Genomic DNA, 125016 nt, shown 5'->3' on the forward strand with positions numbered 1-125016 from the left:
GCTGGATGGGATAACTCTGTTCTCGGTGGCAGGTGTGGGCAAGCACACAGCAGCCTGGGAGCCAAGTCCTCCAGCCTGCAGGCACGGTCTCTACTTCTTAAAGTGGTTGGGAAACAGAAGATATTTTGTGACATGTGGAAATTATGTGCAACTTAAATTTGTGTCCATAAATAAAGTTGGATCGTAACACAGCCACGTCCGTTTGTTGAAGTACCTCTGTGGCTGCACTCCCACTCCCAGCCGCCGAGGGACGGCCACTGGGGAGCTGGAAGTAACATGCTCTCTGGCGCCCGACAGCAAGTGGGCCGACCCCTGCTGTGCGGCAATGGCTGTGCAGCCGTTCATTCTGCACACACTGACCAAATGCCTCCTACAGGAGTCTTCCTCCAAGTTTTGTTTCTCAGATGTTCTGGTCTGGACACCTTCGCAATGATTTTAGCGCTCCCTGCTGTCCCTGTTCTTACAGTGGGTTAGATGAGCAGGAGAGAAACCAACAAGTTAGAAGGCAGCGGCCTCTAGCGGCCCATCTGAGCATTGTTCAGATGATTTGGTAATTATCGTTACATTGAAAAAACAGGGTTAGACTCAGTCTAAGTTGGGGAGGTTTGTATTATTTCAAAGTATCTAGAATGTTTTAGAATTTGTTTCCTGCCTTTTCTAAACTGGAGAATACAACACACTCTTAGTTAAAAGGGAGACTGGCCGAGTTAAAAATAAGGTAATAAAAAGATGACTGAATGTGGTACTGGACAATTCTTCCCAATGTGATGGAAATAATTGTCTTGAAAAAGAGAGAACTTTGATGAAAAGACACTGATGATCATTCACACTATTTTAGTGTCAGGAACACTTGCTGGCGCCCTTGCAAGCCTAGGGACGTGATACTGAGGCAGCCCAGCAGGAATCAGACAGACACTTCAATTCTTGCCTATCTAGCCTTGACCAGTTCTTGACCATAACTGAGAAAATTTTCCCTCTCTGGGCTTCTGGCCTCTCTTAGGCAGTCTCTAAGGGCCATTACACCTCATAGAGACCATCTGTACATATTCCATTTGTAAAGGGTTGACAAAATTTTTCCACAGATTTTTCAGTTTAAGCAATTTGTGAGGTCACTCAGCCAGCAAGCGGCAAAGCTATCCCTCAAACGTAGGTGTTGCTCTAAAAGCTTTTTTTGCTCTTGACTCCTGGTCCTATAATGAGGCATAGATCAGGGTGAAGTTCTCTTCTGAGAAAGGAGAAAGGCCATCTCCTAGTGACCAGGTATTTTGGGAAATTCTGCCCCTCCCAGTGTTCAGTCACGGAAGAGCTCTACTTACTACTTTGTGGCCACAGGATTTTAGAGAAAAAAGAGACGAGAGACAAGATTACACTGGAATCTTACTTAGACACAACTCTACACGTTCCATTTCTGTGCAGTTATTTGCTATTCTTCTTTAAAAACAGGGATTCAGGTCCAAGGCAAGAGAAACGTTTTTAATAAACTTTTATTTTTATATTCAAGATAAAGCATATACACAACTGAATGTGGAAATAAATAATTAGAAATGCTTTGGAAACTTCCATTTTCCCTCTCAAACTCAATTTTTTTTAAACTCATAAATCTTTTTATTTGATTTTAAGAAAAACGGCAACTATAATACCAAGAAAAAAAATGAATCACCATTTTGTACACAAACATAAAGCTGCCTCCTATAGGGTTTCGTTGGTTTTAATAATAACACAGAAAAAAGCACACAAGACAAAAAGACTCTTCAACAGATTTACTCAAACAGCTTTGCTCGAGAAGAAAAAGGCACAGATTTAAGGGGATGACAATGATTATTAAGAATATAGTAAATGAGGGCTCAGCCAAAAAGTGACAACTTTATGAACTAAGTCAGGAAAAATGAACAAAATGAACTCTTTCCAATTATCTGCCTTCATTAAAATGAATTCTTAAATTAAATTGTATAAACATATGATATAAAGGTGGTACTCAGGAATTGTCTTTGTATATTTCCTCTATGTACAAATCTTTGTATACAACTTCAATGTTCCTTATACATTTCCTATATACCAAAATGTGCCAGGGCCTCCAAACCGCATGCCCTGAATCCCTGTGGAACTTGCCAGCTGCTGGGTGACCCCTTCTGGCTTGTGCCAGAACACGTGGGAAGTAGGAGGGGTCAGTCAAATGTAGTCATCTTCCACGGGCTCCCCGTTGACATCGCAGTAGTGGATGAAAATGGCCACTACTCTCTGAAATACACCCTTCTTCATCTGACGCATCTCGGAGATTTCTTCTCCTATTGTTTCCATACAGATGTCCGCAGACAGCTGCCCTTTCCTTCGAGGAGCATAGATGGTGCCTTGGAAATTAGAAAGTAAAGGGGAAACATGTAGGATTATGAGAATCATCTGGAGGTCACTGGTGAAGCTGGTACATGAGAAAAGCCGATAATGTGATGCCACCGAACTAGGTGTGGCTCCTGGACTGGGCCCCACGTTACACGTGCCATGCCACGGCTCACGTCTGGGGCCTCGGAGAGCGCGCATGATTAAAGGCCCAACGTGACCAGGCACCAGACAGCTAAGTCACAGATACACGTATGTGTATTCTTCCAAACTGGTTTCTTCATAAAGTATGTTTTTAAGACTTCCTACAAATGGATGTTCAAGTGTGCTAACACTCAGAAGAACTCTATTCAAAAGAGCCTTCAAGTTTTTCCCCAAATAGCTACACCTGAATTGTGAGTTCCTCTATGATACCCAATGAGAAGCGGTTCATAAGGAGAATAATCATTCGTGTAAGTGGAACAATTTCAAAATATAGCTGACAAACTCTTAGTCAAGAGTAAGAAAATTATAAGCATCTAGGTAACGAAAACATCTAGGTAGAAAAATCTGTCTCCAGGACTCCTACCCACCGACCTTTATATATCCATAGTAAGTCAACTGACTGTACAAACTGAGAGCTGCTACTGGCAGAGGGAGAACCAAACAGCAAGAAAAGGCAAATAAAAACATTTACATGAGCAGCTGCGCTCTTTCCACAGTTTGGCTACTGTGGCCACTGCTGCTAAACAGCTGGGGTGAAGATGCCCCTTCGGATCACTATGCTTGCATCCTCTGGGTAAATACCTACTAGAGCAATTACTGGTTGTAGGGTTGCTCTGTATTTTTTTTTTTTTTTGACATGATGTACATATATGCAACGGAGTATTACTCAATGATAAAAAAAATGAAATAACTACCATTTGCAACGTTGGGGTGGAACTAGAGGGTATTATGCTAAGTGAAGTAAATCAATCAAAGACAATTTTATGATTTCACTCATGTGGAATTTCAGAAACAAAACAGATCACAGGGGAAGGGAGGGAAAATAAAGTAAGATGAAATCAGACAGGAAGACAGACCATAAGAGACTCTTAAATCCAGGAAACAAACTTTGAGGGTTGCTGGGTAGGGAGATGGTGGGGGAATGGATAACTGAGTGACGGGCAGTAAGGAGGGCACGTGATGTAACGAGCACTGGGTGTTGTATGAAACTGATGGATCCCTGAGCTCTACCTCTGCACCTATAATACACTATATGTTAACTGAATTAAAATAACATTTTTAAAAAATTTAAAATATTTAAAATACCCCCATTTACATGAGAAGCAATATAAAGACTACATACACTGCTTTTAACTCAAACAAAACATTAAGTATCTAACACAGTAGGATATATTCAAACTAGAGAATAAAAATCAGGTCATAATTACTTTCTTCATCATCTTCAAAATCGTATCTGGCGAAGCTGTTGGGTTCTGCGGCCCGTAATGATCTCAACCAAGGGAAGTCAGAGATCATGGAATACGGAGCTCCATCCACAACCCCTAAAAGAAGACGACACATTAACAATGCTGCTGGTGTGGAAGTAAGAACAGGGCCAAACACTGTAACACTGTGTAAGCAGAATGTACAATGTGCTTTCTTTTATCTCAGCTGCTTCGGATTATTTTGGGGATGGTGAAGACTCACAGAGGGACATTAGTACGCATCTAGTCCCTGCTACTGGCAGATACTCAGAACACCCATTCCTACCCTCCCTACGGCCTGTCTCTCCATCTAGTCAGTGAGCAGCTATGAAGGTGACCAACCAATGGTCAATGCTCACCTTCTAAAGTGTAGATTTCTCTACCCCAGGGGTACTTGGGGTATTTCTTTAAGTCATCTTCACTTCGTGTGGCTTCAGGGAAGAATTCATACTTAATGAGTTCTCTGGAGGCAACAAGAAAAATTAAATAAAAATTACAAAACTGGAAACAGTGCTAGGGTGTGGTGAAGAAAGGACCTGTCAAAGTTGTACTGGGCCTAAAGTCTAAGAAACATCTCAAAGAAAGTATTAAGTAGCTAACAGAAGTAGACAACTAGAGGATACATATCTAGTCAGGTCAAAATTACTTTCCTCACTATCTTCAAAATCCTACTGGGAAAAGAAAGCAAGCCACTCCAATCAAATGTCTTGTGTATATAAGGTGCTAAATAAAACATTTATATAACATCCATAAAGAAGTTCAACTTTCTGAAGATGTAAAACAATGTTTAAAGATCTTTAATTTCATCTCTTTGCCATGCACTGGGGCTAAAGGAATGAAGTCAGTGCACATGTATGGTTTGTTCCTGCAATTTCTAAGTTTAGAAATGAAGTTACAAATATATATGCATGCTTTTTAGTTTTAAGTACTCATTTCCCTCCATTTTTTACATCCTATATGTCCTATGGTTCAGTGCCTGAAAAGCTCAGACAAAATCATTTCAAACAAAGAACAATTAGGATTCCTTTCTGGGACCCCTTGCCACAGGAAATGACCAAAAAACCCTTCCGGGGCCACAGATTACTTACTGATTGATGTTTGCTATCGTATCCATCCAGCTGCGGATGCGCACCTTGTTCCGGACGTTGGGAGGGTTACTGAACTCATGGATAATACAGATATGGTAGGGGTAGGGGCCGCTAAATAGCTTCTGCTCCAGGGTCAGTGTGTCTACCTGCGGAAGACATCACAGGGCTTTTGACCAAGGAAGAGAACGTCCTGCAAATCTCTTTTTAGAGTATGAGTCATCTTTCTTTAAACCTGTTTTAAAATCTTTGGTGGATTTGAAAACCAACCAGTCACATTCAGTCCTGAACCAGCTTGCCATGCTGGGAGTGGGGCTAGTAAAATTCTTCTCAGCAAACTTGCTGATTTACATGTCCCTGTTATATACACACCCACTAAAGCAGGGAATCCTGATGCAGGTAACTGACCCCGAGGATCCACTTCTGATTACGTCCTCCACAGCTCTAAGTACTGGCCGCATTACAGAGCTGCGAGTGTGTAGGTTCTATATACCCTATTCAAACCGGCCTACTGCCAGGCCTAAGAACAGATACCCTTGTGCCCTTGTAGCCTTTGTTCACTTGCCTTCCTCTCAAGGAGCCCTCTTCCCCATCACTATTTAGGCAATCCCACCTTACCATCTTAATGGCAAGTATGTCTACCTCCTACTGGAAAAGCAAACTTTTCAAGAGAGGGAGGATGCACTATGTGTTCTTCAACCCCAGAAAATGATAGACAACAAATGGTATGTTTGCTGGAATGAATCTTCTGAGGCCAAGCTTAAACACTGACTGCAACGATTACTTATTATTTCCTTTAAACTTTATTCTAGCACCATGCACAGAGTCGTACATACGATGTTTGCTCCTCCCCGCTGCCCGGTTTTATTGAGAAGTAATCGACACACATCACTGTGTAAGTTTAAGGCATACAGCAAGATAGTCCGATTTACATACATTGTGAAATGAGGACCATAACAGGTTCAGCCAATATTCATCTTCTTATGTAGATATGATAAAAAGTCACTTCACATATATTCATTTAATTATCATCGGTGTAGGTTTTTATTCTAATTTTACAGATGAAGGAATAAGACAAAGAAGCCAAGTAATCTGCTCTCAGTCAGTGAACAAGAACTTGAATCAGGCTGTCTGAAACCTGTGCTCTTATAAGCACAGGCAACTTTTATTAAGTATAAAAACTTAAATAACAACTGCCCTCATCATATAGCTTGCTAAAAACCCACAAAAATCAAGCAGAGAAGTATTAAGGACGAAGACTGGCCAGGCAGTCTAGCTTGGCTAAAAGAACTATGTAGAATCCAAAGACTTATTATCACAGGTTGAGAAAATAAATAAATTCTGAGTCGAAAAGGTAGAAGACTAAAAAAAATCACTGCAACAAGCTCAGAAAAGGCAGAGCGAGCTTGCTACCTGCTGCATCGGGCGTAGGTATATGATGCGGTTTCTGTCGGGCGGCATCCGGAGGATCTGATCTAGCACTTGATCCATGTTCAGCTTCTTGCATTGTGCATAGTCGAATCGATTCACAATGGGGGCATTTTCTACTTTTAAATGTTTCAGTACCCTGCACCTGGTAGCTACAAAAAGAAAACAATGGTAAGCACTACAGATACTTTACACAAACTCATACAGCAGTGTATAGCCCATCTGGAATCATTCTGGGATGACAGGGACAATCTGTATTAGCAACAAATACTGCAGAGGGGGACATCTCTAACCTAGGTCAAGCACTGTCATCAAGTACAATTAACAGCGATCAAAATGATTTGAAAATGTCATAGGGTGCTGGCTGGCTCAATCAGTTAAGCGTCTGACTCTTGGTTTCAGCTCTGGTTGTGATCTTGGGGTTGTGAGACTGAGCCCCACATCAGGCTCTCCACCCAGTATGGAGTCCACTTGGAGTCTCTCTCCCACTCCCTCCGGCCCATGTGCTCATGCTCACGTGCACACTCTCTCTCAAAGTAAAATTGTTAAAAAAAATAATAATAATAATAATAATAATTCTGTCCTATTTAAAAGAAGGTGGTCACCATCATGTTGAAGGAATGTCAAGGTACTTTTTCCTAGTTAAGATTTTACTGGTAAAGAGTCCATGTTCGGGTGCCTGGGTGGCTCAGTGGGTTAAGCCGCTGCCTTTGGCTCAGGTCATGATCTCAGAGTCCTGGGATCGAGTCCCGCATCGGGCTCTCTGCTCAGCGGAGAGCCTGCTTCCCTCTCTCTCTCTCTGCCTGCCTCTCCATCTACTTGTGATTTCTCTCTGTCAAATAAATAAATAAATAAAAATCTTTAAAAAAAAAAAAAAAAAGAGTCCATGTTCCAGAGGGTAATTTTCCTAAACATAACTGTTTATAAAATACTTATCAAAAGGAATGAATGATGGTAACTATTAAATTATACAATCTTATGGGTAATGTTCAAATAAACCTAGAATAATTTACAAATACTATCACATATTCACCCATAGGAAATGAGCAGAGTTGATTTTAATTCCTATCCTAAGCATAAAAGCAAAACCTTTAAAAACCCAAAACATTTGGATACTTTGGTCTGAAGCTATATAGTCCAATGTGGTCATCTTCTTTTTAAATTGCTATTAAAACTAAAGTGTATTAAACTTAACAATTTAGCTCTTCAGGCATTAGCCACAGTTCAAGTGTTCAACAGTCACATGTGGCCAGTGGTTACCATATCAAGCAGTGTAGATACAGAACATACCCATCACTGCAGAGAGTTCTATTAAAAATGCTGGCCAGAAACATGATTAAATATGCTCCCTATTTAACATGTAAGTGTCAGGTTACAGAGAAAACTGGTGCTATGTAATAAATGAATTTAACATTTATTAACATTTATTTAACATTTATTAACAGCAAGCTAACTTCAGAAAAATATCCCCTTCCTTTTTTTTTTAACCCCAAAATTCATTCTGATTCAATTTTTACTATAGATTTCAACCTGGTCCAACTCAAGAGAGAATCAGATGGAAGCTAACAATAAAACCATACGGCCAACACACTTGATCTCTTCAACATTTCATAAAGACTTCTATAACATCTTGACACAATGTCATCACCTGCTGAGCAACTGAGCCCTGTAACTAACTTGATGTTGGAGGGCTAAGCAAGTCTCTGCCTTTCTGACTCATTTTCTCCTTCGGGAGAAAGGAGGAAGGAGAAGCAGGGCAAGTGATCGGAAAGAAGGAAAAGAGAGAGGATCAAATGGTGATATGAAGCCAATGGCTCTGCACTATAAAACCGGACAATGCTGAGGTCAGTTTGGGCCTCAGTTAGTCATTTCGCCCACCATTAACTCAGTCAGCAAATATCCCTGGTCTCAAGATACGCTGAGCTAAACAATTTGGTTTAAGGGCAAACAAAAGGCAGGACCTGAGGCCATGCGATCCATCACTAGGTTTAGAGAAGATATGGAGAGAATGAATCCTCGGAGTCAAGTGCAGAGGTGAAAAATAGATTCTCCAAGAGATGAAGAAAGAAAAGAATAGGAAGTCAAAGCAGCTCAAAGGCTGCGAGGCAGATTCTCAGATCTCAGAGGGGAGAGTGCTAACAGTACTGCCTTAAGCCAGGCTGGGCTCTTCTGCTGTTACAACCTCTGGGCTTCTGAAGGGCCCCCTGATTCTGGTCTAGGAGCAAAGTCCAAGAGGAGATGGTCATTTAGTAGATATTTTAAAACTTCGTTGACTGGAATGGAGTAAAGTATTACCTCTTAAGGGTGAACATAGGATCTAGAGATTTCTAGAATTTAGGAGAGAGGTAGCATTTAAATCATTTTATCTCTTCTTTCTGGAATTCTCTTAGTGTATGACAAACTGTTTGCTAAGGATTTCTTTGCTTTGCTTACTAGTAGTAACAGACAAATGCAAAGAAAAGAAAGAAAAGAAAGCCCTTAATACTCCAGTACAAATATAATACAAACTAATAATATTAGGTATGCTCTGAGTTAGCGGACAGACCCTCCACTATATATGTGTGTACATATATACATAGACACGCACATGCACTTTCTGTATTTAATCTTCAAAAATATGTGTTTATAGGGTAGACATAATTATGTATAATTTAAAATTGAAAAAAAAATGAACACAAACAATATATAACTTGTCCAAGGCAAAAAAACATGTCATATCTTCATAATTCTACATGGATAGGTAGGTATACAAAACATAATTTTGAGTGAAAATGGAGAAATGGACATATCATACATGCGAAATTTTAAAAGCTCACATAAAAAATACCCTACCCTCTTATTTGTTCATAGGTAAATACATTTATAAGTAGAGATGCACTATTAAAGGCATGAGTAGAGGAGGTGAAGGCTGATAAGACGAGCAACGTGGGACAATGGGACCAAAAGGAAAAGCCTGAACTAAGGATAATGTGCCACAAACTGAAATTGATTGATGATGTCAATCAGACCTACAGCCATTAAGTATGTAAGGCACAGTCCCCACTTCCGGCAAAAACAGAAACACAAAACACAAACAATGTCATATAGCACGGCCAACGGTCGAGAGAGGATTCAAACTGAGATCTACTTGACTCCAAAGCCCACCATGTTGTGAATCTACTCCATCAGATCAAGTAGCAATTATCATTTGGAGGAAAGCAAAGGAGAGGCTGTTTTAAAAGATGAAGTCTGCACGTGCTCCCTCACAAACACTGTGGAGGAACTGCTTGAGAACTACAGAACAAGGACAGAATTAGAAATAGTCCAAGGTAATGATTCCTTTGAAAAAAAAAATAAAGAAATGTTATTGTAGTATTTACGAGTCTTTAATTCTTTAAGCTCATCTGTGATGCTTTTGGATGACACAGGCCTAGATCCATACCATGGATGAACATCATCTTGGGACAGTCCTTTAACACGAGATCTGTGATTCCACAGTTGGTCATAGTGACTCCAACAAGATTTTTGGATTTTAATACAAGGACCTACAAGGAGAAAAATGTTAAAAGATATGTCTTTCTGCAGATTTTTGTTTTAAAGTGTAAAGGTTTTCACTGGCACAAGTTAAGAAGTAGCTATTACCAATTTCTTCTTTTAGGGCAAAAAATTAAAAAGATGGAAACTTTAATGATTATTCAGGAATGTGGCTGAACTGAAAGTTAAGTGGGGATTTTTTCCCTTCACCTGCACATGGTCATCCTCAATGACAGGGTCACTGGTACTGGTGGACTTATCTGCTGTCCGCTTTCGCTTCATGGCATGACGTGGCTTTGTTTTGGCAACTTCTAGAAAAAGGCAAGAGGAAAATCCAATTTTTAGCTATTAGCTTTCTTTCCATCAAGAGAACACATTCAAATGCGTATTGCATATAACTCTATTGAGGCAACTCTCAAATCTATGACTTGGTTCCCAGTAGGGTATCACCAGATCATATCCCAACAGAACACATGACCGCTATTTCCAACTAACTATTCCAAAACAAAATCGCCCTCCATTATCTCAAGCCAGGTGACATCATATAGGATTATCCCTTCTCATACTTTGGCCGTATCAACAATCTAATTGGGTATTAACTTTAACTCCTTGTTATACCCATCCTAAATCCCAGTAGTATTGAGGATGGGTATAACAACTCAAACTACTGATGGATTAAACTCACCACTTTCCTGCTGAACTTTAAATTACTAACTACTGCTTAGTAGTTAGGCCTGATATCTATTCTCAATTTTATTCCAAACCATGTCCTAGTCATTTGCCACCACCAGAGCGTATGAAGCCAAAATCATTCTAGCTCTTTCTGCCTCAACCTTTCCTGACCTCACTTTTTGAAATTCTACTCATTCCTGAAAAGTCCAGCTCAAATACCACTTACTCTAACAAATCACATGGCCCCACAAAACTTCTATTCCCTGCATACTTGTTTTGTTTCTCCACTTAAACTAAAAGCTCCCTGAAGGCAAGAACATTGCCTTATTTCATCTTTGTGTCAATGTCAGCCACTAGCAGTGATCTAAAATGAACATCTACTGAACAAACGGCACTCGGCATTCACTGAATGAATGAAGGAGTGCAATGCAGGTGCAGAAATGGAGTAACAATAGTAACAAATATTTACTGAGCGCTTACTGTGCATCAGGCACTTTACTAAGGGTTACTTGCAATAACAGAATCTCTGAGAGAGATTATTCTCCCCGTTTTACGTATGAGGAAACAGAGACAAGGGACGGTAGAGCAGCCTGCCACGGTCTTAGTGGTGGACCCAGGAGGCAACACCAGACAATGAGAAAACCTGCAGTCTTTTAACTAGCCAGATCCTGGCTAGTAAAGCCCTAACTCATTTACTAGTGCTGTTCTAAAACCTGGCAGTTTAATTGTAAGAACAAATATTGTGTTGATTTTATTTAAAGGCAAGGTCTAAATTCATCTCTGAAATTTTAACAAGCACATACACATTCTAAGACATGACACTAAAAAAATCACTGTCCTCATTTTTGACAAGCGTTCTGTAGGAGAGCATTTATTGAACGCAGTAAGGTTGATCTTCACGAATTAAATCTCACCCCGCTGCCTTTGGATACCACTACTAGATTACAAACATCCTACTTGGTAAGTAACTTCAAACAAAGTGTAGAAAGAAAGATAAGGAAACAAAGTGCCAATACTGCAAATTTTCAAAAGGCTTCGGTTAGATGGGAACTCTAGAGATCTAATCCAAGTGCCATCCGCCCAACCCCAGAACCTTTCCTCTACCATTTGAAACCTCTGTGAAATCTTACGATGCAAACCAACTGAAAGGAGCTACCTTGGTTGAAAGCTAAAAGAGAGCCTAGGATTTCTACCCATGGAATGTCCTCTAAAGATCCTGAACCCGAACAAAACCCTGGGGTTCCGGAAAAAGAAGAGAACTATTGATCTAGCCAGCCCACTGAAGGCCTTCTTTCACAGTATTCCTGAAGGAACTTCATGCAAAATCTAATTATCTTTATTGACAAGGAATCTGCTAAAGGTAGCACATTTCAGATGACAGATAAAATTCATACACCTGTTACAGCCAATTAATAGGAGCTGGTTTGTCTCCCAGTACCCGAAAAATGAAAACAAACAAACAGAGATCTGCTTCCATTCCTCTACGGCTGTGTTGAAACTAGAATCTTCTGTAGCATTCTCTTTTTATGATCTGATTCTCAAACTTTTCACCTTCCAGGAATGCTCTCCCTTAATTGACCAGAGCATGGGGTTCAAAGTTAAATTTCCTGCTCTCCAGAGTACCCAAACTGGCAGTTCATATTTTCTAAGAAAAGTTGTAAAACAGAGTCACACTTTACATGTAGATGAGCATTAAAAACAAAGGCTTCCAATGTAAAAGAAAAAAAGAATTCATGTTTTTTTCCCTCATGCCTCCCTCCTTGGGGACAGTTCTCATGATTTCATACATCAACCAGCGTCAACATACCTCATACGTTGGTTCCTACCACTTATTAAGTTCACAATTATTCACTGAGCCCCATACCATGTAACACATTGTGCTAGAAGCTGGGAATAAAATGCCAAACAAGCAGACATTGTCCCTGCCCTCATGGAGCTCAGTCTATTAGAAAGACAGACAGTAAAACACAGAATTACAACACAGTATAGTTAACACTGGTGTAGAAGACACTACAGAAACACAGAAAACAAACCAATTCAGTTTTGGGGTGTCAGAGAAAGCGGTTAGTATTTATGAGACCCATACCAAATTAATCTTAAATGTTATTTTTTGATAATCCAATTAGTTATTTCACAAGTTAGTTATACAATGAGGATACAAACAACTTACAGGTATTTATTCCCCAAATAAGAATTCACAAGATAGCTATGTTAGCTTCTAACAGGGTTTTAACACAACATAAGGCCATAATTTGAAAACCAAAATAAAAACTCAAACATTTTCTTTGAAAAAGTGATTTTTTTAAAAATCCGTAATAATCAAATTTTGTTCCTTTGTTACAGTGGATTTTTCTCCTTAAAACTCTGAAGAGCAGAATGGCCAAGAGATATCAAAAACATGCTAGATCAAAAATAGTAAGTTGAAAGCTACTCAAATAACTTGTTCTTTCCAAAAGAGATCCAGAGAATACTAAAATCAGCACTTTGATTCTCTCTAGCAAAGTTGTTACTGAAAGAAAATGGACATTTGCATTGTTGAAAAAATATGAGGTGGTAATTTACCTACTGTACGGTTAAACACGCATTAGAAGTCTTCTCAAATTGAAAAAAATCATGACTGATATAATTTACCTAGGAAAGTAAAAGTGAGGGGTTCCCCCCCCAATTTCTAAGAATTCTTTAAGCTAAGAAAAGTTCTAGACCTGAAACAAGTCAGAAGGAAATGGTAGAGGACAGTGGAGCACAAGACGACAAAAAGTCAAAGCCCCTAGGGTTAATATTAAGTATTTATATTAAAAACAAAAACAAAAAACCCCACCACAAAACAGTAACAACAAAAGACAAAATGAGAGACAACACAGTCCTTAAAAAGGAAGACTCCACACTGTAAAAATAACAATTATCTTTTCAGTAGATCAATGTAATGAATTCCAAAAAAATCCCAAGATTTGCTTTTGGAACGTGACAAATTATTGTAAAAACTATAACAATAAATAAGAAATGCGTAACTAGCCCAGGAAATTCTGAAAAAGAAAAAAGAAAGAGGACAGAACACTGGAACAGAACAGAGTGCCCAGAGACAAGCTTATCTCAGGGACATGACACAAAAATATTTCAAAATAATGAATGAGAATGGATGCCGATAAACAGCACTGAAACTACTCTGACAATTTGGAATAAAAAAATTTAGTTCCTTCCCACAGATTAAAATAAAGAGCTAATAAGCAAATGGATAAAAGAATGAGAAAATATGAACAATGATCTGAACCATGCATAAGGAAGGTCTTCCACTGCAGAAAATAAAGAAATCATAAAGGTAAACAAGTAGATCTGACTTGACAAACATGAAAAGCCACGCAACAAAGGCGTCGTCACAGGAGTTCCTGTGTAACGGGCACAGAGTTCCCGCTTGGGAGGATGAAAACATTCCGATGGATGGTGGTAATGGTTGCAGGACAGCGTGAACGTACTTAATGCCAATGAAACATACACTTCAAAATGGCTAACATGGTGAATTGTGTGCTATGTATAAGAAAAAATAGTACGATAGAACATTTAAATTTTAAGGGAAATGTGTTTTTCATCATATGGCAGAACTAGCGTTTGTAAAGCATAATGAAATGTGTGAACAAAACTCATATTCTATTCTGAGTTTAAGGTACTATGATTAGTACATAATTAAGGTCTTATATTTATCTTACAAAAGCTTATTTTTGTTAGTTTAGCTCCACATGATATGACTGGCCCTATTTAGCATATAAAAAAAGAACTAACTCTACATTCTGGAGCTAATTTTAAGATCTTCAAATTAAGGGAGACCTGGAGAAAATTAAAATATATTATTCATTGATAGCTATTTATGACTTAATAAAGGCAGGAGAGATTACTTAAAAATTAGGTCAGAAATATAAACAGAACTATGAGAAATGTGCTTACCCCATCCAATCCATTGCCTTGGCATATACATTATAAATGTTATCAATGAAATTATATACATATATATGTTTTGAATATATCTTCACCAAAAATAATTCTCAGCCAAACTACCTACTTACCTGCTTACCTCCTGGCAAACCTAACTGGAAGCAAAACTAGATTTCAGAAAGAATTACTAAATAGTGCAGAGGTAGACACAGGGGTACACCCATATGCTATGTTTCCCAGCCCCAGCAACTTCAGGTCCTTACCTTTTGGCTAAGGTTTAAAGCTTCACTAAGAATCGTAACTTCCCTAAATATGGGCTGGGAGCAGAGTTGCACTGGGGACTTAGACATCAGAATCAGTATGGTATTTAGGGTCAATATACAGAGTTATATTTTTCCCAGAAGCTTAACTGAGTTTTCCTGGGCTGGAGGTTTTACAAGATGTTTCACATGCCTTCCCCCCACCCGCACCACTGCTGAAAATTAGTTTAAACCCTGTATGATCACAGAACCCCAACACAGAATTCCATTTGCCAAACTGGCTTTATGGAAGCAAGCTTATGGAACGAGCTCATGCCCCTGGCAAGGCCTGCCCTGCAGTTGCTAATCCTGGCGGCATTGTCATACCTGACTCAGATACCAGCGGTACATGGGAGAGTCTGCTCCTGGCCCTTGTTAGGGGCCTCCGAGGGTAGTCTTCATGAGACTGCACGTCACAGCTCTCAGGCTGGGAGCTCCCCCTCCTGTCCTCACCTGTAGCCCCAGAGCCACTCCCATTAGTCCTCTCATCATGTGCTGGGCCTGAAGACCCCCCTTGTGGCAGAGTCCTAAAGGAAAAGGCGGATCTCGTACCATCCGGGCCATTCACAACACAGGCTCGGCTGGTTGAAGGACGTTCCTCATCAGAACACCTGCTAGTTCTCCTTTGGGATTCCTGGGGCCTGTGACAGCAGCATCTGGGGCAGACAGAACTCTCTGCATCACCCTCCTCCATGGCCTCAGAGTCCTCTGACCCACCGGGGGAGCAGACACACTGCCTGGACACATCCGCTTCTGAAGGGCTAGGCTCGGAAGAGCCGCCGCTGTTCACCGTCCTTACAAAGTCGGGGCTCTGAGAAGCAGTGCTGTGTGAGCTGGAGGTTCCCGCTGTGCTGGCGGTGGCGCTGCTGCAGCTGGGGTAAACATCCTTGTTTTTTTTCTTTTCGGGAATATCCCTAGCTGCTTTCATATCGGCTTTGATCTGCTCACTGGTGACCTGACAGCCTTTCTCACAGCTGCTTTCCTCGAGGGGAAACTGCTTCGATTGGCCCATCTGATGGGAGTTGTACCTCTTTCGAAGTGGAGTCTTGCCTTTTCCACTTACTGCTTACAGAAAAAGAAGAATGGCCCGAGGAAAAGAAAAGATTTCAGTACAAATTCTGGACAAAAGGCAAGAGTAAATTTGGAACAGGAAACAATGTACACTAATTTTCCTCAAGTACAATGGTGACCACATCATTCGGCTGCTCACAAATTCTCTATGGTCTCTAGTGCCCACCTGGTTTATTCTCCGCTCAGCCTCCGCGGCCCACCAGGATCTCGTTCCAAGCTGGCTGTCTGTTCTCCGCCCCTCTATGTGCGGACTACACGCTAGCCCAAACTTTTCTTTGAACATACCCCTGCCGTGCTACCTCCAGGCCTTTGTTCTCACCCATTCTTCAGCCTTGAGCCTCTGTTCAATCTCCCCTGTGCCCCCACCCCGATGCCCCTGGAGGCTATGCCCTGCATATTACCATCTACACTGCTGGCCTGACTCTTCCATCAGGATAGAGGTTCCCTAGGAGAGAGGGATCATGATGTATTCATCTCTGCATCCCTCACCGCACCTACCAGTACCTGGGGCACAGTAAGGCTCAATGAATATACAAAGGAATACTTAAGATTTTCTCTGGCTGACAGATCTAGGCTCTAAATTCAGAAACTGTACATCCTAGGAAACAGGTTAGTCAGCTGGTTACATTTCTTTCCCTCAATTTTAGTTTCCATAAAAGCTCCTTTCGACCCCAGTGTGAAAATACCAGAATTTTTTGAAAGGAATAAAATAAGAATGGAGTACTCAGTCATTGGTTAGTAAATGATTCCAAGTCTAAAGAACTAAGCTTTCCACACCCAAAAGTGGTTATATATTTCAGGGCCAGTGTTAAATGTACACCGAACGCTGAAACATATTAAGAAGTGGGGTACCCAAGGGAAATTAGTGGATAAATTTTAAAAACCTCATCCTTTGCTCAGGGTGATATGCCCGTAGTTCTGAGAAACAGAAGGGAAGGAAAGACAAGGAAGAAGAATGAATCGAAGGTTAAGAGAATTATAGTTTCTTGGTGAGACAAATGGGAGAGGCTGCTGACTAGATGTAAGGGGAGGCAGGGATCCTAAGACAAACTGCAGGACTCCCTCAAGCACCAAACTAGCCACCAACACTGACTAAGCGCAACTGGACAGAGTATTAGCTGGTGGAGTGGTTGTTTTCTCACTGCTCTGGACACCTCAGGAGTCATCCCCCACGTGAAGCCCAGGCCTCTCACTAATCCCTGATACCCTGATGCCACAAGGTCCTGAAGCCTTCACTGTGGAAGTCACAGTCCTCACATCTTCCCTTCCCTGAACCCTGTTTCCACAATTCCACAATAGTTTGTTGTGCTATACTTGTCCTCAAGAGCGCCACCCAAACTGCCCTCTCCCTTGGGATACTGTCCTTCTCACCTCCTGTCACATTCCAAAAGGAATGCTAACTGCACCACAGGCTGTGGTAGGGACACATTATATAAAGGTCAAGTGTGTCTGTCAGTTCCCATGATGGCTCCCACTAACCAGTCCCAGCAAGACATTTCTTCTCACCTGACAGTTCCCTGGACTGCACTGACTCTCCAGATTTTTCTTCACGTTCAGAGTAACGCCGAGCACCATTCTTAGGAATCCAGACTTCTTGGAGTTCTAGACTATCTTCCTCATCATCACTCTCTGAATCATGAACAGTAATTGGGGTTGGTTTTACTACACGCTGAAGACCACTGGGTCCTAAAATAAAAAGCACAGGCCTAACAGTTACTTCTTGCCAAGAAAGGCTCTCACTTTAAGTCTTGTTTACAGGGATCTGGGCTCACAGGGATGCTTTGGCTCTAGGTAGCCTCTCTTAGCACTCATGTTGATGGAATATACACGTTTCTAAAGGCAGATCAAAATAGAAGATTGTAGATCATCCCCCTTGAGGACATTCACTATTTGCAAAGGTCAAATAAATCCTAAAAATAACCAAGTAAGTCATAATAATCATTTAAAAAGTCACCTACTTTCCCAATTTTGCAAGTGTATGAATAAAGACAAAGCAAGGGAAGATGAACCTTAGACACCTATAGACTGGCAAACTCTACATTCTTTAATTGAATATAGGCTTTCTCATTAGAAGTAGCAAGATATGGTCTTGAAAGGCTAGATGCATGTTACAGTTTGGTTAGGTACTTATATGTATATAAAAAGTGTCTTCTCTGCTTGGCAGTACAGCTTGTAAACGTTTAGTCTTATGACCCAAATCTGACAAATGACTGAAGTTCACTCCACCGATAAAGTGTAAGCTCCAAGGAACCTTGCCTGTCTTGTTCCTGTCACATTGTACAATGCCTGGCACAGAGTAACACTCAATAAATATTTGCTGAATAAGTGACTGCATCTGTAAGACACTTAAAACAAGGATAGTTAAAGATATTTTCAATTCAAAGACAAATCAGCATTCCAACAGACCAGGAGTAAGAAAACTTGGGTTCTAATCTCAGTGCTGTCCCTTTAAGGCTGGCTGAGTGGTCTGAAGCAAATTATTCAAACTCATTCTGAAAGACTATTAGTTTCCCCATATGTAAAACATAGGGTTGTTCTGGGTAATCTTTAAGGACCTTATGACTCCATGGAGCCTGTGTAACACACCCAGGGGCAAAGAGAGACAAGATCTTGTTCTGTTAACTAAACCAGGTCGACCTCTCCACTCCTGCTCCTCCCCACCAAAATGAAGGAAGAGGACAAGCAAACTATTCAGTCAGGTCATTTATTTTCTCTATCAATAATCTGAGTGCTTTCTTTCTACACACACTTACACACAAAAACACGCATGTGAGAGCACCAATACAGAAAGAGAAGTTGCTGCCACAGTTATAAAAAATCACAAACCTTAACAAAATATATATTATGTGTGTGTAGCAAGGAGAATATCAGTATAATATGGTGTCAATGATAAATAGCATATAACACATCACCAACCGTAATGTTTAAAAATAATCACGTGGTGCTTTACTTTCTTCATTCGAGTCAGGCCCAAGCTTTGATAACCACAAATGTGAAAGTCACATGATTACCTGCTTGTTCCTCGTCAACATCCACAGGGATAACCGCCTGACTGTGAGCTACTGTCTCCTGTCCGCTCGCGGCCACCACCTCTCCGTCTTCTGGCACCATGTCTTCCATCTCATTCAATGCTTCAACAAAAATAAACACAGTCAAAGTGAAACCAAAAGAAGTCTAAAAAAAAAACCCCAGCAGCAGGCAAATCTGTGGCAGCCCCGAGAAACGAACAGCCCCGTGATTATTGGGTCCGCACTGGAAGAACAGCCTACGACAGGGCTTCATCACACAGATGAGAACAAGCAATGCCCAGCCGTTCTATGGGATAGGAAATCATGACGGGAAGGCAGCACTTGGTGGAGCCAGTCCATCACCGTAAGAGGAAAGCAGGGAGAGCGGCACACAGCGGAGAGAAGAAAAGCACCGCATTCACTCCTGAAGATGTCACCAGGAATGGCTCTAGGAGGCAACTGTGCCTCCCTGTAAGCGATCTGCCAGACAGTAGTGAAGGCCAGCTACTGGAAGACCTCATGATCATTTTACAAGCAATTAGTCTTGTAAGTATCTGTCAGCTATGTCAAGATGCACTGGGCAGACAAGCTCAAACTGTACACTTCCTCTCCTACTCTCTGAAGGTTCTGGTATCATTTTCAGCTAACCCAGGCCAAGGATTATGAACAAATACACTAGCGCATTGTTAACATTTTACTATCACTCAAATGTTTTACATCAAAGAGTTTGTGACAGTTATTAGTGCCTGTGGGTGAATGGGAATGTGTGATTTTACTTATATCTTTCTAGAAGATGAGCACAGTGAGCAATTTCAGAATGATGAGCTTCAATAAGCTTACTCTATCTTCTTAAGATAAAATGCTCACTTTTCTAAGAGGACCCTAAAGGAAATAATTCCTGGCTTTGCCAGTTTTTTACAATATTAAATTCAAGTCCCTCAAATCAGCAGTCAATCTAGTACCCACTTACAACCTAAGCTTGCATGCCTGATCTCAGTTTGAGTCTCGCCATAACCATACTATCTTTCCATCTGCAGCTCGGCCATGAGCCCAATGGCCCCAGAGACTGCGTCTAGCCTGTACATCACCGTATCCTCAATGCTTAGGGCTGCTCAAGGGCTACTGCTGGGAAGTCAACCAACCATTTGGATGACAAGAAAAAACAAGATTCTGTTCCTAAAAGAACTAAAGAATCTACTTAAGGAGACAAAACAAATTCAGTTAACAAATAAATGAGGCAAATCAGGATGACAACAGAAAGATACCATTCAGCTAAATGTCTCTAGGATATACAACAGTAAAACTGGAGATTTCATGGGGACAAGGGGATTTGGCCTTTAATATACACCAAACCACATTCCCCCTTATATTCAGTCTCCCATCTCAAATTCTTGCTCCACTCCAGACCTCAATTTTCTACATTTCTTTTAGTGCCCAAAGGAAGTCTGACCTTGCCTACAAATCTTCCATGATAAAAGCCAACCGATTTTCTTCTTTCATTCAATTCTTATGAACAATCATGAAGAGCAGTAGTTATCATGTACATACTCCACGCCTGGCTATCGGCTAAATGCTTTTATATACATTACCTTATTTATTTCTTATATAAACAAGGTCATTATTACTGGCCTCATTTATGCAGCTGAGGGAAGTAATTTGTGAGGATGTGAACTGAAGTCTGTTTCCTGAGTCTGCTACAGTATAGGGGCAATGAGTAGATGGGACATGTATAATCCCTGCTCTCAAAGAGAATGCGCATGTTCTAACAGAGATGTTGGATACGTAGAATTAGGTCAGAAGAGACTTGCTAAGTGCTTCAACAGTCCAAGTGCAAGGGGAATATAGATGAAAAAGGAGCAACTAGTTTTCCTGTTGGGCAGGGAAGTTCTCAGGGATAGGAGGTGACACTTCCTAAACACTGGGAAGCTTGCTACATTTTCCAGAAGAGTTAAGTATTCCAGTGACAGAAAGAATAAGTGTACTGAAATGAGGGTGTAAAAGAAAATAAGGCTAAAAAGGCAGCCTAGGCCACAGGCAGGCTGTGAAAAGCTTAGAAAGTCCTGCTAAAAAGCTCAGAATTATTTCTCATATGCAGAGGCAGACCATTAGAATGGAAGTACATTCATATGCCTATGTGGATAGGGTTTTCCAAAGTTGCTGAGCAAGAGCTTTTTAGGTTGCAGGGTAACCTGTAGAGGTATTTCATATAATATCCAAAAGTTACTTTATATTTAACCTCTCTCACTGCATTCTTCCTTTGGATATTTATGAAGCAGCCACTCCAATGTGTCACTGTTCCTAGGTGCAGAGAAAAAGTGGTGAAATCCCAAGAAGACGCAGCAGTTAGTGTGACAAAGGGGCGAGCCTGGCACAAAGGAAGCATGGTGTATGAGGTGGGGACAGGCCAGATCATGTAGGGTTTTATGGCCCCAATCAAGAAACTGAACTTTTTCCCCTAAGGCAGTAGGAAGCTACTGGAGTCTGAAGTAAGGGAGCAACGTCATCGGGTGTATGTTTTAACAACACTGCTCTGGCTGCTCTAAGACCTAATTTTAGCTGATCAAGAGAGAAAGTAGGGTGCAGTCTGAAATGTATTAAAGCATTCAGATAAATATTTTTTACCTGGTCACCCTGCTTTCTTAGATTAAAAAAAAAAAAGTGGTATAATTGTGGTACAACAGGCAAGGAGAATGTAGACTGAATGGCAAGATGCTTTGAAGACAGTCAAAAAAATTCTTGCTAAAGGACTCGATGCCATGGAGAATAGACAGTAAAGAAAAAAAGAAAGAGTATCTTGATTTTTAAATGAGATGGCAATACCCTCGGGCTACAGAAAGTGCAAATGATTCTTGGTTTAGATTTTTTTGTTTCAGAGTATCATTAGGACAGTAAATTTTTTTCAGAGTAATTTTAACTTCACAAAAATTATGTACGCTATCTTTTAATCAAGTATCAATGTTTACCAAATGTTTTGCTCAGTTTAAATGTTATTTCAGTTGTAAAAAAAATCCTGTTATAATATGTAAGCATAAATCTTAACGGATCTGAGCAGTTTTTTACAAAGATATTAGCTGGTCTCTTCTATAAAAGCCTGATTAGAAATTCAAAACCTTTATTAAATGTACAAAATAAAGGAGAACTCACTGTCCTTTAAGAAATTATTTATATGCAATAATTTCTAATATTAAAAACGTTATTTAGTGGTTGACAATTATCTGCCCAAAATATAAAACAGAATGCATTTACTGTGATTTTTTTTCACACTTAGACTTCACTTTTAAAAATTTTCCATAAATCAATGGTTCTCAAACTGGGCTCCAGACCAACAGCATTAGCATCACTTGGGAACTTATGAGAAATGAAAATTATGTAGCCCCACCCAGACCTATTAACTCAGACCCTCTGAGCGCTAAGCCCAACAACCTGTGTTTTGACAAGTCTTCCAGGTAATTCTGAGGCACTCAAGTTTGAGAATCACTGCCAAAAATAAAAGCTGGAGAGCAATTCACCTAGGTTACTTCATCTTAACGCAGGGCAGAGGACAGTGGTGAGGAAAGGGAGAGGGGCACACCATTTTTAAAAGTAGTAAGTACCCAGAATTTATGTGATAAATCAAGATAGAAACTTAGCAAAATTACGTAGAGGCAAAACTATGCTTTATGGTTACAATTAACTCAAAAGTAATTATATTAAAATAATTTGGCAAAATGCTTTAGCAATTATAAAAGCATGATTTTGACACATTGTAATTTTATGTTAGGCAAATGTGAATTGTTAGAAAATATGAATATCTATTCCTCAATTTTAGAGTGCTATAAAATGCAGGTAATGAACTTAAATTCTCAATTAACTGGCCCATAATAAAGGATTCTAAATCTTAAGAATTTTGGAAGTACAAATCTAAGAATGATAATCTTGAGCAAATTATAATATTTTGATAAATCACTACTCTCTAAAGCAATGAAGTCTTATTTCCAAAATCATGTATTACCTTCATGATAATGTTTGCTGAAAAACACCCATAACTTATTATAGCAGTTTATAAACAAAGCTACTTAACTTGTACAAATTTTAATTTTAGAATTACATGATGCTCTTCTTTTAAACTCTGCTAATTCATGCAAGCTGATGAAGTTAAATATAACAGGGCATGAAAGAGTGGGGGGCCTCTGCTTCATTCTGGGGTTGTTCCAAGACCACGTAGAGGCCCATGCATGAAGTTTTAAAATTCTAAATTAAGGAAAGTCAACATATCAACACGACTTTCAAACGAAAATAATTTTTAAATTATCAAGATCATACCTAAAGAGTGGAAGCATCAAATGTTAATCATTTCAACAAATACCAGGTCCCACTGATTCCTTTTAGTTTGAATCTCTGTACCACTATTTAACGAAACTTTTTTTGCTTCTCTTTCATATTTGTTCTTTCCACCCCTGGTTTTGATCAAAAGTCACACAGTCTTTCTCCAGTTCCTATTTTTTATTTAAAAGAACTGACCTGATACGTAATGTAATAACATACAAATAAATACAATGCCAACTCAGGGAGATCTGTGGAACCAATGTTTTAGGATAACCTGCAGTTCCCTATAGTATTGTCATCATCAGTGGTGTTCTGAGCCTTCCTCTGGTTGAAGGTGTTTAATTCTTCAAACCTGGCATTAATGTAGCTCCTTTGCTTATGAGCCCTTAACAGCATTTGAAGATAGTGTACTTGACAATATATACCTCAAAATGTGGTCTGTATGCAAGTCTCTATCTCCTGAAATCTTAGTTTACAATGTTAGTAGATTTAAGTTCCACTGTTCTCTCCTATAAATCAAATATAGTGTTCTTGTACACATTTTGGTCTCTGCTGCACCAGTATGTGTCTTCACAATGGAGGCATTCTCCATTCTGTACGGAGAAGCCTATGGCCATCTAACTTCCAGTGGAGACTATCATCTGTCCAGTACATCCACTCCAACCACAACTGGGTTCCTAGGATCTGCGCAGGTCTGTGCTAAAGCTGCTCTAACAGTTTTCCGTGGACGGTCTGTGTGCTCTGAAGTCCAGGTCCCTACGGCATCACCGATGAGTATAATGGCACTAAGGGAGAATAAAGCTGACAGACAACATCTGACCTCCTCTTCATCCTCCAGTACTAGCACCTGCCGGCTCTCCACTTCTGTCTTTGTATTTTGGAGGTGGATGTCAGGGGGAAGAATTAACCCTAAGTTTCAAATGTCTAAAAGTACTCATGTGGAAATAAAAAGTATGAAGTTGTATATAACCATGTTTACTTCAAAAAGTCAAAAGATCAAAGGTAGAAACAAAGGTTTGGAATTCATCGGCATATTCCATGATCGGAATTCATCGGAATATTCCATATTCCAGTGATAACAAAGCTAGGAAACTGAAGGAACTTCTGTAGAGAAAATCATAGAAAAAAACTGGGAGATCAAGGACCGAAGTAGAACAGAGGGGATACTGAAAGCAAAGGAATCCGAGCAGGCATGCCTGGTGAGACACAAGGAAAACCAGGAAAACAGTTTCGGAAATTCCAAGAGAAGAATTATTTCAGGAAGGTAGAAGCGGGCAACAATGACAAATGCTGCTCAGATGTCAAATATGACAAAAGACGAGAAATGACCACTAGCATTCTCAGGAGAGCCACTGGTGACTTTGCCAAGAGCCAAGAAGGAGAGTTCTACAGAGAACATGTGAAGTGAAGACAATGCCTACAGATGATGATTAGATCAGGCCCTATAATATACTCAGAGCAATCCTAAAGGAATGTATGCTCTATATGCCCTATGCTTTCGTGATGAAAGCAGGGACGTAACATCACGGGACCCCATTTCTCAGTAATCACTGTGTCCAAGAGAATGAGTAAAGGGGCAATGAAAACAAGATAGCTTGAAGATATTCCTTTTCTGATTCTTATGGGCCAACTGGGAAACTGGAAAACTTAGTAAGAAAACAACTTCCCTTCATCCTCACTCCCCGAGAGAGGGCCATACAAGCCCAAGAGCACATGGGCTGATAGAGCAGGTGTTCCGTCAATACTGAAGAATGCACTGGTAATTACATAAGTGAAATTCAATAGGTCTTTATTGGCTCATGTACTTATTTGGTGGGTGTTTGTGAAGACTTAATGATGAAAGGTGTCCAATGTCTAGCTACAATGTCTAGCACATGACTGCTATTCATTTTTATCAGTTCTAGAACATCCAAAAATGGTCCCCCAATGAAGTTCTATCTACTGATCTACTGGTCAGGAAGACATAAAGAGATGTTCCTTCAACCAAATCCTGAAAGTTAAATCACAGGCCAGGTCTCTAAGACTCACTGTACCCTGTACACCATCTAAGGCTCACTGTACCCACCGTACACTGTTACAGAGTCTAGGGACAAGAGGCATCATAAAGATAGCTTTGAAACAAGCCAGAAGATAGGCACATTTCATCCCCGCCCCATTTGCCTTGTCAACCAGGTCCCCCATATGTAAAGTGACAAACTGCCATACGGGGAGAAGGAAACAGAACAGGGTCAGAGAAATACAATCCAAAGTAAAAATCACTTCTGTGTGGAGCTCACAAAAGATCTGGGTTACCGTCGGCTGCAAACTGCTGCTCTCCTGGCTGCAGGTCTTGCCGGAAATCGTTCTCCTCATCAGAGTCATCTGGGTGATGGTGATTGTTGTCATGGATGTTGGCATTATTCTGGGCATTGTTATCATTGTCATTGTTGGAGTTCTGGTTGCTAACAAGGGCCGAGGAAACCCCAATTCCCGTTCCTGCACTCAGGCCGACTCGAGCACAACCCTAAGGCGAGAAGAAAACACATGTGTATTCACTCTGGTTAGTATAGAACACTTCGTTTTTCATATTCTTCCATTTCACCTTGATCTAAGAATATTTACAGAGCACTACTTTCACATATGTATCAAGCACCTCATTAGAGGTTCATAAGACTTCAAGCAAGATGCAGTGCTATTGGTCTGGATTTACAGATAATGAAATGCAGTGGAAAGAGATCTGGGTAAGAGACCAGTAGGTGCTAGAGCTGGGACCTGAAACCCAATAATCTGACCTCCGATCCTGAGCCTTCCCCGCTATACTGTACTGCTTGCACAGTGGGAATGTAACCATTAAGAACTGAAGGAGAGAGAAGATAATTAGCTGAAGCATTGTTTTTATTACAATGACAGCAAAAGTCTTATTAAGGTTTTTTTTTTTTAATATATTTTTTTAAATATTTTATTTTTTTATTTGACAGAGGAGAGAGATCACAAGTAGGCAGAAAGGCAGCCAGAGAGAGAGGGGGAAGCAGGCTCCCCACTTAGCAGAGAGCCCTACGCAGGGCTCGATCCCAAGCCCCTGAGATCATGACCTGGGCTGAAGGCAGATGTTTAACCCACTAAGCCATCCAGGCGCCCTGGTTAAGCAGTTTTAAAATAACATTTCGTACAACAGACAATCTCAGGTTGTCCAGGATTTTCAACTGCACAGAAGAGAGAAGAGCAAAGTAAAATATGTCCAAAATGAATCCCTAATCCATATTTACATCTGAGGTTCTTGATTAGAAATTTAATCTCCCGGGGAACCTGGGTGGCTCAGTGGGTTAAAGCCTCTGCTTTCGGCTCAGGTCATGATCCCTGAGTCGGGATCGAGCCCCACATCGGGCTCTCTGCTCAGCGGAGAGCCTGCTTCCCTTTCTCTCTCTCTGCCTGCCTCTCTGCCTACTTGTGATCTCTCTCTGTCAAATAAATAAAATCTTTAAAAAAAAAAAAGAAAAGAAAAAAAATTTAATCTCCCAACTAATTACTCTCAGTAATAAATTTTGACCTAGCTTAAAATTTCCACCTTTGCTCGTATCTCACCTTCAGCTTAGGGAACTGACAGAGACAACTTTCCACTTACTTTTTCCTTTCCCTTCTCTGGAGACCCCTTACCAGAGCAAGACACCATGCAAATTATAACCTGTATGCCTTCATTGTAAGACGGCAGTAAAAAGTCCAATTGTAATAATGTAAGGGCATATTATTAGGAAAAAAAAATCACTGAGGTTTTGTTTTCCTCCCTGAGTATTAAAATAAACAATTCCCTCAAATGTGACTTACTTTGGGTGGTTCACGAAACATCTGGTCCAGTGAAATAAACTCGAGGCTGGGCAACAATTCAATAAACTGGCCAAAGGAGTCCAGCTTCAAAGCATGGCACCGCACTAAGTTGATATCGACCAATCGTGTCCATCTTGAGTGGTCTGTTGGGAGAAATGACATGGCCAGAGAGTTTAACTAACACTTTGTCCATTACAGATAATTCTGCTTTAGGTCACAAAGATTTTCAAAACCTTTTCCTTTAAATAACTTTGATTTTATCTCATGATCTCAAAAACTTGATGACTAAATTATGATGTCTTCTTACCTAATTTCATTGTGGAAACTACATGGCTTGGGAATTATTAACTTGAAACCAAGTGAACCTTGATCTAAATGTGATCCATTCAACAACCTACATGCCTATTCAACAATAGGACACTAAAGAAATGTTGGTGCATCCATTTAATAGAACATTATGCAGCTATTAAAAAGAATGAAGGAAAATTGAGTATGCTTGCTATGGAAAACTCTCCCCCAAGTACTTGTAGTGTAAAAACCAAGCTTACAGGAGAGGGTATACCTGAAAAGGTCCTTTGTATATATAAATCATTTTTAAATGCTACACATGTATAGGCTGCAATATGCACAAAATAATCTGTCCAGAGAATATACAAGAAACTGTTGATGGTGGTTACCTTTGAGAAGAGGAGACTTTTCATTTTGTACCTTTCTGCACTGTTTGGTATTGTTTACCAAGTGCATGTATTACTTTTAGTTTTTAAGTGTTAACAGGAGTTCTGAGTGATGGGATTATAGGCCATTTTTTGTTTTCTTCTTTATACACTTCTGTATTTAAGAAAACAAACAAACCAAAAATCCAATAAATGTTATTTTTTAAAAGTGATCTATGCCTGCTACCACCTAAAGTTTGTATTTCCTAATAACTTCTTGGTGCAGCTGGGCTAGGGACAGAATTTCCACTTCCAGTAGGGGAGACATGGCCATTCTAATGAGTAAACTCAAGAGATGCTCCACAGCCTAAGAAGAGGCTGGAGACGGGCTCTATAAGGAGCTACAGAAGCCCAAAGAGGCAACTCAGATAGGAAAGGAGGCTGTTTTGCAGAGGTCAGTGAGGGGACTTGATTTGGTAAAGAGGATGTCACAATGAAAACTCTCTAGCTTGGAATTTATTTAAAGGTTTGTGAATTTAGGTATTTAAGAAGGGTCCTGAAAGAAACAAATAACAGCACTCTCTTGGGGAGGAGAAAGAACTCCCCATATAAGGAAACGTATCAAGTACAAAAGTCACACTATACACAAGGGGTCAGGTCAGCGGGGGAGAGCTGAAAAAGCTTAAAATTTTAAGGCAAATGAAAATTTCACAAGTTAAGGCTAAATATGTCACCTAACTAAAGTTTTTTTTTTTTTTTGGTTTTTTTTTTTAAATACATACCCACTTTGTCCTTTCAGATGATGTGCCATTTGAAGGTATTCAGAGAAAACAAATGTAATATCCCAGGCAATAATTCCTAACCTTAATTTTATATGCCTGGCTCAAAGAAGTATATGTGAAAAAATCAGGGCAGTTGACTCCATAACCCAGACAGTGCCAATTTCTAGGCAGAGAACATCAGGAGTTCAAAAAGGCAATGACAGAATACTTCCAACTTGGTTATCAAAGGTTCCCAGCACTTGTATGACCAATCTTATAAAATATCTACATTTTATATTAGGAATACAATTCATATCACACACAGAAAATAAAAATATATATTCTTTTGAGAGCAGGCAGACATAGCCATAGTTAAGCCTACAGTACCTGAGATCCAATTGTATGGGTTATGAAGATGAGGGCAATTATAAATTGCCAGGTATTTGATACAGGAAAAAACTTCATTGACTGCCTTCATGCCTATATCAGTGATGATACCAGGATTTTCTACCACATCAGCCAAGCCATACTTTACCAGATCTGCATTCGCCATTCTACCTAAATAGAAATCAGTTAAAAAAAAAAGATTCTTAAATGTCATGGAATGTTGCTGACTCTTTAACATCCAGTATATTACTCTCTATGATCGTTGTGTTTCATCGATCCATCATCAGGTTCAAGTCTGAATACAATTTTAGGTACAAATGCCACTTATCTTGCAAAATAAAAATTTATATTAAAAGTCAAGGGATAGCTAACAGAAACATTTTCAATTCTCTAGAAAAGGGAAAAAAAAGTAAAAATTCTTAAAGTAAAACTGAGGGATATACTGCATTGGTTCACACTTACAGTGAAGTTTTAGCTTTAGCTTTTAAAAAGAAAAATAAGATCTTAAATATGTAATTCTCTTTTACGGTATCGGGATCATGTTTTTGGAGTCAGGTATGCCCAGGCATAGAAAAGAGTAAACTGGTAATTCAGGGTCATTCTTAGAACACATGGGATTGGTTAGTAAAGATGTGACCATCCCCAGAAAACGGAATTCTAACTCAAATACACCTACCCCCTCTGCCAATGAGCTTTAGTGCCCCCCCCCCCCCCCATCGTGCAGGCACGCAAGGGGCTGGGGGTTGGGGATGGGTATCAGTAAAAGATAATCCTCGTCCTAAACTGTGGTGACACTGGAAATCAACCTCATTCCTTGTCTCCTGTCCTCATTTTCCCCCTGTTCCTGTCCTTACTCTCCAGGATGGTCTGCTTGACTACAAGCAACCTGAAGGAAAAGGGACTGTGTCTAGTTAGGTGACAGTCACATTTTCAATGACCAGCAGGGTGCTGGGGAGACAGGAACTTAATAAATGTCTCTCACAGTCCTTACTACCCCCTGCCACCAAGTACAAAGAAAACACTGTTGCTCTGGTGAAGATGCCCCACACACCTTACAGGGATTTAAAACAACTATTAACTCCAAACTCTTCCTATTTTACTCTCCACATAGTTTCAGTCTCTCACCTACAGTCCACATTTTTGATATTTATTGTCCATTTTCTGCAGATTTACCTTAATTCGTCCTTTACAATTCAGCCGAGCCATTTTCTTTAGCCTGCTGTAAAAACATTTTTCTTGCCCTTTGGACTTGAAATTTTTCTAAGGATTGGGTAAATCTTGAAATGATCCTGTTTCTTTTCTGCATAAATGTTGTAACCTGACATAACATATCCATCATACATTCATTCCTTTGAAACCACCACCTTCTTCCAGCTCTTGGGTTCTCCTTGATTGTCATATTCCCTCAAGAACTCTGATGACATCACCTAGAACACATTTCTGTTTCTTTTTCTTTAGCCCACAGATCAGCTAAAAGTAAAAGCTACCATTTACTAAATGCTTTCTAAGGGTCAGAGATTGTATGATAACAGTGGTTTTATTACTGACGACTCCAAACCACCCATGGAAAAAATGACAAGTGGTCTTATCTTTACTTAACAAATGAGAAACCACGGACTTAAGAAGTAACTTGCCCAAGGTCCCATCACTTGTTAGAGGCAGGTCTCAATTCCACCTCTCCCCGTCTCCAAAGCCCCAGCACTAAAAACAACACTGCTCTGGTTTTTAATGAGTTTTATATCCCTATCACCTTTGAATAAAATTCTGCTATCATAAATCTATGAAAGGAAAACCCCCCTGTAAGTATTCATCTTTGGAACACTTTTCTTCTACCTGTAACACACAGCATCTGCTTTTCAGCACATCCATTTCCCCAATATGGCCCTGTCATTTTTCCCATAAATGTATGGGGCACAAAGGTTGATATTTCTATTGGTATTTGGCCAAGTCTTCATAACAAAACAGAGATCCAAGTTCTACTAGAGGTGATGCTACCCCTACCCTCAGGAGAGGCACTTCAAAATCTAAATTACTGCGAAGAGTAAGATTAAGTGGCAAAGTATGAGCAGTGACCACACGTTCCTCCCTGGATGCTGCTAGAGGCACCTGGCGCCTACAGTGATAGATAATCCTGGGCTGACTTTGGAGGGTCGGAGGCAAATATGTATCTGGAGAAATGGATGAACTGAGCAAATATGAAAACAAGAAATGTTTTTGAAAAGGTCAAGACAGAGATTTCAAAATGAAAGACACTATGAAACATGCTGAAAAGCATAACGTAGCAGTAGTCTAAAGATAAAGTGCTTTTCTACGGAATGTGTCTTTCAGGGAAAGAGACACAATTGGGAAATAGCTGGTTATAAAGATAACCCTCAAGAGAGAATCTTTCAGTGGGCCTAAATGTAGCCATCTTGAAAATACAAAATTTGTCAAGTTTTGAGCTTTGGGGAAGAGGAAAAAATAAAATTACAGAAAGCTAAAAATTTTGCTGGGTTACGCAGAAGGTACTGTAGAAACAAGACAGAGAATGTAAGCAACCTCATTCAAAACCAGAAAAGCCTGGTATCAAATACATTAATTTTATATGAAATGACTATACTAGGTTAGCATTTTAAAGCTACGTTGGTGAAAAGCCAATCTTTTTCAAGGTTATACAATAAAAAAGAATTCCTATTAAACTGGCAAAAAGATAATGATTTGATTTCTTAATCCTTCACATGTAGTAATGAGCACTGCAACAAAGAAAAAGCAAACAAAACAACAGAGATGTCTACTAAAAATGAAAAAGGACAACAGTCACTTGTTTGACCTAGACTGTCCTGACCAGAGGAATCAAGTCTTGTGTTCTTTTAGGTGCAAACTAGATCCTAAGAAAAAATGCCATCTGGTATGACAGTGAGTTTAAGAAAGACTTGTTAGAAATTACACGGGGAAGAAACAATTCTTGCAAAAAATAAAAACATGCTGACGGTGGAAATGCTCTTGCATGTCTGATTAATGTCATGTAGGAAAAAAGCTTGAATAATGAATTGACATGCATTCAAACCCAAAGGAATGAGTTCCCAATTGTAAATACATTCCAGAAAATGCTGTCAACAAGCCTTCCAACAGCAATCATCATCAAATGAATACTGACCATTATGTGCTCACACTATCTGGGAAATCCAGAACCCCCAGCGGGCTTATTATGGAAATGAAGAGCATGGACAGGGAATGGGACCTCATCTGAGAGGACCATCAAAAGCTTCAAGAAGTGTGGCAGATCAAATTCAACAAATGGAACCAAGGATGACATTCTGTGAAAAAAATGAAGCAGAATGGGAAAGAAACTTGGGCAGTAAAATGAAGACAATATCAAATGTAGGTAAGGGTTTTTTTTTTTTTTTGCATACTGTTAATCGTTATATTTTCTATAATATGCTAATTCAGAGGCAACACGGGGGGGAAAAAAAATCACTGACACTTCAAGTTTAAATTAAAAGTTCCTTTTTCAAGAAGGCAAAGCCCGTAAGACTTTAAGCTGTCTTATATTCAAGAAAATATCACACATCTTAATTCAAGTTTCAGTTTTTCAAGTAAGTTCTCTACAGCAATTCTAGGGAATAAAATGGTTGATTAAGTCTTACTCTGCAGCAAAAACTCATCTACATATCCCAGATGAAGTGTTTCAAACTGGGGGAACTCCAGCTCTGCCATCTTTAGGGCAGAAAAGACACCATCTTTGGTTAGGGAAGGCTGGATCCGAACTTCATGTAACCTATGGAAAAAAAAAAATATCAGAGTAAAATAAAAAATATCAGAATCAAAGGTTCTTCCTAGCATAAGGCTCCGAAAGAAATAAACCTTACTGAGATGTCACATGCAAACAACTTTCCTCTACCAAAAAGCATTAGAGATGTTTCCTGTAAAGGAGCATTTTGTTAAGTGTGGACATGTCTTAGGTGGTACACTGCAGTTACATTAACAGCAAGTTACAAAATAAGAATCGTATATGCTTTCTAATGTTTGCTTAAACCTGATTAAGTCCAAGTCAGAATCTGCAACTGGTGCTGATTATTCAACATCTTTTTTTATGCTGCTCTTAAAAGTGCCATTTTAACAAAGATCATAGTTCCATAACGAGTAAGAATACCTACTTGCTAAAACTTAGAAACAGTTTTTTTTATACTCATAACATTCTTTTTAAGCGTTTTGAAAGCAAGAATTTTGAAACTGAAAGAAAACGGTTAACTAGGGGCACCTGGGTGGCTCAGTAGGTTAAAGCCTCTGCCTTCAGCTCAGGTCATGGTACCAGGGTCCTGGGATCGAGCCCCACATCAGGCTCCCTGTTCAGCGGGAAGCCTGCCTCCCCCTCTCTCTCTGCCTACCTCACTGCCTGCTTGTGATCTCTGTCAAATAAGTAAATAAAATCTTAAAAAAAAAAATACTTAACTCAATTTTAATACAATATAAAAGCAGAGGTAGACCTTTGATCTGCAGGATACCATAAACGTGGCATAAACTGATATAAAGATATTATATTAAAAATATAAAGGTGTTACAAGGTCAGGGTTCTTAAAAAGCTGACTTAAAATACTGATTTCTGAATAGCAAACAGTGTTACCAACTAGCTAAAATAATTCCAAAAATCAGAGAAGGTTGAAAGAATGGTTCCCAAGAGAGCTGCAGACACCAGCATCAGTGCTGACTTCTGGTGGACCTCCAGAATGTTGACTGCTTTTCTCTGATGAGACCACACCCTTGCAAGAGCTTGATGGGTCTGGAGGGCAGTTCAGCTGTCATCAGTTGTAAAAGAAGACTATCACTACAAGTGATGCTCTAATGCTATTTAAACAACTCCTTTATATTTCACATCTAGACAAGGCATAATCAAACCTCCTATACACATTCCCCCAATCTTTACAAAACAGGAAAAAACACTACTCTAAGACAAAAGACAACATCAAGAAGAAACATACCTACGAGCAGCAGTGATAATGAGGTAACCAAGATCTACTTCAAGAGCATTTTTGCAAGCTCCCAAAACGATAGTATGCAAATTTCTAAAACCACCTAGGTTAAGGGAGAAAAGGAACAAAAACAGTATTTCCTTCGGCCACAGCACTTTTTAGTAAAGTATTTAGATGCATTTTAGATGACATTTATCTGGTTAAAAGTAAATCTAAGTAACTCAAATTAGTAACTCAAAGTGAATTGCAATGACCAGTCATTTCCTAAGAAGAGATGAAAACCGACACTGTCTTCCTGAAGAGGCATTCTGATTGTGTTGGAAAATTACTCCAAATTATTGAGACTGTTAAAAGAAAGGATTTTCAGGAAGCTAGAAGTTCGTAAGGGAACTGTAAAGAAGGGATCCTGACATTTTCTAGCCCAAGTCTGAACCTCCTATGTATCATAGGGAACAAGACTACCACTCCTTTAACTTCAGCTGTTTTATGTTTTTGAAACTTGTAAATACAGAGCAAAAACAGTATGCAAATTATTAATGTATAAAGCACAGTGAATTTTCACAAGATTGACTTTAAACTTTTATGAAGAGAACCACACAATATGCACTTCTGTGTCTGCCTTCTTTTGCTGAAATTTCTGTTTAGAAGATTCATCCACATTGCTGCATACAGTGGCAGTTCATTCACTCTCACTGCTGTGTAATATTCTCTTGCACAAATATGTCACGTGTGAATCACCCATGCTGCTGCTGCTGGGTATTTGGGCTGTTCCATCGGGAGGCTATTATGAACAGTGCTTCTATGAATAATTTGGGGCACTGTCTCCTGGTGAAGATATGTATGCATTTCTATTGGCTTTAAAACCAGGGAGACAATAAATAAATAAAATCAGGAAGGCCGCTGTTGCTATGCACAGACACTACCAAACAATATTTCAAGGGAATGTATCAATTTATATTCAGCCCCAGCAGTGTATGAAAGCCCTGTAAGTCTCTTTCCTATCAGTCATACTTAGGCATAGTCATTTTAGTGCTTGTGTATCACACTGTGGTTTTATTTTGCATTCCTCTAATGATTAAGGGCATTTCTCATTTTTTCATGTCTATGAACCATTTGGTTATCCTCTTTTGTGAAGTCTTGTGTATTCTGGTTGTATCCTTGTTTTTCTTACTGGGTTGTCTGCCTTTTTCTCATTAATTTTAGTAGTACTTCATATACTCTAGACACAAGTCCTTCATTTGATACCTGTATTGCAAATAGATTCTCACACTCTGAAGATTTGCTTTTCATTCTTAATCATACCTTTTGATGAACAGAAAAAAAATTTTAATATAGTAGAGTTTATCAATTTTTTGTTTATGGTAAGTATTTTTTGGTATCCTGTTTAATAAATCTCTGCCTACCCAAGGTTAAAAAGACATTCTCCTACTTTTCTTTTTTAAAGGAATGTTTTGTTTTTCACATTTGGATCTATGATTCATTTGGAATTAACTTTTATGTGAGGTATAACTGACTCCTTAATTAAAATATAAGGCAGAGTCATTCTTAAATGCTCATAAGGGGAGAAAAGTCTGTTTTTCTTTCAGGACATTTACACAAACTCTTTACTTTTGGCATCTGTAGTCTTCTCTCTAGTGAATGGCTCCACTGTGGTCTTCTTATCCCCTCTCTGACTTTTTCCTGTTAGTTCAGCCATGCACAATAAAAATAAAGCTGTTGACCCTAAGGGAGCCTGCTCCATCCCCTCCACAATTTAATTAAAGTGTACTTCCACCAAACTTGATAAAATGCCTAAAAATGCCATGCTTACTCACATTTTAATAGTATTAGAAACATCAACTTGTACCAACAGTACTTAAAGATACTCTATTTGTATTCTGAATATACAAAGTTAGATTTTTTTTTTTCTCAACAGTTAGTTATCTATCTCGCTAAATTCTGTGGTATCTGAGATAAACATCTGAGATGTTTAACATGGAGCACATTGTTATATATCATTATTTAAAATATAATTAAAGGACCTAGAGAGTAAAATATACTTTCCTTTTAAAAGCCATTATCTGAGATGAAGCTAATATCCAAGTGCAAACATGAAAGCACTGATATACCTTAAAGTATTAGACAAACGTGAGACGTTATCATTACTAATCCCTGAGTTCTTTTGTAGGCCTAAAATGTCCAAGTCAAAAGCCATCTCTTTTCACCAACAGACTCTAGAAATCCCTGTTAATATTTCTCAGAAAAATTCCAAATATAACAGCTGTCTGGTTAACTAAGTAATACGAATTAATAAAACAGAAAACGTGCTTTAACACTCTACTATTTATTTTGAGAAGGCTTAGCACTGCATAAAAAGAAAATAAGTACTAGTCCATACTCACGGTTACTTACTGTCCATCAAACGCACCAGACAGGGTAATTACTAACAAGCAATTTCTTTTAAAAAGACTCACAAAAGAAGCTAAATAAAAGCATAGTAATTTTAAAAACTGATTTGTAAAGTTTTCAGTAACTAAAGAAAAATGAATACCTGATCTCCAACTGTCTTCAACCACGTGTTGGATAAGACCTCCAAGGAAAGGGACTCGAACCATTTCCAAATGTTCCAAGTTTCGGGCAGATGCTAAGCCTGTTACTAAAGGGACATACTTCAAGGAGTTTGTTGGCCCTAGAGGAATAAAAAATACTTCAATGGAACAATGTAAATTTATTTAAAAGTGAATTTTCAAACCAGCAGCTGAAATAACTTACAAATTCTATGTGCGAAACTGAGAGCCAAGTAGGTAACTCTCTGTAATTTATATCTATTAGAACGTATTAGCCTGATAAAGATGTATTTATTTATTCAGCGTAAGGATTTTTTAGTAACGCTGGAGGAACGTTTAGTATTTTTTGTAAATCCCCTGAAGTTTCAATAGTTTTGAGTTCAAATACTAAAGGGAGACAGCCGAGTTGAGGATGTGGTCCTTCACCCAAGTAAAGAGCTGGGTCATAAATACCTCTCTCTGGGAGCAGTGCTGTAGGAGGGGATATGAAAGATCACAAGACACAGGCCTATCTGCCACAGAGCTTGCCAAAGACATGGAGATAAAACTAAATAATCTAAGAATACAAAGGCATGACATATCTACTATAAAAATAGTATCTGTTGTACTACATAAAGAAGAGAATAAGAGGAAGGAAGGAAGTGTACACCTTAGGACAAGGGAACAGTAACATAGTGTAAAGGCTGGCAGAATGGCAGAGGGGACAGTGAATAGGCAAGCCTGACAATAAAAGAAGGTACATCTTGGTAATGACTCAGAAAAAAGATATCGAGAAGGGGCCCCAGCTATTAAGAGCTTTAAAGGAGAATAGTCCCACTTGACAATCTATGGCAACAGAGACACTGAAGGTTTCTGAACAGAAAGGCAGTACCATTAAGCAGTGCTTTCTGCTTTATGAGATCATAGTGTGACGTAACCAGAAATCAGACAGAGATCCATTATAACAATCCTACAGAAAGTAAAAAGTGAGGGGGATCTGGGTGGCTCAGTCGGAGCCTCTGCCTTCAGCTCAGGTCATGACCTCAGGGTCCTGGGGTCGAGACTTGCGCTGGGCTCCCTGCTTAGTGGGGAGCCCGCCCCCTCTCCTGCTCCCCTTGCCTGCCTGTACTCCCTCTCTATCTCTGTCAAATAAATAAATAAATAAAACCTTTTTAAAAATTTAAAAAATAAGAAAGTAAAAAGTACCTGTAAAAAATATGTAGAGATACTGTGATGCTTCCCCTCCCCCCACAACTAAGGGTAAAACAAAAATCATGAGTCAACTGACCTTAAAACAAAAGATACATCTATTTTCACAAGGTGAATAAATTACTGAACATAAATGATAATAATGTAACATAATTCCATTTAGAAATACAGCTATGGAGTTTGCTTTAGGATATTTTTAGGATAGCATAGGTATAATTCTACCATAACTATGTGCCATTACCTGCACAGTTCCTCATGACGAAAGTTCGTAAACTAATGCAAAGAAAGTCTTTGAACGGCTGTGGTTTAGTGAGTCTTACCCACTTCATATAAAGGTGCCTTAGCATCGGGATACAAGGAATTTCAGGAACATTCACCCCTAAAAACATATACGGAAAAACAACAATCACGAAAAAAACTCTGTATTCTGCATAAAAGTGCAACAGTCTACTTTTCAAGTTGACAATTTGTCCTTCAAGGAGATTTTCACCAGAAAGAATTACCTAATTAAAGTCCATCAAGTTTGGCTTATTTAAAACAGGCTTGTAATGAACAATGTGAGCAAACCATGAACACTCTACTTTGTTAGTTCTTTAGAAAAGGCATATGGAGATGGGATCTTAAAAGTATTTCCACATTTTATACACATGAATCTTTCTCATAACTCTACACAACTCTTTCAGGATACATACATACACCAGCAGATATAAAATGAAAACAAGTTCCTGAAAACAAAATTATGTGGAAGGAATAAACAAAAGTACTATTTGATTACCAACGCCCACTATCCCACCAGTGAGAAAACTAAAACACAGGCAGGATAGCTGGCTTCAAATACCATAATATCCAGAGACAGAGATTAAAGCTATTTCTACAAATGAATGAACCTTAACGATTTGTACATGAGTAGAGGAAGCCAGTCAGCATGACTCTGAGAAAGTGAGAAACCCATCAGTCATATATTTTAATATTTCAAACTGATGAAGGTATTTTATCCTTTAGATCCATAAGTGACTTAATACTATTAGTCATACCTGCAGAGGACACTGTCTGAGAGAAAGGGGATGTAAAGTGGAAGGAAAAATCAGGAGACAAAGAAGAAAAAAAGATAGGTAACTTGTAAGTTCTAAAAGGAAGAAAGCAGATCAAGGAACCTGCCCAACAGTTAACCACCACAGCCTCATGAAAAGCCAAGGAAATGACACAAATATCTGAAAGAAATTCCAAGGACCCAGTGTGATGGCATTTAACAAGCAGCAGCTGGCAAAACCAGTTTAATACAAGTTCAAATTGAAGTTGGTAGAAGCCCTGATAACAAGGGGACTAGAGAAAGCAAACTAGCAGAGCCCCTGAATGACTGGGTCTTTAGAAGCTAAATTTTGCAGGATGCTCCTACTACAAGGAGTATCCCTTAACCTGCCCCTTCCCAAAAAGCAGCGACCTTTAGCCTTGAACTACGCATATACCTATATGGCACCAGATGGGAAGTAAAACTGAAGTTGAGACAAAACAAAGAAAGGCAGAGGCAAAGAGGTATAGACTAAGACTAAAGATGTAAAACTCAAAAATGTACACTTAGCATCCACCATGATAGTGGTAATTCTGATTAGCAAATTCAGAATAGAAAGAGTGAGACAGCTCCATCAGACAAAGAAGGTCTAGTCTACGCCCAATACACATTTTGCTTCAAACCCATTCTATAAACAAAGGACACAATTACCGTCTTCCCAGCATGTGCACTAATTTACTATACACATTTACAACACCATCACAGTGTTAAACTGTTGAATTAATCAAACGAATGAATGCATTTCAACAAAATTTACCAACAGCTTGTACCTGCTGTATCTTCTCCAATGACAGGAATCATGGGAAATATAAAGATATAAAAACACTGACTTTAGAGCTTACATTGTAAATTTCATTGTAAATTACACTAACTTTATTATCTAAAAATCCAGTCTCAAACTAGATATCCAAATGCCTAATCACAATCATCCCTTGAGCATGTAAATAAAAGGGGGCTAGAGAGCATTCTTCTTCTGCCCTAACTGTGCACATAAGCCCCAATTAAGACCCACTCCTTACCATCCTGCTGCACTCCCTACACCACTTGACCCAGTTTCAGAAATTTCTAGTCCTTAAGACCATCGCCAATGCCCAGAATGCTTAGAACAGAGCATTTAACAGATACTCAACAGATATTTAAATAAAATATGTAATAAATATATATTTTAAGTCAGACTACCGTAACCGGAGTCCTCCCAAAACCCTTTCAATAATCTAAGTCAGAGGTGGCAAATTAAATTTGAGAAAATATCTGCCTTTATTATCTACCTAGATAGAAATTATTGAGAAACATCTATTTGCATGGAGAATGTACACTACAATCACTGCAAATAAGGTGCCTTTGGAAAAAGAACACCCCATTTCCCATTTCTCAGAGAAAAAGAAAAGTAGCACATTTTTTTCTGGTTTGAACATAGGGGAATGTTCTGCTTGGTGAAGATACAAGTAAACTGAGAGCTATTTGGCTTTTTATTCCTTAGTGTTCTAGAGCGGAGCTATGTAATAAAGTAGCCACTACTCCATGGGGCTGATAATGCACCCAAGATAAAAATTCAGTTCCTCTGTATCACTAGCCAGAGGGAACCACACGGGAGAGTACAAAACCATGACACTTGCATCACCACAGAAAGTTGCACTGGAGAACTCTTCTCTGAAGGGTCAAACTAGGACCAAAAGGGTAAAGAACAAGGGCAGATTTCTGGCTCCGTGAAATCAAACAAAACAAAACAAACCATACCACACCCTAATAACTTTCAAAACTACTTAGGTGGTTTTCAAAAACAGAACAGACTGGTTGTGAAGCAGTTATTTCTCTAACCCTCCAGACCCTATCTAAGACTCCTTAATGGGAAATATAAATTTGTATACACGTCTCACAAGCATTTCTTTGGCCATCATCAATCAACAAAGCTATTTCTAAAATTCTCATTACTCTTTCTCAGTGATTATTCAGTTATAAAACATTTTGAGGTGTCGCAGGTGACCCAAGAAACATGTACTTACCAACTAAATGTAAAGTCTGAATTTTGGCTCCTATAGGAATTTTCAGTTTATTTTCAGGAGGAATTGGAAATGCTCCATTACGATTACGAAATTTCCCCAAAATATGAACATGTGGCATGTATGTCCAAATAGATTCTACCAATTCCAAATGAGAAGTTTCTACACCCTAGAAAATAATGCCAAGCAAGCATAAGAAAGGCTATTAATTTGTATCCAAAGCTTCTATTTCTGTATCTAAGATGCTAAGTGCAATGGAATTTAAAAGTCTGTTATGGATGAAATCTGCATGTGAGTGAGCATATTTGTTCATTCTTTGATTTATTATTTCATCGATTAGTTGATACCAAATATTATTCAACTAGGTACACTCACCACTAAGTTTGGGCATGCCTGCAAAGCTTCTAGAACGCCTGGAATGCTAAAAGCCTCATGGCCCCGTACCCTTCGCCTCTCAAGGTATCTAGGGTGAAGGCCATAAAGCTGTTCGACATCTGGCATCTTCTTCAATAGTGTTAGAAAACTGGAATCTGTGAAGCCTGAGAAATTCAGAAGCATTTAGAGGCAAGTTCATCTTTGGGTTCATGAACATTTATTAGGCGCTTGTCATTTCTGTCAAAAGTTAACAACAAAAGGTTTCCTTTTTAAAGTTTCATAAGACTAACACCATGGCTGAACAAATGATTAAACGGATAATATATTTCTTTAGTAATAGAGGAAGTGTTTCAGAAATCCCACTTATCTTGAATTAATATTTTACAGAGCTGAGGCTTTTAATTTATGATTGCCTTTTTGTTGCTGCTGCTGCTTTTAAGGCACAGAAATCTCCAACGGGACAACACACATTTAACCTGGATAACTCGCACCTATTACTGGATTGCTAGGTGAGGAAGGACCACCTATCTGATCAGCACCACCCTCCAAGGTACTCTCTGGTCCAGGGAACCTCTAGGGCTCGGCAGGGCACACAACTAAAAAAGGAGAAAGATATAATCCTCACCTTTAGGAAGTTCACAGTTCTAACCAAAATCCCTTCTCAAAATAGGTTCTCTTGGTCTACCCATTTCCTAATAATTACTTTATCCTGTGTTTAACCACCACTCCCTGGACATTTCAGAGAGCTCATTCTTCTGAAAAAAATCAAATTAGCTAAGAGAACATAAGTGAACCAAACTGAAGGAATATTGAGCTGACACAAAGCTGTTTATCTGGGAGGCCGACCATGTTCCATGCACCAGATGGGAATGGAGAGGCAGGTTACTTTCACACCAGGGGTTTTGGTGAGATAAGCAGGAAGACAAGTTTCACACAGTTGATACTTCATTATCTGGGGTGTTCTGTCTTTAACGGAGACTGTCAGAAATCCAATTGTCTGCCCACTAATGACAAAAATATTAACTCTCAAGAATGTAAGTGAGGCCCCAAATCACCAAGTCTTAACATACTAAAGTTTTCAAGTTGTTCTATTTGCACAGGGCTGGTCCAGATGACTATATTAACCTTAGAATCACAAAACTGAAAAGAGACCTCAAAGATCACTTGGTCTGATTATACTAAGAGTTCTTATTATCACTGTGTAGAGTAACCTTCACCAACAGAGTCACTCAACATGCTAACAATTCTATGTTTTCTCATCTATTCTCCCAACCCAATGAAAAGGTAATCACTGCACTTAGAGATGCAAAAAATAAACCTGGAGGAATTTAAAAGCTACTGTGTGAGTAGCCAGAGTTCAAAACTGAGTCTGACCACTGCCAATGTCCCTCTTTTGTCATACACTACAGGTTGCCTCTCATTGAAAAATGCATATAGTTCCACCTTCTTTACTGAGATTGTGTGAAAACCCAAAGAGATCATATATATAAACCATAAAGTACTACATAAAAACCTTAGTTATTATTATTACTACGTAAAAACCTTAGTTGTTGTTGTTGCTATTATTATTATATAGAGATGATGATGATGATGATGATTATAATATAGAGAATCAGGGCTTAAACTCCAAGTTAAACTATTGCCAGAGTGGCATTAGTAAGCAGGGTTAATGAGATCTTATTCTAGGCTAGAGACTGCCTTGATCCCCTTTTATATTCATTGCAGGGATGGGAAGCCTTGGGCTCACAGGTATTTATCACAGTCTGAAAAAAGTCAGCAATGTGCAGACAGATTCTTCTCTAATTTGATAAGAGGCAGAAGTGTTAAGGCTAAGGCTGTATCACATGGGAGCTCTGCCATCCTGCCTCTTTACACAGTGCATTAATCCCATCGCCAGAATTCCTGCTGGTCTAACCTCTATGAAAGCAAATCTAATCTAAGGATTGATGGTCATTTTCACACTGCCCTCATTTTTTTTTTTCCTTTCCTGCTATAAATGATCACCCTCTGGAATAAAAGGAGTCGTTTTCCCTTAGGATGGTTTCTTTGAAGTATTTGAAGATGACCGTGGTTAGCCTCCCACCAAGCTAAGTTCTACCCTCAGGTTTTTGCAATGTTCTTCACAAAAAGGTATATATACTGATAACTAAGAGGCCAACTGATAAGAGTTACCAGTTGACTGATGACCCTTTCCAAAGGCTATACCACCCCAAACTGTAAAAATATTCCACTACTGCAGAGAGTCTATCCGGTTCCACTTCACTTCTGCCAAGGTTCCTCCCCCCCACCACCACCCTTATCCCATTTTCAAAATATCAGGATCTGCATAATGCTGATAAAATGTCTAAACAAGACATTCAAAATTGGTATACAACAATAACTAGAAGTTTCTAGTTAACAAATTGGTGTTAGCTAAAAACAAGCCTTGACTGGCCCTTCATTTTAATTCTTCCCTTTCAGGTGTATTCTGTTTAACGAAGTCATCAACATTCTTTTCTGGTCTCTTTACCTGAGATCCACTTGTGTGCTTAGGCTACTAACTCTGAATTCTTCGTCTACAAGACCAATGCCTTATTTGAGAATCTCTTAAGACCCTGTAAAGCCTTCCAAAAGTGCTAAAGAAATGAAAGTGCCAGAAATGCAATTTCTGTGGCTTGCTAGGGCAGCTTTACACAAATTGATTAATATCTGTTTAATTAGAGGATGCCATTAAGGGTTACAGGGAACCTATGAAAACCTACATCATGGAACAAAGGCCACTTTGTCTAATATAATAAATGTATGTTAAGTTCTCCAGTGCTACATGTGTGGAACGGGCTGACATAGCCCCTTAAGGAACAAAACCAGTAAAGCCTCAGGCAAAACACATTTTCTTGACCCAAATGAACCTAACTAATTTAGATAAATTCTGCCTCCCTACCTACAAGGTGACTTATATTGCCTATCTTAAGACAAGTAACATTTGGTGGGAATATTATGAGGTTCCAGTAGGACTCCAGGGTACCTTAACAGGCTAGATCCACTTACCACTCGGCATGTATTCCCACCACCGCCCTGCACAGAGATCCACAACCCTCACCACTCTCAGATATAGGGTCACTGCTTCTTTTAGCTTCCTGGAGAGACATTCCATACACATGATATCCTGCAGAGGGAGGTACCTTTGTGAGAGAAAGAAACTCATATTTATCAAGTGGTAAGTACTTCCTCTCACCAACAGGTTACTTTTTGTCCTTCATCCATTCTCCTATGCCTTGAATGAAATAAGACCTTAAGAATATTTGCAGGGTTTTAAGATTAACATGCACATAAAGCTTTTCACTAAAAACAGATGAGTCAGCAAATACTCAAGCATCCAAATAAATACTGAGTTCTCTCCATAAGATATTTGCTAAAACCTGCTTTTCTCCTTTTAAGCTTTTACAAACAAAGAAAATCTCGAGGGGGAAAAAAAAAAAAGGAAGGAAAAGGATCTCAGCGAATTTCAAGGCCTGATGATAAGGGAACCTGAGAAAGAGAGAACTAATCAGTTTAAACACGGCCAATATAATTTTATAGCTTTTACAGAAACCATTTCCTGTAGTAGCAAAAAAAATTCCTTTCTGCTCCCTCAACACACCCAGAAACTCTATCTTCTCCATCAACATACATGTATCCCAAGTTTATAGTATATAATTTTTTCCCTAGATCTTTTTACCGTTTAGATCACACACGAGTATTGCACAAGCATTAAATGAAAACATCTCATTTCAACTATAATTTCCTCTTTTCCAACTCTCCATTAACTCTTCCTTCTTGAAACTTTTCAACTAACCTGTACTTTTGTTGTTTCCAATAAAAGCAATGTATTTTGAAAGATCAGAAAATCTCACCTCTCTCTCTCTTCCTGAACACCCCTCCATACACAACTAAATTAAAAAAAAAAAAAAAAGAGTAAAAACTACCCTTGACAAAGCTTGTATTATATCACAGACACTGTACTACAGTCACTATTTCACAACTTGACCAAGTAGGTGGTTCTTTATTTGCCCTCCCCCAATCCATTTTCTTTCTTTCTTTCTCTGCTAGGCTGTGTTCCCTACCCTTCCCGCTATTGGGTGGTTTAGGCCAACACATACCATGGGCAAAGGCTTTCTGCTATTCCTAGTCTCCTAGGTGAATTCTTTAGCACTCCTTATTAGCTCCCTTAACCCCAACTAAACCTCTATAAATAGTCCCTTCATTAAATGATCTTCAAATTCCAGTCAAGTGTAAATAACTTGTTTCCTGCTAGAACACTCACTGACATAGCAGGTGCTATTAAAGTGGTGAAATCAGCTCAAAAAAGTTAACCTGCAGAAAATCAACAGCTAGAAAGAGGAAGGAAGAGCAAGGATGTCAACATGGTTAGGTCTGACTCTAATTCCTAAAAACTAAGCTAATTCTAAAAGAAAAGTCCAAGTATGCCTGCTGAGCATTTCTGCTCCATGTTTGCTACCTCTGGCACTCTCTCTTCCCCTTCAAACTATTTAAAGAGAATAAAATAAAATATAATTTTCTACAAAAAAAAGTATTATTGCTAACTTAATTTACAGTCTCCATATCTCAGATGTAAGTAGGATAATTTCCAGAAATTGTAAACATTTTATAAACAACGAAAAACAGTCAATTTGTTTTCAACTTATACACTGAAGTATTTTTTCCTCAAATCACTGATTGTTATCCAAAGTATATGCCTGAGTAAATATACTCCCTCTAAATCCAAACAGATCAGTAGTCTCACAAAGATGATCTTACATCATATTTGCCCTGAGAAAAAGAAATGTATTTTTTCTTCAAAGACAAATAATCAAAGAGTTGTAGGCATTTCAAATACATTTTTAAAAAGATGTGACACTAGATTCCACTCCTTCCATTTGAATGTTCTGCTTAAACTGCAAAATATTATCATATCCACTCTCAACTTAAAATATTGTCCAATTTGTTTATAATATGCCTTCTTATTATTCAAATACCTAACATACATCCCTAGGAACAATTTTACATATGGTTTCTTCCCCGATTTTAACAGCTTTATTGTTTAATTCATTGATGCATTTAGGATTTGGTATCAGATATGGAAGGTAGGAACATGCTTTTTTTACTTTCTCCAAGTGATTCCTGGGTTATGGCATCATCACTGATTAATCCACTCAGCTTTTCCTCATTGATGTGAATACCATCAAAACCAGATCCCGACATAAGTTTGAATCCCCATATGGGGCTTAATTTGGAAACGGTTTTACCCAGCTATCTGCTTAACGTCTCCAGTACCAAATCTTCAACTGTTGTATTGTAGGGACAATTGTTGTATGGTAGGGTTAGACTCCTTTTCTAAAGAAACTTTCTGAAAAGTTTTCAGACATTTTTCCACCAAATGAACTTCAGTATCATTTTGTTATGTTAAAAAAATTCTGTTATTTTGGACTTCCTATTCCCAGACAGAACTGAACTATGCCAAAACTATGCTATGTCACACAACAACGAAGTGTAGATGATAAAGACTAAAATACTAAAGAAGATAAATCCAAATTTATGTTAGAAAAGAGAAATAAAATGTCTGTGGTTCCCTAAAGTAGCTCTGCTATCCCTACTTTCAAATTTCCTAGGATGCCCAAGTGGTTCAGTTGGTTAAGTGTCTGCCTATGGCTCAAGTCATGATCTCAGGGTCCTGGAATTGAGTTCCGCATCAAGCTCCCTGCTCAGTAGGGAGTCTACTTCTCCCTCTCTCTCTCTGCCCCTCTCCCTGCTTGTGCTTACTCTTTCTCTCTCTCTCTCAAATAAATATTTTAAAAAATAAAATTTCTTTTTCTGCAAATATTCAGTAGTTTTAAAAAATTCAGAACACTTCTATAAACTTCATAAATGGAAATTTCCCCTAGGTAAATAAAATAGTGGAAAATCCAAATGCTTGGAAAAGTTCATTGCAATTGTATAAGAGAAAAACTGGAAAACAATCCAGACATCAGACTACAAGAGAAGAGTTATTCTGTCATAGTGACTTAGTTATGTCCCAATTATTGTGACATAGTTAATTATTGTGTCATAGTGAGCACAGAGTGACATAGTGCTCATTATGAAGACCATATAGCAATATGAACAAAGGCAGAACGGGATCAAAACTACCAACAGTCCACAAGCATTTATGCTATGCAGTGTACTGAGTGCTTCAAAAGCATTATCTCACTGAATCTTAACATCTTTATTGATCCCTGGTCCAAGGCAAGTAAATGAAAGACTCGTGATTTAAACTCAGGTCTCCAACTCCAGAGCCAAAGTGTATTAGGGTTGTTTATTTAAATGGATAATGACTGAAAGAAGAAAGCAGGGGAAACTGGAAGTGACAGGTTTTTGGGGTTTTTTGTTTTGATTTCTTTGACTTTTGTTTATAATGAAGTCTGGACAAAACTGTAATTTAAAAAAAGATTTTGGAAAAAATTTACTATAAAACAACTTAATGTGTGCACTGCATACAGTAACGATGGGTATTATTTCATGAAACTTTGATTCCAATCACTTACATATATGTGCGTATGAAGAAAATGTTTCTCACTGTGGGTTGTAGTCAAAAAAGTCAGAAACACTGCCTTATGTTGTACACACATGGTACTGTAATAACAAAAGTCAACAAATCAGTCACTATGAATTTCGAGAAGCCTGAGATGTTAATGTAGAAAATGGCTATACAATAGAACTTATTGCAACCAAAGTAGTATTCTCTATCTTCACTGTGTAAGCTGTCCTACACAGCAGCCACAAGACATACAGGCTAGTGTAACTGAGGAACTGGACTGATTTTTAAGTTAATTTCACTTCTATTTCAGTGCCATAGGTAGCTAGTGACTACCATGCTAGACAGAACACTCCTAGAATTTGTTCCTACTTACACATGCTAGGGGGCGGGGGTAAAAGTCAATCAAACAAAATCTTACCTAAAAATATGGCAAAGCACTTCATGTGAAAGTTGATTCATATAGTCCTTTGTTTCATCAGGTAATGCTTCCTCAACGATTTCATTATTCATGAGACATGTTTTAACACTTTTCTTTCGTGGACCCATTGCTGTGTTAGCTCCAGTATCAAAGAACAAATCTTCCCTCTTGATAACTTGAATTCAAAGCACCTGAAAGCAAGCAGAGTAGAGAAGATGAAAGCGCACCAACTCCAGACTCAGAAATGATCCCAAAAACCTAGTTTGTAAAATGATGTTTATTTTATAAAAGAGAAAGAAAGATACAGACTACATTCAAATTAATAAAAACATTATACAAAATGCACAGAATATCTTTTTCTGAAAAGCAGTAGAGAATATAAAAATGCATTATTTAGAATGAGCAGAAAAATAAAAATAAAAAATAAATAAAATGGAAGGACTCAGGAGTTCTGGATTCTATTTTGTACTGTTGCTTCTTAATAATCCACTCAACTTTCCCAAGCATGAATTTCTTCACCTGTAAGGTAAAATAGTTAAACTAGGTTAACAAAACCCCTTCCAGTTCTGGGATCTCCTGATTCTAGAACTGCCCCTCACACAGAAGGCAGAAGAGGAATATTGGGTTCTAGTTCTGGATCTGCCAAACTACTTTTATGAACTTGAGTCATCTTTTAATTCTTCATTTTCCCACCTATAAAGTGAAGGAATTAGACATTATCAGTGGGTCCGAGGTCCCTTTATAAATCTGATAAAATATACAGACCTTTTGCTCAAAAACTAATTACTTATGTACAACTTCAGATGGAGAATAAAATCACCCTTTTCCCTCTCCTGTAAACATTAAGGAGCGAAGGTTAACTCACTTTTGTGTCAAATGTATGTATATTTTGTCTGTTTTTAGAATAAGCTTTGGTGACAAAGGAAGAGAAGGGAGGAGGGAGAAAAAGGAATGGATGGAGGGTGAAGGAGAATTCAAGTCAGATGAGCAAGCACCCAGACGGCTTTGTTTTGTTTTATTTTATTGGTCAGCTTAAGAGGGAACCATGTAAAAGCAGTGTCCTCTAAGTAGCATGGTCAACTATCACCGGTAAAATTCTCCAAAATGCTTTGGACTCAAACTCAGAGAACTCTAGATGAGAGCTTAAATTGCATCATGCTGCTGTGATGCAGGCAAGTACAGTTCCAAATCAGTGCTTCTCTAGAAGAGTACTGGCTCCATGTCATGGACCACCTTTTCCTTTTTCCTAATTATAATCCTTTACTATTGAAACTTTCTAAAACGGACTTTTTATTTTCCTACAAAGTGGACTCAATAAAACTTAACCTTGTCTTGATGACCTCGGGACATCAATATGAATATCCATTATATTCTATGATACCTCTCCTCAGGAACTACAGAAGTCTGCGGAGTTCTTGGGAATTCTTTGCATCACCAATAAATGGGAACAAACTGCATGACTAAGTGAATCCTCCGATTTCCTGTGCCTGTGTGTGTTTTGGTCTCTTCCCTCACTGACAGGTCACTTGTAATTTCTCACAGGTGGCAGCATGCTCGCTTCTCCCTGCGTTCCACACACGCACACATGCACAGACATACCCCTATACCTACCTCTAAGCCCCCCTCGAATTTGTTGTCTCTTCAGCCACAGCCTAGGAAACCAAAGAAATACCTTTACACAACTGTGTGCGGATTAGGATCAACAAGCACCCAGCAGTACAGACCTAAGCGATTCTGCAGAAAGTAGGTGCGTGAGCTACCTTGCACTGAATTTGTGACCTCTCTTTTGCCTTCTCAAAAGCTTATATGTTGTCCATCCCATTTTGGTTAACAGACCTTGGGAGAAATAAATGTTTGTACTCAGAACACCCCACAAAAACAGTTACAAATATACTCCTCTGTTCCTATCACTACCTACCTTTTCCTATTAACTGCTCTCTCCCCAGCAAAATCAATCTTTCCATCTTACAATGGCTCCCAAAACTGCTCTAAAGTTATTTTGACTTCCTCATCATGAAATCCAATATACCCTCTTCAAGGCTCCCCTACCTGACCCATTTGTAGTATGGGCACTGTTAACCACTCTTTCTTTGAAACGCTCACATCATGCGACCTCCAAATTGATATTCTCTTGGTCCTCTTCGTTCCTCTATGAGCACTCCTCAGTCTCTTTTACCAATTCACCCTAGAATTCTCTTCTGCCTGAGACAACTATATCCACTCTGTATTCCACTACTGCTACTACAAATATACTTAAAAAAAAAAAAAAAAGAAAAGAAAAGAAAAAAAAATCCACTTCTGGCTCCTATCTCTCAGGAGTTCTGACACTTACTTCCTCTCAGAAACCTTCATCTCAGTACTTTGAACATCCTTCCAAAGTATATACAAACTGAACTCTCCACAACCACCCCCCCAAAACACATTCACAGACAGACAGACAGACAGACACACCCCTACTTTCCCTACTCTAGTTTACCAGATGCCCAAAACAGAAACTGTGAAATCAGCCTCAATATTCTGGGATCTCTCACTTTTCAGGCCCTTGATCGGCTATTCTTACCAATCTTACCACAATACTGCTCTTGCATCCCCTTCCTCAGGCTTTCAGGTCTCTATCAACCTTCACCTGGATGACAATGGCTTCCTCGGTGATTTCCCTAGAGCCTGGAACAAAGCCTACCGCACAATAGGCCGACAATAAGTAATTTGCTGAATAAATAAATGCTTACCACACCATACTCCACACTGAAACCAGAATTATGTTTTTAAACCATTCCTCTGATTGCACATTAAGTGAAAAAAGCAAAATGTAGGTCATTCAAAAGCATTACCTCATTTGCATTAGAGAAAAAGGACAAATATGCTGGTGTCTGTATGGGACGTTTCTGGAAAGGTCCACAACAAAATATCAACAGTGGCTACCTCTGGGGAGAACAGAGGTTTAGTAAAGTAACAAAGATTACTTTTCCTATTCTTCTCCCTTATTTGAACATTTAGATTTGTTTTGCATATTATACCCCTTAAAAAACAAACAAAAAACAAATCAGCCCAAAAGGAATTCTAGTTTCCACAGGATAAAATCTTTCTAATTTCATTCATGGCACCTTCCCAATCTCATCTTTCAATCCTTAATTACTTGTTCTTCAGGACACTCACTCCTGACCCACCAGTAACCTTAGTTCCCCCAAATATTGATCTTTCATTCCTAATAAGCTATTAACTCCGACTAGAATGTCCTTTCCTTCCCTTTTTTGCCTAAAACAGCATTAATCTGTTATCAAAATCTAGTTTAAATGTTAAGTCCTCTGTGAAAACTTCTCCCCTCTTTTGAGCTCCCTGTTGAGACTGAACATGTGCTTCTCCTATAGAAACTTGTATAGTATTTTTTTGGCCATTTTCAGCCAGGAAAAGGGAAGAAATCTCAGTCTCCTGCCTCTAGGTGAAAACAAGTCTTTGCTCATAATAAATCCTCAAATATCTGATGTATGAACATCCATCAGTCTTTCCATTATTCCAGAGGCATCCAGTAGCTTCGGGCTGCTAGGGACCATTGCCCTCTGAGTTTCCTCCACAATCTCAATAACAAGCTTGTAACCTAGCAAAATGCAACCAGATTTTAATCCAATCAGGAAACACAGAACAAACAGCTACCGGCACCTACAAATGCCTCAACAAGACTATTATTAACCAGTTTTGACCAATCCAACCACGGATGAATTCTCCAGCTTATCATATTTTTAGCACATGCTTCACTTTTAAGAATCTTGACAGCTCTCGCCTTTCAGGAATAGGATGTTTCCGACTTTTCATCCTGTAAGTAAAAATCTTTCCTAGCCTTTCTCCCTTCTTTTTCTTCACCAAATCTATATCACTATTTATACCCTCATCTTCTGATTCTGCCTTTTGCTGTTTCTTATTATTTTGCAAGCTGTGATTTTGTGGGAATCAGATTTAATGCCTCAGTGTACAACCGACACTTGAATTTTTAAACCAAATAGACTGCACCTTAAATATCATTGGTTTATAAATGTTCACTTGTTTAGGACTCAGAAGTACTTACAGATATGACTTTATAGAACATTATGCAGAGATAGGGTCCCTAGCGAGCCTACAAAAATCTATTTAACTTACAGTATGCATTAACACTAACTGTCGAAGGGCCTAAATTAGCAGCATTTTTTTAGGTGAAATTATACATAGATTTTCTGTATGCCTAGAATTGAAGACTTATTTATGTAGCTACCTATTCGGCAGCGAGTGGAGTAGTGACTCCCCTGCGGGAAGCCTCTGGGGGACACGTGGAGATGAAGGCCAGGGTAAAAGATAAGATCTCCATCCCACATGTAGGGGTTTAACAAGTCAGGACCCAGAGTCAGGGGAAAGCCATCAGTCCTCTCCAAGTAGGTGTCCTGGAAATATCCAGGAGTTAAAAAATCTTCCTTGTTAGAGAATTCATCTATTTGCCCTTACCACCATTCAAACTCCATAAAGGACAACAAAATTATTTCAGCTAAAGCTGGCTTCATCTTCATTGAGGTGGCTATGCTGAGAGTAACAAAGGCCTGGCAACTCTGTGTGAAAAGAAAATAGTGCGCAAAATGAGCTAAATCCATATGGTGATGCTGCCTCTCTTGTCTGTGCACTCTCTCTCTTAACTGCTTTTCTTTTAGTGGGATAAAGGACAAAAGCAAGTGAGAACAGAAAAATAGCCTTCTGTATCTTGGTTTCTTCCTACCCCTATAGCCCACATATCACCATTTGCCACTTGAGAAACTCATAAAAGGAGGGAAGGTGCAAAGCAGCAGTAGCTTAGAAGGGAAAGGGCTAAGAAGGAAAAATCAACAGCAGGTGAAGATGAAACACTGAAGCAGATCTAGCAGAGGAGTCACAGAGGGTAAGAGAGAGGTGAGTACAAATACATGATGAATCTATTTTGCAGCACGAGGTGTCATTTCTAGGGCCAGCCAAGTTCTGGAGACTCAGACTCCAAATCTCAAAGAAATGTCATTTTGACAGAAGTGTAGAATCCCACAATGTAAAAAACTGAAGGGGCCCTCAGAGGCTACTCAGTCACACAGTTCTTAATTTTTTTGTGGGTCACAAACCCATCTGAGGCTATGGTAAAAGCTGCACATCTTCTTCCCAAGAGGAAAATAAAATATACTCATGCACTATGAATTTCATACACAATTTCAGGGGCTTCACAGACACATCAAAGTTCATCCAGAGGTCCTTAAGACCAGCTCCCTCAATTTTCAGATGGACAAACAGAACCAGAGAGGATAAGTCACTTGCCCAAGGGCATGTATTAAGTGTCTTCAAACTTCTCAGCATACATTACACACCCTATCATCAAGTCAGGCTCTGCACCTCAATTGTCCCTCTGCATTCCAGAGCTATTCCCCAGTGCTCTGAGATGGGCTTCTGGATGCTCTGACAGAATTGCTGCTGGCCACACCCTGCTTCACAAATTAGGGTTTGTGGTCCATCTAATTTAGGGTCCCACACCACAGCTTTTAGCAGTCCTGGGTATCCTGGTGGCTGTCTGTTTGGCAGACCTTAGCCACTGGAAGCACCTTCATTGTCCGGGTGGTGCAAGTACATTCTAAGTAGTAACCTGAGTTATCTGTGTGTATTCTTCAAGCCAGGGTGTCCTTCCACAATACAATTTCTCTTAGGTGTGGTCTCTTCTCCTTCCAAATGGCCAGTCAAATCTCCTCTTTTCCCAAACAGAACTATACTATCCTCTATTAATTCAGTTCATTCTGTTTGCCCCCAAATTTATCCCCATCTATTTTAATCCCTAACCCTTAAGGCTATCTCCACTTCTTGCAAGGGAGGCCTAACATTTCCTTGCAATATCAAGTTCTTTTCCTTTTAATCCTCTATTTCCACTGTAAAGGTTTTAGTACCTACTATTCACAATTCTGACAATTGGTGATATCTACAAAAATCCTGTATGAGTTCACTCCTTCACTCCCTAAAGGTCTCATCTAAAAATCTTCCTATACCTCTACCATCTTGTCAACATTCTCCACCATCCCTGACTTATTCTATTAATTAATCCTGTCCTCAGACCACATCAGGCTTTCCCAAGCACGTTTGTCTCTTATTAACACACTTTACAAAGAAGAGATAAACTAACTTACAACTAACCAGAAAACTTTGGGATCTCCTGTCCGATAGAATTTTCATAATTCTGAACCAATTTCTCATTCTGTATCCAATTAATAACAATTCTATGGAGAAACTCCTCCTTTTCTTGATAGCTGTTATCTGCTCATACATTATCTACCCTATCATTTACTGCCTACTAAGTGCCAGGTGTTGAAAAGTCTGTCTTCCCATGAAACTTACTTAGAATGCAGGTAGACTCTAACACCAGTTTCTTATAACTCAGTCATTTCCATTACTATAATCTAAATTATCTTTCATTACCCTCACCAAAAATACCCCTCTCCCATTTAAAACTTCCCAATATCTTCAATCATCCATCTGGTCGAGGGCTTTCCTGCCCCTCAGGTTCTAATGCCTTTCTTTAGTTTCTATTGGCTTCAGCTTGCTCATATCAAAATAATCTTGCATGTCACTTAATCTGACCTAACATCATAGATCCTAACATCACAGAACTTCCATGTCTACTACCTAGGATAGCCTCTCTTGCCTAAAGAGGTGCCACACCACATCCATCAAACTGCTCAAATAAAAAAAAACATAGAATTCTAGTGCCAAAAGGATCTAGAAATCATCCAGTCCAACCCCTCACCTTCCAGATAAGGAAACGTGAGACTCAAAGAGGTAAGCTGGTTTGTCCAAAGACACAAAGTCAGAAAGTACAAGGGCTGAAGCAAGGTCTTAAACTCCAGTGCAAGACCAATTTTATTTTACTACGTTACTTCGCCTTACTGAAAAGTCGTTTTTCCTTTTTTTCTTATTCTATGCCTTGGTATCTTTTTCACTGAAGTGTGTACCTGCAAGCACACATTCATTTAAACAAACACACGCAAGGGGTGCCTGGTTGGCTCAATTGATAGAGCATATGGCTCCTGACCTCCGGGTTCGAAGGCTGAACCCCATGCTAGGTGTAGATTATTTTAAAATAAAATCTTAAGAAATAAATAAACACACACACACACACACACACACACACACACACGTGCGCACACAAGTCCATATTCATTACCCTAAGAGAACATAAGAAATCACAGCATTGTAAATTTTAAAAGGAGGAAAGAACCCTTAGGGTCACCTAAACCAGTAACTGTCAGAAATTAAAAATTACAAGCACAGATTTTTCAGTCTATAGGACTACACAATATGTAGCTTTCCACATCCCACCTCTTCTCTCTCCCAGAATATCCTGGTCTTATAAAGCCATTATTTTTTTCTTCAGTTGTGCTGAGCGTATGGGAAAGAGGATTAAGAATCAGGGTCCTAATCCAATGCGCTCATTTGCCAGCTGAGAAATCTCAAGTCCAGAGAGTGCAAAGGAATTTGCCCAAAGTAACAGCAAGTTAAAAGCAGCTTTAAGACAAAAAACAAGCTCTCCCATTCTTCCCCCAGGAGTGTTTTCACACTGCTGGTCTAGATTTATAAAACGAAGTCGTCAGGACAGAGCTTCTCCCTGCACAAGAACCTTCCTAAGTACCCAGTTTGCCCTTGGCCAGTTTGGTGCCTGGAAAGAAACACGGTAGACATCTCTTATCGGTCAACTCCTGGCTACCCAGGAGGCAGGGAAAACAAGCTTTTCAGGTCTGTCTCTAAGGCTCCTTTAAAAGGAGCTGAGTGAGACCCCGAACTTCAGAGATGGGAGATGCATCAGAGGCTACTAACACTTTCATTTTACAGATAAGCCAACTGCGCTACAGAGAGGGTAACGCACCTGGGCAAGGTCACACAGGGAGTCGGTGGCGAGGTAAAACTAGAACTTGAGGCTCCTGATACCAGAGCTGGCCGCCTCTCAAAAAAATGTACTCATTGCGTCTTGCTCAGAGACATCCCTCGGTACACTGACTACAGGTCTTAACTTACTGGCTTTATCACTGACAACGTAAAAATCGTAAAATTCGTGACACTCGGGGTGGGAGGGTGTCCCATAAATTGCCCAGGCCAACCCCCTACCCCGCCCCCATCCTGAGGAAACCCGAGACCCAAAGAGGGTTCTGTATGTTAGACTCTTCGGCCAGCTCTGGACAAGGTAAGCAAACCCCGCAACCAGGGCCTACAAGGCCAAGACCCACAAACCCAATCCTTGCTCTCCCGGGAGCTCTAGGCCTGAAAGGAGTCCGAGACCGAGAGCCCAGGCGGTCGGGAGTTCGGGAGCCCCGGAGATCCCACCCGGCTGCCTCCTCCCCGCCGCCCACACGCCCCGCTCTGGGGCCTGCTGCAGGTCCCCGGGCCCATTCCGCCGCCGCCTCACCTACGCCGGCCCTCCGTCTGTTATTGTGGTTGAGAGGGAGGGAGAAACGCGACCGACACTTCCCGCGGCCCCCACCGCCTCGGCGCTTCCGCTTCCGCCGCAGCTCGGGCATTTCCGGAGGGTTGCCTTCCGGGGCTGGGCTCGTTCCATGTGTCCATGTTGGGTGTGGGATGCTGTGGTCGTCTCATGGCAGCCATGTTGAGCGTGGCTGTGTGTGGGTAGATGGAGCCCGTCCAAGTTTCCGTGACTGAATCGCTGCGCCGGAAGTGCCCAGCGTCTGAGGCTGGGGCGGCAGTCACTTTTCTGTGGTTTGCGTCTCACTTTACTGCTGTCGGGGGCGTTGGGTAAGCTTTTGGACCTTGCGTTTGGCGTTTGCAAACTGCGTTCCAGTAGGGATTTTTCCAGAATTCGTTTAGCTAAAAAAAGAAAATCGCCCTTCTCTATTTTGGGGACGTTGTTTCTGCACATAATTAATAGTATTTTATAGGTTCCAAAGGGCTCTCACGTGAGTGTCCCGTCAAGAACTCCCTACCACTCTGACAGACGGTTAGGAATCAATCGGTTTTTTTTTCATTGTTTAATAGATAAAATTTTTTCTTCAGAGATTGACTTAATGTAACACAGGTGGACTGAAACTCGGAATTTTACCCTCCACATCCCACGTTCTTGCCGCTGCATACATGTAAGTGAAATTGATAAAAGTGCATAAACTAAAATAGATACAAATAACCTTTAGGAAAGTTAGTGTGCATGAGACCCAGTTTGACAAGACACAGGGCCAACTAGACGACCCTGCTGTAAAAGACCTGAAGATGAACTTTGGGGGCGGGGGTGGGGGGGGGTGCTGCCCTTCCTAGTCCCTTCTTGATGCCCAAACTGGTTTTTCCTCTTTCCCTACTATGGTTTAGCATCATAGGTTTCAGCTTATCATGGCAGTCACAGTTCCAGCTATGTCATTCCAGGAGTCAAATCAGGTGTCTTGATTTAGGGCTCTGGGAAGAAAAAGCAACAAAACCTCATCATATTTATATACTGTTCATCTTAATCCCCATTTTCATGTCAGTCATTCCTGTAAGTGAAAATAAAGTCCTGTTCCCATGTTAGTTGCTTCCATCCATTTCTTTCATATTTGAACTTAAATAAATCAAACAGTAAAACAAACCTTGGCTTTTCCTGTGTTCTGTTTTGTTTAGGAAAACAAATAGGGATTATATATGAAAATGTTTAGCACTGATCCTGGCATAGATACAAGGGATTGAATAAAGTCTACTTCAGTGCAAATGGGTTGAATCTTTGAAGTATTACCGAATGGGGTTAGCATTCCTCCTTCAGTAAAGAGTACTATGGTGGGACCAGAAATACTCACAAATAAGATATGTTTCCTACTTCAAATTTAGAAAGGGAAATGAAAGCTTATTTACAAATATTGTAATAAATGCTGAATAAAGATGTTTTCTGAGTGCTATCAGTGCCTGCTGTGTATAAATAGACTTAAAAACTCATTTTAACATAATTTGTCTAGGATTTTATTTATTGCTTTGTTGGGGGGTCCCAGAGGGAGAGGAACAAGTAGACTCCCTGCTTAGTGCACAGCCAGATGTGGGGCTCAATCTCAGGACCCTGAGATCATGGCCTGAGCCAAAATCAAGAGTTGGTCACTTAACCGACTGAGTCACCCAGGCACCAAAGTTTTAACATTTTAAGGTAGAAGATGTGCTTCCCTTTACTAAACTCCCAAGATTTTTATGTTCCTTGGTGATGTGGGTTTTTATTAGAGTCGGAAGCTAGTGTTCCCTGCTCTAATACAGTAGCATCACCAGGGAAGCTCTGCCCTCTACAGTAAAATCTGCCCTATGCTAAATGGCCCTGAACCACTGTTTTTTTTTTTTTTATTCTTACTCCCTGCTTTTTAATTAGTTTTTTTAAAAATGTTATTTTTTATTCATGAGAGAGAGAGAGAGAAGCAGAAGGAGAAGCTGGCTCTCCGAGGAGCAGGGAGCCCGACACAGGATTCACGCTTAACAGAGTGAACTACCTAGGCGCCCCTTAATTAAATTTTTTTCAAAGATTTTATTTATTTATTTATTTGACAGACAGAGATCACAAGCAGTGAGAGGGAGGGAAGCAGGCTCCCTGCCAAGCAGAGAGCCCGATGTGGGGCTCGATGTAGGGTCTGATCCCAGAACCCTGGGATCATGACCTGAGCTGAAGGCAGAGGCTTTAACCTACTGAGTCACCTAGGCGCCCCTTAATTAAATTTTTAAATATGTCTTACTTCTGGTACTCCCATAGGTTCTAGTACCAACCTCTCTTCTCCCTTGAAATTTCTTAGGCCCTTAGACAAGGGCTGACCATTTGTTAGAAGGCATTAACACTTAAGAGAACAAGGTCTGGTTGAGGATAGGGGACAGGTTTGTTCAGGTCTCCTCCTTATGGCTCTGGGGCCTGTGTAATGCACAACTGCAGGAGGTACCGTGCACATTGGGGTCATCCACATTACCCTTGGAGTTGAGTAATGTGGCAGAACTCAGCTCTGAATTAAATACAGGAAATTTTGAGAAGTAAATCCTTTTAAAGCTATTTCAACTGAAAGACTATTCAGTGGTCAGCAGTGCAGGCGTTACAATTCTAGAAGTTTAGAAATATGTGCTTCAAGTATGAGTTTCTCTGCTTACTGGCAGAGACCATGAGCAAGCATTTCCATTCTCAGCTTCAAGTTTTTCAAGTATAAATGGACATCATTATGGTACCTACATAGTAAACCACAGCAGATTTTAGTGGTTTAACACAATTTGTTATGATCTATCATGATTCTGTGGGTTGACTGGACTTGGCTGTGTGGTTCTAGCTTGGAGGTCTCTTACACATTTGCAGTCAGATGTCAGCTGAAACTGTAGTTTACTTCAGGCTCAAATGAATGCTATTATGTTATGTTATTGGCAATTCAGGCTGGAATCCCTCTTTGGAGTATCTTTCTCTGGTTTGGATTTCTCACAACAAAATGCTTGCCGAGGGAGCTCTCAGAGACTGTACATGCAGAGAGTGAGCTGTTCCAAGCAATATAGGAGGACTTCTTATGATCTAGCCTTGGATCCCAGAAGTTACTTCTGCCACAGTCTATTGGTCAAGAAGACACAAAGCCAGCCTTGATTCAAGGGGAAAAAAAATAAGACTCCACCTCTTAATTGAAGGAGTAGCAAAGAATTTGTCACCATCTTTAATTTACCAACAACCTCATTTGTTTAATTTTTTTTGGACATATGTAGATTTTGTTAGCACAGGTGACAAAAAGCCTGGTAACCGAACCAGTACAAATAGTTTTGAGTTTGCACATGAATCATTCTTTACATGTTTTTTTTAAATTGTGTAAAAATATACATAACATAAAATTTTCCATCTTAAATATTTTTAAGTGGATTTCAGTGGCAATAATTATATTTACATTGTCATGCAACAATGACTGCCATTTACCTCCAGAACCTTTTTTTTTTTTTTTTTTTAAATCTCCCCAAATTGAAACTCTGTACCCACTAAACAACTTCCATCCCTGCCCAGGACCCCAGCCCCTGGCAACTATTCCACTTTTTGTCTCTAGATAAGTGGAAACATATATTATTTGTCCTTTTGTGTGAGGCTACTTTCACCTAGCATAATGTCTTTAAGCTTCATCCCTGTGTGGCACATGTCAGAATTTCCTTCCTTTTTAAGGTAGGATAATACTCCATGGTATGTATATACAAAATTGTGTTTGTCCATTCATCCATCTATGGAAATCTGGGTTGTTTCTCTGTCTTGGCTATCGTGAACAATGTTTCAGTTACCTTGAGTTTGCAAATCTCTCTTCTAGATCCACTTTTCCATTCTTTCACATAAATATCCAAAAGTGGATTGCTGGATCATATGGTAATTTTATTTTTAATTTTTCCATATCAGCTGCACGATTTCACATTCTCACCAGCAGTGCACAAGAATTCCAGTTTCTCCACATCTTTGCTCTCTTCTGTTCTTTGTGGGGAAATATTCGTAACCCACTTAGAACAGTGCCTAGCATGCATCAAAAACTCCACAAAGCTTAGCTGTTACTATGTCACTGTCCAAAGGCCTCTTTTCTTTCCTTCTCAGCTATAGTTGAAGATGCAAGGGATGAACTCTTAGCAAGTGTTATTTCTGAAGTTCATTTTCAAAGCATTTTAAACTTTACCAAATTACATAAGGAAATCCTAAGAAACGATATTATACATAGGTATATACATAGAGAATTGCAGTTTCAAAACCAAACACAAGGTGATTAATTAGGGAAAAAAACACCAAAATAAACAGCAAGTTGAAAAAAAGAGAGAGATAATGAAGGAAAATAGGAAGAGAAAGAGAAACAGAGAGAAGAATCTACATGGGAGGCTTTTGTAAGCCTGAGCTCTGTAGTGAAGAATCAAGCAACAAGGCCTTTGTTTTTTATATTTATTTTTGGACCAAACTGCACCAGATCAAAGTTATGTCATAGGAAAGTGAAAAGATTGAGGATGAAACTTAAGAAACTAACAAGATTTTTTTTTTTTTTTTTTTTTTTTTACAACTACCCGTATTGTGTGTTCCCTGTCACTACATCTAGGCCAGATCTTTTAGCCTGATCTCTAGAGATACGAGAACAAAGAAGTTTCTCTTTAGAAAATCGTTTGAAATGTCAAGAACAATTTATTATTAGTTGACATTTATTAAGAAGATTTCATGGAAACCGGGAATATATTAGACACTAGGGCTGCAGAGATGACCAAGAACCAGTCTCTGTTCCCAGGCAGGCTGGGAGACACATACAAAGAACATTTCAGGGGAATACCAGGATACCCCGCAACACAGCAGGCACCTAGTGAGACCAAGCTGTTAGCAGCTACACTTGAATAACTGTGAGCAGCCTCTTTAACTCACTTTTCGTTCCCCTATGGGATTCTGTGACACTGCTTCTTAATTGTGTTTCTTTCTCTTTAATCATCCTGGCTCTAGTCTCTCCCCTGCAAAGTCTCACTTTCATTGTGTTTGTTTTGGTTTTGCATTCTTTTATTCACAGTGTCTCTCTACCAGTCATTTCAATACGTCATCACATTTAATCCAATGAATTGTGACCCCATTTTATAAATAATGCAACTCAGGTTCAGAGAGGTTAAGTTTTTTGCTAAAGTTCGCACAGCTGGTAAATTGCAGAGAATCATTATGAAATCGGAGCGATACGACTTCAAAACCCATATTCCTTATTACTAAATGGTAAACTCTTGTAATTTTTCCTCCAAATGAAAATCTGATTAATCTTCCTAAAGCATACTGTGGATTGCGTCAAAGGCTTCTTTGTGATTGAATTTTTAACCTTCATGTATACATTTGTCGCTTGTTAATCAGATGTCCAAGGCCCAATACACATTGGTTGTGGCTTACCATTTCAGTTGTGTTTCCCTTCACAAACTGTATTCCAGCTGCACACAGGATTCACTGTTTCTCCCCTTGCGTACCCTGTGATTCTACCCCTCATATTAGCTGAATGAACAAGTTACCTCCCTCTAAGCAGAAGGTGAATCAATGTCATTCAGCTATTACAAGGAAAGAAATGGAAGGTGGGCCCCTAAGTGAACCCAATAATGCAATAGAAACTGATGGTCCTTAAAATCCAAAGATAACAGGGAGATAACAGTCATAATTTTTAAAAGCTGATTGCATTTTGGGCCTCATATGGCTCATTCATTCATTCAATATATATTTCCCGAGTGCTTGCTCTGGGGCCAGACATTGGACTAGGTGCAAGGAAGTAATTATGATGGCAGACCTTCAGTTTGGTAAGGGAAGACAGATAAATAAACAGAGAGGTGGACTGGTTTCTCAAAAGTGAACAGATGTGGGGGATGGGCACACAGTTAAGTTTTGTTGAAGGAAGGAATTCATGAATGGATAAATCTAATACACTCAATTTTTCCTTTTAAATGCTTCAATTGCTTCATAAATGAAACCTTCCCAAATAAATATTTGTAATTCTATTTAATTAAACATATAAATATGACAAATGACAACTTCTTGAAATGCCAATGATAGTTTTAATAAAATTATTATTCTTTCAGCTTAAAATTCTAAGTTTAAATCAATACTCAATTAAAAACTCTGAATTAGATAGGATTCATCCATTATATTCTTTAATATGCTATATTTTCTTAAAATATGACAAGTATTTTAAATGACATTTATAGATTATTTCTGAACACCTGATAGTAATACATATATAATTCAATCTTCATTTCTATATTTACATTTAATCTTTTGGGGATTATAAGACACTTAATAATGTAAAAAAAATTCTCTTTCCTGTATCTGGGGATTTTAGTTGCATATTAATTGGAGGGGTGTTGGACTGGGTTCTAGTGTTCCCTTCTTCCCACCCCCACTCCTTTTCCTTTTGGCTCATGAGCTTAAGCACACTTGACTGGGGAAATAGCAGCCATTATCTCCTCATGTAGACAGAGTCTGTATGGATGAGGGTGAAAACAGCACTTAAAAGACTAGCAGAGGGCAGAGATGGACTCCTGGTATCATTTAAGTCTGTGGCTGAGCTTTAGTTAAGACCAACTCTGAATCTTCGTAATTGCATGAACCTCCACGTTTATTATTTAGCCTAAGCTAAGTTGCAGTTGGATTTTCATCACTCTTTTTCTAAGATTTATTTAAGAGAGAGGAGAGAGGGCAGAGGGAGAGGGAGAGAGAAAATCTCAAGCAGACTCCATACTGAATGTGGTGCCCAATGTGGTGGTGGGGGGGGCTCAATCTTACAAACCCGAGATCATGACCTGAACCAAAACCAAGAGTTGGATGGATGCTTAACCAACTGAGCTACCCAGGGGCCCTGGATTTTCATCACTCTTAACCAAAAGAATCCTGATATATCTCCTATGATTGCTAGCCATTATCCTCCCTTATTTTCTCAAACCTTCACAAAACGTTTGTTTCCCTAAATAGCCTTGAAAGTGCTTGAGGAATGAAGGAAGATGGGGAAGGTCTCACTTACACCAGAGTGGTAGGGAGTGAGGCGTCAGTATCAGGTGAAATGGAAGCTGATAGGGAACTCTGCAAATTTAGAGATACAGAGCAAGTAGTAAGAACAGAAATTCCCTGGGGTCCTCTTACCAGACTTCCCATCGTTTGTGAAATGGGAGTCAATTTTGTATGAGTATGAAAGCACGTTTTCCAGAAGGCTTAGATCCAGAAGGTGACATTTCCTTGCTTTCTACCAAGATTAAATAGAGTGTTATCATGATACAAAAGGGCTAAATAGTTAATTGTAGTAAACGCAAAAAAAAAAAAAAAAAAAAAGCAAGGAATTCTTAGGAGGGAAGAAAGCATCCAGAGAGGATAGTGTCAACGTATCTGTTGTTTTTGCTTGACTTTCATTCATTTATCCTGGCAATAGTGCCTCAATATTCCTTTCAGGAATAGTTCTTTATCCTCTTCTAGTCCATATAGAAGGGCTCCACCACCCCTGGCTCCTGCAGTGTCTTATAATTCAGTCCATTCCAATGAGAGTTATGCATGCCTGTAGTCATAGCTTCCAGACTGAGTCAGGAATTTTGTTCCAACTAGTCTAATAAGCTTCAAATCTTTTTTTTTTTTTTTGAAGCTTTGATCTTATATTTTTAAAGATCTTTTTATTAACATGTATTATTTGTTTCAGGGGTACAGGTCTGTGATTCATCAGTCTTACCAATTTCATAGTACTCACCACAGCACACGCCCTCCCCAATGTTCATCCTCCAGCCATTCCCCCCACTCCCTTCCCCTCTAGCAACCCTGTTTGTTTCCTGAGATTAAGAATCTCTTATGGTTTGTTTCCCTCTCTGGTTTCTTTTTTCATTCCCCCCACTTCCCCAATAATCCTCTGTCTTATTTCTGAAATTCCTCATATCACTGAGATCATATGATACTTGTATTTCTCTGATTGTTGTATTTCACTTAGCATAACACCCTCTAGTTCTATCCATGTCCTTGAAAATGGCACAATTTTGGCTTTTTTGATGGCTGCATAATACACACACACACACACACACACACACACACCCCACATCTTCTTTATCCATTCATCTGTTGATGGACATCTAGGTTCTTTCCATAGTTCGGCTATAGTGGACATTGCTGCTATAAACATTGGGGTGCACATGCCCCTTCATATCACTACATTTGTATCTTTAGAGTAAATACCCAGTAGTGCAATTGCTGGGTTGTAAGGTAGCTCTGTTTTCAACTTTTTGAGGAACCTCCATACTGTTTTCCAGAATGGCTGCACCAGCTTGCATTCCCACCAACAGTGCAAGAGGGTTCCCCTTTCTCTGCGTCCTTACCAACACCTATAATTTTCTGACTGGTTAATTTTAGGCTTTCTGACTGGTGCCAGGTGGTATCTCACTGTGGTTTCAATTTCCCTGATGCCGAGTGATGCTGAGCACTTTTTCATGTGTCTGTTGTCCTTTTGGATGTTTTCTTCAGATAAATATCTGTTCATGTCTTCTGCCCATTTCTTGATTGGATTATTTGTTCTTCGGGTGTTGAGTTTGATAAGTTCTTTATAGATTTTGGATACTAGCCTTTTCTCTAATAGGTCATTTCAAATATCTACTCCCATTCTATTGGTTGTCTTTTGGTTTTGTTGACTGTTTCCTTTGCTTTTTGTTTTTTTGGCAGACACGTCTTTCATTCAGGAAATGCATCTTTCCTCCTGGTTCACACCTGGCAGACGGAGGAGTGTGGCTTCCTGCCTCCCTCAGAGCGTCCCCTGTGCGAGGTTACCCCTGCAGGCTGGTGCTTCCCCGCAGCGGATCCTGGGGCCAACTTTCTGCAGCCACACAGCTCTACCTACTCGAATCCTGTTTTAGAAATCGGCTCTTCCACGCTAAGACTTACAATAAAAATAAAATAATTTGCTCTGTAAACTATAGTAGAAAGTTTCAAGTGTCTTAAAAATGATCTTCCATACAAGGGAAAAAGGCTTTTGTGTGTTTTATCTTGATGAAGTCCCAATAGTTCATTTTTGCCCTTGCTTCCCTTGCCTTTGGCAATGTTTCTAGGAAGAAGTTATTGCAGCTGAGGTCAAAGAGGTTGCTGCCTGTATACTCCTCAAGGATTTTGATGGATTCCTGCCTTACCTTGAGGTCTTCCATCCATTTTGAGTCTATTTTTGTGTGTGGTGTAAGGAAATGGTCCAGTTTCATTCTTCTGCATGTGGCTGTCCTATTTTCCCAACACCAGTTGTTGAAGAGACTGTCTTTTTTTCATTGGACATTCTTTCCTGCTTTGTCGAAGATTAGTAGTTAACCATAGAGTTGAGGGTCCATTTCTGGGCTCTCTATTCTGTGTCTGTTTTTGTGCCAGTACCATACTGTCTTTTTTTATTTTTTTAAAGATTTTATTTATGTATTTGACAGACAGAGATCACAAGTAGGCAGAGAGGCAAGCAGAGAGAGAGAGGAGAAAGCAGGCTCCCCGCCGAGCAGAGAGCCCGATGCGGGGCTCAATCCCAGGACCCTGAGATATGACCTGAGCGAAGGCAGAGGCTCAACCCACTGAGCCACCCAGGTGCCCCAATACCATACTGTCTTGATGACTGTAACTTTGTAATAGAGCTTGAAGTATGGAAAGGCTCAAACTTTTTATTAGAAATTTCAGGAAAGGAAATCTGTCTTCTACTGAAGCTGTTAAGTCTAGAACCACCTAGATCTGCCACAATCTGCAGAACCACCTAGATCTGCCTAGATCTGGGGTGGGGTGGTTGATGTCTGTCTGAAAATGAAGACTTCAAAGAAAGCATAGATCCCAAAAACGGAGAGAAAAATTTCTGGCAACTTTTTCTGAAACTCTCATCTAGCCATGCCTGAGTCAGAGCTTCCTCTTGATTTTCCAGATGTGCGCACACACACACACACACACACACACACACACACACGCACACACAGTTGTTTTTTTTTTTTTCAATTTCAGTCACTTTGATTTGGATTTTCTTTTTGCTGTTACTCTGACGAAGTCGGTTATGTTACATGTGGTTTCCCCACTAGAGGGTGTAGCTCCCTCACTGTGCTAGGAGGAAGACCTTTTTTTTTTTCCTTTTCTTTTTTTTCTCCCCCAGAGAGGGAATACTAGCATGCTGGCATTTACTGTCAGAGACACTTGTTGGGAATGGTGCAGGATCCCAGCCACAGAGCTTACCTCCCTCATGGGGCCCTTGGCTTAGGACTAGGAGAGCAGTCAGATAATCACATGGCTACAGGCATAGGAAATGGGGTAAGACTAAGGTACCAGATGAAGACTTCATCTCCAGAACCATGAAGCTTCCTTGGTCTTAAAAAGGAGACTGGTTTTTGTCTTCCATGGCAAATCTGATCGGCAAGGCATGCCTAGATTGTTATGTTGAGAAAGATTTGGAGGCCACACAGAGCTCAGTGGAATGTACAATCATTGATTACTGATACCCGGTGTGGGCACAGGAAGAGGCAGGGTGGGAGATGATACTTTTCATCTGTGAGTGAGATGTTTCTCAATAGAAGCACCATTGGCATTTTGGAAGGGTTGTTTCTTCACAGTGTAGGACTCTTCAGTGCATTATAAAGCCTTAGTCCAAGGAATGCCAGTAGGACCACTCCAGTCTTTGTGACAAGCAGAAGTCACAGACACATATTTTAATGGCTCTTATGAGAATAGTACTACTCAACATAAAGCTCATTAGGTTTGACCAAGAGGGGACGGACTTGGATTTACCTGAGAAATGAACTAGAGCTTCTTAAATTCTTCAAAGGGGGAATAAATGAGTTTCTTTTGTTTTGTTTTTTAGATTCTGAGATCAGATGGACTTGGATTTACCTGAGAAATGAACTAGAGCTTCTTAAATTCTTTAAGGCTAGTGGAGAATAAATGAGTTCCTTTGTTTTGTTTTGTTTTAGATCCTGAGATCAGACTGAGCTTGCCATCATTAGGGGATGGTGATTGAGAATGGGGATGGAAATGAAGGGTTTCCTTCATTCATGAAGGGTTTCATTCCATTCCTTATGGAGACAGGGAGTCAAGTAGAACATGACAAGAGGTCATTCACGTGTCATTCTGGGTGGAGGGAAGCGGAGGGAGAGTTTGAGCTATGGGGAAAGAAGTATTCTTGAGAGGTCAGTGTTACTTGGGGTATCCTAATCCCACCTGAAGGTTCCAGAGAAACCTAAATGTGTCTCTTTTGGTCAGTGTTATCTTTATATGACTGTTCTCAGAGAGCTGCCCTCCACTCTGTACTTCTGAATCCACTGAATAATATCCGTCACCTTTAATTATTTTTGGAATAAGATATATGAGTCAATGAATGAAAAAATAAATGAATAAAATATTCCTTATCCCTTAAAAGTTCAAATACCACCTATTTTCATATTCTTCCTGCCCCTCTCAATGCCTTGAAAGAGAAGCGAAAAAAGAGGGTTTTGAGCAACAGGCATGATATTGTTGCCACTTTCAAGTTTTGCATTTGTCAATGCCCTTCAGCCGAAGAACACCAGGAACATTTGAGTTGAACAAGTTGCATTGATAATTTGTTGTGGAGAGGGAGAATGCACATGGGAAGTCACAGGGTAGCTCAGTAAAAGGATATTAGGAAACATTTACTGTAGGATTTGGGCTTGTTAAACTAATTGGGGGAAAATTTAAGGAAGACTGGCTTTGCTGTAGATTGCATGCCCTCAAGAGTGGAGCATTTCTGAGCTTTGAGATCTCAGAAAGTCTTATTTAGAAAGAAGGAATAATAGCCAAAGGCTAAAGCTGTAATTGGTGGAGAAGCAGCAGTCACTTAACATTAGTCTAGTTAGGGGATGTTTGGCATTTTGTAGATTGCATAATGTTCAAGTTTAGCCTTTGTTCAGGTGTGATCATGGAGTAGTACTGTCTTTGTCTTGAGTCACCGCAGCTTTGCTGGGTGTTAATGTTCCATGAAATTATTTAAGTTAAACAGGACATCAAGGCCTAGCTACTAGAGGAGGCTAACCTGCAACAATGCCAAGATTGGCTCCTAGAAGTCATGCGGTTTTTTTCTTCCCCACATATTTTTAAATAGCATTCATTTTCTTGTTTGTTCGCTGGATTGTAAACTGCACAACGACGTAGACCTGTTTTGATTACCATTGAGGTCCCAGAATTTAACCAAATTGCAGTCTTATGAGTACTTACAGAATATTGACCGAATAAATGAATAAATTGTCCAATTAGCCTATCAGACTATGAGTTGCTCAAAGTCAGGGTTCACTTTCTATTCAGGTGTCTATTTCTAGAAACACAATTCTGGCGCATCTAATTAAAAATATCAAGTTAAAAAGGGGCTTTCCATTAGGATAAGATTTATTAATTTTTTGAAAATAAAGTAATACCATGAATTCCACTTTTTGAAGGAAAGATGATGCTTAATTCAGATGGGTTCACTCCTGACAAAGGAAAATCATGTCACATCCCAGACTTTTTCGGTCTTTCTGCATTTTCCATTGTACTGAATATGAAGAGTGAGTTTCAAAGCTCTAAGAGAAATTGATATAAATATTTAGAGACCATTTATATGCAACATAACCCTTCTAGCCTAGCTGTACTCCAGTGAGGATTTTAAGGGAAGGGAGGCCTTGATTTATAAACCTCTGACTTACAGAAAATCCATAGCTACACAGATAGGCTCTCCCCTCACCCTTCCTTCACCCTGGGGAATCCTCCACTTTGTAATCATGGTGAAAAATTATTAGAGCTTTTAGCAAATGTGTGAACTTGTATGTTAAGAAGTACAGGGAGGGACAAACAGTGGTTCACTGAGGTACTCTCAGGAAGTTTTTTCACTTTTCTGAACCAGAATTGCCTTACTTGTAAAATGGCCATTACTGTGGGTACCTACTGAGAAAGCTCTTTGAGGCTCACTGTGAGAGTACTCTATGAACTTCAGGCAGGAAGGGTTTTTATTGTTTGGGGCAAAGGACAAGAGCAAGACAGAGGACAAAGAGGTCAAGAGCAAGATAAAGACAGCAATGTGGAAAACATAAATGAAGTTATTTGCCCTTTTTGGCCAAATATAATAACAGCAAGCCAATGACTACATTTTGTTCTAAATTATAGTTAATGGGCTTTTGCTATTGCATTTTTCATGAAAAAGTGGTCCATTTTTTTCATGGATTTATTTATTTTAGAGAAGGAGGATGGGCAGAGGGAGAGGAGGAGAAAATCTCCAGCAGACTGCCCGTTGAGTGCAGAGCTGCAGGTAGGGCTCCATCTCACGACTCACATCTGAGTGACCTGAGTGGAAATCAAGAGTCAGATGCTTTACCAATGGAGTCATCCAGCAGCCCCCCCACAAAAACGGTCCACTTTAAAAAAATAATAAACTAGCCACATAGGAGCTACTGGGCAATGATAAAAATGTTCGTCTTCTATAAATACTTCCTATGTGACATTGGGCAACAATTAACTTTGGAATCCATTCTTTTTATATGTAAAAAAGGGAATAATTATATTCCTGCCTACAGGGCAGTATGTGTGGGTCTCACAGGTGCCTTGTTTGGGAAAGTGCTTTCTAAGCTGCAGCAGTCTTTATGATCATGCATTATTTATGATAGTAGTATATTTTTTCCCCTTTTCCTGCACCTAGCACAGTGTCGTGAACTTACAAGGTACTTATTAAATATTCATGAGACAAATTGATAAATATGAGAAATTATTCTGAAAAATCCTAAAGCTCTAGCCAAATATAAGATCCTAGTCATGAGATAAGATATTGCAAAGTTTAACTTGAAGGCTCTGGATGTCAGATTTCTAGACTCGTCTCTTGGTTTTTACCCTTGTGAGCTATGAGATCTTGGATATGTCCCTAAATTACCCTAAGCCTCAGTTTCACTATCTATAAAATGGGAATGAATACCAATACCTCCTTCACAGGATAATTTTGAATATTGAATGAGATAATTACTATGTAGTAGCATATACAGTGCCTGGCTTGAAATAAGCACAGAAGTTACATCCATTTATTTGTAAGTTTTCAAAATTCCCATCCTGTATTCTCTTTAATGTGTTTTATAGTTCCATGTATATAAAACGAATATATTTTTCAAAAGTCTGATCATACCATATATATCATTTTATATTCTCATATTTTCCCTTGTTTAAACTTAACATCGTCTTGTGCTTATTTTTAGAAAACTAAATATGTAATGTCTAGTAAAATTTCTTTTTATTATATATGGCTTAAAAAGGATGAGCCTTGAAGCAAAATGTTCGGCCAGAGCCTTTGGTTTGCCCAAGCAGATCAATCTTCCAACTGCCCCAGGCTGCATAAGTAACGTACTGGCAGAACCTGAGCCATAACCAGAAGGATGGAGGGAGACACATATGCAGAGAGTGTAAAGTCGTGCTTAGTCCCCTCATCTTATCATGAATGCGTCCTGGCCCCAGATTTGGAATGCCTCGAAAATCTGAGAAGAAAGAAACCGCAAGTTAAAGGAGATAAATGTGACAGCTGGGGACTCAGAAAATTCTTATGTGTGAATTGTCTGAAATGGCCAAGCATGAAAAGCACAATGGATTTCTCAACTGGACCAGGACAAAGAGAAGATTGGCAGTAGGGCATAAGTGTACTAAACATCAGGGAGATGAACGTGGACAAGGATATTTAAGTGGCAGTGCCATGATAGGAAAAGGGAGCCAGATTTTATCTAAGAAAATTGTATTTCCCTCCACTGCTACTACTGTCTTTGAACTCATCCAAGAACAATTTGGAAAATGAAAACCTTAGAAAATACTAAATTTCTAGCAAAGTCAGAGGGCATTGGAGCACTGATATTTGTAGAATTACCATAAACAGTGAAACAGTTGTTTTCTGTGACTGTTTCCCAAGAAGTATTGACTGCAGTTGTACTACAAATTATTGAAACCCATCATCTACTATTAGAATATTTAACTTTTTCCTAGTATGTTACTCTTAAAACTACTATGCTGAACAGATCTGTGCATTATTCTTTGACAACACCTTTAAAACTTTCTAAGGATAGCACCCAGAATAAACCAGAACAATTTAAAAAAGAACAAAGTTGAAGAATCTACCCTTCCTAATTTCCAACCTTATGGCAAGACAGTGTGATATTGGCATAAGGATGGATATACAGACCAGTGGCATAGAATTTGAGGCTGCAGAAATAAACCCTTGTATTTATGGACAATTGATTTTCAACAAGGACATTAAGATAATTCAGTGGGTGGAAAGAATAGTCTTCAGTGAATGGTACTGTGACAATTGGATATCCATATACAAAACAATGAAGTTGGATGTCCTGTCCCATACCATATACAAAAATTAACTCAAAATGGATCAAAGACCTAAGTATAAGAACTAATAATGATAAACCCCTTAGAAGAAAACAAAGGAGTAAATCTCTGTGACCTTTGGTTAAGCACCGGTTTCTTAGATTTGACAGCTAAAGCATAAGCACCAATAGATAAATTAAACATCACCAAAATTAAAATCTTTTGTACTTCATAGGACATCATTAATAAAGAAAAAAGACAACCCACAGAATGGGAGAAAATACTGCAAATAAATATAAAGAACTTGTATCCAGAATATATAAAGAACTCCTGTAACTCAACAGTAAAAAGGCAAATAATATTATTAAAAGGTGAGCAAAGGATTTGAATAGATAGTTATTCAAAGAAAATAAGACAAATGGCTAATGAGCCCATAAGAAGATATTAAACATCATTTGTCATTAGAGAAAGGCAACTCATAGTCACAAGATACCAATTCATACCCATTAGGATGGTTGTCCTAAAAAAGATGAACAATATCAACCAGTAAGTGTTGATGAGGATGTAGAGAAAGTGGAACCTTCATATATTGTTTATGGTATTGTAAAATGTTGCAGCTGCTTTGAAAAACAGTTTGACAATCCCTCAAATAGTAAACATAGAGTTATTTTTTAACTTGGAAATTCCACTCCTAGGTATTTACCCAAGAGAAATGAAAAGGTTCACCCAAATTGTACATGAATGTTCATAGCAGCATAACTCGTGATAGCCAAAAAGTGCAAACAACCCAATGCTCATTAATGGAAAAATGGATAAAAGCAATGTGGTATAGCCATGCAATGGACTATTACTCCACCATAAAAAGGCATGAGCGGATACGTTCTACAACATGGATGTACTTTGATAACCTTATGCTGAATGAAAGAAGTCAGAAACAAAAAGTCACCTATTGTATGATTCCATCCATACTAATTGTTCAGAATAAGCAAATCCACACAGACAGAAAGTAGATTAGTGGTTTGCCAGGTCCTAGTGGGATGGTAGAAAGGATACATGTTTCTTTTTGATGAAATTTATTCTGAAATTAGATAGTGTTGATGGTCACTCTACACTCTAAATACACTAGCGACCAGTGAATTGTATACGCTAAAAGAGTAAATTGATTATTCACTCTGCTTTTAAAATAACACCCTAAGGATAAATTCTTGGCAACGAGAAGTTCTTTTTCATTTCCCTGAAATGGGATCCTAAGGAAGAGCTAAAAATAAATTTGGAGAAGGGATAGTCTGTACAGTTTCTTTCCTCTAAGAAACCTCAGTGTGTGCCATGAGATTATTCATGACCACTACATATGAGATGAGATCTTGATATTGTCTGGAAGATACCATTGCACTGGCTGAGGATGACTATGGTATAGATCATACGTCTGAGTGAAGGAAAGAATTGGTAAATACGGAAGGAGAACTAGGGCCTAGATAGGAAGGCCTATTGATGGGAAGGTGACCGGTTATTTTGGTTTGTCTGAGATTGTTCTGTTTTAGCACTCAAAGTCTCACATTCCAGAAAAACCTTCATCCTCAGGCACACCTAGATGGTTCGTTGTCTAGTTGGAAGCAAGACAACAAGGACACTAATGGCTAGTAGTTACTGAGGGCCTTCCATGACACAGGCATTATGCTAAGGGCCCCTTCTGCAGTATCTTTTTCAGTTCTCACAGTCAGCTTCTCAGGTAATTACTGAGGTTAAGTTATCTGTTCTAGGTCATATGGTTTAAATAGAAGACCTCAAATTTCAATCCTAGTCTATAGAGTCAGAGCCTTTAGTCTTAACCACCAACTCAGCTGAGAGATTAAGCCAATGCAGTACTTCTAAAACTAAAAAAATGAATTACTTATAAAAAGGTGCTTTAAATTTAAAAATGCTTTTTATGCCCAGGGTCCCATTCACCCCCCTTAAGAACCCATTTGCTCATTTGTTCATTCATTCAACAAGTACTTATGGTGCTTACTTGGCACTAGACACTGTATTAAGTGCTGAGAATAAATCCCAAACCTGCCCTCTGACTTCGTGGAGCTTATTTTTGGTGACAGGCCAAACATAAACAGCAAAATAAAATATCTGGCAGTTACGCTAAAGATTATGAAGGAAACAGAAGCACATGGAAACTATCAGAGGTAAATCTATTTTAGGTAGGATGGCCAGGGGAGGCATCTATAAGGGAGATGCATTTAGACTGAAGCTCAGATAATGAGAAGAACAAGTCCTATGAAAAGCTGGGGAAAAAATTCTTGTAGGAGAGAGGACAGTTTGCCCAAAGGTCCCGAAGCCGCAAAGAGCTTTGTATGTTTGAAAATACCAGGAAAGAAGAGTCAGTGTTCATAATGTATTTAGGAAGTAAAGCAGGAAATCTTATCTCAGACGTGTCGATGAGAAGTTGAGGTAGGGAGGTCTTATCAGAGTTCCCAGTTACCGCTCAACCACGGGGCAGGACCCAACCTTCTGACTCAGTGCTGGGACTTGCTGCTTTAGTCTTGGGTTGAAAAGCGTGAGTTTTCATACAACTGTGATTTTCAAACATTTTAGGAACAGAAATTTTTTTCACATATAATCTCTTATTGAAGCCTAATGTTCAAAACATATAGAGGGTGGCTTCTCTCCTGGGGCTGGAGGTGGGGCTCCCAATCCCAGGGGTTTAGTCCCCGGTTCTCCCCACCCCCACCCCTTATGTTCAGTCAGCCAAACTGAAACCCAAGTGACACTTTTAACTTACAGAATCACATCTTGAAGACTTCACACACATTTTCCAAAATGTGTAGAAGGGTTTTGTTTTTTGGTTTTTGTTTTTAGTTTTAATTCCAGTGTAGTTAGCATACAGTGTTATATGGGTTCCAGGTGTACAATATAGTGATTCAGCAGTTCCATAGATTATCAGTCAGCTTCCCATTAGATTCTTAAAAGAAGTTTCTGTTTTGTGTATGGTGTTTTCACTTACATGTTAGCGAAGCAGTACACGCAGGTATTAGAATATGTAACATTATTAGAAGCACATAACGGGCTGACTCTTATGGAGCATGTATGTTTCTTTTGTATAGACGTCCTTTCATAATAACTGCATGAAACGCCCTAAAACAAAACTTACAGGTCAAACTGTCTATCCTGTAATGATCTCTTAATGGCTTCTAAATATTAGTGCTTGGAAATTTTATTTTGTGCAGACAGGACATAATGATAAAATATGTCTTTCTTCACATTATAAACATCAAAACTTCCTTATCTTAAATGCAGCAGTCAGAGCCTTTGGGATGTCCACTTTGAAAGGCAGATGAGGCTATACAGCCCCGAACTTCAGCTGTATAAAATATATCTGTAACTTCTTAGAAGGGAAAGAACGTTTTGGGAAGAGACAAAAATGCCTACAACCACTGTCCAAGTGCTTCTGGAATCATTTTAGTTCATCAAAACCCCCTTTAACTGTGGTGCCCACATCAAAATACCCTGCGTGGTCCCACTCTGGTATTGGCTATCATCCAGTCCTCTGGGGATTAAGAGGCTGGAATAGTGAGCAGAGATTTCCTTAATATCTCCTCATTTTATTTTTCTTCCTTCATAGTCCAAGAGTTGGAGTAAGCTGGATTTAGAGGACTTGTGTGACAGTAAATTATCTATAGGTAGAAGGGGGGCTTGGAGAGTTCCTGAGCACCATGTAATGAGCAGATAAGGAGTGAGTTGCCACAGATTTCTACTTCATTGGCTCAGATCACAGTATATCCACATATCCATAGATCAGGGGACTGCCCTGTCTATGAAACTTAAATGGCCCTTGTTACCGACAGGAGTGTTTGCCAATTTCAGTTATTTGATTCATAATTCCTTCCAAATTCATGGCCATTTTTCTTTAAAAATATTTTTTGTTGAATGGGTTTCTTTTTTTTAAACTTCACTACTCATCCTAGAATTATCCTGAACACGAATATCCATGATTATCTTGGATTTGTAATTCTATTTTTTCCTAACATGCTTTAAAGAAAAGCTGTGACTACTGCAATAAAAAATATTCATTGTCAAATTAGCTAAAATCATCACTAATATTATTAGAAGATACTCAAATAACTTTAGGGGAAATACTTTTTATGTCTCTCATCTCCTCTTTTAATGAGTAAGGTTTGTTTAGGAAGGCTTTACCAAAAAATGGGATCTTTACAATGGGTTCTTACAAGATGAAAATGCTTTCTAAAATTGGATACGAGTATGAAAAGAAGGATAATTTGATTAGAGAGAATTATATACACAAAGACAAAATTGAAATAGCATGGAATCCAAAATAGCTTAAATTACCTAGAACTAAGGTGAGAAAAGGGAATTCTGCTGTTAGGGAGAAAGAATCTAAGTTGAAGAAGGTATTGTAGAGCATGCAAAAAGGTTTATCTCCCACCAGTACTAGAAGTCACTGTTCTAGAGAGAAAGATATCTGAATCAGATTTTCATTTTAGAAGGCCGACACTTATAGTGTAGAGTTCATACAGGAATTGGCGAGCTTTTCCTATGAAGAACTAGGTAGAAATATTTTATAATTTTTAAGCCATGTCATCTCTATTGCAACTACCCAGCTCTGTTGTTGTAGCCTAAAAATAGCCAGCGACAGTACATAGAGTAGTGAGCATGGCTGTGTTCCAGTAAAACTCTATTTCCAAAAATAGGTGGCCATAGTTTGCCAACCCCTGTATCAGACTCAGTCCAAGAAGACCATTGGGTGGCCATTGCAATATACAGGCAAGAGGTGAGGAGAACTTAATATGCAGGCAATAGCAATGAATTTAGAGGTAGGAAAGAAATGAAAACTAGAAATAAGGAGCTTTCATTGCTAGTGGTATATAAGGGGATAGAGGAATTGTGGAGACAGAGATGAATCCTGGTTTACCCCAGAATCTATTTTGACAGAGATGGGTAGATTGAACCACATGCATTGTCATTGTGTATATCAGAAGTGCTCAAATATTAGCAACTTCATGTGGTTTAATATGGTTCCACCTTATAGAAATACCAGAAGCTTAAGGCTGTAAAAATCATTCTCATGTAAGAAGTAGAAAACTTACCTTGACTGGACGTTGACCAAAAATATCTGAAACAAAAATGTTTAGGGAAAAGGATCAAGTAAAAAATGTAGTATTGAGGTGCGACCAGTTAATTAACCCGTTAAGGAATCCCATATAAGTTAATAACCATGAAAATCTTAGAAAAATATGTGGCTCCTTCATGCAGGATTTGCCTAGCCATGCCTGATTCCCCAAACACTTCCCCAAATACACTTAGGGCCCACTGGAGAATTCAACCATAACACATTCTTGGGTTTAATGCTTACTTTAGGCAGAATAGATTTAAAACCAAGCTTCAGTCTCTGGGACGCAGCAGATCATCCCCCAATGGGCTGCTCAGACATTGTGTAGACCCCTTTTAGACAAAGTCTAGTTCTTCATAGTCAGCCTGGCTACCTGCTGGCATACCTGCCTTCTTTTTTGACTATTTCCTGTCTTAACTATCCTCTTTCCAAACTATCTGCTTATAAGGAAATGTCTTCCTCTGTTTGGGATCTCTGTGTCAACACCTGCTTACCTAAACTATTAAAAATTCCTATGAATTTCATATTTTATATTCTACTTAACAGCCTGAATTCTTTCAGCTACTGTATCTGAATGTCCTCCCTGCCTCCCCTTCCACTTCACCACTCCGCTGGCAGAGTTAGTTTCACATCATGGGTTTCCCTTCCCATTTTGCTGGAGTAAATTAGAAAAAGCTGAGCCCTCTCTTGAGATTTGATAACATCAGGTTGTGCTCTAATCATAAGCCATGTTAGAAACTAATACTGCTTTGTGTAAAAGGAATTTAAATACACACACATACACATACGCACACACAATATACCAGTGTGTGGGAGTATGGTGGGAAAGTATTAGGAAGAGATGGGAGGGGAGATGAAATTATCAACTCAAGAAAACAAATTATTTGTCAAATAGTGACTATACCTCTCATCGATCATCTTTTAAGATATCTCACGTCTGAACCTGCTTATGGCAGAGTTTTTAGAATATGGAAAAATGGATTCACCAGTGCCATTCATTCTGGTTGAGGTAGTCAATTCATCTCTGAGAGAAATTTCAAAGTTTCAAAAATCAGTACATCTAGAAAACAGTTCCTGTTGGCTTGTTTCATCCCTTAGAAGAAAATCAAATGTTTACTCCCTCCCCCAAGTTCTTTGACAAATCCTTACATGAGAAATAGCTGGTAGCCAAAATAGCCACAAAGAAAGTTTTCATCTTTTCCCAAAAGGAACAATGTGATTCATCCACCAGAGTTCCCTCTGTCAAGAGCTTCCCAGCAGATCCTTGGAGGCTCAATTCTCTTGAACTGAGGGTTCTACTCATTATGAGAACCTGAGACCCCATTATGAAGTCACCTTGCAAATGATTTGTTTACATGTGACACCAAGGACAAAATCACTGGGTCACCGAAGACCAAGAATACTCTGCAGGCCCAAATATTTCATTTGTAATAGGCTATAGGGCTGTGGTATGATACCATAATTTAACACTGATTTGTTTGATTGTTAAATTATCACTGGGTTCCAGAGAAGTACATTCCATTTTTTAACTAGCAAGAAGAAACAAATGTGAAAAAGATTAACTTAGAGTGAGTAATTCTGGAGAACTTTTAAAAATTTACATGTCTGTCTTTAACACCTACTCCCTCCCACCCAAAGATTCTAATTCCGTAGGTCCAGGGTATGACTCAGATAACACACACACACACACACACACACACACACACACACACACACACTGCATAGTAGAGTCTGATTCACCTCTGCACTTGAGAACCAATGGATTAGGATACCACAATTTTTTACTAAAGGCTAATTTTCTGGGTCTCTTCTTCCTTTACTGCCTAATGGCAATTTTTTTTTCTGTCTTAGTAGAGCAATCTTTTTATCCTTTTTTATTGCAATAGCCATTCCTACTTTCCTAGTCATAACATCTACTATTATATTTAACATAAAGTATATTAAAGAAATAGCCAGGATGTATACATGGAAACTCAAGTCTATTATGTGTGATTTCTGTTATAATACTTGGATTGCATGATAAGGCAGAGACCCAGAGATCATGAAAAATCAATAATTCTGTGTTGAAGATTGTGTTATTACCAGGTGAAATAGGGCTTATTTCAGACTGCTACTAAACAAAGACATGAAGTTTGACTCTTAAGGAAGGATGTGTTATCCTATGATCAGTTCTCACATTTCCCAGGAATACCAAGTTCTCCTAAGCACTAGGAGTTTGAATAATAAAGACAGACTATCTTAGAACAGGTCATTCTTTCTACAGTGTGACCAAGATTCTTTGCCTGACTAACTTTAAATCAGGCTCCTGATCTCCTAGGGCCATGTGGGCGATTACTTGTATACCTTTGTTTTTGTAAGAACCCTGCTAAGTCAGTTTAACCATAATTATATTATACAAATATAATTATTTTTACATTAATTGATTGACAAATAAAATCACAAGGTATTTGCCAGGACTTTTTAAACGATTTTATTTTAAAATTGTAAAATATTTGAAGTGTACACTGTGATGATTTGATGTACATTTATATTGGGAAAGGGTTTTCCCCCATCTAGTTAGTTAACACACCCATCACATAGTTATCCTTGGAGGTTTTTTTGTGACTATTTTCGTTTTTGGTGAGAACATTTAAGTTCCACTCTTAACAAATTTCTATTATACAATACAGTGTTTTCCACCATAATCTCCATGTTTTACATTAGAACCTCAGCACTTAGCATCTTATACCTGAAATTTTCTTAGTATGACTGGCTGAATTTAAACCTGGGAAAACAGACTCCAGAGCTCACCAACTTAACCACTGTGTTTTGTAACTTTTTGGCTCAACATAAAGTGTTGACTGAGGACAAAAATAATCTTACTCTTCATTGCCCCCCACCCAGCACCTGGCACATGATGTGTGAATAAGTGCTGATTAAGAGATTATGAGCAAACAATTTTCTAAACCTTTGACATGTCAAACAATGGAATTTCCCAGTAGTTATAAAAAATGTGTTGTCATAACGTCTTTCAGGAGAAGAATATATCCACCCATCTGTGAGGTGACAGTATCTCAGAATCCTCTGGGCAGAAGACAGTCCTGGGGGCTGCTGTTGCCTGGGGTAAGAACAAGAACACCAAAGAAAGGTAGATCCAGAGGCAAAGGCAAGGACAAAAGGCAAGAGGCAAGTGCTGTGCTTGTGGGGCTGAAATGACGAAGGACAGTGGAATAGAATGAAGACAGATGATCCAGCATGGCCAGCTTGGCCTCCTCTACTTACATCGTATTCAAGTAAGAGAATTCAACTTGATTACTGCTTAGTGATTTAAGATGGTAAAAGCATGCTAGAAATATTTGCTGAGGTGAGAGAAGGCTTCATTTAGGAAAAGAAAGTTTAGAACCAGAAAGTGGAAACTGGGGTACAAGACCTCAAACCCCTCAGGAGTACTCCCTGAGCTGCTGGTATGGATTTTAAAATACTTAAGCCCAGAAGAGCTTATTTAAACTCACAGCCTAAAATATATACATTCTCCTTGATACAATAACTGATGACAAGGCCTTTCAGTGTTTTATAGGGGCAAAGGGGGGCAGGATAACCAAATACTACCCATGTTCCTACAACTACTAATGATTTTCCAAGCACATTCTAATAACAATAATGATAATCTAATAATAATAATAATAACAGTAGCAGCTACAATAGCACTTACATAATTTAACGTTTTTAACATTGTTACGTGTTCTGGGTGCTTCCCTTCCATATGCTATCTTTTAATTCTTATAATAGTTTTTTTTTTAAGTTTTTATTCAAATTCCAATTAGTTAACATATAGTGTAATATTAGTTTCAGGTGTACAATATAGTGATTCAGCAGTTCCATACATCATTTGGTACTCATCACAAGTGCCCCCCTTCATCCGCATCACCTGTTTCACCCATCCCCCCACACCACCTCCCCTCTGGTGACCATCAGTTTGTTCTCTGTAGTTAAGAGTCTGTTTCTTGGTTTGTCTCTCTCTCTCTCTCTTTTGTTTTTTCCCTTTGCTTGTGTTTTTTGTTTGTTTGTTTCTTAAATTACACATATGAGTGAAATCATATGACATTTGTTTTCCTCTGACTTATTTTGTTTAGCGTAATACTCGCTAGGTTCATCCATGTTGTTGCAAATGGCAAGATTTCATTCTTTTTAATGGCTGAATAATATTCCATTATATATATATATATATATATAAAATATGTATACATATTACATACACGTATATTACCTATATGTACCATATCTTCTTTATCCATTCATCAGTCAGTGGATACTTGGGCTGTTTCCATAGTTTGGCTATTGTAGATAATGCTGCTATTAACAATTTGGGGCATGTATTCCTTCAAATCTATATTTTTGTATCTTTTGGGTAAACACCTAGTAATGAAATTGCTGAGTAGTAGGGTAGTTCTATTTTTAACATTTAATGAACCTCCATACTGTTTACAAAGAGCAGCCATACCAGTTTGCATGCCCACCAACAGTGTAAAAGGGTTTCCCTTTCTCCACATCCTTGCCAACACCCTTCATTTCTTGTGTTGTTTTGATTTTAGCCATTCTGACAGATGTGAGGTGATATTTAATTGTATTACTCTTGAAAAGTAAGTATTACTGGTACCATATTTAAAGCCTACGCAAAAGGAAGTTCTTCCCCTGCCCCCCTCCAAGTATTACACACGGGCCTAGCTATTACTCCCATTTTAAAAAGGTAGTAGCCATTCTGAGATGATGAGTGACTGATTTCTGATCATAAGCCAAGGTGGATTTGAGGCCAGCACTCTTTGACATGAGCACCAGTGTCCTTCCCACCACAGTTTCCCATCATGTATGTTCTGACAGGACCCTCCCTTCAACTCAATGAAGTACCATTACTTCTATTTGCTTTTTTGCCAACTGATGAAGACTTCTGACTCCGAAAGCTGAAGTAACTGGCCCAAAGTCCATGGCACAGTCAGTCCTTAATCCATCTTTTGACTCTGAATCCAATGCCCTTTCCATCTGCAAAATGGGGGTAGAAGTAACTATTTCATATAGTTGTTCATAATATTAAGTGAGTTTATATACACAAAGCACCTAGATGAGTAGCTGGCGGATAGAAAGGTCTTTACATATTTGCTGTAATTATTTTCACTCCTTCTGGCATTCTTGCTTGGAAAGTGATTTTTCTGAAGCACAGGTCTGCTTCGATAGTGCCTGCTTATGATGCCATGCCAGTCCTTGCAGGATGGAGGCTGAGTGGCTCAACACTGCACATATTGGTCTGTGCTACCCTGGAGCACCTCCATAGCCTCAGAGACCACCCAGACTCCATCCTCTCCCCTCAGCCACATACTGCTTGCTTCATGTCCAATGAACTTTTCACTCCATCCAAGTCAGGGTGATATATTTTGATGCCTACATCATGTACTCCACTGCCTCCCAACTGTTTACTAAGCAAATCCTCCCCCCACCCCAACAAGATAGGCTCACCCAATCATCTCACACTTTTCTGTCACCCTTTTGTGTTATATCAGCCTACATGCTTCATAGGAAGGCAAAGTGACATGTATGTCATTTGTTGTATGGAACTTCTCCCTACTTGCCTGAAACCTGAGGACCCTGAGGTTTACCTTTTAACTCTTGCAGTCTTTTGAGGTAGACCCTATTAACATTTCCTTTAAAAAAGGAGACGGAAACTGAAAAAAGTTAAGTACATTTTCCAAGATCATATAACTAGTAATTGATGAGCCTATTACTGAAACCCAAGTCTGTGAGTTCAAAGTACATCTTCTTCACGTCTATGCCAATTTATTATTCTCTTTCACTTATGAAGCATAGCCTCAAAGAGAATTTAGAGTGTCACTTACATTACCTACCCATTAGTTGAAAATTTTTATTACCATGTATGAGAAGTCTCTAAAGAATATTAATAATTTTCATTCTGAATCAAAATGAAGAGGTTAGACAACATTCTTCATTCCCTGATGAATAAGTAAAGAAACATGGCATTTTATAATAATACTAGCTAAATGTCTTAGAATTCTTACTATGTACAAAGGGCTATTTATAGCCCTTTGCAAAAATTATGGCATTTATGCTCACAGCAATTCAATGAGGTAGGTATTATAATTACTCTCATTGTATAAATTATTCTCATTGTATATTGTCAAGGTCCAGAATATCCAGAAAATTAAAGTGACATGTCCTAGTCAGATAGCAACAAAGCTGGGAACTAACAGAATTCTTTCTGACTCTAAGGCCAGTGCACTTCGACATTATGCTCCATTAACTCTATTTAATAATGGTTTGAATCTAAAATTCTTAAAACCAGCTTTGACACTTAATAAGGTAAATACTCAGGTACATAACAAAATTGTGTGGCATTTCGGCTTTATCTCTGATGATTCTAGATAGATGTTTCTAAATCATATCTTTTACATATTAAAAGATGTATGGAAGAGCTTTTAATTTTGAGAGGAAAAAATTCATCCCAATTTTGAGATTACGTAAGAGTAGTAATTCTATACCACATGTTGTATAATAACCATTTTCCTTAATCAAAACCAATTTTGGAGGGGGAAAGATCTGATTTTTGTTTTGGTTCTTCGTCTGTGCTGGCTGATATGGGGTTCCCAATCAAGGCTTCAAATCAAACTGTTTGATAATGATCAGTTTAGACTCACTCAGCAAGAGTGGTGATGCTATGATTGCTCTTCTCGGGTGAGAATGGAATATAAGAAAGAGGGACTGAGACTGGGAAGAGGATCATAATAGAATTTGTTTGTTAAATGATGCTAGGCTATATTCAGTACTCCATAAATACGGAATTGACAAATTATATATTTTTATATTCTTTAAATCTTCTGTCAGTCATAAATGACAAGTGGAGTCAGTGTTGATTTCTACCCAATGAAGTAAGAATATTCTATTGGCTCGAATAGGTCAAGAATGGACTATCTTTTTAGCAAGAGAGTTTTTGTATCAAAGCAGAACCTAGATGATGATTTCTTCTCAGAGATCTCACAGGAAGCTTTCTTACATTGGGATTAGATGAGCTTTATGGACCCTCCAACACTGAGATTATGTGATTTAGTGATTTCTCAATGGAGAAGAAAATGCATTAAAACAAAAACAGACTTGCTTATCCTTAAGATGAAAAAAATCTCAGAATTTCCTAAGCACATTTTCTAGGATCATAAGGAGCTATTGCTCCCATGCTGCTCAAAGCAGCCAAGGGCAGTAAGGTGGAGTCAAGAGAAGTGACCTGCTATTATAAGCCTAGCCCACTGAGGCTTGCATTATATCCTAGCCAGATGTATCATCTTTATTAACAAATGGCTGCTTCTCAGAGCAGTGCCCTAGAACAGGTTTAAAAGATTCAGTGAATCATGGGAAAATTTTCCGTGTGACAGGATTACATAATATAACCTAAATTAATGCTGTCTTAGCCCTTTACCCAGAGTTCTCTTCAACTGAGAGTCTGCCAGATTTGTTTCCAGACTGGACATAGAACAGAGGAATCCATTCACTGGTATTGGTTGGCAAGACTTATGCAATAAACCATGCTCTACAGTGATGTATGCTTTCTTGGGAGCCCCAGATGTTATGGTATAAGTAAAGCTAATGGGAAAGTTAGCTGGATATATATTGGGAATATACCTGTTCTCAGTTGGAATCTACTTATTCAAGCTTCCTGAGGGGAACGTCACCGGCTTCCTCAAACTGAGAATGACGGTACATGTAGTTATCTTAGGAATACAGTGGTGCGAACTGGGCTTTTCCTGTGCTTTGTCCATGATGGCTTTGTCTCCAAATAGGACTAACCTTTAGAAGCCAAGTAAAGTTAGAGCCAGAGACCTCCATTGCATTCAGTATCAGGGGGCATACTTAGCTAATGATACCATCAACTGTACCACCATTGTCCAAAAGGGTGGGCAGCTCTTGCACTTCATATAGTGCCTAATATTAGGCAGTAACTTAACAAAATGAAACATTTTTAAATATATGCTTCTTGCTAAATGCTACCAGGACTTAACTATACAAAATAATGATTTCAAGGAACCACTCTATGGCTCTGTGCCTGTGACACTGGCAGCTCCTCTTGCCTTTGGAGTTCACGGGCTAGCAGGCATTCTCTACAACACCAATGGACATAGTGCCCTTGGCCTGGACAGGCTGTGCAGCAGAGAGCTCACATTTATCTCTCTGTGAGTAATTAAAAACAGCCAAAATCGTCCCTATGGGCTGCTCTGGGGATAGGGATTATGATACTGCCTAGGGAACATAGTGCTTAATTGTTTAAGAACGGGTCAAACTGAGCTCTTGTCATGCAGAACTCTGCCATTTCCTACTAGTGTTGGACTACATATCAGTCTTCACTGAACTTTATTTTTCTTAAGTGGGAAAACAGATTCATTCACTAACTTAATTCTCTCTTTTTTTCTTTTTCTGAGCTCTGATCATGCCTAGAAATAAACTAAGTGCTAGATTTGCCATGGTTAATATTATAAATACCCTGCTTATCTTCTCATAAATTTAGTACTAGGGTTGTTTATGAATTAAATGAGTTTATGATGTAAAGCATTTAGTATAGGACATGGTCCAAAGTTCTCTTCAACTAATATTAGTAAACTCAGAAAGTATAAAGAACTGTCTTAAAAATTCTGAAAGAGTTCTCAATTACAGTTTTTCTCTGTGTCTTCAAGGGCTATATTTAGGACAGATAAGGCGGTAAATAATATGGCATAAATCTAAGCTTGATAAAAATAAGAAGTTTTAATAGAGTCCCCCATTAATAATGGCCTTCCCACTCAACAGGTTCAAAAAGAAGCTGCATAAATACATTTTAGGATGCCTATAAAGGCAATTTCTGCATTGAGCATAAGGATTATAACCATCAGTGTTTTATATTTTTAACTATAATAATAATAATTCTTATAGAGTTTATTATGTGTTATTATTATGTACTATGCCATGAACATTCTAAGCACATATTATCCATGAATTTATAATCCCTACAAAAATTCTACTAGGTGGGTAAACAGACTCCTAACATAACCAATGAGGAAGAGAAGATAAGCCAGAGAAATTCAAAACTTGCCCAAGTTCAAACAGGTATCCAGTGGAGGAGCCAGGAAATCTTACTGTTGCCCAATATAAAAAATAAATAAAAGAGAAGCATATCTGAATTGAAGAAGGAGTAGAAGGTTCTGACCTCTGCCTGCTTTCAAGCTGCTCAGGCAACTCCAAGAGCTTCCTAGTCTTCCTTACAATAACATTTAAAGACCACTGGTCTTCTCGAGTGGTTCTTAAATGCTACTACTTGGTTCAGATGAGACTTTTGGGGAAAAATAAGAACGATTTAGTAATAAAAACAGTATATGATTACAACTATCATTTCATGTTATAAAGTAATTATGACAGTAGATTAGGGATGCCTGGGTGGCTTAGTCAGTGGGGCATCTGACTCTTGATTTCGACTCAGGTCATGATCTCAGGGATGTGGTATTAATCCCTACATCAAGCTCCCTCCTCAGTGGAGAGTCTGCTTGAGATTCTCTCACCCTCTCCTTCTGGCCCCCCTCCATACACACGCTCTCTCTCTCTCTCTCTCTCTCTCAAATAAACAAATTTAAAAATAAAGTAGGTTATAATTTTTTTTTTTAACTGCAGCTTGGAAGTCACAACCTGGGCTTTTTGTTTTTATTTTTTAAAGTATTTGTTGAGATTTTTATTTATTTTTATTTTTTTAAAGATTTTTATTTATTTATTTGACAGAGAGAGATCACAAGTAGGCAGAAAGGCAAGCAGAGAGAGAGGGGGAAGCAGGCTCCCTGCTGAGCAGAGAGACCGATGCGAGGCTCAATCCCAGGACCCTGGGATCATGACCTGAGCCGAAGGCAGAGGCTTAACCCACTGAACCACCCAGGCGCCCCAAGTAGGTTATAATTTTTATTAAAGTTTTTATATAAAAAAATGGCAAAGCTTTATTAGTCTCCCAATAGTTACATTTTTTTTTTTAAGGTTACTGTGTATGCTGGTTATTTCAAGAGATTAAGGAGGAAAGAAAAAAAAAAGACAAAAGAAAAAATTAAATATTCTTTTGGCATAACATTAAGCAAAATGGAATACAAAATTGCATTTATGATATTACTGCCAAATGGAAACTGTATCATGCTGTATGGAAAAAGTGATGTGAGGTTTCCTGAAAATTGTGGATGATTTTTTTGTGTTGGATATTTATTGTTTTTTTTTTTTACTTTATTTTGCAATAAATAATTATTAAAAAGAAATTTAATGGTCTCTGATATCCAGAAATCTCTGAATCCCTGGTTCAGTATTTGACATCTTTCTTTCTTTCTTTCTTTCTTTTTTTCTTTTTTACAATGGTTTCTGTCACAAGATTCACTTGATTCTGTGCTTTGTTCTTCATGGGAGGTTTCAATGAGAAAGTGGAACTGTTCTGGTCAGTTGAGTGACATAATGCCCTACCCCACCCTGTATTCCTCCCTCTATAATCTGGGCCCCTATATGGACTAGTTTCCTGCTCCATTTAGCTCTGTTTTAGAAGAGTAAGTCTCTGTTCTTGAGGAAAGCATGTCAAAGAGGCCTCTAGATACTGGAGAGGGAAGAGAATGCCACAAAGGCAAACTTATTGATGCTTTTCACTTAGCAGAGCTCAAATTCAAATTGATACCAGAGAAAACCAACTTCTTCTCTCCTTACCCACCTTCTTATCTTTTCTCTATTTTGTCATATGCCATATATACAAAAGAGTGTTTATAATACTCGTGTACAGTTTAAATGCTAATAGCAACACAAATGCTCATATGTCTATCAGACAGTTTAAGACACAGCCCAAGTTCTGTCTTCAAAAGCTTTTATGTGCCTCCTCCCTAACTCCCATTTTTTGCTGTAATTCTGGCTGCCAGTTCCCACCTTACTACACCCCCATCTTCCTCTCCTCTGGCAAAGACCCTCATGCAACCATAGACTAGAAACATTTCTCCAGCTGTGAGGAATTAAGTTTGTTCTTCTGTTCTCTGCCCTTTGCTAAATAACACTGTTTTCTCTTGTTATTTGCAGGCAATGTAGAATTTAGTGTGGCACTCTTAATGGCATTAAGATGTTCGATACATGGCTTTGAATATATTTAACCTAAGTTTGTTTTCATTTTTTTTCCTTAACAGTTTAAAAATTATGTGTATATGTCAGGCTGCCTAGTATATATCAGGCAATGGAGAAAAAAAAATATCCATTTGGACATAAAGATAAACGGACCGAATCCCCCATTCTCAGGGGGCTCCAAACCAAAATACACATATTTTTTCTTTTTCTTTCTTCCTTTCTTTTTTTTACACCAAAAATGAGGATAACTTAAAAAACTTTCCCAAGTCTCCAGTGGGAGTATATTTTAATTGTGGTCAAACAACTCTGTTGCCTTCTGTGGCTATAACAGTGATGGTCTCTTCTAACAGGAGGTTCATAGTGTTCTCTCAGGACCAGATCAGGCAGGGGTTAGGCAGGGTTGGGCTTGTGTTAGGGTGGAATTGGGGAGAAGACAATGAAAAGCCAGAACCTATCTATTGTGCTTAGGGGACAAGGTTAGGGTGACTCTAGATTTTTGTTGTTACTGTTTTCGAAATCATTGATTTACTGTTTGCTAATTATGTGCCAAGCCCAGTATGATGTATTGTGTGTATAGGCTGATTCACACCAGTCCATAAGGAACTGTCCCCACTCTGAAATGCAGGAACTAACACTCAGGTTCAACCAGTAACTCAAGGTTATTCGGAAGTGGCAAATCTAGATTTAATCCCCGGGCTTTCTATTCCCAACGCCCCGTTGTTGTTTTTTTTGTTGTTTGTTTGTTTTGTTTTTGTTTTTTTAATTTCCTTAGGGTTTTTTTTTCTTCATTTTCTGAAAATTTTACAAAACTGAGCTATAATTGACATATAACATTGTATTAGTTTTAGATATTCAGCATAAAGATTCGATAATCGTATATATTGCCAAAAGATCACCATCTTTTTTTTTTTTTTTGAAGATTTTATTTATTTATTTGTCAGAGAGAGAGCGAGCGAGAGCGAGCACAGGCAGACAGAGTGGAAGGCAGAGTCAGAGGGAGAAGCAGGCTCCCTGCGGAGCAAGGAGCCCGATGTGGGACTCGATCCCAGGACGCTGGGATCATGACCTGAGCCGAAGGCAGCTGCTTAACCAACTGAGCCACCCAGGCGTCCCGAAAGATCACCATCTTAACCACTATGTTATAGAAGGTTCATGAATAATTTCACCTGACATGGAGGACATGGTAATATCTAAAGGGTATGGCAGCAAACAGATAGTGGTTCAGGAAATCCGTGGGCCCCGTAGATAAACAAGAAAGAACCAGAGCCCCAATAGGCAGCCCAGACAGGGCAACGAGGGATGTGACCAACGTAACAGATGTCCACCAATATTTTGGGGTGCCTGCCACTGGGCTCCATTTCTAGAACAGGCAGAGTGGAGAAGGCAAGAGTAGCAAGAGCACAAGCTAGAAGTGCAAGCCCAGAGGGCTAGGCTGCTGTACAGGTTACAGAGCAGGGCCTTAGGCTGGAGAAGCTGCCTTGGTCAGAACAGGGGTCTTGGGCTTATGGAATGAGATTCAGGAACATTGGGGCAGAAGAAGAATGAAACCCAGAAGCCAGGCTTACTCTTTGATGAGTCAGTCATACAGGGCTGGGCTGCTTCCAGGCTTCGTTATTTTAACCACAGAGACTATTTTTGAGCATCAAATGACTCACATCCTAGGAAATCAGCGCCTAGGAGTCTGGCAAGTGGAACGATCAGATAGTTTCCTGGGCTCCCTAGAGGCATCTGTCACAACCTCAGTAGTTCTCTTCCAGCGTTTCAGCAGGCACTCATAAAAGGCTTAACTTCAGTTGACTCAGAGTTCCTTTTCTTAAGAAATTCTGAAAAGTTTTCAGGATGTGTCCCTGCGGATAGGTTTTGTTAAGGAATGTTTTTGTAGATCTGGCTTCTGCTTCCTGTACTATTATTGTCAATTAAAATTCCACAGTCAATGCTTCATCTTCTCTTTGATTTCCCAGAGGGACAGGAGTTACCTGTTCTAGAAGGACTGGTTTATTGGCTGTAGTAGTGCTTGCTGTGCTGAACTATGAGGAAGAGCTAATTAACAATGAAACAGAATGAGATTTCTTAGAATGTGAGTAGGCCTCAGTTCTAGCAACAGATTTTAGCTATGGATTTAATTGTTTTTCTTTTATTTGTACATCTTTAAAATTTTATGTCAGTTTCCTCTTCATGTTACAAATGACAAGGATTTGCAGGGTGGTGTTGCAAGAGATGACTGTAGAGGATAGAAATGCAATGGGGAGCTTTAGGCTGTAGGTGAGCAAAATGACTGCCATTTAAGCCACCGCCCCAACTATGGAAAAGCAGTCATCACTCTCTCTTATTTGTATATCTATGGATTCTTTATATAGGTACTTGAAGAAGAATTCAGAGTTTGGGTTGGTGCAGATGCAAACAGATGCTATATATTCCAGTGCCAGAGAAAGATCAGGAGGTGACATCTGATTTCAGGGTTATCTGGGATAAGACACCATGGTTTCCTTGCCTGTTGATAGAAGTCAAATTCAATTCATCTTAATTTAATTCAGTTAATTTATTACACATTCATCAAATGCCTGCAGCATGCCAGCTATGATCTCATAATATAGCAAAAGAAACAGATGCTTACAAATTAATGAGGATATACTATGATGCTAGATAATCTGGGAGGATTATATGAATGAATGAATACATAGGAGATGCTCATTAGAGAATTAGGAGCTTTTTAGTGAAGAGAGCACTAGGGATGAGTTTTTTCAATGAGCGGTAATTGGTGAGATAAAGAAGTGGGAAAGAGAATTGGAGGAAGAGGGACCAGGATGTGCACAATGGCAAAGTGTGTGGAGGGTTCTGAGAGTGGTCACCCGTCTATTTCATAATGTGGAACTGAGAGAGATGGAGAGATGGAGAGAGAGATGGAGAGAGAAGTGGCCAGCCCTCATGGACTTATAGACAGTGAGACTCACTGAAGTAATTTTAGCAAGGAGATGACCAGGTAAGATTTGTGTTTGAGAACTATCCTTCTGGAGACAGTTGGAAATGAACTGTGGGCATGGATAGTAGAGAGGCTTGGGAGAGTGGCTGAAAAACATGAACTGGCCAATAACTGTGCTAGTTTGTTATGTTGCTATCTCCTGCTGCTCCCTGTGCTTGGAATGATGCTTCTTAATCCCATGGCTACTGCCTCCTCCTTCCACTTATCTCCACTCATGCCTCCATTTTCCTTTGCTTGACTTCTACCCATTATTTGGTTTCTGGTTATAAATCACCTCAGGAAGGCCTTGGAAGGTCTTTCCTGATGGCCCTAGTTAGTCTAACTTTATATATATATATATATATATATATATATATATATATGCGCATTTGATATTTCATTAATATTATTCTGCCTATGTAAACTTAAAGCTTCACAAAGGAAGGATGAATTTTTATATTTGTGTGTTCATTGATGCATTTCTAGCATCTAGCAAAGAGTGGATGTTTAATATTTGGTGAAAAGACGAAGTCCAAGTCAATATTTTTCACTTCTTTAAAAAGTTTCTTTGAAAAGTGATTTTAAGTAGTCCTAGTGATGATGGTCTTGCATCATTCAAGAAAGAACAGCCACAACAAAAAGTGAAAGAGAAAAAAAAAGGAAATAAACCACCCCAGAGCACACCATTCTACTTGAATTCTTTGGAAATTAGCACAGATCATTTTGTGGCCAGTCTTGGTGTCTGAATCTCTAATTGACTGTGAGACAAAAACAAAGCTCAAAAGGATTTTTTTTAAAGATTTTATTTATTTATTTGACAGACAGATCACAAGTAGGCAGAGAGGCGGGCAGAGAGAGAGGAAGGGAAGCAGGCTCCCTGCTGAGCAGAGAGCTCGATGTGGGGGTCGATATCAGGACCCTGAGACCATGACCTGAGCCAAAGGCAGAGGTTTTAACCCACTGAGCCACCCAAGGCACCCCAGCTCAAAATGATTTCTATTTTCTCTTTCTCCCTCTTTGCGGAGAATATATAGTTAGATTTTCATATGTTGTATGTATACATAATGTGCTGGTATAATCCAGTTGAAATATTGCTTAACCTTGATTCAATGTTAATAAACATTTGCATAATATCAGTTCTCTACAAGATGCTATACTAAGCATGGCAAATTCTTTCACAGAATATAAGCTCAAAGAGGGCAAGATCAAGTCTATTCTATTTACCATTGTATGCTCCAAATCCTATCTCAGATACTACCAACAACTAGGCATTAATAGATATATGTTAATTGCAGAGATGCACAAATGGATTACAAAGATGTGCAAGGCATCCTCTCTGTTCTTTGGAACAGATAGTAGGATATTTGGAACATCAAATAATATGTTTTTGAAACATATAATAAATAGTGAGATCAGATAAGTTTCAGGTCCTAGATCTGAGACCAAACTTTAGCAGGATAAGTCAGTCAGAGAAAACCAATTATCATATGGTTTCCCTCATATGTGGAATATTATAAATAGCACAGAGGACCATAGGGGAAGGGAGAGAAAACTGAATGGGAAAAAATAAGAGAGGGAGATAAACCATGAGAGTCTTATGATTCTGAGAAACAAACTGAGGGTTGCAGAAAGGGAGGAAGGTGGGGAGATGGGGTAACTAGAATTAAGGGTGACAAGTATTAAGGAGGGCACGTGATGAGATGAGCACTGGGTGTTATACACAAGTGATGAATCAATGAACACGCTATCAAAAACTAATTATGTAAAAAAATTTTTTTAATTAAAAAATTGTGTACTATATATTGGCTAATTGAATCTAAATTAAAAAAAAACTTTAGGGGAAAAAACACATGGAAGACATCAACTAATTCATGGGAATTTACATAATTTTACTGGGCATTTGATTTTGACCAATCAAATTTCACAAACACGTGTTCTGGTAGAAAATAAAGAGCCGTCTCAATCTAGGGCAGCTTTCATGTCTTAAACATAAGAAACATCTAGCAAAACAGTATTTCATGATTCTTGTACTTGAAGACTCCCATTTTTTTCTGTTCATGTTTCAGGAATTCACAAGAACTAAGTTATGCACAGGAGGTGTTTTTCTAGCCTGGGCTAAAAGAAGGCATCAGATTCAGGTCCTTTGATTTTCTGGTTCCTGCTTCTGGTCTTAGTTAACCCTTTTCTTCCAGGACGTGGCCCTAAGGTGGTCCCTTAGACATCACCCAAAAGTGAAACAAATCTGGAAGATTCAACTCCTAAACAAAAAGAGTCAGACATATGTTTATTTCATGTAGGTCTCCTTTATTCTACAAAGAAATCTGGACATGATGGTGACAAGATTAGGCAATGCGGCACAGGTTATATGGGAGAAGTGTGTTTTGTGTGAACTAGAATCACAAGCTAGATTCAACACTCTCCAAAATGTTCAAATTTAAGTTTGTTGTTAGTTTTTCTGTGGAGAGAAAATAGCAACAAATGAAAATTGCTGATGCCGTAGGCATTTTATTAGCATCTGGAACTAATTAGCATTCACTAATGAACCCACCCCCCACAAGGTACTCAAGTTGGTCCACTTAGTGATGTTTTTAAAAGGAGGGAGTGACTGGGAGCACCTGGGTCACTCAAGTCTGTTAAGGGCTGCAGGGTCCTGGAATTCCCATTGAATCTGTCTCCCTACTCAGAGGAGAGCCAACTTCTCCCTCTCCCTCTACCCCTTCTCCCTGCTTGTGTTCTCTCTCTCTGGTTCTCTCTCTACTCAAATGAATAAATAAGATCTTTAAAACAAAGATGGGGAGGGAGTGACTGCAATTTAGAAATATTTTAGCAACTGGTGCTGGTTATGTAAGGACGATGCTCACAATACATCATAATCAGCTTATATCCCTGAAAACATATTTAATGAATTTCTTATCTAAAGGAGGCACATTTAGAAACCTTTTTTCATCAATGATTTCATTATAATTGTCACATTTTACATTTTTCAAAAAATACTATTTCTCATAAAGGTAGTTTTTTCTGGGGTGCCTGGATAGCTTAGTTGGTTAAGCATCTGACTTCGGCTCAGGTCATGGTTCCAGGGTCCTAGGATCCAGCCCAGTGTCTGGCTCCATGCTTAGTGGGGAGTCTGCTTGTCCCTCTCCCTCTGTGCCCGCACACACTGTTCCTGCTCTCTCTGTCTCTCTCTCTCTCTCTCTCAAATAAATAAAATCTTTTTAAAAAAGAAAATTTTTCTCATTAAAAAAACAAACCAGAACAATATGTCATCAATATTGGGTATTTGTTTTCATTCATGTATGTTTTTAAAAAGGGTCTATATGTTTCTATACATTCTGGTGTATCATGCACCGTCTTATATTTCTCGAGCTGGTACTAGCATATCTTTCAGGTGATTATTTTGTAACCTTTAAGCTATCTTTGGCTATTTGTTCAAGTTTAATTTTTATTAGAGCTTCAATATATGTTTTGTTGAGAAATCATACTGAAACAAAAATTTCTTTGGAATTTTTAAATATTATCCCCTTTTGTGCCAATAATTAGGGGGCTCTAATACATCTAAACTTAATTATTAAAATGAACAATAGATACAGTTCGTTCTGACAGATAAGTAAACTGCATGCCTAGGAGGAGGGCGGTTCCTTGTCCCTGGAGATAATCAACTGCACACTGGGATGACTTGAATTATTTGTAGAGCGAGTTCAAGCAGTAGACGAGTATGTGGACATTGAACTAGATGACCCTCAAATTTCCTTCCAACTTAGAGACTTTGAAACTGGAGCTCAATCACAAGGAAAAGTTCAGAAGGAACGCAAACATGTGGAAGCTAAAGACCACCTTGCTTAAGAATGCTTGGATCAACCAGGAGATCAAAGAAGAACTGAAACAATTCATGGCAACCAATGAGAATGAAGACACTTCGGTCCAAAACCTATGGGATACAGCAAAGGCGGTCCTAAGGGGTAAATGCATAGCCATCCAAGCCTCCCTCAAAAAAATTGAAAAATTTTTTTCTCAGCTTTCTCTACACCTTAAAGAACTGGAGAATCAACAACAAATCAAACCAACTCTACACATAAGAAGGGAAATCATCAAGATTAGAGCTGAGATCAATGAGGTAGAAACCAGAGATACAGTAGAAAGTATCAATGAAACTAGAAGCTGGTTTTTTGAAAGAATCAATAAGATCGATAAACCATTGGCCACACTAATCCAAAAGAAAAGAGAGAAAGCCCAAATTCATACAATTATGAATGAAAAGGGAGAGATCACAACTAACACCAAGGAAGTAGAAACAATCATCAGAAGTTATTGTCAACAGTTATATGCCAATAAGCTTAGCAACCTAGATGAAATGGATGCATTCCTGGAAAAATATAAACTACCAAAATTGAACCAGGAAGAAATCGACAACCTGAATAGACCGATATCTAATAACGAGATTGAAGCAGTGATCAAAAACCTCCCAAAAAACAAGAGCCCAGGACCTGACGGATTCCCTGGGGAATTCTACCAAACCTTCAAAGAAGAAATAACACCCATTCTCCTGAAGCTGTTTCAAAAAATTGAAGCAGAAGGAAAACTTCCAGACTCTTTCTCTGAAGCCAGCATTACCCTGATCCCCAAACCAGGCAAAGACCCTACCAAAAAGGATAATTTTAGACCAATATCACTGATGAATATGGATGCTAAGATTCTCAACAAGATCCTAGCCAACAGGATCCAACAGCACATTAAAAAGATTATCCACCATGATCAGGTGGGATTCATCCCTGGGCTACAAGGATGGTTCAACATTCACAAATCAATCAATGTGATACAACAAATTAATATGAGAAGAGAGAAGAACCACATGGTCCTCTCAATTGATGCAGAAAAAGCATTTGACAAAATGCAGCATCCGTTCCTGATTAAAACGCTTCAAAGTATAGGGATAGAGGGAACATCCCTGAACCTCATCAAATCTATCTATGAAAGACCCACAGCAAATATCATCCTGAATGGGAAAAAGCTTGCAGCCTTCCCGTTGAGATCAGGAACAAGACAAGGATGCCCACTTTCAGCACTCTTGTTCAACATAGTATTAGAAGTCCTAGCAACAGCAATCAGACAACAAAGAGAAATAAAAGGTATCCAAATTGGTAATGAAGAAGTCAAACTCTCTCTCTTCGCAGATGACATGATTCTTTATATGGAAAACCCAAAAGACTCCACTCCCAAACTACTAGAACTCATACAGCAATTCAGCAACGTGGCAGGATACAAAGTCAATGTACAGAAATCAGTGGCTTTCTTATACACTAACAATGAAAATACAGAAAGGGATATTAGAGAATCTATTCCATTTACTATAGCACCAAGAACCATAAGATACCTGGGAATAAACCTAACCAAAGAGGTAAAAGATCTGTACTTGAGGAACTACAGAACACTCATGAAAGAAATTGAAGAAGACACAAAAAGATGGAAGACCATTCCATGCTCTTGGATCGGAAGAATAAACATTGTTAAAATGTCTATACTGCCTAGAGCAATCTATACTTTTAATGCCATTCCGATCAAAATTCCACCGATATTCTTCAACTTAGAGACTCTAGTTCTTTGATTTATTCTTACTGCCTGAATATGCACAGATCCAAAGACACTAAAGACCCCAAATTCTATGTATTCATCATATTTACATATTCATTGTACCCTAAACCACTTCTAATTGAGGTATATTTGCCATAACACTTAATTACACCTTAAATATAGAAAATGAAAATATTTCAACACTTACTGAACTTCATAACAAAAGAAGCAATCATTAGGGTAAGGTTTGCCATCAGATCCACAAATTGGTGCATATATTTCATAACAAATTCCCTCTTTTCCTGGTGGTAGCTTCTTATATTTACTGCAATCAACCTGGAGATACATATTAAAAGCCTTGAACCAAATCTTTTTTCCCAGATTAGGATTTCCCAAGCAAGTTTAGAGGGCTTTCAAATCATCAGTTTCTTATTCTTTTTTTTTTTTAAATATTTATTTATTTGACAGAGAGAAAGATCACAAGTAGGCAGAGAGGCAGGCAGAGAGAAGGGGAAAGAAGCAAGCTTGCTGCTGAGGGGCTTGATCCCAGGACCCTGAGATCATGACCTGATCTGAAGGCAGAGGCTTAACCCACTGACCCCCCCCCCCCAGGCACTTCCAGTTTCTTATTCTAATTGTCTGTCCTCATCCAGCCACTTTGAGATATGTCAAGTATAGAGATTTCTTATGTCAGATATAAAATCATGAGTGATAAACTTCTTTATGGTAGCTTGTAACCAAATAATTTATCTAAAAATTAAAATGTGAATTTAAAAACATACATGGCAGAGTCCCAGATGTAATCATTCCCATGGGGTTAGTTTTCTACACATCCTGCTATTTCTCTCTTTCACTTAAGTTCTACCTGAATGCAACTATGAGATGTATTATAGGGATACTTTCTATAGTTTTAAGAGCTAGCACATCACTAGCAACTTTTACCATTAATTATTGGTCACAAAGCATGTGTTATACACTTCTTCAGTGCATAGACAGACACATGCATTTTACTGCTGTAGTTGAGAACCACTGTTGTAAGTGCCAGGAGGAAAGCCAACATGAAGGCCCCTGTAGGAGCACGTCTGCAATCACCAAGATAGAGGTTTTCTGGGGTTTTCACCTATGAGCGAATTGAAGAGTATAGAGAGCAAGAGTCAAACGTGTCACATTTCAAATCCTGACTATATGACCCTGAGACCATCATTTTACTTCTCTAAACCTTGTTTCTTTACCTGTAAAATAAGCGTGATAACAACTACATCGTAAGATTGAAGTAAAAAATAAATAATCAAGAAGATACATGTAAAATGCTTAGCACTTCATGACATGGAAAATACTACAAAAATACTCTCTATTAGTTTTACCCCTTGGCTCTACATTCAGGACTACACAAATTTTAGCTCTGTACAGAAGAGTTTACGTTTGTTTTTCTGACTCAGAGTTCCACATGTGATATGTTACTAATTGTTGAATGTCTCCACTTGGGTAGCCTGAAATACACCGGAACTTCAGGTTAAATTCATCTTCCCTTTCAGTTATGTTCCATTAATTGATCTATTCATTCCTTTGTTTGCCATACGCCACGTACTTTCTAAGTTTTAGGATTGCGCTGATGGCTGGCAATACAAAGATTAGCAAACATGATAAAATGGCAGAAGGCGCTCAGAGGCAAGTGGAGTCTACTGGAGAGTGGGAATGACGGTGCCCCTTGATGAGTATATGTCAGCATGATATCACTTCTTCTCCTTGCCTGCTCAAACCCCAGTGTGAGGATTTAAGTCACATTCACAGTGTGACCAAGAAATGACCAAGACTTCATATTCATTAACTGTTTTCATGTTCAACCAGCTACTAATTGTGAAGGATGGCTTGAATTCAGGACTGTCTGACTCCAAAATTCACACTCTTAACCCTCTTATTCTCTTTAATACATAAAATGAAAGACTCAAAGAAGTGAAAGAAGCTGCCTGAGGCCCACAGGCATACTGCTGAAAAGCCATTGAGCTTAGACTTCTGATTTAAAGTTTTTACTACCACACCTAGATTTTCTCAACAACAGTTATTGCTTAATATGAGTCATAAAGGGAAGGTTAAATTAAAATATTCATTCCCTAAGATAAAGAACAAAGATGGAGGTGACCCATTTAGCGTTATAAGAGTCATGACTTGTCCTTCTTTGGTGCCGGTACAGTGCTCAACTCTCTTCAAACACTGTGGTTTTAACCCTCACAATAAGCTTATGAGGCAAGTATTGTTGTCCATGGCCACACGATCAAGGAGCTGGAATTCAAACCCAGGACTTTATAGTAACTCGGATGTTAGGTGCCTAACCACTTTGTTCTACTATATCCATTTCAGAAAGATCTTTTAATGAATTTTTAAAAGCAAAATCAGTTTTGATACTTTAAAAATCTTCAAACATGTAACAATTTAATTAGTGTATAGTAGCAAATATTTCCTTGTTGATACTGGCTTTAAAATTACATAAAATATAAAAGTAAAACTTTTATATCAAGATGGATGTACTGACCTGTTGAGGGTGTGTGGCACATTCTACATCTATAAGAAAAATAAAGACAAAAGAAACCAAATTAAACTCTGGAAGAACCTAATCATGTTGAAAAATGATCTCTCATGTTTCAGTTCTCAGCCTATCAAAAATATCAGACTCTCTTCAGAACTGTGTATCAATATAATGTCAAAGATTGAAGCTCAGCATAGATTTTTTTTTTTCTTTTTTGGATACGATTAGAGCATAGCCAAAAGCATGGAGAAACTACTATAATAATGAGAAATTTTGTTCTTTCTTACCTCATAATCAGAGTTTAGAAAATACTGGAAAAAAGAAATGGTTTTATATCTAGGGAATGTCTGCTATTGTGTAGGAGGCAGATATGGCAGAAGCTGGACGAGCAGTTGAAAATTCTTAGGAAGCAAATTTCAACTTAATGCAAAAATAATAAGAGCTCATGCTGCCAAACAATGAATGGGACAGGCTTTTTTTTTTAATTTAAATTCAATTAGCCAACATATAATACATTATTGGTTTCAGATGTAGTGTTTAGTGATTCATCAGTTGTGTATAATGGCCAGTGCTCATTATATCATGTGCCCTCCTTAATGCCCATCACCCAGTTACCCCAGCCCCCTACCCACCTCCCATTCTACCACTCTCAGTTGATAGGACGGTTTTATAAAGAAATGGGGTCCCCATAAACCCATAAATAGAGACATCAAGTCAAAGCAGAGTCTGGATGTACACTGACCAAATATAAATATTTATATGGATAAGAATTTGCCCTTAGCTGACCATTTAGGTTCAACTCAGCCCCAAAGGTGGTACCATTTAGTGATTTATTGGTAGAGACAAAAATGCATTTCAAAAAGCTTCCCTTATTATCTATGTGCTCTGTATATCCCAGAATTCTGTGAACAGAAGATGACATGAGCTGTTGGTATCAGGACAGAGGTGGTGTTATGAGGGAGATACTTACTGAAGATGGCCATAAGTGCCAGAGCCAAGAGCAAGGCAGACTGTTGCTTTCATGCTGCTGAAGTGGCCAAGCGCAGTCAGATGGTGGCAAAACCAGTGACTTTCTGGTGTCTGCTTGGCCCACTTGGGTCTTGCCTTATATATTGTCAAGAGTTCCTGCCTCAATTGTGAAATAGCTATTTCCAGAAACGGAATCATGGGAAGAGGTCAGAAACATTTGCTAGTATGGGAATTCTTTTATTGTGAAATCAGATAGTTTGCTCATGACATTTTAATAGATAATAGAACCCAATAAATCTGTTATTTCCTTATTTTTTTACATACTTGAGAGTTTGAGTGTTTTCACATCTGTTATACCATTGAATCTTCATAGTAAATCTATTGGATAGTTATTACCATTTTCTTTGTTTTACAGATAAGAAAAATGAAGTGACAGAACTTAAGTAATTTCACCAGTTTTACTACATATTCATCTTTTTACTACTTCTGGGAATACTCATCAGGTGTGGCAGCCTTCTAAGTTCAGAGATATTTCCAGTTTCCCCTCTTTCCTCTAATACCAAATAGGAAATGTGACCAGATAAGACTCCAGACTGGGCACAGAGAAAAGGTATCAATATTCAAGTCTTTTGGGGGGCTGGGAAGAAAAGGGCAGAGGGAAAGGGAGAGAGAGAATCTCAAGCAGGCTCCACAGCAAGCATGGAGCCCATCACAGGGCTCAATTACATGACCCCAAGATCAGGATGCTTAACTGAGCCACCCAGGCACCCCGACACCCAACTCTTGATTCAGCAGAAAAATAATGATTGATGCTCTTTAGCAGGGGAATAATTTTCCCAAGTACCTAAATTTGAGGAGATGGAACAGTGAGTAGAGCTGGTGAGCAGTCACACCTCATTTACCTGCCAGATCTTTGGTGGAAGCTTCTTTATCAAGGGCCTGTGGGAGAAGGGTCTTCTTAAGGGCAATAATAAAGAGCTAGATGACCAGCTTAGCCAGTAATGGATTTAGTGACTGAAATGGCTGGACTGTCCCTAGAGGTTTGGCCATGATTCTCTAGTCACAGCTTGATGATTCAAGAATGAGATGTTGACTTTGCCCTGGGCCATAGTTACATATGAGATCAGTGACATTTTACACTAATACAATCATTTTTAACAGACAAGCTCACCAATCTACTGACCCCCTCAACTTGCTCCTTGGCTAAAAATCCCCCATGTTTTATGCAGACTTGAGCCCAATCTCTCTCTCCAATTACAATAGGAGTATTCAAGACTGTACTTTGAATGACAGCTTCCTTACCATTTTAACAAGTGTCAAATATTTTAACAAGCTTACAAAATAAAGTTAATGGCACCATCATCATAAGCTTGTTATAAGTTTCAAAAGAGATTGTATTTGTAAAGTTCTTATCCAGGGTCTGGCATATAGTAAGTTCTTAACAAATTTTGGTATTTGATGATAATGATCATAATAGCAAAGACAATGACAGTGACAGTGGTCTTAAGAAAAGACTCAGAAAGCCCTTGAGAACTATCTTAAAATAAGGAAGTGTTGTATCTTTGTGGCTGTACTGGAAATGATAAATATTGGCATGTCATCATAAAAGGAACTTAGTGATGATCAGTAAAGTTTGGTAATGACTAGAAGTAGAGAGATCCTTTTAAGTGTCTCCTTGGAGGTCAAATGAATACTTCTCAAGGACCTGCAGAGGTGATTCCTTTATTGAAATTGAAAACGGCCTCTATCTGCATTTTTAAACTTTTCTAACAGCAAAATACTTTGTTTAATGACAATAGCAATAACAGTAATAATATTTACTGAGCACTAATTATGTGTCAGGTAGTTTTGAAATTGTTCTATGAATATTAACTTATTTAAATTTTAAAACTATATTAGGCAAATACTATTACTACCAAGACTTTACAAATAAAGGAAATGAGGCACAGAGAAAAAAAAACGAGTTGTCCAAGATCACAAGAGTACATAGTGGAATTGGAAAATGTTGTATAGAAGCACAGTACACTAAACAGATAACAGACGTTCTCCATTCCTTGAAGAAGGACTGTGGCATCTTGGCTTCCCTGTGCCCATCTTTCCCATAATGGCCCTTGGGTCACACTCATGGAGTCCCTAGGGGTCCACAGGATGATTTGAAGATCACTATTCTGGGAGAGAAGTTCCTAAATTCCACCCTCAAGTGGTGACTCCAGCACTTGAGGTGGATCCATAGGGGTTCAGTTCAGAGGCAAGCACTACTTGAGGAAGAACTTATCTGAATCAGAGCCTCGGCTTGGCTGGTTTTAAGAGTGTGAATGCAGAAAAGAGAAGAGAAGAAAAAGAGGGTGATTAAGAAGGAGCAAGTTCACACAGACTTCCAGGGCCATGAAGGAGATTCTCTAGTTCAGGGAAAAAAGAGAAGTCATCTGAATTGAAGTCCAAGAAGAATTAAATTTCTAGATTTTTAGATATAAGATTAGAGGAGAACCATTACAAAGGTGACTCTCTGAGAGTGTCAGAGAGCTGGGCTGGCTGAGGCTATAATTGCTAAGACCTCTTCTGCTTCTGGGGAAGACTGGCCAAAGTTTAGGAGCCACTGTGCATGCATGGATTAAGTGGTCATCTCTGGGGAAATGTTGCGGGATCTGGGAATCAGGAAAACTTTGACACAAAGTCCCTTGAGCTCTTCAGAAATGTCTTTAAACACAATGGTTGTCCTTTCCTCCTAATAAGCAAGACCTTTGGGGTGCCTGGGTGGCTCAGTGGGTTAAAGCCTCTACCTTCAGCTCAGGTCATGATCTCAGATCCTGGCTCTCTGCTCAGCAGGGAGCTTGCTTCCCTTCCTCTCTCTCTCTGCCTGCCTCTCTGCCCACTTGTGATCTCTGTCAAATAAATAAATAAAATTAAAAAAAAAAACCCACAAGACCTTTTAGGCAGCCCTGAGTTATACTTCTTCCTGAGAAGAAGACAAAGAAGAAGAAGGGAAAGGAGAAGCAGAAGCAGCAGCTTAAAATGTCACTATGAATTGAAGGGTTTCTTTCTTTTTTTTTTTCCCTCCTACTGAATTCTGAACTATTTTCAGTATGTATTGGTGGAGGGAGGGGAAGTAGGCAGAGCCTTATGGTTTATTTGAGAATTTACTTAAGAATTCAGCTTGTGTGGCATATCCTTCCCATATTCTCTTGCTACTTCCCAGTCTGAAGTCACTTCTGTGACACTGCTTTCTTGGAGGAACAGGTCCATCAAGTTACCAGTAGTACCTGTTTTGCAGGTACTAGAACACATTTTTGAATTTTAACTTTTTATTTTGAAATAATTGTTGCAAGATTAGAACAAAGAAATTCTCCCATACTCTTCACCTCAAGACTCCATTCACATTTTGCCATTTATGTCAATAATGCCTTTATCACAGAATCATCCAATCTAATCAGACTGTATAAAAAAACTCTAACCGAAATTAAATCAAAATGATCAAAGACTTAAAGGTAAAAGTTATAACTATAGTAGTCTTAGAAGAAAACATAGGCATAAGTCTTTGTGACTTTGGAATGGGCAGTGGTTTCTTAGATATGACACTAAGAATATAATAAGCAAAAGGGAAAATAAATTGGATTTTATCAAAATCCAAATTTTGCACTTAGTAGGACAGCCCACAGAATAGAAGATAATATTTGTAAATCATTGATCTGGTGAAGGCCTAGTATTCAGAATATATGAAGCTAAACAAAATATATGCAGCTCAAAAATAACCAGACTAATTATCTACTTAAAATTGAGCAACGGAGTTGAATAAACATTCTTCCAAAAAAGATATACAAATGGCCAATAAAGACATCAAAATATGCTCTTCATCATTCGTTATCAAGGAAATGCAATTGAAAGCCAAAATGAGTACCATTTTACATTCATTAGGATCACTTAAAAAAAGACAAGATGTTGTCAAGGATGTGTAGAAATTGGAACCCTCATACATTGCTTATGGGAATGGAAAATGTCATAGCTGCTGCTTTGGAAACAGTTTGGTAGGTTCTCAAAAAGTTAAATGTAGAGTTACCCCATTGCCCAACAATTTTATTTCTAGGTATTTATCCAAGAGAATTGAAAAAAAAAAAAAAAAACCAGAGAAAAATTAAAAAAAAAAACAATACCCTTGTATATGAATATTCATGTTGGCTTTACTCTTAATGGACCAAAATTGCAAACAATCCAAGTATCCATCAATGGACAAATGACTGAATGTAGTAAAGCTATAGAATGGAATATTATAATGCTACAGGAAGGGATGAAATACTGACACATGCCACAACATGGGTTAACCTTGAAAACCTTATGCTAAGTGAAGGAAGTCAGACACAAAAGACCTATAGTGTATGACTCTATTAATGTATGATGTCCAGAATAGTAAATTCGTAGGCAAAAATTAGATTCTTGGCCTCCAGGGGCTGGAAATATGGGGGAATGAGAGTGACTGCCAGTTGGTTTGGAGTTTCTTTTTGGAGTCACGAAAGGTATTAAAATCAAATAGTGGTGCTGGTTGCACAATTTTGTGAGCAGACTATAATTTTACATTTTAAAAACAAGAATTTTTGTAACTAATGCAATGCTGCTTGTTAATTATACTTCAATTTTTAAAATTAAAAAAACAAAAACATGAATTTTATGGTATGTGAACTATTTCTCAACAAACAGCAACAACGACAACAACAAAAGATCCATTCAGGATCATAAAATATTATGTTCTTTAGTCCCTTTCAAAGCAGAATATTTAAAAGGCCCATTCTTGGTTTTTCAAAGTTGTAGGTGAGTTATTTTATAGAAGGTTTCTGAATTGCAGTTTGTCTCATGATTCCTAATAGTTATATTTGGGTTGTACATTTTTGGCAGGGAAATACAGAAGTTATTCTGTATTCTTCATACTGTATACTTTGAGATAATATCCATGATGTTGATTTGCCCTATCACTGACTATGCTAACTTTGATCACCTGTGCCCATTAGTGTCTAAAATGTTTCTCCACTCTACTGTTACTCTTTCTCCTTCCAAAATTAGTAAATATTTTGTGACAAGATCTCTTGAGATTATTTGAATATCTCATCTTTCATAACAGTTTTACTCATGGTATTAAGTGAGGCCATGTTCAAATGGGGCAAACTATATAAGTAAATTCATGTAATCTTTTATGTTCAGATTGTACATTTGCCTTTTCACTTTCTAATATCAATTTCTAAGGAACTGAAATGTTCCCATATCCCAAACCAAGAAAAAAACTCCACAGCAATTACTGATCATGGGCCTTTACTTTAAAATACCAAACATATTTCCAAGAATGTAGTCTATATGTTCAGGCCCGGGTAAATGTTGGAGAAGGATGGGCATACAGATCTTAACCAACACTTTCATTTCCATAGAACTGTACAGTTTACAAAGCATGTTCACATGCATATATCATCTGACTCTCACAATGCACAGGTTAAATTAGGGATTATTATTCTCTTGATTTTGTCAATAAGGAAAGAGATATTGCACACATAAATGACCAACCTACAGCCACACACCTGGTGATGTCCAAACTGGCATAAGCATACAAGTCTCCTGTTCCAAGTTTTGTTGTGTTCTCCTGAGCTGCTTGGTGGAGTTTTATAATGAAGACAATGATGACGAATATGCCAGAGACTTCAGTGATGCAAGTGCTGATCAGTATATAGCTAAGTGAGTAAAACTGAATAAAGTCATTTTTTTCTCCAAGTCCTAAACTTAGAGAGGTAAAAATTTAAAAATACACCTACTTTACATTTACATTTATGGTGGTTTAAGAGCTTCCCTGGGGCAAAGATATACTCTTCCTGGCAGAGAAAAAGAAAAGAAAGAAATACATACGACATAGTAAGATATATATATATATATGTGTGTGTGTGTGTGTGTGTGTGTGTGTGTGTATATACGTGTGTGTACACACACACACACACACACACACACATATTGTTTGTATGTTTTGTGTTTTCCATTGATATTAAAAGCTTATGATGAAAACCAAAGTCTTTCATTGCCAATATCGCTTCAGTGGGAGCTAATTTTAATCATTTCTCTTCTAAGGTTGTTACCATCATAATTCTCAGTGGTATACTTAAGATTCTACCATTTATTGATTGGTTGGCTGATTGGCCACCATTTTTTAAAATATTTTCATTGTGTTATGTTAGTCAGCATACAGTACATCATTAGTTTTTGATGTAATGTTCACTGTTTACATATAACACCCAGTGCTCCATGCAATACATGCCCTCCTTAATACCCACGACCAGGCTCACCCATTCCCGCACCCCACCTCACTCCCACTCTAAAACCCTCAGTTTGTTTCTTGGAGTCCACAGTCTGTCATGGTTCATCTCCCCCTCCAATTTACCCCCTTCACTTTTCATTTCCTTCTCCTAATGTCCTCCATGTTATTCCTTATGTTCCATAAGTAAGTGATACCATATGAGAATAGACTACCATTTTGGGGGAAAGTTGTTAATTTATATTATCTTCCCACTTTTAGTTCTTCCAAAATTTTGATGAGTATATCATGATTTTTCAAAAATTCTGTGTACTACCTTTATAACTTTAAATAATATATCTTAGTCACTTTCTATTATTTTCATCCTTAGGCAGCATCTTATAACCCTACAAGAAACTTACCTGCCTCCATACACTTCCCTCAGTCAACTTTTCTCTCTAAACATTTTACACCTCTATGTTTACTTTTACATTTCAGATGTTAAAAATATGCACATTCTGTTCTCTATGCCATAATTCATTCTTCTACAGTTCAACCACAGGTTGATTCCAAAATTTAAAGAACAATAACTATTTCTAAACATCATTTATAAATATTAAAAGGGTTCTGGGACTATATCAATTGGAGACCAAATCTAGACTTCAATTTTAGAAAGATCAGAAAGATCAGAAATCTAGGCAATGAGTTGTGGTAAGTGTTGGAAGAAAAGGGGCAGTGTCACCAACAGCTTGTACCTGCCTTGGATACAATATGGACCAAAGACCTGAGGCTGTTCAGGTGTGCAGTGAAGCCAGATGTCTCCTCATTGTCTTTATGCAGTGTGTTGTGTAGAACCAATGCTCACTAGACTCAGAGCCAGCAGAATTTAGAGTTCTGCAATTCTGCCCATCATTTCCCTTTGGGAACTTTTTATCTCACCTGAGAAGCTAGGCTGATTAAATGAGGCAATGAATATGAAAGTATTTTGTGAACTATAAGTGTTTTATAGATGTTATATACTGGGTCATTTCATAGTAGAAGGAGTTTGATTCCTGAGAGTATTGAGATATGATGGATGAAATTCTGGAAATACTTCTTTGGGCCCTGGATTAGGAATAGCAGATATGGGTTCTTGTCCTCATCTTCCATGTGAGCAATGAGGATACCTAGCTATCCAATGTAGATAGCTCAGAGTTTCTGTCCATAAAATGAGGCTGTTAACTGGCTCTCTTTCATCCATGATGACTGGGAATTATTATATAGGTGTGTACTTTGCCCACATTTTGCACCATGGTTCCGTTGATCTTCATGCACAGTCAGCAGAGATTTTTGTAGGTTTTTCCATCTGTACCATACATGGGGGTGAGGATGAGCTCACAGTGTAGGGGTATGCCCATGCCATGGTCTTTATCATAATCCAACTATGAGGAGAAAGAGGGATTTTGTGTACAAAGAAATGAGCTTCTGGGGATTCAGTTCTGCTGAGGATATGTGAGTGAGGTCAGAGGAAGAATGAGAAGGACTGAGGTAGCCAAAAGTTTGAAGACAGCAGAGGAAAAAGGGGTGAGGCAAGTGGAGCAATATGGAGATCAGGTTCCTAAGAAGGTAGAAACAACTGAAAATATATAAGAAAGATTAATGAAGAGCACTGGGAAAATGCGGGTGTTTGTTTAAGACAGGGCAAACAGTGGCAAGTGGAGGGATAGATCAAGACCAGGAAAAATAAAGACAAGAGAAGCTGAAGATCTAAGAAGGTGGGAGGAATTGGCATGATGAGAAGAACACAGCAAACTGAGAAACTTGTGGGGTTGTGAGCAACTCAGGCGAGGGGAGGCTCCACACACATGAGCAGGTATGAGACACTCAGGAGAGGATCACACCAGTAGGGGAGAGAGCTTGCAACCGGGAAGTGAGAGCTACTGAAGGTGGTAAGCAACTCAAGAGGGCTAAGCCAGCAAGATCATTTGACCACCTATTCCAAGCCCTTCACCGTCCAGATCACCATACAGATCCAAGCCCTTCACCGTCCAGATCACAACTTCCCCCTATCTGCTACTTTTACTTAAGCAGCTCTGTTTGTCTAAGATACTTCCCTATCCTTGCTCTTCTTCACCGTTTCCATAGTTGACTTGGCCGTGTTCTGGCTTGACCTTGACTTTGAACTTGACTTTGAATTTGACTCTGATTCAGACCCATACTTTATCCCAATCATCCATACCATGTTAGGTGTGTCATGATCATGGGGACAGAGTCTGTTCTTACATGATTATATAACACTTTAGCAGCAGAATATAAATGCAGCCATGATCCAACTATTTATAAGTGTTTTTATACCACTTTTATGAAGTTACTCTAGCTATGGATTCCCTCTCTCTTCTTCTTCTTCTTCTTCTTTTTTTAAAAGATTTTATTTATTTATCTGATATAGAGAGTGGAGAGATCACAAGTGGGGGGAGAGGGAGAAGCAGGCTCCCCGCTGAGCAGAAAGTCCAATGTAGGGCTTGATCCTACATTGACCCTGGGATCATGACCTAAGCCAAAGGCAGACACTTAACTGACTGAGCCACCCAGGCACACCTCCCTCTGTCTTCTTGAATCTATGAGGAGATAAGATTTCCACAGACCTCTTTGTATCTTTAGGGCAGCCTGTTGATGGACAGGACTATCCTTTTTCAATCTCTGGGCCACAAATAGTTCTGGAACAAGTGAGGGAAGAAGTGAACATGGGGAGGAGAAAGTAAGGACCATGAAAATACACCAAGGCCTAATCTGGATCACTAGTTTCTTGTGAGCTATATGTCTATCATTAAAGACTTCCTCAACGTGTTGTGGTCACATAAGCATCCTCTGTAGAAGGAACTCCAGCTTCATCACTAAGAATGAATTATAGACCTCTGTATTTAAAACAAATGTACAATTTGCCAATAATTTAAATTTTGTCTTGGTACATAGTGGTATCTGCATTTTACAGTTATGAAAGGGAAGTGTTAGGTCAACCCTGCAGTCGTCAGTGCCAGAGATGTTCTATTAAGGCTACAGCAGGAGGTTAGCAAGATGAGAGACAAGAAAAGAGAAATTATGGAATGTTCATGAAAAGAAATGGGCAGGAAAATCTTCCCTCCAGGGTTGACTTCTTTTTTTTTTTTTAAAGATTTTATTTATTTTTTATTTATTTGACAGAGATCACATGTAGGCAGAGAGGCAGGCAGAGGGAGGGGGCAGGGAAGCAGGCTCCCTGCTGAGTAGAGAGCCTAATGCAGGGCTTGATTCCAGGACCCTGGAATGATGACCTGAGCCAAAGGCAGAGGCTTTAACCCACTGAGCCACCCAGGCACCCCCAGGGTTGACTTCTTATAATGAAGGAAGTGCCCCTCCAAGGAGCTTTGGAAAAGAGACTAATATAAAGGACCAGTATGGTCCATAGACTAGTTCCCAGTGGCAGGTACTGATTAAGGAAAGTAAAGACTCCAGGACAGTGTAAGGTGTTCACTGATGTGTATGTATGTGTGTGTGTGTATGTGTCTCTTGGAAGTCACTTGGTATTCTTCATACAAAATTTTCTCCTAAAGAAGATTTATATGTTTCTCGGTTCTATTTTTCAACTGAGTTATTATATCCTGATCTAAGTAACAAATAAAAGCAGAAGTAAAGATAAACTCTCTGGGGAGATTCTTTTATTGAGGTACAAAAAGAAGCCTGGAAATCAGTAAGGCATGAGTTTGAGGAAGACCATGACTTTCTTCGCTCAAAAAAGAGAGCACTGCCCAAAGCACTGGCCAAGATGAGAGTCAGAGCCAAGGATGATGATGACGGTGAAGATATCATCACTCTGTACCCATGTCTGTGGAGAAGTTAACAACTTCCTTCATGAAGAAACTGAACTTTTCCATTACTTTTCCTATGAGAAAACACATAACAAGATTCATTAAACAAGAGGAAATATTATATAATTTCAGAGCCAAAAAAGAACTACAGAAATTATGAGGCAGAGCTTAATTTTATAGATGAAGAAACTAAATCCCTGAAAAGGAAGGTCCTTGCCACAGACACTTTCTGACAGAGACAGAAGCTGAGTCTCCCTAGTCCAGTGATACTTCTACCCTACCTACTGCCTCCAGGGATCCCAGAACCTGGGCCCATTAACCAATGCCTTATAGTAACAAAGGAGGAGCAGTCCGCTGCCTGCCCCTCAGCCTTTCCTGGCCAGCAAGGCCTGTGATGAAGCTGGGTCCTGCATTCGTGAGAACGTCTACCACATGTCCCCTTCAGTGTCCCTGAACACAAGCCAGCTTCTAGGCCAAGGCCCAATGTGTGCGCATGTTAGAGCATCTTCCCTTTCGTGAATTTTCCCTGTTCCTGAATAGAAATAAAGAGGCAGACATATCCTTCTGAGCTCAGGGCCTAAGCTGATATTCTAACATGTTTAGATAATCACAAAGATGAAAAATACAAGACCAAAGATGGGTAGCCAAAATCCAGTGGTCTAAAAGAAACTTAACAATGAACAAAATGGACTTAGTGTAAGGTAAGAAATGCTAAGGTGCTTGTTCTGCATTAAAGAAGTGACAACTACCTAGTTACGTTGCCTTCAAAAATACTGCACAGACCAAACAAAAATACTTTAGCAAAACATGCCCATGTAACCCAGGTCTAAGCACTGAGAGCTTGCATCCCCCGTTTTAGATAAGAAAAAAAAAAAATTCAGGGTAGGCTTCTCTTCTTCCTTCCTGAAGCTAGAGTTGTTTAGAGCCCCTAGGAATGTGAGAAGGATAAAGGCTCTCTAGCCACAGTTTGTCTAAGAATCAAGCAGTATGGCCACAAGTATCTTAGAAATCATGTAGGATAGTGGTTTTCAGTGATTATTTAGTATGGAGTTCAAGATCTTTCTTTCTAACAAGATACTGTGGAGAACTCCACTACCTAAAATAGCCAAAAGCTGAATTTGGGATTGGAGACCACCCCCAAATGATTCCCTTAGTCCTCTTGCCTCTCTAGAACCTCTGAGCTCCTTGTCTTACTGGACTCCCTCAATTGAGACAGGAATTGGCAGGTGGGTGATGGATGGAACTAGTTCAAGCTGGCAGAGCAGGTAGCCCAAACCTAGCCTGACTGTGAGACAGACAGCTTTCTTTCCCTCCCAGCTGTTTCTGGAATAAGCACAGCTTATGGAGAGTGAAACAGGCTCATAGAGGAGAGGTTTTCAGTGAAGGACACTGGCCACAACTTATTTTTCTTCCCATGAGGTACTCACAAGTTCTCAATGCATAGGTGGCATTCATTCCCATAGGTGATGTAGTCAGAACCACAAACGGGCAGGTATGTGATGGGGCAGGGGATGGCCACCACTGGGTATTTCTTGTAAATGCTGCAGTCCACCTGCTGTGGGCACAAGAGAATGTCCTAGTCTATGCTGGCCTCTGTTGGGCAGGAAGCAAAATACCATCCTAGGAGTCCCAGATGAGATATTCTGATGCCGCTCTGGCTATTTCTACTAATAATATCATGACCATGACGAATACTAGTACTGCTGTCCCCACTTCTGTCACTACTAGCATACTCTGTTAATAATTCCTGAGCACTTCCATGCTAGGTTTAAGCTTAAATCATACATGAATTTTCTTTGTTTAATCTTCATAACAACTGAATAGGGCAGGTTCTACTATTACACCTATTTATAGAGGGGGGAAATTAAGGCTTAAAAACAGAGAAGTTGCATAATGTAAAAGCTAGTTGGTGGTGGGGTTGGGATTTAAATTCAGAGTCCATGCAATTAACCATGATAACTCTGTCCTGCCTCTCACTTGTTGTCCTTTTCATGAAGACTTTACCAACCTCTCAGCTGGAAGTCATCTCTGTCTCCTTTAACTTGAGTTTTTTTTTTTTTTTTTGGTCTACAGTTACTTATATGTATGTCTTATTTCTTCAACTGCCTTCTGGAAAATAGAGGAGATTTTTAAATCTGTGTCCACCTCCTCCTTTGCCCCCTCCCCAAACACCCTGAATTAATTCTACATATATATTTCAAAAAGATTTGTTGACTAAATGACAGTCAATAGGAATTGAAATTAAAATCTAAATCAATATACTCACTGTTGTTAAAGGCAGACTAGCCGCTTCTGAAAGAGAGTTACAGATGGAAAGGTGAAAAATGAAGCAACGTCTTGAGGTCTCATTAATTAATGTTAATTTGGGCTGATGGATTGAGACTTTGTATTTGCATCAGCACACATTCTGTTCTTATATAAAACTCTAGCTGTTTGCAGAAGAAGCTAAATGGTCAATAAGGTAAGCCCTTTATTCGGGCAGGAGAATTTAACCTGTTTCTTCCCTTTATTGACTATGAGGCATTTTCTGGAGCTTATGTCTTTGATAATGATTCAAAGTCAGATAACAATAGACAGCATTGCAGGCACCCCTCCTAAGAGCCTGAAGTGCCACCATCTTTGAAATTCTCCCCCTCTGAATTGATACAAAGAAATAGGATAGAATGCCCTTAAGGTATAAGAATCTTAATTTATTTAAATAATTTTCACCATATAAAAGTCTAATTGTTGACTCCTGGGCTTTGGAGAATTGTGTTTTATTTTGATTCTCCTGGATTAATTTGGGGAGACATCCAAGTTTTTCCATATCATTGCACTGAGGAGTAGTATCTAATAACACAACCACTTCTAGTGACCTTATGGAATGGTAGACTTATGGAGAAATTAGTTCTTTTTTATCTATGGCTCCATGGATGAGAATAAAAATCCTTGAAAGGGAAAACACTGGACCCAACACTCCCCAGCACCTGTTGGTATGTAAGTGTCCCCCTTCTTAGGTCAGGGCTTATTGTATTATAAGCCAGTACCCTTTAAGTCCATATGACCAGACATTTCCCTCTAATGCTGAGAAGGGGTTATTTGGGAAGACAAGCTTAATGGCTACACAGGGCACTCTCTGCCCTTAACTCACCTGGGTTACTGAAGAAATGAGTCATTGTGCAGAGCAGAAGGAGCCCCCCGATGGTCTTCATGGTAGAGATGGCTGTGATGCAGAGGCTGCCAGGGCTGTCACACCAGCTACGTCAGCCAGACCCTAGGAAAGGGGTCAGGTTTATATGCCAGTGCTTGGTTTCTCCACCTTTCCTGTGAGGTCATCCAGAGTTAGTATTGGCTCTGAGAGGCTCTCAAAACACACTGTCACACCCTGGGTGGTGTTGCGGTTCTTGTCACTTAATTGCTACTTATTATTTGACCGAGGAATTGATTATTTGAGGTGAGAAGTATTTTCCTGCCTGCACCAGAGGTGGGGACTGTTATTTAGAATTCTCAACTTCAAGCAGTAGAAGAAATGAACTATAGGCCACTTGGCCTATTTATGAAATAAGTAAAGACGTCAAACTTTTTTTTTTCACCAAATAAAGAATATTAGACTCAGATTAGGCAGATCACACTTAAGTTTATATTCTGCCTCCTGGGGGAAATACTGTTTATTTTTGAAGCAATGAACGCAGGAAGCAAACTGGGACCTGGTGGGAGGAATAGTGACCTTAGCATTTATGAGACTTGGAGAAGGACATTGACATTTTCTAGCTGTGTGAACTTGGGTAAGTCATTTATGTTCCATGAGCCTGTATCAGTCAGAGAGACCTAGTTATGCTGTGCTAATATATAACCTCAAGATTACTGTGACTTAATATGTTTGTTTTTTACTCAAGCTATCCACATGGAGTTGTCAGCAGATGGTGCCTTCAATGCATCCCAAGTGGGCTGAGTCGTTTTGGAATATTGTTCATTGTCAAGGCGAAGTAAAGATGTGTTCTGGAGAATTTCCATTTTCAGCAATTATACATTCCCCTCAGAAGTGACACTACTGTCATTTTCCCTCACCATCAAGTGACCCAGCTCAACCATAGAGGTTACAGTGTGATCTTATCTTGTCTCTTGAAGACCAGAAGGGAGAGAACTGGAAAATAGTTGCCGAACTGTACAGAGACCACCTCAGAGCCTTAAATTCATGCCCTGTCAAGTGGGACCTACTTCTAACCACAATAGAATTTACAGAACTGGAGTCACCTACATAAAAATTTGTTTTAAAATGCAGTGTGTCATTGTTACTGTGATTGTAATTTTTTTCCCAAAATTTTTAAAGCTTTATTTGTTTGTTTGTTTGACAGACAGAGATCACAAGCAGGCAGAGAGGCAGGTGGAAGGGGAGTGGGAGGGGGAAGCAGGTTCCCTGCTGAGCAGAGATCCTGATGCAGGGCTTGATCCCAGGACCCTGAGACCATGACCTGAGCCTAAGGCAGAGGCTTAACCCACTGAGCCACCCAGGTGCCCCATGATTGTAATTATTATTAATGATCTGTCAAAGGTCTCTGCTATGGTTTGCTGACATTAGATTGTAAACTATATCCAAACACAATTGTCCAATTAGCTATTTTTTGTTTGTTGGGCATGAGGCCATATGTACAAAAACCTGGAGGAAGACAATGGACTCTGTTCTACCAGTCTTTTGCTTGGTGGCTTTATTTTAGTACATTCTGAAACATAGCATCTGCAAGGATAATAAGATAATAAGTGCCATTGCATGGCTTCCCAAAATTTTGACTTCTACATCTGTTTGGGAAGGAATATAATGTAGTAGTTAATACAGGCATTGAGTCCAGAAGGTCTTATTTGGAACTCTTGCTTTTAATAATTGTTGACTCTATGACTTTAAGTATACAAGTTACTTAAAGTATACAGGTTACTTAGGTATACAGGTTACTTAGGTTAAGTATACAGGTTACTCTGGATGTTTAGATTTCCTCATCTGTAACATAGAAATAATATTTACTGCCCCAAATAGCTTTGAATAGTGAATGCCATTACATATATATATATGTACATATATATGTACACTCTTGTGTGTGCATGTGTGTGTGTATCAGAGTGCCAAGATTATAATTAGAGCTTCATACATGGTAGGTAGAATATGGAATGTGATCTTCAGGACAACTCATTGAGGAAGGAATTTTTATTACTCTAATTTTACCAGTGAGTAAGCTGAGACTCAGAGGATTCAAGTAATCTTCACAAGGTCATGATACTAATTAATAGGAGAGACGATGCTGAGTTCAGTAATAGAAAAGAAGAGAAGTAAATGCCATAATAAAGAGTTCAATATAAGTTTTATTGTTTGCTATGATAGTTTGAAGACAATGAATATTGAGAAAAAGCCATTATGTTTCAAGAAGAGGTGTCTTTGTTGCAGTTTGAAAATGTATTTAGCAAAGAGGAATGGGAATGTGTTCAAAGGGAAATTAGAATGAAGTAGAGAATAGCATAATAATTTTTTCAGATATTTGACAGTCAAAGAGAGGAGGGAGTGAAAGAAGCGAAGGCTCCAGGAAGGTCTAGAATAGATTGAACCTGTCTTACAGCCAAAGGGAAGAAGAATGAATTTAAGATACATGGTGAAGGGTGGCTAATTACAGCATTATAGAAAATTGTAGCTGGGAGAAAACTATAATTTGTCCTGCAGATCACATTATCATATACAGAGAGATAGATATGGTATGATATATCTATATATCTATATCTATATGTATATCTGTATATCTATCTCTATATAATCTCATTCAATACTCAAAGCCATTCTGGGATGTAAATATTATTTCTGTGTTACAGACAAGAAAATTAAAACATCCAAAGCATAACCTGTATCTTTAAAGTTGCAAATCAACATTGTAAGGTTGGCTCTGGCTATTAAGTTCTGGGGTTGCCTTTTGCAAGAGAAAAATTGGGTTGGTCTGGAAGCTGGAGAAGGATGGAGAGGCTTGGTACAGACATCAAAGAAAGAATGTCAGATAGTCAACAATGGATATGAAAATTAATGGCCACTAGACAAAATTAGCTCTAGATTTCTGCAGGTTCAGTCAGTACCATGCTGAGTATTTCTCCCAAAATATATTATGACACCGACTAAGAAATGAAAAAAAAAAAAAGTGACTTTCTGGATAGGGAGTATGTACATCAGAGACTGGCGGGGAGCCATAGAGATGGCCATAGGCTCAGAAGAAAGTCAAGTGTTTAAGAAGGTTCTGATAGACTATGTGGGTAGTTAAGAGTTTAGAGGTCAAAGTTCAGAATACATGTGGACTTAGTAGTAGTAGTAGGTTTGGAGAGTATGAACAATTGTTTATGGAGGCTTTGGCTAGTAGGCAAAATATCAGATTAATTTCTCAGGGGTGGGGCTGAGATATTAATCCTCAGGGTGTATCCAAATATAAAGCAGATAAAAGATTGGTGGAAATAAAGTTCTTTGGATTTTAAAAGGTGAGGAAAAGTGAGATCAAATGATGAGGCACGGATGGCTTGCTTAGGTTTGGGCAGCTGTTTACATAGAAATTTTTAAGTTGCATAATGAGCCATGAATTATAGAGGGAGGATCCTTTGGAGGTGAAAGGTGAAGCTTGAGAAGACAAAAAGTCATCTGTTTAGGCTGGAGGCCATGTCTTTTTTTTTTTTTTTTTTTTTTATTTATTTATTTGACAGAGCAAAATCACAAGTAGGCAGAAAGGCAAGCAGAGAGAGAGAGAGAGGGAAGCAGGCTTCCTGCTGAGCAGAGAGCCCGATACGGGACTCAATCCCAGGACCCTGAGATCATGACCCGAGCCAAAGGCAGAGGCTTAACCTACTGAGCCACCCAGGCGCCCTGGAGGCCATGTCTTTATTTCTCTTAGCCTTCCTGTGAGGAAGGAGAACTTGAGACCTTGTAAGATGATGACCATGGCTCCATGCTAGGGAAGACAAGGTAGAACTAATGTGGAAAAACATAAAAATGAGATGAGAAAAAAATTCGAGAGTATTAGGTATTTCTTCCCCCAATGGATTTAAGGTGCCACACGGAAGAGAAAGATGAGCCATCAGAAGGTTGGAGATGAGTAGTAGAATTAAATTTGTGCAGGACCAGATTAAAGATGTTCTGGGTCAGTTAGCTGGAGGGAAAGAAGGAAGCCAGCACCATGGCTGGGCAGTAATCCAGGTATAGTTTAATGGCTGTAAGAAGGGAAAGGTACAATAAGAAATTTAACCATATATTATGCACTTAGTACGTGCTGCACTGTGCTACATTTGGCATGTGCGTTATCTCATTTAAGATTTAAAATAATCCTATGAGACTGGTGTAGTTATTTTTCCTGTTATTTAGCTGAGGCAATAGGGACTTAGAGAAATGGCTAGTTTAAGGTTAAAAGCCAGTACATTTTAATTGCTCTTGTGTATTGCCTTTAAATCTAAATCTAAGAGATAGATTTGGAGACACATTGGAAATTAGAATAATAGGAGTGAAACTGGTCAATCAGGGAAGTCAAGAAGGACAGCTAATGTTTTAAATGAGCAGGCAGAAGGAACTGAGCACTGGATCAGAGTATGTCACCTTTTCATGGGTGAGGATCATCTGGAAAGAAGCAGGGTCCCAGTGGGGGAGAGGGTGATCTAGAGTCAGAGGACAAGTGTTCCTTCTGCATCACTCCACTCTCATCTGTCTAAGATGCAATGCTATGACAGTCCCTTCTCTACACTGTGCTTCCTGCTTCTCCCACATCTCCTGAGATGGTTTGAGATTGGTGCTTCAGGTTTTCAAGTTAAAAACCCTTCCTTGAAACACTAATATGTACAACTGATAAATAATTATGTGGATTGGAGGTGGTAGAGAAGAAGCTGCAGCTCTACTATTTAATTCTGTATTTACCTCCTAATTGCTGTATCAGCCCATTCCAAACCCCCTAGGTTCGTTCCTTCCTGGCCTCTATCACATACTCCATCCAACACCCTCAAGGCCTTCTTGTGATAATTTTAAAATCAATGGCCTAGATTTGCGTGGGCTAGCTCTTGCCTTTTGTTTGTCTTCCCTATGTGGCTCCTTCACATTCTAGCTCTTTTTCTTCTTCCTTTCCTTTTCCTTCACCTCTTCCTCCTACTTCTCCTTCTTCTCTACCTCCCCCTCCTCTGCCTTCACCTCTTCCTCTCCACCCCTGCCCCTCCTCCTCTTTCACCCCTCCCCCCTTCCCTACTCCTCCCTCTTTCCCTCTTCTCCCCTCCCCCTTCTTCTTTGTAATCCTCACTGTTCGTGCCCTTTTGTGTACTGGGACACTATAATCTAGAGATATGGATATTTGCATTTTGATCTTGTGTCTGGCAAGACCTTGTTCCTTGATTTTCGCAGCAACAAGGAGTTAGCACATCCAGGGATCCTATGCTTTGATTCTCTTTAATTTTTTTTTGGAATTGCTGAGGCCAAACTGTTTCAATTATGTGACAAGGTGATATAAATGCAGGGTAACAACTCTCTTTCCTGTTGGTTCTTTTTGCTCCTGTGTGACCTCACACTATCTGGATTTAGTTTTACACATACACACACAGCTTCCAGCTCCTACTGGTAAGATCACGTCTATCAGTCTGTCATGCTCAGTGCTGAAGGGAACACTTTCTTTTGGGAGAACCCACAATGCACTTTATTTTATTAGCTTCATTAAATGTCTGTAATACTTTAACTCCATTTTCTCCAAAGTTAATTTGCCATAGTTTACTTTACAACATCTACAGAGATGCTAGTGTTTTCTTTAACCCTGAGAACTAAGGATTTACCCTTATTTCCTCAAGGGTTATGATGTACAATATAAAGATTTGTTACTAAGGAAGATCACTGAATTTTTGGTCTGTTTGGCCTGCTTAGCAGTTCTTCATCATATGGAACAGAACTCCATCTCGGTAGGGCTTCTATATGGTTGTCTAGTGTCCTCAGTGGAGACTGAGGGAATGAGTCTGCTCTCTCTTTCCAAGTCTATCCCTTCAGATATGCAAAGGCAGCTCTGGAGGTTCTAGTCAAAGTCCTTTTTCTACAGATGATACAGATCAGCTTCTTTAAAAGTTCTTTTACAGTGTAGAATCCCTTAGGTTCTCTAGACCCATTACTTAATAACAGTGAAACACAAGCCGTGATCACCCTCACCATTTCCCTTTGCTATTCTGGTCAGTGTCATCCTCACTGGAGATAGCAGAGAGAAATAAGGAAGACAAAAATCCTACTTCTTAGAACTTCCTTTCTTGTAGGGTAAAAAAAGGAAAATAATAAAAAATAGTAAGATGATTTCATATTTCGACAAGTATTTAAAAGAAATTTTATCATGGCATTGGAAGAGTAAAATGTGGAAATAAGGAACATATTGCATTGGGTGATTCGAGAAGCCTTCTCAGAGCCTGAATGATGAGGACAGACACCTGCATGATGACAAGGAGCCATTTTGGAAGAGCCAGGGAATCAGTGGTGCAGAGAGAAGAGTTAGTATGATGGCCATAGACACATCAAGCCTATGGAGGGATTCCATTTTCTCCAATTCTAGGATTATATAAAGTGGCTGGTTTTTCTTTAAAAGAGTCAAATTATAAGTCAGTGAGGCTCCAGCCCATGTCCTCTGTGATTAGGCTATATGTTTTCCACTGAATTCTATGTGAAATTGAATTACAAAATTCTTTCATCTATTTTTTCTTTAGATTTTTTTTCCTCCATGTGTCTCTCTTCTTATTATTTCTTATCATAATCTTTCCTCCTGGTGACTTGAATTAGTGTCTGTGTCTGGGAGCTTATGGTCTCACACATCCATTTAATGTCTACTTACCGAACTCCCATTATATGCCTCACTTATTATTATATGACCTTGTTTTATTCATTTTCATCACAGCATTCATTGTTACCTGTTATTGCCTGTTGCTTTATTTGCACATTATTCATCTCTGGCTCCTGCGATGCAGGTTCCATGAGAACAGGATCTTGCCTGCCTTGTTTGCTTGCTTCACTAGCCCCTAGTATACAGTACATTGCAGAGTAAGAACTGCTCCACAAATCATTACCAAATGAATGAATGAATAATTTTAAGATTCCACATCATGAGTCACAAGGTAGAGTAACAACAGAATTCATCCAGCATTGGGAAGAAATCATCCAGCTTGCATCACTGAATTTAAAAAGAAAGAAAGCATACCTCACTGGAACTGACACAAATTTCTTCATTTTAAGATTGAACTTTAGATTAACTTCATTAAGAAGAGGAAATTGTAAAATATTTAACATATTCTCCTCTACTTTGTTTCCCAGATGACACAGAATCTCCTTTAAGTTGAAATCACTGTTGTCTGACTGAACATGGGCTCTTTTGCAGGGCCCCCTTCAGTGGCAGAGCCCAGAGGGCAAATGTACCCACTGGAGCTGAAAGAGAGTCTCTGCCCTGTTCCTCAGCTGCTACCATCAATGCCAGGAAGCCACCAATCCTAGTGGTACCCATAAATAGATAAAAAGATTTATCAGTTAAGCCAAAGTTTCTATGAATTAAGGTTATACCTACATATTTTACGATGGGTGCTATCTAAATGTAACATGTCCAGATCAGATGGCCAGGCTAGAAAGAAATACATAACTATGTCCCCATCTTCTCTTACCAAACTTCTCTCTCTCTGACAGTCCTGCCTGGAAGGCAATTAATTTCCATTCCTTGACTTTTAACTTGGTGGAGTTACTGTTCTACTGTTCCATTTCTTTGGTCTGCCTTTTATTATTTTTGAAAATAGAGATGGAAAGATGAAATAATAAAATAATGTTAAATTACACAAGATGATCAAAATTAGCAAGAGAAGATCTGTATTTTAGGAGACTCTTTGAGAAAACAGAAAGACCTGAAACGGTTTTTCCCAGCTCCAAAGATATCCAACCTGATAGACCCTACTGACCAGGGGTGCCAGGGGAAGGAGAGAGGATGATGTAAGAGGACAAAAGCCCTGTTGCTAGCAAAACTGAGCTGTGTAATAGCTGGAAAGGGGAGGGGGAAAGCAGAACTGTGGGGACCATCCCGTCAAAGAACTGGTCAGATTACGATAAAAGAGTGAGGCTGACATCTAGTGGCAGCAGTAGGTAATGGTACGGAGGCCATGAACTGAAATTTCCCCAGCCTCAAAAGTAGAATAATGGCTTCATCTCCCTGTATTAGTCAAGATCTTTCCGTTATAAGTGAGAGCTTATAAGACGGATTAAGCAAAAATGAAAAATGAACTTATTGACCAATGTTTTAGGAACAGTGGAATGATTAAGGATTAAAAATGCTAAAACTAAGGGGTCAAATGATATTTACTCTTCCTCTGAAAAACATACTTTCCCCCCAGAAGTTCTTGGGACTTCTCCCTCCTTCTATTAGCATATGAACATTTTTTTCCTCTAGTGAAGGTGAGCTTCATTTACAAGTACGAGGTAGAAAGTCTTAAACAGCCGTGTTTGTATGTGTGCTTGAGATGTTTTCTTATGCTCATCTTTAGGTGAGATTAGTGGGGCCGGGTCAGATCTCACAGGTGAGCCTGCACTTTGGGGTTAAGTTTAATTCGGGAAGTGACAGATCTAAGACGCAAGGAAAATGAAAGCTTATTTTAAACAATCATTTACACAGGGTAAATGCCACCTCTTTCATTATTATCTTTATTTGTAATAAATATATCAGTTGGTTCTTCATTTGTTTGATTCCTTGATTTTTAGCTTTGTTCCAAATTTGGGTGTAGCATAGATGTCATTTATCATATGCCCTTAAATTCCAAAAGAAATAGTTTTTGGAATTAAGTAGTGAAATGAATAAGCAAGTGTAGTACTCCGTCACTCATCAGTCACATTTTCCATATTTATAAAATTTAATATGAGGACCAAGTTCCCTAAAGAGAAGAGATTTTTAAAAATGAGATTAGTATCATAAGGAAAGTAGGTATTGCTTCACATTCTCTCATCTTCCAAATGTAGTCCTGAGCAAGGGAGCTGCTTTGCAATTCCCTTTTTACCCTTCTCTTCCTGCCCACCACCCCACATTCCTTCTCTATATCTTAATTATTCAAAATGATGTTCTGTGAAGTTTTTCAACAGAGAATCTTTCATCTTCTAACTCATTCCCATTTTGATACCTTTGGATTCAACATAACAATGCCAGATTTTTTTTTTTTTTTTACCAAGATGTAAAAGATGACCACAACAAGAATGCTATGCCTAATAATTCACATAATTCACACTCTGTCCAAATTTTCACCAGGTTTACACTGCTCATAGACCACAGTCTATTCTCCTTACTCTGGTATATATTTTCTCAGAGGGCTAGCTTCTGCCTAACCTTCCCCCTTGAGGTATTACTGTTCTCTAATACACAACATTCATCTCAACACAATTTTTCGCTTAAATTTCCCTAAAGACCCCGCACCATTTTCTTGGTTCCAGATGTTTTCCAAAGCAGAGAGCCCTGTATAAATTTCCCATTCTATTTTCTCTTGCATTTTTAAAAGAATCCTTGAAACTTAGCTTCTTTCAAGAGACTCCCCATCCTGACCCCCATCTCAGGCTGGCCGTTGATGTATATCTGATCAACTCACTTGGATAAGGGATTGCAAACATGTTAACTTGTAGGAGCCAAGCTGGTAATATAAATAAGTGGAGGCGGTCACCTTCACCACAAAAGAGAGGTGGGACTGTCTGAAATGCCTGAACTCCATTTAGATGGGCAGCGGCTACTAGGCAGCCGTTGCTACTTTTTTTTTTTTTTTTTTCCCATGTGAAATCCTAACTTCCTATTAGCACAACTTTAATTTTTCAAAATAAGTTGGAGATCTATATTTTGGATAAAATCTGATTTTTGAAATGCTGTCAACCATTTCAAGACTCACTAAAATATTGTTTGGTTGAACAAAACCAGTGTTGTTTTCTATTATCATACTTTTCTTAGGCCTGTATTCTTTTTGCCAAATGAGATCAAAAACTTCTGAAGCACCTGGGATATTTTTCATTCTATTTTCTTGGTGGTTATTATGAGAGTCCTACACTGAGTAGGCTTGAGAGATTCTTTTAAAGATAGCAGCTATGACTGTGTATCAATTCTGGCCAAGACTTGCACGCTTCTGTTTTCTTTTGTCTAGTTTCAAGTTTTTATTTAAAACTTCAGTTTTAAAGTTCTTTTGTCTAGTTTCAAGTTTTATTTAAAACTTGAAAAAGTGCAAGAGTGTTCCCCTTTCTCCACATCCTCACCAACACTTGCTGTTTCTTGTGTTGTTAATTTTAGCCATCCTGACAGGTGTGAGATGATAGCTCAACATGGTTTTCATTTGTATTTCCCTCATGATGAGTGATATTGAGTATCTTTTCAATATGTGTGTGTCAGCCATCTGTATGTCTTTTTTGGAGAAATGTCTGTTCCTGTCTTCTGCCCATTTCTTAAGTGGACTATTTGTTTTTTACAGGGGGTGGATATTGAGTTTGATAAGTTCTTTATAGATTTTGGATACCAATCCTTTATCAGATTTTCCATTTACAAATACCTTCTCCCATTCTCAAAGTTGCCTTTTAGTTTTGTTGATTTTTTTTCTTTCACTGTGCAGAAGATTTTTATCTTGATGAAGTCCCAGTAGTTCATTTTTGCTTTTGTTTCTCTTTTTTGTGGTGATGTATCTAGTAAGAAATTGCTACAACTGAAGTCAAAGAGGTTTCTGCCTGTGCTCTCCTCTTGGACTTTGATGGATTCCTATCTCATATTTAGGTTTTTCATCCTTAAGAAATTTATTTTTGTGTATGATATGAGAAAGTGGTCCAATTTCATTCTTCTGCATGTATGTGGCTGTCCAATTTTCCCAACTCCTTTTTGTTGAAGAGACTATCTTTTTTCCAGTGGGTGTTCTTTCCTGCTTTGTTGGAGATTGGATGACCATAGATTTGAGGGTCCATTTTTGGGTTTTCCATTCTGTTACATTGATCTATGTGTCTGTTTTTGTGCCAGTACCATACTGTCTTGATCACTACATATTTGTAATACAGCTTGAAGTTTGGACTTGTGATGCTTCCAGCTTTGCTTTGCTTTTTCAAGATTGCTTTGGCTATTTGGGGTCTTTTGTGGTTTCATACAAATTTTAGGATTTTTTTTGTTCCATGAAAAATGCTGGTGGTATTTTGATAGGGATTGCATTAAATATGTAGACTCCTTTGGGTAGTATAGACATTGTAATAATATTTGTTCTTCCAATCCATGAACATGGAATATTTTTCCATTTCTTTGTGTCCTCTTCAGTTTCTTTCATAAGTGTTCTAATTTTCAAAGTACAGATCTTTTACCTCTTCAGTTAGGTTTATTCCTATATATTTATCTTATGGTTTTTGGTGCAGTTATAAATGAGATTGATTCCCTCCTTTCTCTTTCTGTTTCTTTATCATTGCTGTATAGAAATACAACAGATTTCTTTACATTGATTTTATATCTTGTTACTTTGCCAAAATTGTGTATCAGTTTTAGCAATTTTTTGATGGAGTCTTTTGGGTTTTCTATATAGAGTATCATGTTGTCTGTGAATAGTGAAATTTTTACTTCTTCCTTGCTGATTTGGATGCCTTTTATTTCTTTTTGTTGTCTGAGAGTTGCGGCTAGGACTTCCAGTACTATGTTAAATAACAATGGTGAGAGTGGACACCCCTGTCTCTTTCCTAACCAGAGAGGAAAAGCTCTCAGTTTTTCCTCATTGAGGATAATATTAGCTGTGGGTTTCATATATGGCCTTTATGACGTTGAGGTATGTTCCCTCTGTCCCTACTTTGTTGAGGGTTTTTTTCAAGAATGGATGCTGTACTTTGTCAAATGTTTTTTCTGCATCTATTGACAGGATCATTTGATTTTTGTTCTTTCTTTTTTTAATGCGGTATATCATGTCAATTGATTTATAAATATTAAACCACTCTTGCAGCCCAGGAATAAATCCCACTTGATTATGGTGAATGATTGTTTTAATGTACTGTTTGATTTGATTTGCTAGTATTTAATTGAGAATGTTTGCATCCATGTTCATCAGGGATATTGGCCTGTAATTCTCTTTTTTAGTGGGGTCTTTGGTTTTGGAATCAAGGTAATGCTGGCCTCATAGAATGAATTTAGAAGTTTTCCTTCCATTTTTATTTTTTGGAACAGTTTGAGAAGACTAGGTATTAA

At 38.8% G+C, this 125016-nt stretch overlaps 4 protein-coding genes and 1 long non-coding RNA gene across 18 annotated transcripts; 1 reads left to right on the top strand and 4 right to left on the bottom strand.

The window, feature by feature from the left end:
- Positions 1 to 1745: 1745 nt before the first annotated feature.
- Positions 1746 to 56282, bottom strand: FBXO38 (F-box protein 38). 8 transcript variants are annotated; one of them, XM_032337390.1, is made up of 23 exons: positions 56186 to 56281; positions 49378 to 49418; positions 47767 to 47957; positions 43844 to 43977; positions 40817 to 40980; positions 40445 to 40610; positions 37614 to 37751; positions 36169 to 36306; positions 33648 to 33741; positions 32316 to 32446; positions 28690 to 28860; positions 26889 to 27031; positions 25380 to 25590; positions 18786 to 18905; positions 17281 to 17460; positions 15031 to 15765; positions 10019 to 10119; positions 9717 to 9819; positions 6281 to 6447; positions 4871 to 5016; positions 4142 to 4245; positions 3747 to 3860; positions 1746 to 2348 (listed from the first exon to the last, which is right to left on the bottom strand). In XM_032337390.1, exons 3-23 carry the CDS (start codon positions 47892 to 47894, stop codon positions 2170 to 2172), a joined length of 3567 nt encoding a protein of 1188 aa, XP_032193281.1. In that variant the 5' UTR covers positions 47895 to 47957; positions 49378 to 49418; positions 56186 to 56281; the 3' UTR covers positions 1746 to 2169. The 8 variants fall into 8 exon arrangements, with proteins under 8 accessions (XP_032193281.1, XP_032193283.1, XP_032193280.1 ...); XM_032337392.1 differs by lacking the exon at positions 49378 to 49418 and having other exon boundaries at positions 15256 to 15765; positions 56186 to 56282; XM_032337389.1 differs by lacking the exon at positions 49378 to 49418 and having other exon boundaries at positions 56186 to 56282.
- A 12268-nt stretch (positions 56283 to 68550) lies between these two features.
- LOC116585644 (ovomucoid-like) lies at positions 68551 to 77895 on the bottom strand. Of its 5 annotated transcripts, none has more exons than XM_032334966.1 (4): positions 77760 to 77895; positions 76588 to 76613; positions 74487 to 74617; positions 68551 to 68736 (listed from the first exon to the last, which is right to left on the bottom strand). In XM_032334966.1, the coding sequence occupies exons 1-4, from the start codon at positions 77803 to 77805 to the stop codon at positions 68661 to 68663; spliced, it is 279 nt and encodes a 92-aa protein (XP_032190857.1). In that variant the 5' UTR covers positions 77806 to 77895; the 3' UTR covers positions 68551 to 68660. The 5 variants fall into 5 exon arrangements, 3 of the variants coding, with proteins under 3 accessions (XP_032190857.1, XP_032190858.1, XP_032190859.1); XM_032334968.1 differs by lacking the exon at positions 68551 to 68736 and adding an exon at positions 73261 to 74055 and having other exon boundaries at positions 77515 to 77853; XR_004283741.1 differs by lacking the exon at positions 74487 to 74617 and having other exon boundaries at positions 68650 to 68736; positions 77515 to 77853.
- A 97-nt stretch (positions 77896 to 77992) lies between these two features.
- LOC116586883 lies at positions 77993 to 100435 on the top strand. The gene is made up of 3 exons (XR_004284184.1): positions 77993 to 78178; positions 79625 to 79882; positions 100170 to 100435. It is a non-coding gene; the product is annotated as an uncharacterized LOC116586883 (long non-coding RNA).
- Positions 89881 to 99846, bottom strand: LOC116586882 (serine protease inhibitor Kazal-type 9-like). 2 transcript variants are annotated; one of them, XM_032337401.1, is made up of 4 exons: positions 99756 to 99846; positions 98792 to 98820; positions 96470 to 96597; positions 93103 to 93148 (listed from the first exon to the last, which is right to left on the bottom strand). In XM_032337401.1, exons 1-4 carry the CDS (start codon positions 99766 to 99768, stop codon positions 93103 to 93105), a joined length of 216 nt encoding a protein of 71 aa, XP_032193292.1. In that variant the 5' UTR covers positions 99769 to 99846. The 2 variants fall into 2 exon arrangements, 1 of the variants encoding a protein (XP_032193292.1); XR_004284183.1 differs by lacking the exons at positions 93103 to 93148; positions 96470 to 96597 and adding an exon at positions 89881 to 90225 and having other exon boundaries at positions 99756 to 99809.
- Positions 100436 to 109676: 9241 nt separating the features above from the next.
- Positions 109677 to 113067, bottom strand: SPINK7 (serine peptidase inhibitor Kazal type 7). Of its 2 annotated transcripts, none has more exons than XM_032337400.1 (4): positions 112965 to 113067; positions 112101 to 112126; positions 111262 to 111386; positions 109677 to 109908 (listed from the first exon to the last, which is right to left on the bottom strand). In XM_032337400.1, the coding sequence occupies exons 1-4, from the start codon at positions 113023 to 113025 to the stop codon at positions 109863 to 109865; spliced, it is 258 nt and encodes an 85-aa protein (XP_032193291.1). In that variant the 5' UTR covers positions 113026 to 113067; the 3' UTR covers positions 109677 to 109862. The 2 variants fall into 2 exon arrangements, with proteins under 2 accessions (XP_032193291.1, XP_032193290.1); XM_032337399.1 differs by having other exon boundaries at positions 111262 to 111389.
- Positions 113068 to 125016: the final 11949 nt, after the last annotated feature.

This window comes from Mustela erminea, chromosome 3, assembly GCF_009829155.1.
Source record: "Mustela erminea isolate mMusErm1 chromosome 3, mMusErm1.Pri, whole genome shotgun sequence".
Classification (NCBI taxonomy): Eukaryota; Metazoa; Chordata; class Mammalia; order Carnivora; family Mustelidae; genus Mustela; species Mustela erminea.

Bases quoted from the DNA above. Each gene is read 5' to 3' on its own strand.
- LOC116586882 (XM_032337401.1), bottom strand. The intron at 96,598-98,791 runs GTCAGTACATCC...ATGTATCTCCAG, and splicing joins GTGCCACACACCCTCAACAG to GTTGATTGCAGTAAATATAA. The intron at 93,149-96,469 runs GTAAGTGTTGAA...TTCTCTCCACAG, and splicing joins TTCTTTTGTTATGAAGTTCA to AAAAACTAACAACAAACTTA.
- SPINK7 (XM_032337399.1), bottom strand. From the start codon at position 113,025: ATGAAGACCATCGGGGGGCTCCTTCTGCTCTGCACAATGACTCATTTC. The intron at 112,127-112,964 runs GTGAGTTAAGGG...ACTCTCTTTCAG, and splicing joins TCATTTCTTCAGTAACCCAG to AAGCGGCTAGTCTGCCTTTA. The intron at 111,390-112,100 runs GTGAGTATATTG...TTGTGCCCACAG, and splicing joins CTAGTCTGCCTTTAACAACA to CAGGTGGACTGCAGCATTTA.
- FBXO38 (XM_032337389.1), bottom strand. From the start codon at position 47,894: ATGGGTCCACGAAAGAAAAGTGTTAAAACATGTCTCATGAATAATGAA. The intron at 33,742-36,168 runs GTATTCATTTTT...CCCTTAACCTAG, and splicing joins TGAAGACAGTTGGAGATCAG to GTGGTTTTAGAAATTTGCAT. The intron at 15,766-17,280 runs GTGAGAAGAAAT...TTCTGTAAGCAG, and splicing joins GCAGTCCAGGGAACTGTCAG to TAAGTGGAAAAGGCAAGACT.
- LOC116585644 (XM_032334966.1), bottom strand. From the start codon at position 77,805: ATGAAAACTTTCTTTGTGGCTATTTTGGCTACCAGCTATTTCTCAT. The intron at 76,614-77,759 runs GTAAGGATTTGT...TTTTTGTTTCAG, and splicing joins GGCTACCAGCTATTTCTCAT to ATATTTTTGGTCAACGTCCA. The intron at 68,737-74,486 runs GTAAGTGAAAAC...AATTTCTCTTAG, and splicing joins GTGTACTGCTTCGCTAACAT to AGCTTTGAAACTCACTCTTC.